The 144,179-nt window shown below is 41.8% G+C and overlaps 3 protein-coding genes and 1 long non-coding RNA gene across 15 annotated transcripts in view; 1 reads left to right on the forward strand and 3 right to left on the reverse strand.

The window, feature by feature from the left end:
• Nucleotides 1-24,328: 24,328 nt before the first annotated feature.
• LOC127009649 (uncharacterized) lies at nt 24,329-39,753 on the reverse strand. 2 transcript variants are annotated; one of them, XM_050882905.1, is made up of 12 exons: nt 39,599-39,753; nt 36,414-36,530; nt 35,548-35,624; nt 34,956-35,133; nt 33,297-33,437; nt 32,466-32,645; nt 30,874-31,130; nt 29,130-29,370; nt 28,263-28,392; nt 27,336-27,565; nt 26,435-26,698; nt 24,329-25,449 (listed from the first exon to the last, which is right to left on the reverse strand). In XM_050882905.1, exons 4-12 carry the CDS (start codon nt 35,097-35,099, stop codon nt 25,348-25,350), a joined length of 1,689 nt encoding a protein of 562 aa, XP_050738862.1. In that variant the 5' UTR covers nt 35,100-35,133; nt 35,548-35,624; nt 36,414-36,530; nt 39,599-39,753; the 3' UTR covers nt 24,329-25,347. The 2 variants fall into 2 exon arrangements, with proteins under 2 accessions (XP_050738862.1, XP_050738861.1); XM_050882904.1 differs by lacking the exon at nt 35,548-35,624.
• Nucleotides 39,754-42,817: 3,064 nt separating this feature from the next.
• Nucleotides 42,818-83,072, reverse strand: LOC127009650 (zwei Ig domain protein zig-8-like). Of its 6 annotated transcripts, none has more exons than XR_007762123.1 (9): nt 82,851-83,072; nt 74,073-74,222; nt 73,232-73,854; nt 60,253-60,434; nt 51,419-51,550; nt 48,583-48,661; nt 48,091-48,218; nt 44,655-46,854; nt 42,818-43,857 (listed from the first exon to the last, which is right to left on the reverse strand). XR_007762123.1 is itself a non-coding variant. In XM_050882907.1 (9 exons), exons 3-9 carry the CDS (start codon nt 73,458-73,460, stop codon nt 43,742-43,744), a joined length of 1,035 nt encoding a protein of 344 aa, XP_050738864.1. In that variant the 5' UTR covers nt 73,461-73,854; nt 74,066-74,222; nt 82,851-83,066; the 3' UTR covers nt 42,818-43,741. The 6 variants fall into 6 exon arrangements, 1 of the variants encoding a protein (XP_050738864.1); XR_007762124.1 differs by having other exon boundaries at nt 73,232-73,801; nt 74,066-74,222; XR_007762121.1 differs by having other exon boundaries at nt 74,066-74,222.
• Nucleotides 83,073-114,909: 31,837 nt separating this feature from the next.
• Nucleotides 114,910-144,179, reverse strand: part of LOC127009651 (nidogen-like) — a 45,449-nt gene continuing 16,179 nt past the window's right edge. For 3 of the 6 annotated variants that reach the window (XM_050882909.1, XM_050882908.1, XM_050882910.1), the window contains exons 8-32: nt 144,084-144,160; nt 143,564-143,687; nt 142,814-142,959; nt 141,404-141,488; nt 141,209-141,284; nt 139,961-140,148; nt 137,964-138,089; nt 134,952-135,107; nt 133,803-134,410; nt 133,251-133,359; nt 132,900-133,007; nt 131,758-131,925; nt 127,368-127,493; nt 126,966-127,094; nt 125,094-125,222; nt 123,871-124,001; nt 123,172-123,261; nt 122,519-122,681; nt 121,658-121,783; nt 120,977-121,087; nt 118,521-118,695; nt 118,198-118,370; nt 117,218-117,326; nt 116,947-117,065; nt 114,910-115,641 (exon numbers count right to left, since the gene is read on the reverse strand). In XM_050882909.1, the coding sequence (XP_050738866.1) occupies nt 115,499-115,641; nt 116,947-117,065; nt 117,218-117,326; nt 118,198-118,370; nt 118,521-118,695; nt 120,977-121,087; nt 121,658-121,783; nt 122,519-122,681; nt 123,172-123,261; nt 123,871-124,001; nt 125,094-125,222; nt 126,966-127,094; nt 127,368-127,493; nt 131,758-131,925; nt 132,900-133,007; nt 133,251-133,359; nt 133,803-134,410; nt 134,952-135,107; nt 137,964-138,089; nt 139,961-140,148; nt 141,209-141,284; nt 141,404-141,488; nt 142,814-142,959; nt 143,564-143,687; nt 144,084-144,160 (3,695 nt within the window). In that variant the 3' untranslated portion in view covers nt 114,910-115,498. The remainder of the gene's footprint in view (nt 115,642-116,946; nt 117,066-117,217; nt 117,327-118,197; nt 118,371-118,520; nt 118,696-120,976; nt 121,088-121,657; nt 121,784-122,518; nt 122,682-123,171; nt 123,262-123,870; nt 124,002-125,093; nt 125,223-126,965; nt 127,095-127,367; nt 127,494-131,757; nt 131,926-132,899; nt 133,008-133,250; nt 133,360-133,802; nt 134,411-134,951; nt 135,108-137,963; nt 138,090-139,960; nt 140,149-141,208; nt 141,285-141,403; nt 141,489-142,813; nt 142,960-143,563; nt 143,688-144,083; nt 144,161-144,179) is intronic. The other 3 variants (XM_050882911.1, XM_050882912.1, XM_050882913.1) reach the window with 3 other exon arrangements.
• Nucleotides 115,539-117,043, forward strand: LOC127009652 (uncharacterized). The gene is made up of 3 exons (XR_007762126.1): nt 115,539-115,682; nt 116,078-116,160; nt 116,895-117,043. It is a non-coding gene; the product is annotated as an uncharacterized LOC127009652 (long non-coding RNA).

Genomic DNA, 144,179 nt, shown 5'->3' on the forward strand with positions numbered 1-144,179 from the left:
AGAGTAAAAAAAAAGTTCCAAGGATGTTATATTCTGGCCACGACTGCGCTGCTCAATCTCTATTTTTTACTCCCTCTCTTTCAGAAATCGCAGGAGGAATGAGACGGTGTGTGGGAGGGGTTGAGAGGGAGAGAAGAAAGGAAGGAGGGAGGGAGAGGGAGGAAGGGAAGGAGGGGTCGGGGAGGACGGAGACAAGAGGAGGGGAAGGGAAGGTGTGAGGGAAGGGCAGAGGATGGGAATTGCGGTGTAGCGAGACATTCGTAAAATTGATCAGGACCGCGAGCAGCGAGATTCACACGAACCTGCCTTTTCTTTTTTTCTTTTTTCCCTTCGCATCGTCGTGCCTTACCGCGGCGAAAACTGCCAAGGGTTCGAGGGGCCGGAATTGAACGGGGTAATGTTGGGGGAGGTGAGGGAGGGGGAGGGGGAGTGGCCGCCTGGGTGTGCGTGTGTGTGCAGTGTATTGGAAACTGAAGGAGAAAATTGGAGGGCCGGTCTTTGACATCGTATTACGCGAGCATGTTGAAATCGGTTTCGTTAGATGTTTCAACGCTGCAAACTTTACATCGATGCGGAAAGTGTTGGTGGGAATGCGCTTAGGGCTGTATTTTAAGACACCATCGCTTCTCACATCAACTATTTCTAAATGTCAAAGAGGGGATCAATCGGGTTCCAATGAGTGTTTTTTTAAGGTTCATGGCACAGAGGAAGGGTCAGACTACCACCAGGGTCATAAAACTACCCCTGGAAAGGCCTACAGATCCTACGAAAGCCATGTCAAATATGTGAACTTGGGCGACGAAATGTTTAAAATACAACCCTTACTTGCTATATCACTGTAACATTCACATATCTTCAGATGAGTATCAAACAGCAGCAATGGTCGCCTATATTCACATTGACTCCTTGCCTTACGAGCACATTTCCCTGCGTTGTTCAGGACCCCATTCACCTCACCTTCCCTACTCAATACAAATTCATTAGTTGTCGATCCCATCTAATTTCCGCTCCTCCACTCAAGCCTCCACTTCTCATCCCTCTCCGCAGCCACTATCAGCTCCGCACTAATAGAGATCATTTCGTACCCAGCAGACACGTTAACTAAATGTTGATTGTTAATAATATGTGTTTGCATTTGTAGCAGCGAGAAGTTACAGAAGGGTATAGAGGTGACAATAATCTCTCTCTCTCTCTCTCTCTCTCTCTCTCTCTCTCTCTCTCTCTCTCTCTCTCTCTCTCTCTCTCTCTCTCTCTCTCTCTCTCTCTCTCTCTCTCTCTCTCTCTCTCTCTCTCTCTCTCTCTCTCTCTCTCTCCATTATGCATGTCATTATGAATATTTAATCGTTTAACATAATGTATTTAATTTTATAGACACATAACTGCATATACATGAGATTTATTTTTTTCAAGTGTGGTATGAAAGACCTGATAATCTGCTAACACTAATATTGGTAATTCGTTTGAGCTATTTAATATGTAATGTTTCTCAGGTGCTACGCTCCATTGATGCATGAAGAAAATTTAACCACTTTTCATGAGATTTACTGGATAAGTGAAGAACCATTTTATGCTCCACGAAAACACGATTTTTAAGCCAAATATTGTTCAGAGGGTGGGGAAACGTAGATCACACCATGTATCCGAGGCACAGTGCGACTAATGAGCTGCACGACTGTTATTATTGCCTTACAGAGCTCCAGATAAACGATACTTGAGGAATGAAACCATGGAAATGTGTGTGTGTGTGTGTGTGTGTGTGTGTGTGTGTGTGTGTGTGTGTGTGTGTTTTTTCAGTTATAAAGAGCAGAGTGAATATCTAAAGATTCCTTCATTGAAAGTAAATATATCATGAATACACCAAATACAGTCCCCACCCACGACTTGGAGGTAAAAAAAAAGCTGGAAGGGAACACACACACACACACACACACACACACACACACACCGGCGACGCGGATGAGGTGAAGAAAACGGAACGATCCCTATACATATACGAGCCTGAGGAAGGACGGGAGGGAGGGAGGGAGGGAGGGGATGAAGGAGCAGCGAGGTTCCTGTCGGCAAACCTTTCCGTGGATGCCGTCAGACACACAGTGCATGGGCGGGGCACGGCTGGGGCGCTGTTAAGGGGTGGAAAGCGGCGGAGATAGCAGACTCGCCCGTTCTTGATATCTCAGCAAATTCCTTTACCCTTTAACCTCCCTAACGTCTTGAATTTATGTTTTTACGGTCAAAGAAATAGCTCAAGGACAATAAACAAAGGAAAAGTACAAAAGTTCGCCAATCGCTACTTCTGCAACAGCAAACAGGAGTGGTCTAAAGAGAGGTCAATTTCGGATGGAATCTGAAGAGTATCATCTATACGGAGAACCAAAATAAAATCACAAAATGTTAATGTGAAGAGAATAATCGTCGAGAGAGGTAAAGTTGGAAAGTTTAATCATGCGTGCGCAGTTTGTACCGTCTCTTGTTATCTTGTTGTGAGACACGCTCGTCAAGTGCAGCCTTTCTGCTTCTTGCCCTGATCCTGCATGACGGCGCGGCGGCCAGCCAGGCACCACCACATGACCGTGCATGCGTCTGGAATATCTGTTCACTTAAGGCGGGTTAAGGATATACAGAGAGGAACAGAGCTTAAGTCTTAGGCTCTATTCCAGCGTCTTTTAATCATTTCCGAACTTAGTACCCCCTGCAGTCAGGTCTAGACAGTCCAGCACCCCCTATCTCTATAACAACCATCAGTTACAGGGACTACAGTTGCGACACTACTACAAGGATAAAGCAAAGTTAAGTACTGCTTGATAATCGATTTTGTTCATTCTTCCAAAAGAGGAGTAAAGAGCTTGGAGAATTCATCCCTTTGATACTTTTGTACCACTTGCAATGATCAATGACACTGTGCCGCCATACAGTTAAGTTCGCACCACCATTAGTATTTATTTTCTTTCCTCCTTATCGTTGCAGTGTACACGTAGATGATATTATCCATAATTATTGCCAGCCAGGAGTATTTATATATCCATTTCACGTCTTGTACTGAGGTATACGCTCGTTTACGGGAGGTTGTATAATATGTAGTATTCAACGCTTGATACTTATTTGAGTGAATTATACTGGATATTCTTCCTGCCTCCCTCTGACGTGAATCTTAAACATTTGATTTGTTTATTTTTTTTTCTCTTTCTTGCACACACACACACACACACACACACACACACACACACACACACACACACACACACACACACACACCTCCGAGGCACGATAGTTTTCGCACATGCATAAACACGGACACGTTTGAATCCTCGGAATGAACATCGAAGCGAAGCGTGGCAGGAAATTTTCACAGTTCTCTTTGCGATGTAAAATAAAACCACTCTCATCAAGTTCAGCCCAACGTCACGACAATTCAGTTTACATTATGCAAACTCTTTACACAAACCGGTCCCTCCCACAACAAACAGGGGTAGAGGGCCGTGCCACTCCGCTCATCTGATGTATACCTCCCCGAGCACACCGCCCGCGCCACCTGCAATGCTCTGCCCGGGGCTCTACGGCTAAGGTGTTCCCGAAGCACTAATACGCTGGTGATGACTCTCTATCGTGTCGTTGCGAGGCATTAATCACGCACAATAGATCAAATTACACGGCTGCGATTAAACCAAACGTGGTCAGGTGGTAGGCTCGGGGAGAGGCGCTGGAGTCATTACCTGGGCACATTCATCACGAGTAAACACTTGTTCTGAGCTGCCCGCTCTCCGCCACGCCACTTATTCACTCTGACAGTTGGACATGAAGCCCTGTATCGTGCACAGTGCCTTCCCCCTCGCCTCAGTGAAAGCAACGTGTATTGTCTCCGTTCAGTGTTCGGGTTTATAATTGGTCTTCCTGCACGAACCCATTTTGGCACAGCATCCTTCTTCTCTCCCATCCTGCCACCCCCCCCCTCCCCCCCCTCCCATTCAGCGTTCTTCACCACCTCGCTCTTTAACACCATGACCGCCACCACAACTTTCCTCGGTGTTTGGTGAATATTTTGATAATTTCATCTCTTATCCTTTGCACCGTACCTTTCCCTCCTATACGTTGCCTTTCTCCCATGAAATGAACATCATCGTCAAGGCCACTAAGAGTCACCGCTGTCATATATAATTCAGACTTTGATGTGCTATTGGTCTTCTTTTTCTGTATCCACCTGTACATTGTGTCTTTGACCCCATGCACTCTTCCATCTCCCTTCTCCCAGCCAACCTCCATCATCGCATCGCCCTTTTCAGCACCATCGCCACCACCGCCGACAACAACCCCGCCAATTGCACTTATCAACGCCGTTTTCTATATCCACCTGTACATGATATCTTTGAACCCCATGCACTCTTCCATCTCCCTTCTCCCAGCCAACCTCCATCATCGCATCGCCCTTTTCAGCACCTTCATCGCCACCACCGCCGACAACGACCCCGCCACTTGCACTTATCGACGCTGTATCTCCACTTTTCTCCCCTGCGTTCCTTCACACCATCTCTGCAGCGCGCCTCGACATTATCACTTTATAAGGAAGCTCACACCCTCCTCCCTTCATCCTCCTATTACGAACGCCTCCGGATTCCCTTCCTCCCCGCCCCTCTCCACCCTTCTCCGGCCCACTCCGCCCCTCCCCCCCGGCCTGCTCCGTCTCATTTAATGCTTATCAAACTCTTATTTACTTTAGTCCCATTACACTGCTATAAATCCTTGCAGGGCGGAGGCGGCGCTTCGAGGCGGGGGAGACTCCTGCTGGGACGGGTAGCACGGAGGTGGGGGGAGGTAATTGTTTAATGTGAGTATTTCTCTCTCTCTCTCTCTCTCTCTCTCTCTCTCTCTCTCTCTCTCTCTCTCTCTCTCTCTCTCTCTCTCTCAAATAACAACAACAACACTAACAACAACAACTACTACTACTACTACTACTACCACTACTACTACTACTTCTACTACTACTACTACTGCTAACTACTACTACTACTACTACTACTGCTACTGATAATAATAATAATGCTAATAATAATTATAATAGCCTAATAATAAAAAATAATAATAATAGCTAATAATAATAATATTAATAATAATAATAATAAGAAGAAGAAGAAGAAGAAGAAGAAGAAGAACAATAACAATAATAATAATAATAATAATAATAATAATAATAATAATAATAATAATAATAATAATAATAATAATAATAATAATGATAATGATAATAATGATAATGATAATAATGATACTAATAATAATGATAATAATAATAATGATAATAACAATAATAATGATAATAATAATAATGATAATAATAATAATAATAATAATAATAATAATAATAATAATAATAATAATAATAATAATAATAATAATAATAATAATAATGATAATAATAATAATAAATAATGATAATTATAATAAATAATGATAATTATAATAATAATTACAACAAAACCAATACTAACAAAAATGATAAATCACAGCAGTCTCGTCACCTCTAAACAACCTTGCCGTCATGATGACGTCCTCTCCTTTCCTCCTTTCCCTACCTCTCTACGCCTCCTCCGCTGAGGGAGAGGAGCACCTCCTACTTTGTATATCAAGGGAGAGTGCCAGCGGCTTTTGGGAAGTCACATAAATTACAAATATCTTCGACTCTGTTATCGGCGATGATGGTGTTTTGGATCGCCCCAACCCGTCTCCGCGGCGCAAAAAACTAACGACGAGTGTACGACGTCGCCAATTGAAAACTTACAGCCCGGTTTATCTACACGGTAGCCTGACTCGGGTAGTAAAGACAGTTAGTGAAAAGATCAAGAGCCAAGCTTACGTCCCACTGAGCAACGCCGCTTGGCTGGCTAATTGGACTAGGAATCAGACCTTCTCGTTCTCGTTTTTCAATAAGCATGCAAACACAGGATGGCGTGTCTCAGCGAAGCACCTTCAAGCTTGAGATATTCTGCAGGGGGATATGTGGCTTATATGCTCCCTGTAACCTCTCGAGGGAAGGGGAAACCAAAGGCGCAGCAACGGAAACGGACGCGAGGCGTTGATGCTATCAGCGGATGAATCTGAGGCGAGGCGATGGACGGCGACGTTTTCAGACCAACCATCTGACGACACCCGACCAGCCGCCGCCTCTAAACTTTTGCCTGCGCCAGTCCTCGGCCGTGGAAGGAAAGTGCACGGTTTGTTCATTAACCTTCTGTGGACGGGTACAGGTAGCACTTTTACTACACGTTAGGAGATTTACCGAGACAGTGATGGGTTGATGAATGTAATCTTCTTTGAACCAAAACATTGCATCAAGTGCCTTCGTATTGTTGGTTGTCCCACAGATAATAATTTAGCATCGAGCAGTTAAGTAAACGACAACTTTACTCGATAAGACAGTAGTTTATGCTGAGGAAAAGAAAGTGGATATTTAAGAGCTTTGAACAAAAAATGGCCGTTTTTACTGTCCATGAATTCCCTTCACCCGTGGTTCGTAACAGCCACGCAAGGTACTGCTGAACCCCGCCTCGTAGAGTGATAGAACATGTTTCTTAAAGTACACACACACACACACACACACACACACACACACACACGCACATACACGCACACACACAAGCACAGAGTTTAGAACAGTCTTCGTTCGTCTGTGTTTTCACCTTCCTATGACTTAAGAGCTCCTTCAAGAGGGGGAGTATCAAGTTATCTCTGGAACTATTTCTGAATAATCTTTTGGAATTCCGTATCAGTTTTCCTTTAATGGGTCAGTAGTTTTGCATCTTTTTCCCATTTTTGTTTGCCATCGACTGCTTCCTCCGATATAATCAAGCAAACATACATACATACATACATACATACATACATACAAACATACATACATACATGCATACACACGCATACATAGATACATACATAGATACATACATGCCAACACACACACACACACACACACACACACACACACACACACACACACACACACACATTCACACTCACACCACCTTGGAGGACTTACCCGCCTCTCACCTCGACACACTACACTCCAAACATACCATTCACCCTTCCCGACTACTCACTGCAATGTATTTTTCCATGTCTTATTTGTATTTTGTATATTTTCAGCTTAATGGTTGCCACCCAGTGAATAAACAATTTATCATTATTATTATTATTATTATCATTATTATTATTATTATTATTATTATTATTATTATTATTATTATTATTATTATTGCTATTATTATTATTATTGTTATTGTTATTATTATTATTATTATTATTATTATTATTATTATTATTATTATTATTATTATTATTATTATCATTATTATTATTATTATTATTATTATTATTCACTAGCTGATAGTCAGTTTTCCTTCATCACTACAACTCCTGACGCAATTAACACCAAAGAAAGTTAATCCCAAAAGGCATCGTTAAAATAATAATTCATCTCATTATGCATATTTGAAACATGTAAGTAATATTTACAGTACAACTTGATATGTTATTCCTCAACTCTGCCTTCGTGGTCTAGTGGTTAGCGTGCCTAGCTACGAATCCGTGGGCACGAGTTTGAATCCCGGCTAGGACAGTCGGCGTGCAGCTCACCCAGTTGTTCATCCTTTCTTTCGGGCTGGTCGATAAATGGGCACCTGGGGAAACCGGGGAAGGTAAACTGTGGCAGTCCCGGACTTCACGTTGGCCTGCGTTCCTGGGTAATGGTTTCTTACCCACCACAGGCTCAAAATGACAATGCGGCAGAGATGAGCACCGCGGCCACGCGCAGCTACAGTAACATATGCACTCGACTTTACCGTGCCTCACCTTTTATCTATCAACCTAAAATAAAGAATCTGTCCCTATTGAAACAAGTAACAATATGCTTTTTAACCATCAATCTCCCCTCCCCCCCCCCTTCCCCAGCAAAAAAAAAAAGAAAATAGATACGCCACTCTCAAGAGGTTACAGGGCAGCACACACAAACACCCTTCCCAGGCGCCTTTTAACTCTGCCTCCCACCACGGACCGAGGATCGCAAAAATACAAGTTTCTCACGAGTCGCCAACAAAGGACAGTTCCATGTGTGTTAACACCCCGTCCTCCCGCCGAGCCTGTGCTGCCTGACGTGCGGGGCCTTATGTGTGCCATTACGAGATCAACATTCCGCCAAGCCATTCATTATAAAGAATAACTCCTCCCATTGAGCCTGAAGTGATTAGGTAACGGACAAAAAGAAATTCTAATCGAGGTTTGGGTCGGGATCTGATCGCTTTTGTGAGGATCTAATCGCCTGTGATGCCTCTCCGATGCTCACTTGTTCCATCCTGACCAACCCATTCTTAGAACGTATTGGTTGCTTTAGGAACTTATACAAGGGAGGCTGGGCAAGCAAATTTGGTCTTTCTCATGTGTTTGCTTAGCGACCGAATGGAAGAAGGAGGAGAGGGCGGGCAAGTTGGTCTGGCTGAGCGATGAGCGAGCCAACCAAAACACTTATTATGTTTGTGAAGTGAGGTGTGTGAAAGGTTAAATGAGCAACGATAAGCTTGAGGAAGGTTCCTTAGAGGTGAGGCCGACCAGGTAACCTTCTTACCTATAGTGATGCCCGCTCAGACCCGCCCATCACCACACCTGTCTCCCAGCCCGCCCACCACCCCAACACCACAACCACAACACACCGCCACATGCACCACACCATGCACAACTTTACTCATCACCACACCTGCCAAACCCTCCACCCTCCCACCATTAAGCATCACACCTGCCCACCACAGCTTCCTTCTACTCATCACGACACCTGCCTTGTCATCCACCTCGATAACTTAGACACCTGCTTCCGCCCCACCCATCACACCACCACCATCTTCACAATCACCGCACTCATCACCACATTGTACACAGCATCACCTATCATCACCATCCTAACCACCACAATCCTGGTCACCGTGCATCTCATACCACATTTCTCACCACCACACTTAATACCCCTGTACTCTTCCCTACCATCCACCCTCTGACCACCAGAGTCATCATACACACACATCCACACCAAATACCCTGTCATACACCTCCACCACAACCAGCACTCAACGCCACGCCTTTCTATTACCACTCCACTCATTACAACATCTACCCTTTCCTCGCTCATATCTCCCATCCATCAATACACAATCCCATCACCACATTTTTCTTTAGCATACCGCCCATTGCCGTCACACCTCTACCCTATACACATGGCCAATGACACACCCGCTGAGAACACACAACTCCCACGGCCCATCCAGGAGTAATTCAATCCCAGCATCACCGGAACACCATGAGTTGACCTGCCTGTCCTTCACCGCACGACTGTTCACCTCTACAGCACACTTCTATAATCTCTCACCATTGTTATTCACTCAGCCTCAGCACCACCACCACTGCAACGCCCTCACCCATCAACAATACACATTCAGCCTATACTTTACTCACTACGAATATACCGTCACCATTTCACACCAGCATTACATCCCTTACTATATGTCTACCGCCACAAATATCACCTTTGGGACCTATAGTTATGATTGCCTCTCAATATACCAGAAAACAGCGATACCTACCATTACTAAAACTCGCGATTATCAAGTTGTTATACCACTACCGTGCATAATCGTTCACTGCTGCACCTGCCACCACCTACACTACCATACCATAGGAGCAGCGAGTAGCGGGCTTTTTTTTATTATGGTTTCCTTTTTTTGTGCCCTTGAGCTGTCTCCTTTGTTGTAAAAAAAAATACATAACCCTGCACCATTACTTTTCTTGTCTACTACAACCTCAATAACCTTACCTATACGTAGATCCACCACAATCACTATCTTGACCACACCTGTTTATCACTACCGCAGTTGGCACTCTTGGCACAACACCTCTTTACTGCCATACTTATCCATGCCTGCCTCACTCCACAACAAACAGCTTCAAACGTCACTGCAGTCCATTCTATTACAGACCTTTTTTTCTACACCGTCATTATCATAATCACAATTTCCCTCACCACATTTGTCCCTCATCAATCATACCTACATCCACCACTTTAACAATCACCAGCGCACCTGTCCCACATCACACCTGCCTCCACAAGACCTGAGCCCTCTCCCCCCTCCTCCCCCTCCCCTAACAACCTCAGCACCCCACCATTACCATCGCCTTGCATTACACTCCCTTACGAGCTCCAGTGCATCGCTTACTCCTCCCGTGACACTAGGGGGTAATTGTGCTGGTTGAGACTTATTAGCGCGGAGGAGGTGGGGAGGCAATTAGATGAATAATAACTTCTGCGGAAACCGTGAATCAGCTTCTGTGAATACAACCGACGAGAGAGTCCATCTCTCTCTCTCTCTCTCTCTCTCTCTCTCTCTCTCTCTCTCTCTCTCTCTCTCTCTCTCTCTCTCTCTCTCTCTCTCTCTCTCTCTCTCTCTCTCTCTCTCTCTCTCTCTCTCTCTCTCTCTCTCTCTCTCACCGCCCCCCGAAATCCGTCACCCCGGGTAAGGCACACACCAAAGGGCAGCCGTCGTGATCAATCTCCTCTGACGTGCGGGGCGGGGCTGGCGGGGAAGGTGGAGCCCCAAGACCAGTGGTGCCCGCCCTTGGCCCGCTGCGTGCACCCATTGGTCCCCCGGCCGCCCGCACGGAGCAATGGGAAGTGAGCATGACCGAGCCTCACACGCACCGCTGGCTCGCTACCTCCCGCGACGCAGCGAAGGGCACGAGGCTCCCTTTCGCCCCCCATCCTTCCTTTCGTCCCCGCGTTACTTGGGACCGGGCGCCCTTTTATGAATGTTGCGGGTGTGGATTCGGCCTCTGAGATGGTTTTCTTTTTACGTTGGTTTTGAAATTGACTATATAGCTGCTGTTGTATTTTTGTTGCATGTCTTATCGTCATTATCACTATTATTATTATCATTATTATTATTATTATTATTATTATTATTATTATTATTATTATTATTATTATCGTGGTTATTAGCGTTGCTTTTTATAACTTTTCTCGATAGAACAAGTGTCATATCTATCATCATCTTCATCATCATCATCATCATCATCATCATCATCATCATCTCATCATTATCATCATCAATACGGGGCTGGAGAAATATGAATACTAAAATCTCGTGTGCATTAATAAACCACCGCGGACCACTCGCCCCACCCAGAATACAAAATACTCCCCACCCCGGGTGTATGCCCCAGTCCTTCCCCCGGCCCACGGAGGGCGGGAGGCAGGGGCGTTGGTGAAGCCACAGAGGGGCGCAGCGTGGCCAGTACAGCACCGCACAGCGGCCCCGCCATGACAAAGGTGGAGGACGCGGGGCGCGGGTGTGACAGCGTGGCGCTGCTTCCTGCACCGCACCCTCCTCCCGCCACCCCCTTGTAAACGCTGCTCCAGCCGCCTATTCATAAATCCTTAATAACACCTGGAATGTGATGAATAACAACGTAATTGGTCACGGGATTCTTGTTGTTGTTGTCATTGCCATTTCTGCTCGCGCTCAAGGCAGACATTATCTTTTGCACAGCCTTCTCAGTGGTGCAATGCGACGCTGCATGCCATTGCTGCCTCCACACGGCTGAAGGAGCCCACCAACCCTCCAAGCCTCGCCCGCCACCTCTTTGCGCCCTGCGGCAGACGCCTCCGTTGGGCGTCGCCCCGCTCTGACGTCACAACCTCCATCATGGCGACCACCTGCCGGATCTCACAACTTCCGCCTCTTTCACACACCAATCGCTCTGCAACAGTCATCATAATTACTTGTAAGGCTCCACCCAGGCCACGGACGGGCGGGCTGGGGAGCCACCGCCGCCCTTACGTCCCCCCATTTCCCACAGCACCTAAAATGGCCGGGTGTTTGAGAGGAGACAGGTGGGGAGAGGAGGGGGACGGGCGTCGCCCGCTGGACCCATAATGTGTGGCGTCTCCCTCCCTTTCCTCCTCGGGACGCATGTCATGCGAGCGGTGGTTACAACAGGCTGATGACTGACATTTTGCCGGAGATATGACGGCGGCACAGAATGCCGGCATGATTTATTTTCACAGGGCGTTGGATGCACCTCGCCCCTCTCTACTTTGCAATCACTCCTCCGCCGCCGGTAACCTGAAGCTTCTGCAAAACGGTTCCCTCACCTCGCGGAGGTGTCACCTGGCCGGAGGAGGAGGGCGGGAGAGCGAGACTCGCACCAGTTATTCATGCACGAGGCGATGAAGACGAGAAAAAGATAATGAAAAGGTCACCATTTACAACACGCCATGCGTACAGACAGACAGACAAACAGACACAGACCGGCAGACACTAACAGGAAAATAGACAGACACATAGTGAAAGATAGACAGACGGACAGACAAGAAGAGACATGTTCAGGCAAATACATGCATGGACACAGACTGAAAGACAAACTGGATGATCCGCAGCACACTCACGAGGACAAACACGACACACACAAAGACAAACACACAAATGTGTAAAATGCAGATTGACAGAAACAGGAAAATGTTACACAGAAAAAGTAAGCTATGTAGAAATGAAATAAAGAAAGGGTAATCATCGACTTTCTAAGAAGAGAGCACAGGCAACACTCATAACGGACACGACAGGACTAGGAAAGAAGAAAAGTAAAAAGAAGATCCAGTTTTCAAATACGTAAAATTTAACAGATTAATAGGAAAAGGTAAAAATATCATATTAAGTATAAGATGGTAACCGTTCAAGAAGTAGGAACGCAGGAGCGTGAAGATATATGCCTAAACGATAAGGGTAGTAGATAATCATGTTGAAGACATTAAACATTATGTAGTCAATGCAAATATTGTGTTTACGACGAAGGAAACAGTTCAAGGGTACAACATATGTGGAAAGAAAAGCATTGTTCCCACAAATATCGGACAGGGGGAGTTCCAAAGAGCATAATCAAATTAGGTTAGAGGTGTAGTGTAGCTTTAAATAGTTTGGTGTGGAGGGTAAGCGAGTTTGTCCTTAGAGAGTATGTTGAACTACTCTCCGGTTACAGAGACACAAAGAGGACACGGAAGGTAAGGACATGGGAGAGTCCTTCACAGGCTTGCATGTATTACCCGCTCGCCTCCCATATATACCTCACGGGAGTGGCTTACTCTCGTTGCGGCAGGTGTCTGACTGTCTACTTCCTTAATGAAACAAAGCCGTGAAGGTTAGCTAGATTTATGGATGGGAAAGGTAGATAATAACTAATTGATGCTCAGAAACTACCGTGGGTTGACAGACGGGGCTCCTGTAGTCTCTTTATATACGCGTGTATCCTTGAGTGGAAGAAAAAGAATGAAGATCGCTAGTGAGGCCTTAATCAATACCTTGCCTGAGTGAGGAACACATTGTGGGCTGCATGAGAAGTGACTTACGGGGCTGGGACAGGAGAGAGAGAGAGAGAGAGAGAGAGAGAGAGAGAGAGAGAGAGAGAGAGAGAGAGAGAGAGAGAGAGAGAGAGAGAGAGAGACTCTCTCACACACACACACACACACACACACACACACACACAACTGAGGTGACTTACGTGAAAGCTATCATATCATTTCCCTCAGCTTCCATTTTGTGAGAGAATAATGGGTGGCGGGTGTGTGGGGAGAGAGGAGAGTGGTGGTAAACGAGGGAGCCTTTTACGAGCAGCAGGAGGATGATGAGGAGGAGGAAGGGGAGGAGAGGAGGAGAAGTAAGGAACTAGAACAGGGGAACGAGAGGGGGAGGCACGGAGGGGATTTGGGGAGGGGCGAGATTGCTGGGAAAGGGACACAAAAGAGGGGCGATGGGGGCAGCGTTGCCAAATTGTCGTACTCTGAGCATTGCATTTATCATTTTTAGACTCCAAGACCGTCGTAACCACACAAACAACGGTAGAAAATTAAAGTTATCGTTAAAATTGTTAAAGAGTGATGGTTTTCGCTCTTTTTTGCTAAAGTTATCGGTCAGAAACTAGGAAAATGCAATGCGGTGAGTACGATAATTCGGCGACGCTGGGTGGGGGAGAGGGGGCGGCTGAAGGAGGGGGGCGCACTATAGACTGAGCTGCAGGTGCTGGTACGTAGGGCCGGAAGCACGCCACGTTACCTGATGGCGAGATAGGCCGCACGGGAGCCTCAACCCCGCTCACGCCCGCGCCACACTCACCCCTGCGAGCCCCGTCCTTAGAGCCATCCTCCGCCGCTCCCGAAGAGGCATTGTTTTTCTTAACATGATGGTGACTCCCTGAAATTACCCGATGGCGGAGGTAATTATCAAGGGGGCGTCTGCCTCGGGAGTATAAGAGTAGTATGACCCTTAGTGCACGGGGGCGAAGGGGCGGGTCTGCAGGATCGGGGCGCTGGGTTTAGGGTCTTGTTATCGGGGCCTGGAGATAATGCCTCGTTGGAATAAATTGGCTCCAGCGTTAACTTGTGTGTTGTTGTGTGGTCGCTAGGGTGCTGCCCCCCTCCCCCCTACCCCGCCCCCTCCTCCCTCCCCCCTCCATAACTACTACCACAGCCGCCGCCACATCTACCGCCACCTGCCTTCTCCCTCTCCCTCTTTCCTCTCTTTCTTGTATATCTCGTTTTTTCCACATCATCCCCCTCTCTCTCTCTCTCTCTCTCTCTCTCTCTCTCTCTCTCTCTCTCTCTCTCTCTCTCTCTCTCTCTCTCTCTCTCTCTCTCTCTCTCTCTCTCTCTCTCTTCTTGAAACTCATAAGCGTTTCCCAGCACTTTATACTCTCTCCTCTGTGTGTGGTATGTGTGTGTGTGTGTGTGTGTGTGTGTGTGTGTGTGTGTGCAGGTAGATCCGTATGATTCATCCACTGTCTCATCAAAGCCTCACGCTCCTCTTCCCCCACTCCACGACAGCCACCCCCCCATCCCCCCCCCCTCCTTCTCCACCGTACACCTGGAGTTGCTGTACCTTTAAAAAATTACTCATCCCCTTCGGCGTCAAATTTAAATTAGCGCCGCCATTCAGCCCGTCTTTTACCTGTTTGTTAGGGAGTAACGTTATGCTCCCCTGCTATGACAACCAGGCGGCATCAGGCAACAGAGGCAGCACTGTTACATTAATTTTAGATAGTTTCAGGAGGAGGAGGAAGAAGAGGAGGAGGAGTAAGAAACCACCTTCCCTTTAAACTCTCTTACCATTGTGATTTGAAGCATTTAAAACAGCTTAAGAGTATGCATATCAAATAAACTGGGAGTACTTTAAACACGTCGACTATTATTGCAAAGTTTGAAACGAAGCAAAAACACAATAATAACAAAATACTTTATCCTCAAGAGGGAGAAAAATGCATTCCCAACCCAGCAGAGTAATCGACGAAGCTGTGGTGTTAGACTCCTATATGGTCACCCCCGCCCCACCTGGTGTCATGACGGCACTGTGGCTGCGTGTCAACTTACTGAATCCCAGTAGAAACCTCAGCTGACAAACATCACGAGTACTGCATGTAAGGCCGACACGTTCATCCCACCATCTTATCCCCCGCTACCAAATCAATATATCTCTAACTTCCACCTCCCTTCTCTTTAATTCGTTCACGACTTATCTCTGCTTCCCTGCCGACGCCTGTGTGCAAATGATAAGAAAATGTGTTTGTTTGTGTGTGTGTGTGTGTGTGTGTGTGTGTGTGTGTGTGTGTGTGTGTGTGTGTGTGTGTGTGTCCCCTCGCCTGCCAACACCCTCACCGGCTCACAAGTCCTCCCGTTAGGCTCAGCTTCCTGGCGGCCTCGGAGACTCACGCTGCTCAAGAGATCCTATCAGAACACTCTACATAACCTCCCGCTTCCCGTGTGTGTGTGTGTGTGTGTGTGTGTGCCAGGAGCCGTATGCATATAATGACGGTGCCAGTTGTCTCTCAGGGCTCTCAGGGGATACCATCGCTGCTCTGTCACCACACTTGTTATGGCAAAGCAAGGTAACAAACATGATGATGGTAGTGACAACAATGATGGCGTTAACAATATTCTTACAAGAGTTATTATACAAGAGTTATCAGTATTATTATCACTGTTATTACTATTATTACAATAACCACAAACTACAGCAGCACCCCGACACCACCACCATCAACGACGACATCAACAACAAGACTTAACTATTATACCAATCGGTTATGGCTGTGAGAGGCCGTATTGCTGGAACATGTTACCAAACAATGAACGAAACTGAATATTTCTAACTGACATAGGGAATAACACGCAGTTTATGAATAAAAATCTAATCATTCATATAATATTTAAACTTCAATTGAATGTTGGATCGACATGAAAAGGAGGAAGAGGAGGAGGACGAGGATGGCTGCTGGCTTTCACTTGGTTTTGAAGATGGCATATCAAGGTGTTCACGAGGAGAGGTAGAAATATCTAGCCTGCCACAGCTTTCAAGACAAAAAATAATGTGAACCGGAAGTAGAGACGGCGACGACTTCCTGCCGAACCTGAGACGAGGAGGAGAGGACGATGAGGGGGAAGGGGATTAAGAGGGAGAAGGGAAGTGGAGAAGGGAAAGGATTGAGGGAGATATGCTGAGATAGAGGAAACGAGGGACAAGGTGGCTGTGGAGAAGTCGGGTAGAGAATGAGGATGCAGCGGGAAAAGAGGAAGGTAGGGAGGGGAGGGAAGGAGGGGAGGTCTACCAAGTAAGGAGGAACGGAGAAAAAGAGGAAAAAAGATGAGGAGAAGATTAAAGTAGGAAACATATAAAGAGAATGGAAAGTAGGAAAGTCATTAGCATATTCATACACAGAGAGGAGGGAAAAGAGGAGGAATGCATTAAAGGGAGAGGAAGGGATGTGGACCTGGTGAAGGGTTCTCAGGGCCGGCTGTGGCAAAATAAGGAAAAAAATGGCTAAAACCGGACATTGAATTCTACCTACCATAAAGTAGAATGTAAAATAAGAATATGGTCCATCTTCCATTCCCGCTACATTTGCACAGAAAAAAAATGCTCGTAAAACATGAACATACAACGGTCACGCTTATATAAACTAAAAACACCCGCAGGTAAGCAGCTGCCGCGGGAGACGCTGTCCACTTTGTTTACCCGATATTTCATTTGTTGTAGAAAACAACGTTGCCTGGGCGCTTGCGCTTGAAATGCTTGTAGAAGTTGGATTGCGATTGCTTCCAAAACTCCCTTGGCAAAGTTACGACTCCCAACAAGTGATTACTGCAACGGTCACAGCATAACTGCCCACTTTCGGTGCATATATATATATATATATATATATATATATATATATATATATATATATATATATATATATATATATATATATATATATATATATATATATATATATATACAGCCATTAATTAGTTTACACATACATACATACATACATACATACATACTACAAAAAATCCATACATATATGCATTTATTCATACAACCATACATTCATGTGTTTGCTCAAATGCACACATACATACATACATACATACATACATACATACATACACACATACATGCATGCATACATACCCAATGCATTTGAGCATACTTAGCAAGAAAGACAGACGCGGCCACAGATTCAAATATAACAAGTTGGCCTAAAGAAATCAGACAAAGCAAACGACACCTAAATTAATCAGTGCGATTATCCTTCGCGTGGGTATAAAAAGACTTATCCTGATGGAAGTACAGCACCACACGAATATGGAATAAATGATGATCATGATACAAAGTGATTATGCCAAAATAATCTTAACGGGGACAAACTAAAATCACACGAGAGAGAGAGAGAGAGAGAGAGAGAGAGAGAGAGAGAGAGAGAGAGAGAGAGAGAGAGAGAGAGAGAGAGAGAGAGAGATTTACATAGATTTCCAGACCACACAGCCCCTATGGTGATCTGTTACACCTAATTAAGTGAAACTACAACGAATCAAATTAGTTACTTAGGGCTGTATTCTTGAACATTTCGGTCCCAAGGCACACATATTTTACAAAGCCTTCGTTGGCGTATTATACATTTCCAGGAGTATATGAACGACCCTGGTGGTAGTCTGACTCTTCTTCTGTACCATGAACATGAAAAAACGCACATGAAAACTCGATTAATCTCCTTTTTTTGCGTTTGGAAATAGTTGATATGAGATGCAGAGGCGTCTAAAAATACAGACCTTACAACAAAACTCTATTTCTGCTTTAGCGAATTTTAAGTCGGAGGAAGTGGCAGTCGACTTAGTTTTTCGTGTTGCAGTGTACTATTGCAGGAGGGAGTTTGTTCCTTTGTCGTGCTACAAAGTTGGTGAGTCTTATGCCATTATTTCCAGTTCGAAACATGTCATCGAACATTAAAGAAAAAAAATTGGATTTGTCTACATTCGTAAAACCATTGCGTATTTTGAAAGATTCGACATCCTTTTTATCGGAGACCATGTTTCTCAAGAGACAACATGTTTAGAGTCGACAGCCTTTCATCGTAACGTTTCATAAGAGAGGAAGATATTAACTTTAGCCTACCCCTACGCTGAACACCTTATTTAACGAAGTTCTTCACATGATGGGAAGACCAGATCATATTCTGTGTAGGGTTTGACCAAATTATTGTAGAGTGGCACTGTTTTACATATGTATTCCTGAATAAGAAATTTATTTTAATGAAGCCTAACGTTGCTCGTTTTATTAGCTGTTTTAATTCAATGCTGAGAGAATTTAAGGTTTGACGCAATTTTGACACCTATACTATGTCCTATTGGTCCTTACCCCACTGTAGGCTTGAGAGAGAGAGAGAGAGAGAGAGAGAGAGGAGGTGGCGGCGGTGGTGGAAACAATCAGGCAGGAAGAGAAGACAAGGGAAAGAATTGGTAAAGGAAGGAGCGCACCTGTGCACTACATGCGGAATGCGGGACGCTCGGCAGGTGTTTTCCCTTGGCTGGGCGGGCAGGTGTGGGTGTGAGGATGTGGCTGGGAGGGTGGGTGTGGGTGTGAAAGATGTGGCTGAGAGGGGGGGATCCTAATGCTAAATTAATGCCGCAGGATTGATTGATTGATGACTTTGATCGACAAGCCTATCCAATAAACTCTATAAAGAAATTGAACACCAAGGAAGGAAGGTTGCAATTTTACCTCACTCCTTTTTTTGTCGCTCCCTGTTTCTGGTGATTTTTTTTCTGTTCTTCCATTTAATAGTTTTTAAATTCATCTGAGCGTTTTGAGGCCTCACTTGTTATGCAAATAAATAATAACCATGATATTAATGACCGTGACACTTAGATATCATTCACGCACCGATATCTCGTTTCCTACTTCACCAACTGCTCTCCTGTTGTCATTTATATTTTCAACTTAACTCCACACCTCCTGGAAAACCATGGAAAATTGTGTAGAGATGAAAAGCGGTGAAAATAGCCATGAAATGTGGGTGCTGACCTGCCCCGCGGCTCACTTTCACACTTCACCTTTCACACGCATTCATCATAAAAAAATAAACATAACAAATATAACTAAAGTAAATCTAACCTAACCTGACCTACCCTAACTACATCTAACCGAGAATAGCCTGCACACGGCATGGTGGCTGTGGAGTCGATGCGCGGAGGGTCAAGATTGTCATGGTCATATTATGGTTATTATTCATTTACACAACGAATGATGCCTAAACGCTATAGTGAACTAGAAAAAATACCAAATGGAAGAAAAAACAAAAATATAAGAAGAGGCAATAAGGGAAATAAAAAAAAATTCTACCTCAGAGAAGGCAAAGTTTCGGTGTATTATAAACCCATAACTAAACTTCTGCTAGGGGAGTCTTTTATGAATATTTACCGAGCTGCTGGGCTGCCTCCCCTTCCCCCTCGCATCTTCACCCACTGCTCGGCTCCAACTTGGCATCATCAGACAATGGCAAAAAAAAACATATCTTAGAAAAAATAAACTTACCTTGGATGGTGACGGAGGTGCCGCACTCCAGGGCATGGCGGGGTAAGGTGCATGAGGGGTTCCCTATACACGTCGATAAGGGGGGTTCATGCCCACTGTGGCGATTCGTCATGCTTAGTTACTTGAACCATTTGGTGCAGTGTGTGGCGTCAAATCTCATCCCTCCGTCATACTCCATCCCATCCTGAACTGCGCATCGCGGAACCCAATCGTTACTATCACAGAGTAACGAAGTGAAGCATCTAAATGTAAAGAAGCACCAAGGAGGACCTTAAAAGCGATGCAAAGCGGAACAGGTCACAAGAAGAAGAAGAGTGATTGTTAATATCTTAGTTATATACATGATAATAATATAAATAAACTTGGGTGGGACAGTTCCCGACAAGCAGTTGTCAAAAGACACAGTACCCACCCTGTGTATGTATTCAGGATGGGATGGACTATGACGGAAGGATGATATTCGACGCCACACAATGTACTTCGCACGGCTTGATCAGCTGATGTAATAACAAAATGACCGCCCCCAACATTTTTGCAGCAGCCCTGCAGCTTATCTTGGCAGACGAACGTGTGACCCTGTGGTGGAAGCAGCCGTAATCGAGGTCGAAAATATCAGGATGATGCTTAGTGCCGAAAATAACATTACACTGCCCACACTGCAATGCCTGGGGTTGATAGTAATACGATCCCTTGCCCGCCATCCTTATGCTTACACTCGCCATGTCCAAAGCCAAGGTCACACATCACTGATAGCCAAGGAGACTATAATAGTCTCCTTGCTAATAGCCCTGCGCTAGGCAGCGGTGCACAGGCTGGAGGTCATCCCAGCCCTGCCCATCGAGGGAAAGCACCACGAGGCACCACACTGCTGAAAGAATCGTCCACCCAGTCTGGGGCAGATTCCACTCGAAGCCTAAAAACAACAAACGTCATGGAGGGTGCATGGGCAGGTCAAAGGATTATTGATGCGTTCAGGGAGGGTTCTTGCCGCCACCACACCCAGATTGTTTACCTCAAACTCTAAAGTCAGGCGAGTGAGTGGGTCTCATTAGAGTCCCTTGATAGAGAGAGTACCGACAGCCTAAGATTTGGACGCCATATTTGGCCCTGCTTTTCACCGCGCTTTTCAAACACTCGCACACACTCTTCATGTATTTCTGTTGGCTGTTTCACAGCTATATGGGTCGTCCACTGTAACTAAGCACACTTGTGTCAGACCTGCACACCTTCCCCTAATAGTCCTCTTGCTGAGGGGGGTCCTGTGTGCACTTGTAGGTCCCCTAAGTTACTCAAAAGTTTGATGTAAGAGACCACTTCAGGAGTAAAAAAAACTTGGGTAGACATGCTGGATCATGGTAGCAACTTGGGAAATCATTATTTTATAATTATATACCCCTAATACAGCTGCCGAGGGCAAAATAATAGACCAATATAGGACATCTAACACATGTACAAAGATGATCTAGGTGTCTATACATAGGTTTTGGGGCATGGAGAATATGGTATTTCATGTTTAAATAGACTAAGTGCAGCAGCCATCTTGGATTTTCAAAATGGCTGCAAAAATGTGAAAAAACATCGTATGCCACGAAAAAAAAGGTGCCGTCAACTTGGCAGGGCTCTTGAGTAACTTATGTGACCTACAAGTGCACACAGGACCCCCCTCAGTGTTTGCTTACACTACGTATCTGTTAATGAATTAATTGAAACTGAGTAATTATGTATATTATTGTATTTGTGACAATAAAGATTTTGAATTTTGAAATTTTAAGTTTGTATGGTGACAGTCATTTATGTGTCCTGTAATGTCATAAGCTACGCCTATCTTTATTCTGGCCTTTTCACAGTTCATTGGGATTCATACATTGGGAACTGTCAGACTTACGTTTGCAAAAGACACAGCATGGTGCTAGTTGACGTCTACAATTTCCTGTATGCACACTTCTGGCACTTCTGGCACTTCTGGCCGAATTGGTAGAGTACTGGGCTCACATTCACCGCGTGATGGACGACGCGGGTTCGAATCCCCACGCTACCACTCGGATTTTTCAGTCACCGCCGAGTGGCTTAAAACTACCCACATGCTGTCCTGAAGACCACCCATCAACCCGGACTCTAGAGGAAGCCGTCCAAGCGAATCAAGAACGAGTTCCGGGGGGCAGCATGAGCCAATGCAAGATGGCGCCACTATAAACACTCGCCTGCGCCAGAACGGGCTGGGCCGACCATCAGGCCCCACCTGGAAGAAGCCTTGGGCCGACCATCAGGCCCCACCTGGAAGAAGCCTTGGGCCGACCATCAGGACCCACCAGGAAGATGCCTACCGGCGCAACAGGCAGCGACGTAAAAAAAAAAAAAAAAAAAAAGTTACAGCTTAAGGCGATGTCATCTGGAAGCATCTGAATGCAGCTGTCAGGCATCAGCAAGCCATCCATTTTTCTGAAGCCATACAGGTTTGGATCAAGAGAAGTTCCAGTGAGACAGTTAATTCATTTGCAAGTGTGCTGCACGAAAGCTTCTACGAATATGCCCCATAGTGGAGGTCGAGGTTGGTGGTAGCTGATCGATTGCCACAGCCTTATTTTGATGATATATCTGGTATCTTAGTTCATCTGTTGTTTTGCATAAAGACCCTGGCTTCAAAACCTGAACTAGATACGCTTCTGCTTTTGCCATTGTCACATCAAGGCATGGGTCATTGGGATTCAGTCCAAATCCTTGTAGGAAGCCAACTGGGTCAGCTTTCAGAGCTGCAGCTTTCGTACCAAACTTGCTTGTTGTGTCGCAGCCAGATAGAGTGTGTACTGCAGGCAGTACATCACACGGGGCCCCGATCTTCTGTGCGAGTGTGTTAAGAGGAATGTATCTAGTGGAGTCGCCTGTACCAGCTCTCATCCAGAACTCAGAAAGGCCATGCTGGTGCAGCATACGCCATCAGGCTTGCAAGGTGATAATGACATCTGCAAGCTACATAATAACGAGCATGATGAAGAGGTTAAGAGAAGTAACAATAAGTAATAGTAACAAACTATGAGTGTAATAGTAATAGATGTCAATTTTTCAACTGTAGTAGTAGTAATAATAAAATAGGCTACAGTAGAAAAGATACCTCCTTGTGCGTTGTTTATATTAGACTTCAGACAGTCTGTCTTAATTTTTTTCCTCTGATAAGGTAGAATGAAAAAACACTATAGCCTGTGGCCTGTACTGTTGCTCAAATGGTATTGATGTTTGATAAAAAAAAAATTGTGGTTTTGTAATCAGTGCTTTGAACAGACATTAAGATCCTCTTCAAAGCAGTCAAGTGTTATGATTACTGGCATTGCCTACAAAATTAATTGTAATTGGGATTAATCACATAATGATAATAATAATTGTTCTTGAAACTAAATTAATAATTATAAAATAAACACTTTAACAGACCTCATGCCTGCAGCAGGATGACACTGGTGATGAGGCTGCCGGTGACGAGGGTTCCGGCCTGAGGATGGCAAACCTGTCCATGGTGGGTCCTCATCAAAGAACACATCATTTTTGGTGAGTAAATGACTGAACGCTTAGGATAAATTTTCCTGTATTACTTGGTAATTCTTTACATGCATTAATTATTACTAACTGGCAAATTAATGCCAGCAAAATATGTTTAAAGCAGGCAATAATCTCAATTTCTTGTGCCCATGGTGTAGCACTTCTCCCTGTTCAAAACTCACCAGACAGTCATTAACAGATCCTCCCAAAACTTCTGCAATTTACAATCACCTTTACAATTTTCAAAAATAACTGGAGAACACACACATGCCACACACATTTCTGTCCCTAACTCCAGAGTTATTTATGTTATCCTCAAGCCTCACCAACCTTGCCTAGCCACAACTCTGAGCAACATTATTAATGCAACCCCATTCCTTTCTTTTCCTCCTGCCTAAATTACACACCTTTTTATACCTTCCTATAATGCATTTACAGCCTCATCGTCACATTCCTATTATGACTCTTTCAAATGAGTTTTGGTCATCTCCAACTCATCCATCTTCCATTTTTAAAAAAATCTCTTGCCTCACATTTATCAACCATACAATATTTTTTCTTCATTTTCTCAGTACATATTTTCCCATTTCAATATGGGGGTCGATATTTCTGACAGCTCTTCTTCACCCACTCCTGTCACCCATATAAACAACCTCCTCTGATGGCTGCTTTTCTCTCATTTCCTCCCCATCATAGTCCATCTATCTCTACTGAGTGCTCTTCCACTCCTTCTGCCCCGTACCTCCATCTCCATCACTTTTCCCTATATAATTTTTGTTTCAGTTTATCTCAAGTAAAGCTTCAATGTAATGAAGTTTAACTTGGTCTGTCTATTGTACTGGATGTAACCTTTTAACAGTAAAAGGTAAAGAAACAATCCATTAGATTTTAGTTTTATCACAAGAAGCTAGTAATTTTATCAACAATATCATGCTATGCCATAAATTCTAAGGGACAGCATTATACTTACAGCTTAATGCCTGAAATATCAATATGATACAGTATATCAATGTTGTACTTCTGCAATGAATAAAGGGGTCACTGAAGTTCATGCCAAACTGTGAGCTTGATAAGTCACATGTTGAATGCATGTTCATGATATTTGGAGTCACATACTTTACAGAACACTAAAATGAAATTAAAACATGACCTAGTTTGGAAAGAAAATATCAGTCACAAAGAACACTATCAATTAGCAGTACTTCTAAAACTCATAAGACTGTCAGCCTTAACATTAATGCCCTCAAATCCAAGCATCTTTACCATGCACATAATGAAACACAAAATGTTTAGATAAAGAAACAAGTGAAGCAAAATAGAAAATATGTAAATAGGTTTGCATATTTTGAGCTTCATATATAAGTACAATAATAAAAGGATAATTCCATAGTGACACAATATGACACAACTAGCAAACACGAGAAATTAAATAGCTATCTTTTTTTCCTAAACTATGAGTGAAACTTCATGCTCAACTTCCTTTATTCAGTTTACCAATTAAAACCTTTTTTGCATCAAACAACAGTGAATAAAAAAATATATGCATATTGTCATGAGATTTATAAAACTAAGCTATAAAAAACTCACACAAAATATTAAATGGGGTCACCTACTAGCTGCTAGTAAGAATATAAAAAAATTGCTCAAATTCTAAGCAGGGTTCTAGTCATCACAGAAAATTTTTCAAGAATCGTCACCACACAAAAAAAATGTACAAAACTTTTGCAATGTAACTGGAACCAGGAGTACTTTCCGACACAAACACTTAAAAAAACATTTGTATTTAAAGTCAGTTTCTATATTAATAGATATTCAGAAGCACTACAATGACAGACATCACAACAAACATCACAAATCACACAGCAGAAAGAGATGATGAGTCTAGTCACAGGTGGAATCATCAAGTGACTCCTGCAGCACCCAGCTTGGGGTCACTGAGAGGGCTGATGACGATATGAATCTTGAGGGAGTCGCAGGGCTCTTGTAAGTATCTTTTCCTTTCCTGACAACAGACAAATATCAATGGAATTAAAACACATGACATTAGCAACAAAAATGGTAAAATCCCATACTTAAATATGTATATCTCTACATCTTTACATCATTTCAGAAAATATACTTCTAGAATGTAGTCATGTTAGACCTTATAACCTAGTATCAAAATTATGTATCTGATAGTTTTGCACATCTCGGCTTGCTGTGGATAAATCCCTGACAACCACACCTTGAAAGGATATGAGGGGCAAGCCAGCCCAACTAAGAGCCAGTTCCACCCCTGAATAAATGGGAAGGGTTGCCTGTCAGGCAATAAAACTGCTGCTCAAACAAAACTGATGACAATAAAAGTCATCCAACGTCCAACCCCTTAAAAAGGGATCAATTGACATAAAAATGAAAATGATAATGATTATGTTTACAGATTTGAGTCCCCATGCAGATAACATTAACTGTAGGTAAAGCAAATGTGGATGACAGAGCTTTTAATGCATAACTTTAACCATGAGCCACAAAGAATAGTAAATTATATTAACTTAGAAATTTAAAAAGATAGAATTTCTAAGTAAAGGAGTGAAAAAAGGATGATAATTTTTAACTGGGTATGGTATGGCTAAATCAAAGATCTCTACTAAACTACTGCTGTCATATATGTTCTCTATCAAATTTCAAATCTCTTGGAAAACAAAAGAGAGGACCACAACTAGTGTGAAAGTGGTAATAAAATGTGTGTTCAAGCACCTACAATTGCATGTAATGGAGTAGATCAAAGTGATTAAATGTTGCAACACAAGAAGGTAGATGAGGTCAAAGCTCCCCCATAGGAAAGAGCTTCAACACTCCTTTTGCATTTTGACTAAAGGAAGACTCAAGAAGGTTTGAGCTGCCGAGGAATGCTTTGGGCTACTCTGCCGCAGATGGATGGTTTGCACATTTCATTACTATTCTTGCACTTGATATGTATATTTAAAAAAAAAAAACTTTATACTTACAGGAGGATTGTTCAAGTTGTCAAAGGGAAGAATGTCGTCCAGATTCAGTAAGTTGTCATCGGTAGAAAATATGTAGTTAGTAGATACCACATTAACTATATATTCAATCCCTTCTTGAACTGCAAAAACTAGAACTGCCACTCTCACTCTGGCATATTCCACATCCTTCGCTGTAACTGCCAGTCGGACTGTCCTTAATACAGCTTCAGGAACCTCAACTGTTCCTTGCCACACTATTAGGTAAAACTTTCTAAACCATACACCCTGAAAAATAACAGAATTAATGTTACACTGACTCTGTAAATCACTGGTTAGTTTATTAAAATATAAAATAACTAATAGGACACACCCACACACACACAAACAATACCCCCCACCCACACACACACACCCGCACACACACACACTCAAATACATACACACACGCACACACGCGCATGCACACACCAACGCATGCATATATAATTCCTGTGAATAAAGGCCCATGTGGTAGGCACCTGACTTATGTAAACACAGAATAATGGTTAAATTGTTATTTTTCTGATGATTAAGGCTCATATGTACTGGGATTCCACCTACAGATCAAGAAGACATTGCATATTTGACAAATGTGTGAAATTTCATTCCTTGTATTGAATTCACATTATATTGAAAATGGATGAAGCAACAGGAAATCAAAGCCTTGAATGAAAATGTTGATGTCTGTTTATAATGTATTAAGGTTTCAACTAAAGTGCAAAGAGAAATAATAAAAACAAACAGGTCATGAAACTTACTGATGTTAATACATAACAACTAAAGACAATATAATTATTTTAACATATACTTGGACTAAAGAAAGAATGAAGAGGAGATTAACCTCTTTTCTTTATCTTAGAATTTACGAATAAAGAAAAATTACCTTAGGATAAAGTTCAACTATCCATTCTAGTTGAGAATCACAGTCCAGCTCTGAGGCAGAAGCTGGAGTAGAGAACACCAAAGTGCGAGTGTGATAGGCTGGAAGGCCAGGCAAGTTATCCACAGTGAGGCTGGCACTCCACTGTTCCGCTGTGTACAGCCGCGGGGTGAACAAGAGGCGGTTGGATGGTTCAGGATCCCTTATTATTTCTCTCACACGCTCCCACTGGCCTGAAAGTGTTTTAATTGAAAATCACAATTACATCACAATGTAAAAACTAAATAATAATATAATAATGTAATAAAAGGAAGAGCATTATCCCAAAAACTGGTCTTTGGTGTCATCACGTTCTGAAATAGCTTCTTTATGGGGAGAAAAGTGGTTGTAGTCAACTCCTTGGCCTCATGGTTACGACACTGCCACTGTACATTTATTCCACATATCAATCTTCTATGCGTTATATATTCAATTTCATCTTATGAGTAAGATTTTCAGACAGAATACATAAAAAGAGAAAATAATAAAGCTTATAAAAAATCCCATGGAACACAAAATTTCCTTTAGTTCAAACACTTATTCCCTATTCATTAACTCATATTTAGTTGAGATAACACTTCTAGGTTAGGCTACTAGTGTCCAACAAGACAGAAGATGCAAACCCATTGTAGTAGCTTCTGAAATGTGATGACACACACTAAATCTTCTTCAACCTCCCCATCATAAGAAATATCACCTTGGAATGGGAGACTAATAAAGAGTAAAAGTAAATACATAATTCTGGAGATGTCCTCAGTGTGTTGTAACATAACAATACTCTCACCAGTAAGATAAAAAGGATGTTAAATATGTTGTGAAAGTATATTATACAATATAAATTAATGGTCTATTTGGCTGTATCGAAAATAACTGAAATGCTGTCTTAAGTACCTGAGTGAAATGACATTCCGATGGCCATGCGTGTGACAAAGAATTCTTTGTACTTGATGGTCAGTGGCACCAGCAACAGTTCAGCCAACTGCCTCGGGGTCATCATTGGGAATCGGACGAACTTCATCACCTGATGGGTTAACAATGAAAAAATAGCAATCATGAGTGTGTAGTCCAATAGAAAGTGTGAAGAAGGATATGGCTCCTATGTGAAAAAATGTCAGAGTTAGTAGTGGGTATTACTATGCAGCATTTTCTTACACAACAAACATAGTGCAAAACATTAAACTCATAATTTTTTTTTTTATGCACTTTATTATCTATGCCAAGCCAGGTGACAAATTGTTAAAATTATACCTTCTACTCATTGCATGCCCCTACTGGCCTGTACCCATTCAAGGGTACAGCTGCAGTTCATCAGCTCTACCTTTTCTCATCACAATCTTCTGCATCATCCACTCAAGAATTCAGCTCTAAATATTTCTCAGTTTGAATACCTACCAGTGGGGTGGTACTCCATTTGCACCTGACACATCAATTCTTCATACAAACTGAAGATTTTTCTACAATTAAAATTTCTATTTTCAGATATCTTTTACTATTGAGAACACTATTTGGTTTTATCAATAACAGAAAAATGATTTTCTAAAAGATGTAAAGCAATGGAGAAACCAACAGGATTTACTGTTCCATCACATACTAATGGTACCCTTATGATGTCAATGTGATATAGGGAAATACCAACTTTAAAATTCTATATCGTCATTATACAGAAATGAAGAAAATGTTAGTATTCACCTGACCACTAAGCTTGTGATAAAACAACTGCTACCACATGGCACCTGAGTTCATCAAACAAAAACTTACCTCATACGTAAGCCATTCCATGCGGTCACCATAGTCAAAGGAGCTTGTGGTGGAGTCTCGCCTAAGATGGAGTCTGCAACAAGCTGCGGTGATGGAGGGTGGGGTGAGAGGAAAACAGTGGACTGCAGAGCTGGTGCCAGGAGTGTGGGAGCCATGATTTGTGGGTGGCTCCCCTGGGGTCTGTACAGGTGTTGGGCTCAGGATTTTTTCTGCCTGCTGATGGAGCCATGATACAACAATGCTGAAACAAAGACGTCATGTTTCTAAATTTGTCATGTAACAAAATCAAACAGATTTCCTTAACCCCTAAAGGACGAGTGACCCACAGGCAGAAATATTTGTGGGTTTCGTAAAAGGACGAATGTCCCGCATGCGGACCCCTCCATTTTCTTTTCTATTCCTTGTTTCCTCATGACCTTCGCTATTGTTTTTCATCTGAATATACTAATCAACAACCTTATGCCTAAATACTCGCATACATAGGTCTAGACTCTAGAGGTTCATTCACACAGCTAGTTTTGATGGATAAAGGACACGCTCTTGGATATATCAAGTGAGTTTGCCGTGTCCAGTAACAGTGAATGAGGTGCGAACGACCCACATCTCTCATCGTCAGAGTCTGACCTTTCTGACGATGGTACTTTGCCTCCGGGATTCACTTCAATCCCCATCAAGCCATGAGGCCCTCATCCACCTGCCCCAGCTGCCTTGCCCATTCATAAATTGTCTGACTCAGATAATGACAAAACCCCAGTACGTAGGACTCATCGCACCACCTTAAAATCAGGTGCTAAAAGCTGTGGAAAGTTCTAAAGCCACTGAAGTATGTATGGGCACAACCCACCATATCATGCCACTTCTGACCTGCCTTGATGTTGGTACAATTTGATTTTTTCATAAAATTTTACAATTTTGCATTTGTCTCTTAGATATCTACAACTTTTGTTCTATGAATATTTTTGTCCGATGAATATGAAAATTCAACTTATTTTCAGTTTATCATAATTTGCAGAGTAATTACAAGAATAATTTATAAAACATTTATATCATTAGAACCGGCTTGAAATGCTGTAAATGTTTAATAAATGAGGTTTTACAAGAAATGTACTTGAAAGACAGCTGTTTTTTACGTTCTCTGGAGACAACTCTTAGATTTTTTGCGTCCATTAGGGGTTGAGCTATTCTGAATGTCGTCATGTTCCAGCTCCTAACAAAAGTATATCAAGGGTAACAATAACAGGAAACAAAAAAGCCTGATATTTGCTTCTGACATTAAATAGCAATAATTTAACAAACTAAAACACATTGTACCACCATTAATCTCAATATTTTCAATTTAATGTGCAAACCTTTCAGTTCCTTTTATTCAAGTGTTCATGATAAGGCAGGCAAGGTATCTTATATATCCTGTTTTAAATAAGTTATATGACATTTACTCTTCAATGAACGGAACATCCAGATCCTACATTCCAGAAATAAGGTATCTATTTCCCTTATCCATGAGTCAAATACTACTGAAACCTGTTGTCATAATGCACAAAATACACACAACATACAATTCCAAAGCTTGCATGGGTTATACTCATGAAAGTTGCCATAGTTAGTTAATCATTTCTTATCAACCTTTTGTCACTTCAAAGAAAGATATAGAAGGAAAAATGGATAATGCAATTAAAGAACTCAAACAGTGAAGCACCATATTCATGAGGAAAGTCCCTCTATAAAGTTTGCCTTCATTACTCACTTGTAGAGAGTCATTTCATCATGAACCACAACATCATGCTCTGCCAGCACTGTGGTCAGCAGGTCCAAGTCGCAGGAGGCAAAGTCTTCATGTGTAGCCACCTGCTCCAGATTCCACTTAAAATGATTTAAGCACACCGAGGAGATATCTGAATGGCCACAGGTGAGGGTGTACTGAAGCCATGCTATCAAGTAGTTTTGTTGTGATGCTGACACAATGTTCATTTTCATGTACTTCACACACGTCTCAATAAGATCCTGAAATCGTGACATAGTATAACTGACACAGAATAGGAGTCCCAAAATAAATGTAAACACCATTAGTGAATAAACCAATACAAGAGTGAATACCTGGTGAAAACTTGGAAACTGCTGAAAAGTCCAACAAAATCTTCATTCTAATATCTTATCTGTCTGACTGATTGAAATGAAAGTGTTTTATAAAGCTGAATGAATAGGTTGCATCCTATTCTTTCCTGGTAGCCACTTTTTGCTAGACTGCTAAAATACCAATGACAAACACCATCATACATTTATTGACTAAGAGAGAAAATGAAGTGCCAAAGTAGACACTAAAAATAAACTGAGTAAGTCAATAAGAAGGAAAACCTCTTCAAAAAATGTGTCTACAGATAAAGTACGGCTGTGATGTGGGCCGTGTAATGTAGTAAAAGTATACATGAGTAGCAAGGCGTTTTTTGAGTTTAGCTGTTATTGAGGTTCGAAGGTTCTGTGGTTGTATTTAGACGGCTTTGTTTAACTCAGTAGCAGCGAGGATCATGTTTCTTAATGGTCCCTCTAAGCGAGAAAAATGAGAAAAAATCATCACTCACACAAACCATTTCATAATATATATCAAAGCATTTGTGATCAGATTATGTATCATCTATTTTGGGGGGTTTAGAACATGGCACAAATTTGGCCCGTCGCTACTACACAGTAAAGCCACAAATTTGGCCCGTCGCTGCTACCAGGTTAATCCACCTCCTGCTGCTCCATGATGCTGGGCGTCTGTGTGAGCATGGGGATAGGCTTAGGCATCATTTTTGTCCCTCAGTAGTTGTTGTTGTGATCGTGTGGCTATGGTTGGCCACATGCTTTTGTAATTTTGTTACTCTTTACAGAGCAGTTCCTTCTTCCAACTGTCATATAACTAAGTAGTTGAGGGTCTCTGACACACCTCAGGACCTGGCCTCTGGTTTTCATGTTGCTTGTGGGAGACTGGTTGGAGGTAAAATTATCATGACAGCTCATGAACAGAAGGCGAAAGATGTTGGCTTGATCTACAATCTCACCCACTTTAGGATTAAGTTGGGGCCCTACGGAGGAACGTTGCACTTTATCCAGCTCCAATTATCCAGAATTCACAAACATTCACCTCAACTAATCTATCAGCTTTTAGCTTTGACTCTCAGACTGTGTGACTCTCGACTCTGGTCCTACGGGCTATATTTGGTAGTGTTAATAAGCGGTGTGATTTTTTACAAAGCAGGCTACCAACTAATAAAGGAATTGACACAATCATTGATGACTGACCACTGAAACACTAAGTCAGCTCCCTATATAATCTCAGCATTAACTTCAAGAACTTACCTTAACATTATATTTATCAGCTAGAGCTAAAATTGGGAGGACGGTGGCATGTGACACCTTTAGACGACCTGTGTAGAGATAGCGCAAGAAAAGCTCAAAAACTTCCACACATTCTGCAGCCTCTTGCAGCACGATGCGCTGCTCTCGGCTCTCATTCCACCGGGGATTCATCAGCATCACCTTAAAAGAGGAAAGACACAATATTCACCTCTTTAGCAGGACTCTTCACACATAAATTAGCTACTTTTAGCTTTGTTCTGACGATGGTTTTAATCATGGCAAAACCAGGGGAAATGTGCAATGTCCCATCGTCGCTCACAAAAAGTTTGAAACCAAGCTGTGGGTTTCAAACTGATGGGAAAGGTTTGACTTTGAACCATAATATTCAATCTTATTCCCTTAGTTCTCAAAATTACATAAAAATACACAAAGATATAAGGAAACTACAAGAGGCCAGATGGCCTACGCATGGCAAATCCTGAAGACGGGTCATTCACCAAATTCCTTTCCGACCCATAAATACATCTAACCAACATTTAAAGCTTTCAACTGTGTCTGCCTCAACCTGTTCATTCTGTTCAGTTTGTTTCACTATCCACCACCAGTTCTTGCCTATTTCCTTCTTAATCTTGAATTTATCCAGCTTATAGCCATTACCGAGTGTTCTCACATCAACTACATAAGTACTTCATCTCAATCTCCCTTGTTACTTCCTATAACCCATTTAAAAACTTAATTAAATCCCCACACACTCTATATCTTTCCAAGGAATGGAATAAACAAACTAAAGGCCAAACATCAATGCATTAGAAAATGGCATTCACCCTTTACCTGGAAGACATCAGAGGAGGCACAGAGAATGAGGCGGTGGGCAGGAAACTCTCTTGGGCCCACAACCAACACTATGTCACTCATCAATCGCTCAGCATAAAGTCCAGCAATCTTCTCCAAGACACTCCCAGAATTGTCTATCTGAAAAGAATAAAAACCGATCAGCCACGTCCTATTAAATGATGCTCTGTAACGTTCAGCAGATTTTACTAAGAGAAACAAGTGAACATTTTGAGATAAAAGTGGGCTTGAGGCAGGGGTGTGTCATGTCACCATGGTTGTTCAATATTTATATGGATGGTGTTATGAGAGAAATGAAGGGCAAAGTTGGGGAAGTTGGAGTAAAAATGTACGCTGAGAGAAGGAAGTGGGTGCTGAATTCAATTTTATTTGCTGATGACACAGTGCTCATTGCAGAAAATGAAAGTGACTTACAAAATTTGATCAGTGTTGTTGATAGTGTATGTAAAAGGAGAAAGCTGAAAGTAAATGTCAACAAAAGTAAAGTGATGGTTTGTGAGTGGAGTAGAAGTGAGGTCGTGGATTTTGTATGCCCATATAGAGTGGGAATTGAATGTGAAAAAGAATGCAAAATAATTTTGAATGGTGAAGAAATGAAGGAGGTTAATGAGTTTAAGTACCTTGGATCAGTTATGTGTAAGCATGGTGGTACAGAAGGAGACAAGAGAAAGGGCATTGCAAGGAAGAAAGGTGGTAGGGTCTTTGGGATGAATCATGAATGGCAGAAATGTGAGCATGGAGGAATTTGAGAAATACAGTAATAGTACCAACCCTCAAATATGCAAGCAAAACATGGGCCTGGAATGAAAGTCAGAGGTCTAGAGTGCAGGCAGTGGAAATGAGTTATTTGAGGAGTGCATGTGGTGTAAGTAGAATGGATGGAATGAGTAATGAAAGTGTGTATGAACGTTTTGGAATGTGTCACGGGGGTGAAGGGAAGAAGTGTGGAGTGGTGGAAGAAGTGAAGCGACAGACTTTAAAGTGGTTTGGCCACATGGAGCGAATGGAGGAAAGTAAGATGACCAGGAGGGTGTATGTGAGTGAGCTAGAGGGAGGGAATGTTAGAGGATGACCTCCAGTGAAATGGAGAGATAGGGTGCAGGAGTATGTCAGGGAGAGGGGTGAAAGATCCTTGAGAAACTTTGAGCAGGCAAGGAGGAAGTGTCTGGATAGAGAGAGATGGAAACTCTTCTGCCGTGGCCATCCCCTGGTGGGAGCTCCTAGGAGCAGGCGTCAAAGACAAATGAATGAATGAGAAACTTATGACTTTCATTCACACCATTTATCGATCTTTCATACTTCCTAGTAGTCTAATTTTAACAAACAGGTATTTCACTGATCCACTAAGTGACTTGGTTCACAAAGCACTCAACAGTATCTCACACCTCAACAGTATCTCACACCTGGCAGCACTCTAATGACTCCAAATTTGCTGAAACCTTCCTTTTTGTTTTGGTGAATTTAAATTAACATGCATCAGTGCTTTCAATATTTCCAAAGTATATAACTATTCATACTCATTAAACTACATTCTTTCCTCTTGCTATTTTTTCTGTGAATCCAGACTCTTTGGTAAGAAAATAAAGCACATTCTATATAGAAACATGCAAATGAAACAGGAACAGGATAAATATTTACTTGACACTGAGCTGCATTGAATGAGTGCATGGGGTTTGTGCCTCCCTGACTGCTGCTTTTGGAGTCAGCTTTCCTGGATGGAGAGTTGCGGCCCTGTTCTTCATCATCATTTGCACCAAACATGTTTGAGAGGCGAGCAAACATGGCACTCTCTAAAAAGTTGAAGTTATCCAATTATCTGAAATTTAAGGACAAATCATTTAATAAAGATATAAATCTGTGAGTACCTTAGTGTAACTGCAATCACGACCATGCATCATGAATGCAAAAGTTTTGGTATGGTTGTTAATTTAACTATCTATCTACAAGTATACCACCAATTTACTGATAACTGATGATCCAGCATCTCCTTTAGTCCAAAATAATTAACGAGAGAGAGCTTAAAATTTCCATGACCGCCAAACAAGTTCACTTCGCAACCAGGGATGGTGCTGTGTATAGCCCGGCTACTTGGACTGTTCACACAGCATAGGTAACTTGGTATTTCAGTGTGTTTGCCATGTGATGTTGCTAGCAGTCTTATGATGTTTTAGACACTAAAGATGAATGATCAGTGGGTAAGAGGTCTGTTCATGGATTATTATTACATCACCTGAGAGTAAAGGTGGGTGCATACTCTACAGCTGAGCGTGGCTGCGGTGCTCATCTCCGAACCGTTGGCCTTTGAGCCTGTGGTAGGTACAAAGCAATTACCCCGAGACACAGGCCAATGTGAAATCTGGTATTGCCACAGTTTACCTTCCCTAGGTTTCCCCAGGTACCCACTTATCGACCAGCCCAAAAGGGAGGATGAACAGCTGGGTGAGCTGCATAATGACTGTCCGGGCCAGGATTCAAACTTGGGCCTGCAGAGTCGTAACCAGGCACGTCAACCACTGCTCCATGGAGGCAGGGTCCAATAACACTGTTAATATGGCAAAGCTTTGGAACCAAGTGAGTCAGTAGTAAATTGGTGGTTTACCTGCACATATATCTGATGGCCTGTTTTAACAGAAAATACCTGAAGTAAGGGTGGCTATGGTAAAAAAAGTCTTGATGTTGGTAGTAATGCCATAAATAAGAATAAACAGCTACAGGGGGGCTTTGACCCCCTCACCCCTCCTTAGGATCAATAAAAGGCAACCAAAAATATATATCCAGCCTCCAAAGGGAGGGGAGGAAGGGGTTCAGCTCTGGTTGACCTCTGGTTGTGTTTGCACATTTCATCCCTTTAGGCTATGCCACTTCCTGTGGCATGCATGTTAGCACAAACATATCATCGTTATTTTCACACCTGTTTTGGTCCAGATGTTGTTTTCCACAGTTTTACAAAATATTTGGAGGTTAGTCAAAGACATCTATGATAATACAACAGTAGTTCGTAAGGTAGGAAACAAGGTATGGAAACATTAATAAAACCAATCTTAACCCCCAAGGTAACTATAGCAAAGCTGAGAGAAAAGAATTAATGCTACAAACCTTAATATCTATACTGTGCTGCTCCCTGGAAGGTTTGGGTGCTACATGAAAACCCATACAGAGGACCTTGCAGGGTAGTGTCCATACTTCACAAATACAACAGAGCTGCCAACACAGCTGAAAATAACCATATGATGTTAGTAAACAATTGCATTCAAAAGTAAAATAGCTACATGTTATACAATTAAGAATTAATGATAAGTATGTATTGCAAGTGACATTAAACCCTAAATATTTCTTCAGTCATATGTACAACAACTATTTTCAAAAAAGGCATATCCATTCTGTTCCATAAAAGCTTTTAATGTAATGGATTGTCTGAAGTAAAGTGATTCTTTCTCAACCTTTTGCCTCAGTCTCAACGCTGCACCCATTTTAGATTATGACGAGAGGAAAGGAAGATAAAAAAAAAAGTGGAAGATATATTTGTGAGTCTAGTATTTTGCATGAACTAAAGGTACGAATGTTGTAAGTACTTAATTCTCAAGGTAATTTAGAAGCATCGCATACCTCACTTTTGATTATGATGAGAGGAAATGAAGATAAAAAGAGAAACAGTGGAAGAGTTTCAGGGTTAAGGGAAAAGCTAAGATTCCTTCATGAGTTACAATATACTGGTACAAATCTAACCAAGCTTATTGTGAATGTCCATTAATTTCATAACACAAATACTATTCAAATATTTTTTCCTTTCTCAAGTGGAGGAATAATCATATTAAATCACAATGCAAGGCAACTCTATGGCAGCAATTGTGCATCACAGTTGACAGAAGAATGTCACACCTATGTAAAAAATAATGACATGGTTATGACAAAAATTATTATGTATCTGAATTAGATATAGCAAAATAATATAAACTCAACTGTCAAATGTGCTTGACTACCACAGCACTATAAGCCAGCAGTGTTAAGTAATGAGTCTCCCTCCTAACATGACCAGATTTTTCAGTATTTATTTCCTTAACTGCTGCTTCATATTACTGGTGTTTTTTCTTCCATTTAATAATATTTTTTAGTTCATTTAAGTGTTCTGAGGCATCATTTGTTGTGCAAATAAATAATAATATGACCAATGCCCACTGTGACGAAATGTGGAAACACATGAGTGGTTGAGGGAGGTCAAGCCCCACCATTACGAGGTTCATGTAGCTATATATTCACCTGTCTCTTAGTGACCCTAAGGGGGTTCAGGGGTGTGAGACCCCATCAGTAAGTGCATGAATACTCCTATTACGTTTTGACTATGGTGAGTCATGGGGTTTGGATGCTGCAGGTCACTTTGAGCTATTTCACCGCCTACGGCCGTGCAGGTTAGCACACACATTCCATGGCTATTTTTACACTTGTTTTCATCTTTACATTATTTCCAATGGTTTTTTTAAAGGTTTTGTAGGTTAGTAGATAATATATTTGATAACAGAAGAGCATTTATTGTAAGAAACAAGATGTTTATGCATTTTTAATAACTACCAATCTTCACCCAGTTGTCCATTGAAATTGCTATTATTCATCTCTACAACAAATGAAGCCTCAAAACACTCAAATAAACTATGAAATGGAAGAAAAAACACAAAAAATAGGAAGCAGTAATAAAGGAAATATTTACAGATTTTTCAACCAACAGCCCTATGTAACCTGGCAGCAAAGGAGTGCCTTGTTATGGTGGCAATCAGGGCCACTCTGGAGGAAGGGCTGCAAAGAATATCAAGGCTAATGGACCAGCCAACCATGGGTTACTGATTAATTGTACTTACAATATATACCGTACCCAAACTTTGTGAATGAAAACTAAGGTGAAGAGGTTTGGTGAGGAACAAGTCCTGAAAAACAGGCATGTATTTTTTCTGGAGAGGTGAACTCAGGAGTACAGCTTTTAGAGCTACTATGTATTTTATGACCAAGTCTGGGTTCAACTTTCTTTCACCTCTCTACTGTTTCTATTGGTAAAAACAGGTGTGAAAATGGAAATATAATATACAATATAATATTCCCCTGCAGATGATTTCTAGAATTATGCTACATTGTTGTTGTTTTTTTCATCGCAGCCTATTCACCATCAGGCTTTTCCACTGGTGGGGGCCTCATGGTCGGCCCAGCCTGTTGTGGTGCAGGCGAGTGTTTATAGTGGCGCCATCTTGTTTTTACAAGAAGTGCCTCCCGTCAGCAAAGCGCCAACCCTCATTCTCCAGTATTCTCGGTCCCTGAGGCAGACAGTGCACGAGGAGGCCCAGGGGAAGCAGAGCCTGTCTCTTGCAGCCCTGTGCTAGTCACCATGTGGTGCTTCATTCATCTTCCTAGTACTCATTACACTCAGTGACGACTCTAATTATAAATCACCGCTAGGAGGTAATTACATGGTTTGTGCAGCAGTGCCGTGGACTGGCGCATTCACTTAATTAGTGATTTCTTAAGAGGCAAGGGAGCTAGTGCTCATAAGGGGATGCCTCTTCTCTTAAGGTTGTCAACGTGCAGGTCATAGTTATTTTTAAAAGCATTTATGCTGCCACTATTGATGACCCTATCTGGCAGTTTATTCCAGGTATTCACAACTCTGGAGGAGAAAAACAAATTCCTTTCATGTGTATGGTGCCTTGATTATAGCAGCATCAGTGTGTGGCCTCTGGTCCGTAGGTGTGTGTGCCTGGGGGTGAGTTTCAGGAAGTCTTCATTCTCCCCTACCTTGTTGAGAATTTTAAAGACCTCAATCATGTCTCCCCTGATTCTTCTATCCTCCAGTGTGGAGTCTGTCCTGATAAGGCAGGTGAGCCAATGTAGGCAGCAGTTTGCTGGCCCTCCTCTGCACCCTCTCCAGCTTACCAATGTCCTGTCTGGTGTGGGGGGGCCCAGGCCTGGATGGCAAACTCGGTGCGGGGGCGCACAAGGGACTTGTAGGTATAGCTGTGGCAGCATCTCTTCGTCCAGGCAGGCGAAGGTTCCTTTAATTTTGCCCAGCATCGAGTTGGCAGAGGCTGCTGCTCTGATCACCTGTGCAGAGGGCTTGAGGCCAGGGGTCACCAGGACTCCCAGGTCTTCTCGGTGGGTGGGTGTCAGGGGGTGGCTCCCGTGATGTACTGGTGCCAGCGTTTCCACTCCCTCACTGTTACTACGGGGTGTCCCTTCCCTACAGCATATAGTGTCTAATCTTAATAACTCCCTTCCCTAGCAGGAGTCAGGCCTTCACTCACCAGTGAGCGCCGAGGCGTTGCTGCGGGCCTGCCAGCGCCGCCGTGCCGTGGTCACTGTGTTGTTTACCCTCCCACAGCAGGTCTTGAGCTTGAGAGTAATCTTGACGTTACAAGTGACGAGATTTCTCACAGGTCTGGCCTTTGTAACTGCAGCTCCAGTTGATTGATTGATTGATAGTTTATTGTTGCAGGTAAACAACAAGGGAGAAGGGAGGAACATGCCATCCCAACCCCCAGGCAGGACAGAGTGTGATTATACAACTATTAATACATGTGTAGGGAGCACCATGAAATTAAAAAGACACAATGGCAGGAAGGAAAGCACAACAAGGGAGGGGGCGGCACCTCCCCCTGGACAATAAGACAATAAAATGTGGGGATGGAGAACATTGCCCAAGCCCTAGATGGGAATGAATACAGAGATAGAGTAATACTAGTCCTTAAAGTAAAATACTGCAGAGATCACACCCTTGTATAGCACGGCAGTAGTTCAGGCTGCCACACACGGCATCACCACCTTGGTGCAAACTGAGGGTGTTCTTTGAGGATAGCAGGGAGGACATCATGGTTCAGGAGCCAACAAATTGTCTGGGGCAGGTCAAGGCAGTCCCGTGGCTTAACCTGAGCAATGAGAGGTCATTCCATGACATAGTGATGCAGTGTGTGGCCCCTCGGCCTGGCACAGAGCGTGCAGCAGACACCAGGGGAGTTACTAACCTCCCAGTAGTACCTATAGCCTAGCCTAAGGCGCATTGCTACCACATCCTGAGGGGCACTGTGTCGCCCATAGGGGTAAACACAGCGCTGGGAGACACTAACATAGTGGAGGCTGCTGGCGCTGCCATTGTCACAGCAGTGTCTGAGTTGGGTAGCAATGCTATCATGTGAATAATGCCTAAGTCTATTCTTAACATAGCTAAGCGTATAGTCAGTGCCAGGGTCCACTGTGTCATCCTGAAGGGCTCGTCGAGCAAGGCAGTCTGCCTTCTCATTGAGCTGGATGCCCACATGAGAGGGCACCCAGGTGAAGTGGACCGTGGCACCTGCGGCCTCAAGGGCACGGACGGCAGTCAGGCACTTAGCTACAAGATCACAGTCGGCACAGTTAAAAAAAAGAAATAAACCTTAAAAGAAGACAGTATTCAGCATAAAGAAATATTATTTTGCCTACATCTTGCCTGCCTCATATTTTCCAATAACTCTTTCACTGCCTCAGGAGAACGCCAGTCCTCGTCAAGTCGACAGACCGACTTGATCGGCTCGACTGACGTACGTCAGCCGATTGAGTCGGTCTGTCGGAACAACCCCTTCTGACGGACTCATTAATTAATAGCCCCCCTCAGACAATCGACAAACCACCTCTGTAGGGCTCTTCCATATCCCAGTCAGTCAACGTGGTGACAAAACAACAACAAGCCCCACTCGAGTCTCCAAGCCCCCAAAGGCAGCACCGGTCCACTCTCTTCCATTACCCTCTACAGACACATTCATTTCACATCCGATCTCAGTCAGAAACAGCCGCATCATTTTCGTTCTCTCGCTGTACGTTATACCTTTCACGAATTACAACATGTTTCGTAGTCCACCAAATCGTAATACCGCAAGTAACACCACCTCTATTACTAAACCAAAAGATAATCTAAAAGTCCTAATTTAAGTTTCAATGCGCGTAGCCTATTATGAAATAAGTTTGAGGAACTGAGATGTCTTGTTTCAACAGAAATTTTTGACGTAATTGCTATAACCGAAACATTTATTGACACCATAAATATTGATTTAACCCTGACGGCAGCACCGCCGTCTCATCTGTCTCTACTGAACTCTTCGCTCAAACTTTCTGTAAGAACTCCACCCTGGACGATTCTGGGCATATTCCTCCTACTCATCCCTCCTCTGACTTATTTATGCCTATTATTAAGATTCTTCCTAATGATGTTTTCTATGCCCTCTCTGGCCTTCACCCGGCGCAGGAAAGAACACCGCCGCCGCAAAGGTCACCCAACACCCACCACCGCCACCACTGCGACCAAGGAACTAAGAGCCTAGAAGCGACTGTGAAGCGCAAGGCAACAACTAATTCTTCGGCAACTTACGAGACAAAGCACTTCGCGCCATTCCTTCAGTTCTTGTCATTACGGAGAATATATAATGGTAGCCTATATCCAACAATGGAAAGATATCGTAATTAAAGGATAACTTAACTGTTTGCTGGTGTCAAGAGAGCCATTTAGACAGAGTAACGAATAATTCTTGACCAGCAGAATATTATAATGGTATTATGTAAGTAAACATTTATTTGAGTAAATTTTTTGTTTTCAAAAGGTGAATTTTTGAACACTGTAGATAAGTGATTACGTACAACGTGTATTGCGTCACGAGAAGGAAAATGGTCACCAAAAATTTGAGAACATACAGACGGAGAACACATTCATTTCAATGCAAGTTCCCGAAAATATCTTGAAAATAAACCAAATGTTAAAATAGATGATCGCAAGAGAACGGTTTGTCATTTTCTTTATAATCAGACGAAGAAATGCTCTGAGCAGGCTAAGGAAGAAAAATGCTAATGCTAAACCTAAACTAAAATAAACAAACAGGGAAACTTAAAAGACGGAAAATAACACACTAAGGAATAAAATAACGTAGCCTCTCCCTTTTCACGTCAGTCATTTCCCAGTCTGTCACTCTTCGTCCGTCTGTTGTTCTTTCCTGACCATTGTTATTTCTTGATTTTTATTTGTCTTTCATATGGCATCTACTTTAATGTATTATCTTATCAATTATTATCATTATTTCCCGCTACTTTGTTTTGTCCCACTTCCAATTATTTCATTTTAGCTCCAAGCATGCTCCTATACTACATGCTTTACTGAACACTTGGAAAGGCCACACTCTTCCATATTTCAAGCGTTGGCCTACATCATACCTGCAGGCTCCCATCCGTGCTGCACTCCCTCCCTAGGCGGCCAACCCATTTATTCATCCGGGATTGTCTTTTCAGTATTTTCCCTCCTCACAACCACTCGAGCTCATCAGAGAGAGAGAGAGAGCAGAGTCCATTCGGTGTTCGATCCTATACAACCTGCGCAACCACACCAAAATTTAACAATCATCATGTAAGGTGTGTTTACGCGTGTGTGTGTGTGTGTTTTTTATTCTTGTTCAGAGTACTGCAATAAGACCTAAGGCTCTCGAGGTGGTGAGTTCAAACAATGGACGTACACATGCTTAACATTTATTATCTCAAAAGAATGACGTGACACTTAAGAAATTTGCATGCTTCGATATTTGCTTTCCAAGATCAAACCAAATAACCTATGCGATTTTTAAACTTACAAAACACATATGAACACATAAATATACATGTATTGTTAAATATAGGCATTTTTCATTTATTAATGGTCTATTTATGTGGTAAATACAATTATTATACAATCATGCTACATTAGATTAAAGGTAGCCTAATACAAATTTAGACGGAGTCCTCCAGTTGTAGTATTTGGCCGGATCCTTGTAAAAAATAATATGAAGTAGATAATATAAGTAACAAAATAAATTACACAAACTAATCCGTTGAGGACCAGGCCTACCTCGTTTGATGAACTTACTTAACAATGATCTTACCCTATTTTCAAACAGGCTCACTAGAGTGGTGGGCATCACTCTGCAGGGTGATGTTGGACGCTAGGGGTCAGCTATCGAGCAATTTATCCCTTCGTTGCTCACATGGAGAATGATGTAAGTTCCAGACGATTCCATATAAACCACGATGAGGAAACACAAGTAGGCTACAAATTGAACAATACATTAAAAGAAAAAAACTCATTCTGTGCAACGCTAATTAAAAAAAGCAGCAATTATAATACGTGAACTTAATATATGATTAAATTAGGTGATTATGCCCTGGCCACCATCACTCGATCGTTTCTCTTATAAAACATGTTACCTAAAATCTCAACTAACTAACAAGTAGATTATCCACTCGTTTCTAGAATACCAACTCCATCGTTCGGTACAAAGCTTTTAGTTAACTTTCCACGAACACTTGGAAAGGAAGCAGTAACGTGTGGGGCTCTTCACAGAGGTCCATAGAGACAAGCCTCATGGACGATGTTCCAGAGCGAGTATCTTCATTCATCTGCACTACTTGAGGACAGCCTGCAGGCCTGCCAGGAGGGCCAACAGGAGGAGGATATTGATGATGGAGGAGTTGGTGTATGTGCTCTGTCCGCCGTGCTGCATCGCCGCTGGATGTTCTCCTGCAAGCAGAGATACGAAATTTATAGTCGTAGTTATGTTTTCCCCCGAAGCTTAGGTCCAAATATACCTAAATCATTTTAATTAAGATTCTGTTTTATGAGTAATAGTATAATTTTGTCTATTTTCTCCATTGTCAACGTTGCTATTCTGGTGTTCTTGCGAAGAAGTATGAGTCGGAAGTTTCGTTACCGGGTCCGAAACATTTCTGCTTCGACAGTTAATTGGGTGAATAATTTCAAACATTTTGAAAACTTTGATCAGCAGCCATACAGAAACAATACCTTGTCTCCCCGCCCATCCGCCACTATAGCTACCCCTATGTAGCCCCCAATTTCCCTCCCAACATGCCAAGATCTCATTTCTCTCCCCGCCCTCCCCCACACACCACTGATCTTAAACAGTGGCGGATCCAGGGGGGTAGGCGTCTGCCCCCCTCTTAGGACCTAAATTGCGCCCTTTCAAAGATTCACCGAGATCTGGGGGATATCATTCCTGTGAACACTACTACTAGCCTACTAATTATAATGATACTACTACTACTACTACTACTACTACTACTACTACTACAGTAGGACGTAATAGAACACTTCTTTACAAATTTATTTGGAAATCAGTGACACGCACACACCAGAAGCCTAATAAAGTCTATTTACGGATTATCCATTTTTTTCGTATAGCCTAGCTAGCCTACTGTGCTTGATAACAGATATAGGCATCAAACGCAGAACTCTACTTGACTGTCTAGTGTTCCCTCTAGTCTAGATCAAAAAGTCTGCTATTATGTGAACGGAAATACCTGGATGCATGACCGTTTAGTTGTTTTAATTAACCATTCCTTGATTCCGTCTGTGCGTTCTGTTCGTTATTGTGCTGCGTCAGTTTTATCCCATTCCGTTTACATGGAACATGCACGCACGAGATAAAGAAAATAACATCAGCCATCAATCAATTAATAATTAAGAAAAATAAATATGAGCCATTATCTGTGAGAACTACTTTTCTCCGCGGACGAGTTGAGGCGACACCAGTCACGCCATGCTGCCAGATTGTCTTACTCAGCCTCCTATATTTGCCGATTTCCGACCCAAAAACAGTCTCCTGTACTCCAATAACTAAACTAATATATAGTTCTCGTTGAAATGGTTAATTATTGATGTTTTTTTCAATAGTTAAGTGTCAAAAACCGGTATATGCAATATGGTGAATACGATAATCTGGTACCGCTGCAGTAGTGAAGTCAAATGATCCGAGTCAACGAGTCAAGTCAGCAACACTCCGTTCAGGACGGGAAGGGACAGTCTCGGCTTCTTTCCGGCGGCCCGTGGGCTGTGTAGGGTGTCGTAGTGACTGTGTAGCCTATTTGATATTTCCTGTTTTACACCAAGGTTTCCTAGTGACTGTGAAAAGGTTTATTGGACACGCTGACACCTAAGAACTTGCTAGTCCCGCACTCCAAGGTCCCGCCAGCCTCCGTCATGGCCTCCACCACCTCCTCGTCCTCCCCTGCCTACCACTGTCGACTGTCTCGTGAGTGTGACATGATTGCTTTGTTTATCTATTATTTGATGCATTATGTAAAGAACAACAGATATTTGGAATGCGTGTATGCTGTGAAGACGTCGTGTTTATGACTACGGACTTAGCGTATTCAGTAGCTGCATGGCATGAGTAACCGAACTTCTTGAAAATAATTATAGTTAATGATGGTCCACCCGGTCAAGTCCTGATAAGTTTTAAAATGATAATCACTGTACGTGATTTGTCAACGTGTGAATTTTCTAAATACTGTTGTGCTGGAAGCTTCCCCCGGCGACCATAGGCCTCTAGAAGGCTCCCGGAGAAACGAGCAAGGGGGCGGGGAGCAAGGCGAGCCGTCAGCGCCCCGCGGGGCGCGGCCAGGCGCCAGGCGGGAAGTTTTGCCAACTCGCATATATTTTTGCTACATGTTCTTGTATGATCTAAAATATACTGTAACATTCTAGACTGTACTGTTCTGGATATATATATAGGAGAAGAGGGCGAGAGAGTCCCAGTCCCAGTCATAGTAAGCTAGTGGTAAGTGAAGAGTCAAAGTGAAGTGTACTACTAAGGAAGAATATTAAACTACAGAAGCTGTGCGAAGTGTTTACATATCTCCCTCCCACGGAGTCTCCTGACGGCGACACGGAACCCAAGTACACGTCCGGCATAACAATACTTAGAAAAAACTTGTTCATGAAAATCTTCAGCGGTCATTTTAATTAACTAAGCAGTTCAGGCTGCCCGTACAAACTAAATCTGAAAGCAGATACCATGAACGTGATCATTTGAACCTAACTTTTTAGTGTTGTAAGAAGTGTAGCCTAAATCGTTATTAAATTGTCGTCCAAACAATTGTTTATTAGTGCTGGTTAGCAATTAGGCTATACAAGTAATTATTTTTTTCAAGTCACAAATATATCTAAATTGTCTTTGTTCCGTCCACCGATAGCAAGCATAATTATCTAGTAGTCACTCCTAAAAGAGTGTTGAGTGAAATTTATTGCTATACTGTTTTCATGATGTTGAATGAAGCTGAGGGACGTGAAAAGAGACTGCAATGAAGCAAAATTTGACCTCTTAAGTTATAATTTGTCTGGGGCGAATGACAATGAAACTATATAGTCAAACTTGTATTTTTCTGCCTAATCTTTCAGACTGTATTTTGCACCGTGAGTTCCATAAGTTCCATTCTTCTTCCACCTCTCCCCTTCCCTCAACCAAACCAAACCTGTCACGTTCAATTCAACCAAACCCTTACCGCTAAATACCACCACACCTGTTCCGCTAAACACAACGAAACCTTTACCGTTTAGCACGTGAACAGTGACGTTGGCGGGGGCGGCGTTGGAGGGACTACAGTCGTAGAGGCCGGAGTCTGAGGGCCTTGCTCTCTGGATGAGCAGGGTGCTGGTGGTTAGGTCACCCTTCTCCAGGATGACCGTCACCCCGCCTCGGCTAGAGTCGTAACTGATGATCTGACGAAGAGTAGGATGGTAATAGAAAAAAAGTAATTGAATGCAGGAGAGAGAGAGAGAGAGAGAGAGAGAGAGAGAGAGAGAGAGAGAGAGAGAGAGAGAGAGAGAGAGAGAGAGAGTGGAAAGGAAGATAAGAAGGGAATGGAGCAGTCTGAAATTCGATAAACGTAGCCAGGGATGATGAAAGGGCGGTGAGGGAATCGAGAACAATTACGTAATGGACAGGAGAAAGAAAAGGTGTTGGAGGGTTAAGGTTGTGAAGAGAAGGGAAGGGAAGATGGTTAAAGTAAAACTGACCCAGCTGAGGAAAACTATGATAAGGATGTAACAAACGTACAGAGGAGAGCACGGACCAGTGAGGGTGACTTTAATATAATGGAGAGGAGAGATAATGGTAGGGAGAGGAGTGGTGTGGAAGTATAATGAAGGTAAGAGAAACGAGGAGGAACCAAGTGAAGTAGAATAAACCCAACGAAGACAAAGATGATGGATGAGATGGATAGAGGCAATGGAGCGGAGAATAGAAAAAAAGAGTGATTGGATGAATAAGTAGTAAACGGAAAAAAAGTAGAAATAGACGAGTAAAATAATAGACTGGAGAGAGAAAGCACACTAGAGTAAACTAAACCCTGTAAGGAGAAACGTAGAGATAGATGATATTATTAAAAAAAGGACGAGGACTGGAAATTTGAGCGAAGGATGTGAAAGGATAGTAAAGCAAAGGGAAGGAAAGAGTAATAAAGTAAAACAAACGATGAAATAAAGAAGGAAACTAAAAAAAAAGACATGCAAAGTGAAATTAAGGAGTGGGAGAGATCAAGTAGCATAATAAAAAAAAAATAGTAAAGGAGTGGGAGGGTGACAGCACATTCTACCTGGCTGATGTGACATGGGGAAAGGAGGGGCAAAAAGTAATATGGAAGCAAGCGGCAGTGGGGGAGGGTGACCTTAGCATTTTATCACTGTGTTCTGACTACTATAGGAAGGAAGAGATGAGAACGAGCTGGATAATATGGAAGCAAGAGGTGGAGGGGAAGGGTAACTATATCATTTTATCATAGTGTTTTGACGATTACTGAGAGGAGGAAGAGCATTAAGTGGCAGTGGGGAAGGGTGACTTTACCATTTTGTCAGTTTTAAATGCTAGGCCCTAGGGGAAGGAGGAAGGTGAAGAGCAAGGTAGTATGGAAGAAAACGGTAATAGGGTAGGTTGATAGGTTGACGATAGCATTCTACCTTGGCGTTGTGGCTCCAGTAGATGAATTCAGGAGGCTCTGGGCTGTACTCCACGAGGCAGGTCAGGTTGATGGTGGAGCCCGTGTTGAGGTGGAGGTCCGGGCCGCCGAGGATGTAGGTGTGTGGCTCTGAGGGGAAAGGGGATGTGTGAAGGTGTGAATATGTGTGTGTGTGTGTGTGTGTGTGTGTGTGTGTGTGTGTGTGTGTGTGTGTGTGTGTGTGTGTGTGTGTTAATCCCTGTCTTCCACTCCTCCTCCCCCCCCTCCTCTCTCTCTCTCTCTCTCTCTCTCCACTTTAATAATCATGAATATTGCAAAATTTCCCTTCCCTCGCCCTTTCTTCCCTGCTTTCATTATCTCCGTCGCATTGTCATCGTCTGGCCATAATCATATATTTCCCTCCTTTAAGTCACTCCGCATCACACTCCAGGAAGAGAGAGAGAGAGAGAGAGAGAGAGAGAGAGAGAGAGAGAGAGAATCACATTATACTTACTGACAACCTTGAGACGAACGTAGTGGGACATCGGTGGCGTGGTGGAGACCTGGCACTCGTACACACCGGAGTCCCGAGGCTGGTGAGTGGAGAGAGGACGGAAGGGATGAGAGGCAGGACTGGAGTCGGCTTGTGTGTGATCATCGGGTACAGAAAGGAGAGGGGAAAGACTGGATAGCATTTGAGACATTTAATGGGTTCTCCTTGCCAAATATAGGTCAAACTTCGTCCCGTGGTTGATGGAGAGATGAGGTGATTGTGTTCGTATCGCTTAGAAGGCTGTTAATCTTAAAGTTTTCGGCCTCAAGTTTACCTCCAGTTAAACCTGAAACCCATCTTAAATATTAGATTACTACTTCGGCTACTACTACTACTACTACTACTACTACTACTACTACTACTACTACTACTACTACTGCTGCCACTACTACATAAAAGATACCTCCACCCATGTTTATTTACCCGACACAATCATGGAGGGGTTCATAGCTTGGAGGTCATTAGCCCCATCTCTGTTCGCTAATGACTGTGGCATCCAACCATATCACTAATACTACTTAGCACTAAATCTATACATAATACCTTATCATCTATTGCGTCTTGATCTCCCTTTCCTTCCTTACTCATGTCACTCCCGATCCACCCTAATGTCACTCCACCACTGTGACCTCATAGTCCATACTACTACTACTACTACAACTACTACTACTACAACAGAACAACAACTACTACTACTACTACTACTACTACTACAACAGAACAGCTACTATTATTACTTCTACTACTACTACTACTACTACTACTACTACTACTACTACTACTACTACTACTACTAGTGATAATAATAATATAGCCAGTGCTAATAATAGTAATATATACCTTCAATGTCCTGCAGAAAAAGAGAAAACAGATCACTAAAGACAAACACTCACTGCAGCTCATCTTTTGTAATACCCCGTGAACAAGTTTCGATACCATACGAGAGTTTTGAAACACTACTTTAAGAAAGGCTGGGGTAGAGGACGGAGAGAGAAGAGTGTGAGGGGGTTGCATAGATAACTTTCAAGATATTTAAAGGTTATAGCCCGATGTAAGCCAGAATGGGCGAGAAGGTGATTGGGAACTGAGTGGAAAGGGACATATTGATTCAGGCTGTGAGATGAGGAGAAGGTAGTGGGAAGGAGTGCGACGAATGATAAACGGTTCAGACGGCTTTGAGGAGACAGAGCCATAGATGAAAGAGTTTGCGGGAGAGGAAACGATGAGAGAGGGTGCGGGAGACAGGATGAAAAATGGAGGGAGGTCAGAGAGGAAAGAGAGTGTCACGTTTAGGGAAAGGAGTAAACACGGATGAATAATGTATATAATCGTTGGGTTTGTGGGATGTTAAGGGGAACGTACCGGAAAGATAATTTGGAGACAGGATGAAAAATAGTGCAGGAAAATAAAAGAGAACACCTGAAGGGAAAGAAGCAAACACAGGTGAATCATGCATAGTAATCATTGTAAGTGTTGGAAGTTAAGGCGAATGCATTGAGGAGAAAATCTGGTGATAGTTTGAGTGATAAATGGAGGAAAAAGATGAGTCACATGAAGAGGAGGGAATGAACACAGATGAAGAATGAATAGTATAATAGTAACTGTTGTCCTTGTTGGAGGTTGTCGCAAATACCCTGAGAACAGAATCGGGAGAAAGGCTGAAAAATAAACCAGGAGGCAGGATGGAAAATAGACAAATGAATAAATATTTCTGTTGCCCATGTTCGGTAGAGGTTATAGCGAATATACTGAAATTGTTTGTGTGTGTTGTTCAGTTAATTATTTGAACCCCAATCAGCCATAAAAAAATGATCTAAGGGCGGTGCAGAAATATAAATTGAAAATGTTTTTGTTGTGTTCAGAGACAAAACTTCTTGAAGAATAATTATTACTCCCCAAAAATGTATCGATACGTAAAGATGCACGGCCAGATAAACGAAATTGTATTGAATGCATTTACCCAAAACAATTATATGAAAGATAAAAAATGGTTTGTGCTCGGCTCCAATTTATACCATTTATTTGCAAGTTAAATATAGATGAAGTTTTGGGTCCGCCTTTTCCCGGAAGCAAAGTCAGGTGGCGTGAAAGAGATTTGTGATTTATCAATAACTTGTGTATGCAATTCATGTCATACATCATTTAAATTTCACAGCAGAGGACAAAATATTCAACGTGAAAGCAACATGAAAGTGGCGCGCGCGAGCACACACACACACACACACACACACACACACACACACACACACACACACACACACACACACACACACACACACACACATCTAGTCATTAAGTACGGTACTGCAGCAGCAAGAGGCCATTCCTCAGGCCCCGCACGCAGCCCCGGCACGCGACAACGACATTCACCCTCGCCCATCACGCCGGCCTTTCCGCGTCACTTACTCCACGATCTTTTGACTGCCACTTAAAGCCCCGAGTCTTGCATTTACTATTTGCACGCCATGGAACGGGACATTTGGGTTGTTTGTTTTTATTTATTCTCTGCTAAAACATGCCGGTCCCAAAGAGTCAGTTACCTACTATCTTCCTTCATCATTATATTCGTCTGACTTTTATATATACATTTCAATCATATTCACATGAACTACATGCCCGCTTTGTTCCACTGATCCATTACTCTAATCGTGGACTTGTTTTTACCGATCTTCTCCTTGAACTTGAATTATATGTAAGAACAATGATGTATGAAAGAAAAGCATACCCCTCAGCCTTCACACCTGAGATTCCAACACTCATACGTACCAAAAGCAATGCCCGCCTCGCACTGCCTTACCTGCACGTAGTTTATCTTGAGGAGCCAGTCGTCTGAGTCGTCCTCGTGCAGCGCCCTGAACCGCTGGTCGGAGGTGTAGGTGTAGCGGCCCACCGTCAGCAGGTGTATGTCGCGGTGCCTTATCCACGACACCTGGGGAAGGGGAACGTGCTCTTAGGTCGGTATTCTTAACCCGTCCGCTGCGATTGGCACGAATTTCTCCTTCCCTGGTAGCCTGGTAACATACAGTCCCAGGTCTTTCTCTGCCTCTGTGGTGGATAGTGGAGTGTTTCCCATGTGGTATTGGCATGCTGGATTTCCCCTCCCAAGGTGCAGGACTTTACATTTCTCTTCATTGAATTGTAACAGCCACTTTTTGTTCTATTCCTGTAGCTTGGTGATGTCTGACTGTAGGAAATCCGCAGTCAAAGGGTTAAAAGCTTCCGCCTCTCACATCAACGGTTTCCCAAGGTCGAACAGGACATTAACTGGATTCCTATGTTTTTTTTGCGTTCGTGATACAGAAGCAACGTTGCCAGATTGACGTGCTCAGTCTCTTATATTTACCGACTTCCGACCCCAAATCTGTCTCCTGGTCCCCAATAACGAGATTAATTTATATTTATCGTTAAAATAGATAATTCCTGATGTTCCTTGGCCGTAGTTAGGCGTCAGAACCCGGTAAATACTGTGCTCTGAGTACGACAATCTGGCGACGGTGTACAGAAGGATGATGGTCAAACTACCTCCAGGATCATAAAACTATCTATGAAAATGCCTACAACATCCACGAAATCCTTGTCAAATGTCTGTGTTGGGGCGCCGAAATGTTTAAGAATACGGAAAACACTCACCTTAGCAACCATAGTGACGAGGAAGAGGAAAATATGCTGTTATGGCTTATGATTTGGTTATTAAGTAGAAGAAGCTTTTAAACCAAGTAAATCTATCTATGCACTTGATGTATAGTGACGAATATGTAAGAGTGATTAATGTGTTCGGTCAGAAAATATGCATGCTCAACATATCCTATTCTATTACCTCCATTGTGGTGCTGAGTAGGAACCGAGAAATTAGTGCAGTCGTGTCTTTTAATCTACCAGAGAACACACACACACACACACACACACACACACACACACACACACACACACACACACACACACACACACACGCCTCCCCCACACAGGTCTTTCTTTGATCAAGAGAAACACTCAAAGGTAACATGCATCTAATTATTTTCATAGTAAAATGTTTCTGTTCTTTCGTCATTTTTCGGCCAGATAAATCAAGAAAACAAAACACTGACTCAAGGGTTCATGTTCCTTCCACCGCTGAAGAAAACATGCAGCCATAACTCATTTTAGCTGCAGAGATGAGGAATAGTGAAAAGCTGACACCTTCGTCCGGTCAAGGGAAGAGTTTACGCTATTATCTCTCACGTCGGTCATTTGATGAGTAGCGCTGATACCTCTCTTTGGTCTAATGATTAGTTAGCGCTATCATCTCTCTCCTCGGTCAAAGAAACATGTAGAAGTAACTCATCATATTAGCCACATATGCAGCGAATATTAGCGGAGAATTTGTGTTCGCATCTCCTTTAAGGTTGGGAGAAAATTCAGACATTAAACATCTATTTACAGGAGCAGCGCTTGCGTGCATTTTTTTTCTCTTTTTGGTCCTCGAGTTTCGTCCTTCATTGTATAGAAAATATTGATTGTCAGAGAGAAGAATATGTCTGAAGGGTTTGTTTTTACTTCATTATTCACCTAAAGGAAGGCAAATATAACACGTGTGAGGAGTTTGAGTAAAGAAATTTTTCTCTCCCGGTTCTGTTCCGCCAAAGAAATATACAAGCATTTCTCATGATACTCAAAGATCTTACAAGTGGTACCATTTGTAAGATCTTTGATACTATCCATATTGTAGTGACGAGTAAGTGTGAGGAATTATGTTTGAACGTCTCTGTTGGCTCAAGTCAAGGTGAAAAGTGCTGACCAAACACGTCAAATTATAGGGACGGTGACGAGTAGGACGGAAGGGTTTGGGTTTGTGGTTCCATTCCCATCTTGTCTAAATCTACGGAACATGCAAACGTAACATGCAAACGTAACATAGACACTTACCGACACGCGACCCATAACAGGCGGTTCATGAGTGAGCAAAGGATTAATTGCAAATGAATAAGGAACAAGCAAAATAAAATACTCTGCAAACTGTGCATGAGAAAATGAGAAAAAAGATGCTAGTACACTTCTCGGCAAGCAGGAGACAGCCAGCCATCTGCATAATATAAAGTACCACATTTCCAGGTAAACGTCCCCGAGGATTTGACTTAAGTTTCGTCTCACTCAGGAACCTGAAGTCATTGTCCCCCTCTGTGTGCGCACTCCTCAACCCAGCCACCCCCTGCTCCCTCTCTCCCTCCCTCATTCCCAGCAACAAACCAAGACCTGCTGCTCATCAGTAATTCGAGTACAACATTATCATTACTAATATTTCAGCTTTGCGCAAGCACTTACGGCCAGTAGATCATTCTTGTTGAAATAGAGAAATAAACGACTCGTAAAGAACGAGAATGACATTACTTAGGTCTTTCAAACTTGGAACTCGGCCAGGAAGCGCCCTACAGTCAGCGAGAACGTAGTCATTACGGTACGAATGAACACGCAGGAAATGGGGCACCACCAAAGCGAGAGACACGAACGGTTCATCCAGCGAGGAGGTTAATGGCCTTACTCCGTGGGTTAAAGCCGTGGGCCTTCCCTCCCCTAGCTTGACTGCAGACACCGATTCCTCTCACTGTAGCTGCCAACGACCCTCCCTGCAGACCGTGTGTATGTAAAAATGTCCCAGAAAGAGGGGAGCAAGCAGGGCCGGAGGAAGCGATGCCACTGTGGCTGTTTTATTGGCTCGCTCTTTGTGCGCGACAGACACATGAACATGACCCTAGGAAATGAAACTCTGTGCCCGAGTCTGTAACAAAAAGATTCCCCTGGCAAAAGTTTCAGAGTAAGAGGGTGATATCTATACTACGGTATTGGTACCTATATCTATCAACCTCTGTCTATCTATTTGTCTGTCTGGCTGAGTCTGCCTGTGTCTGTTTGTCCATTTATAATATACCAAATTAGTCATGCTCTCAATTAATAAATCTGTGTTTGTTTGTCTGTCTGTGTCTGTCTCTCTGTCTGTTTGTCTGTGTCTGTGTGTATTTATTTATCTATATCTATCTTTATCCATCTCTATCTTTTTACCTATATTTGCATATCCATTTACTTATTTATCTAATTCATCAGACTGCAGGTGTTCACTACATTATCCAAAGAAAGCTTTTCCTCGCCGATAATTACGTGCAGGCGGGTCACGAACGCCACGTGTCAGGACTCAAAAGCCTCCCTTACGATTAACACTAAATTCACAAGACAGTAATTGCTTCATTGCACGCTCAAGTATGTGAATTTCTTGGTCCAGGTCTGTGAGCAGTGGTGGAAACCGGAGTGGGAAAATTAAAACGGTCAGACACTTAATGAAGGACTTGGGATAATGTTCCGTTTCCTCACAGCGTACGAGGACCCTTTCAGAACACTTTAATATGCATCAGTATCAAGACACCTCTCCACCCGAATTTGACCTCTCGTTATTTCTTCTTTTGTTTGGCGCACCGTTTTTTTTTTTTTTTTTTTTTTTTACAGCACAGAGAACAACTCAAGGGCGACAAAAAGAAAATGTAGAAAAAAGACCGTGAACTGTTGCTCCCACAAAGTGTAAAGTATAGTGGCTAAAAGAGAGGTAAATTTCGGATGGAGCGGTGTCTTGATACACTCTTCTTGAAAGAGGTCGCATAGGCAGGAAGAAATGCAGACGAAGGAAGGCTGTTCCAGAGTTTTCCAGTGAAGGGGATGAAAGAATGGAGATGCTGGTTAACTCTTGCATAAGGGGTTTGGAAAGTATAGTTATGAGCTTGAGTAGGGAGTTGTGTGCAGCGGGGGCCGCTGGATGGGGAGAGGCATGCGGTTAGAAAGTTCAGAATAGCAGTTAGCATGAAAATATCGATAGAAGATAAAAAATAATGCAACATGGCGGCGGAATTGAAGAGGTAGAAGACTATCAGTAAGAGGAGGGGAACTGATGAGACGAAGAGCCTTAGACTCCACTCTGTCCAAGAGAGCAGCGTGAGTGGAGCCCCCCCACACGTGAGATGCATACTCCATACAAGGGCGGACAAGGCCCTAATATATGGAAAACATCTGTGCAAGGAAGAACTGGCGGAGACGATACAGAACGCCCAACCTCGAGGAAGCTGATTTAGTAAGAGAGGAGATGTGAAGTTTCCAGTTAAGATTTTGAGCTAAGGATAGACCGAGGATGTTTAGTGTAGAAGAAGGTGACAGCTGAGTGTTGTCGAAGAATAGGGGATAGGTGTTTGGTAGGTGGAGAAATTGGTTTTTTGAGGCATTGAAGGATACAACGTGCCTTTTACCCCAATCGGAAATGATAGCAAGGTTTGAGGTTAAGTGTTTTGCAGCCTCCAGTCTGGAGTCTTGCAATTCCTGTTGTGAGGGTCCTCTTTTGAAAGAAGTTGAATAATGCAGAGTGGAGTCGTCAGCGTATGAGTGGATAGGACAGTTTGTTATGGAAAGATCATTGATGAATAGCAGGAAGTGAGTGGGTGATAGGACAGAGCCCTGCGGGAAACCACTGTTGATAGGTTAAGGGGAAGAACAGTGACCGTCTACCACACAAAGATAGAACGGCCGGAAAGAAAACTGGAGACAAAGGAACAAAGAGAAGGATAGAATCCGTATGAGGGCAGTTTAGAAAGCAAAGGGTTGTAACAGACTCTATCGAAAGCTTTCGATATGTCTAGCGCAACTGAGAAAGTTTCACCGAAACGGCTAAGAGAGGATGACCAAGAGTCAGCTAAGAAAGCAAGAAGATCGTCAGTAGAACGCCCCTTGCGAAACCCATACTGGCAATTAGATAGAAGATCAAAAGTGGAAAGATGCTTTTGAATGAGGGATTGGAACGGTCACCCTTCTTAGGTAGCAGGAAGGAAAGGTAGATGTTGATAGGCAGAGGCGAAAGAGTTTGACCTAGGAGGGTGTCAGCACGGAAGCACAGTTTATAGGGACAACAGGAGGCACTCCATCAGGTCCATAAGCCCTCTGAGAGTTGAGGCCAGAGAGGGCATAGAAAACATCATTCTTAAGACTCTTAATAACAGGCATAAAGGAGTCAGAGGGGGATGAGTAGAAGGAATATGCCCAGAATCGTCCAGAGGGGAGTTTTTACAGAATTTTTGAGAGAAGAGTTCAGCCTTAGAGATAGATGAGACGGCGGTACTGCCGCCAGGGTTAAGGAGAGGAGGGAAAGATGAAAAAGTGAAATTGGAGGAGATATTTTTGGCTAGGTGCCAGAAGTCTCTGGAAGAATTAGAAAAAGCAAGGTTTTGACATTTACTATGGATGAAAGAGCTTTTGGTCTCCTCCCGAAATTGACCCCTCTTTCGGCCACCTCTTTGGATTCTTATTAGGAACAGCGAGTAGCGGGCTTTTTTTATTTCCTTTTTTTGTGTGCCCTTGAGCTGTCTCCTTTGTTGTGAAAAAAAAAGTCGAAGAACAGATTTGGCACGATTCCGGGCAGGAATGTAAAGATCATGGTTAGCAGGAGTGCGAAGGCTCTGGTACCTATTGTGAACTACCTCTCTATCTTTGATAGCACGAGAACAAGCCTGATAAAATCAAGGCTTTTTAGCATGAGTAGAGAAAGTATGTGGAATGTGTGCCTCCTTTCCAGAGACAATCACCCCTGTGATGCGCTGGTCACACACAAAGGGGTCTCTCTCCTGGAAGCAGTAATCACTCCTCGGGAAATCAAAAAAGTAGGCCTGCATCCTCAGGTTTAGCGGGTGCTGTAAAAAAACCCATCAATAACATATCATTCTTTATCGAGCACAATACTCAAGTTTACTTTTTCTCTTACTAATCTTTACGTGCATTTATCTCCCGTGACTTGAGGCGATTGATCGATTGCCCAAAGTCATGGTGAAAAAAAAAAAAAAAATGTTTGCAGCCAAGTGAAAGCAGCAAGTTGAAAGGTCATATAATTTTATAGCTCTCCATGTCGGTGTATGTGTGTGTGTGTGTGTGCGTGCGTGCGTGCGTGCGTGCGTGCGTGCGTGCGTGTGGTGTGTGTGTGTGTGTGTGCGTGCGTGCGTGCGTGCGTGCGTGTGTGTGTGTGTGTGTGTGTGTGTGTGTGTGTGTGTGTGTGTGTGTGTATTTCGAGGGAGTTGGCGTGGCTGTCGTCAAGGGACCTCGGTTTGTGTATCGAGGAAAAGGCTCAACTATATAGTGATGAGGACGAGGGACGTGGAGGAGGTGCGGGAAGGAAGGGTCGGTGCGGCAGGGAGGTGTGGGTGAGGAAGAAGAAAGGAAGTAGCAGGAGTGGTAATAGCAGCTGTAGTTATAGTAGTAGTAGTAGTAGTAATAGCAGTGGTAGTAGAAACAGCAGCATGAGGCACGAAATTGGAGGAGGAGGAATAGAGAGTAAGGGATCGTACGGGAGGAAAAGGAGGAGGAGGCGGGCCAGGGAACTGTTTGCATGAAGAAGGCAGGAGGAGATCTGTGACTCATGACGACTACAGCCAAATCAGTTCATTTTATTTTTGAGGGCCGTTCATTAAAACTTTTTACTCCCACCATTTGTCTGGCGTTCATTACGATTGCGTACATATGCATGCTTCCCATTAGCGAGACGATCAAAACTTTCATTACTGTTGAAGTTAACACACTATTTTTTCCCACCACTGCACTCCACTAATATTGCCGTGGGTCTGGCCTGCACGCCTATTCGTTGTTTAATTAAAGCGTGTACTGAATAAAATGCATATTACCATTCCTGTTTTTTTTTGTTTTTCATTGTTGGAGGCAGGAACAGTATTAGTAAACATGCACCCGTGATGAAACAGCGCGCGTGTGTGTGTGTGTATATGTCAGTGTGTGTTTTTCTCCCTTTACTGCAAACTGACGCGTGGAAACAATAAAGCTTCCGGAGATGTTGGCTTACGAGGAAGAGTGTGAGGCAGCAGCGTGGGGAGGATCTAAGAGCCGGCGACACGAAACGTGATTCTCAAGACAAAGTTATTTCATTTTCTTTTTCACGACCGTCTGAAAATTTGTGACTTGGGTTGAGTGCGTGGAGCGTATGTGGGGAGAGAGAGAGAGAGAGAGAGAGAGAGAGAGAGAGAGAGAGAGAGAGAGAGAGAGAGAGAGAGCACTCACTCACCCACTCACTCACTCACTCATTCACAGTCATTTACTAACTCTTCATATCTACGCTCAGTCACTCATTCACACACACTAACACACTCACTCATAAGTACGCAAACACTCACTCAATCTAATCCACACACACACACACACACACACACACACACACACACACACACACACACACACACACACACACACCTGTTTGCTTTAAGGGGTACGGATACAGTGATAAATATTCTTCAGTGTGTGTGTGTGTGTGTGTGTGTGTGTGTGTGTGTGTGTGTGTGTAATAATAATAATAATAATAATAATAATAATAATAATAATAATAATAATAATAATAGGTTTATTCACCAAGAAGCAGAATACAAAGAATCGTGAAAGATTTCATGTTTCTAAAAAGATCTTGGCTTACAATGAATCAGTTTTAGAGTTACCGTTTGCATACTGAGATTTTGTTGATACAGTTAAGAAAGAAAAAAAATAAGTTTCTTTAAAAAAATAAAATTGAAGAATAAAAAAAGAGTAAAAAGTAAAAGATAAAATTTTTAAATAAATATTAAAAAGTAAAATCTTAAAAAAATATAGAAAAGGTCTTCCAGTGCTTTCGTACTACATTAGGAATTGTAGAGTTTCGGTACCGCTCTGTCGTGCACCTGACGGGTGGCATCCTGTTGCTGTGTCTGCTCTGGCGACGAGTTGCTGTTCGCTGTGGAAGCAGGTGTGAGTGCGTTGATTTCAACAGCTTCTTCCCAAACCCGAGGGTGAGCTGCTCTCTTCTGTTATCCAGCCTGGGAAGTCCAAGCCTTGCCAGCGTGCCGGTGTAGCTGCGATAGTAGTGGCCAAGGATGATGCGACACACTCTCTTTTGTACGGATGCCAGAGCAGTCCGTTGTGCGGCACTGAGGGCTGGATGCCATACTGGACATGCGTAATCCAGCACGGGTCGGATTCTCTGACAGTACAGGGAAATTAGATGGTCCTCTGTTGCTCCGAAGGACCTCGCTCGGAACAGTGTAAAAAGACTTCTGGATGCCTGAGTGATTATGTGGTCCACGTGGTCTTGCCAATTTAGACGAGTCGATGACAAGCCCTACCACTTTGGCTGAACTGACCTGCGGTATTTCGTTGTCACAGATGAACAGTGTGTGTGTGTGTGTGTGTGTGTGTGTGTGTGTGTGTGTGTGTATAGTGAGTGCAGCGCGTAATATTATAAAAGCGGTAACTTTTGTACATGCAAATTAATGACAAACAACATTATACTATGCGTACTGGCTTCAGCTTGACAACAATTACGTTTCACTTCTATAAGGAAAGAGGTCGATGACGAATTGTATCAGTAGGAAAATAATAGCAGGAAAAAAATCGTAGAAGTTGGTATTATTATTATTATTATTATTATTATTATTATTATTATTATTAGTAGTAGTAGTAGTAGTAGTAGTAGTAGTAGAAATGTTAGTATAATTAGCAATAGTATTAACCGTAAAAATAGGAAAACAACAGTAACAATATAAACAACAAATACAGCGCTACAACTAATCATTCCTTCTAAGTAACAGCAGGCTCACGTCTACCTACCGTCCTGTTATTCACGTTGTGCACGCGGCAGTTGAGGATGGCCGTCTTGTCTGCCAGTGCGGTGACGTCTGAGGAGTGGGAGGGGTCGAGCTGCGGCGGCGGCGGGGACGAGGCTTGGCGGGCGGCGAAGTGGCGGTGCCGCTCCGCTGGGGCGCGGCTCCTCCGGTGGACGTGGCCCTCCCCTCTCACACACACACGGGAACAAGAAGAATATCAACACCTTCACGGGATAGATGACAGAATGCCTCCTCCTCCTCCTCCTCCTCCTCCATCCTCCTCCTCCACCTCCTCCTCCTGGCTAATATAAAGAAAAGGAATCAGGACATCCCCAGAACCAAAATCGACCATGCTTTCGGTATCCTGTATTTGTTTATATCAATAATAAGGTTTCTGTGTTTTCTTGGTTATCTTGTTTTGCCTTCGGCCTGCCTCTTGCACCGTTAAGAAATAAAAGCATAGAAAAACAAGGGAAGGATTTATCAACGACTACTCAAGATGTGTGATGCAACATGGCTACTGTCTCTCTCTCCCCATGAACTTTGTTGTATAGAATTTAGAAGTGAAAGATACAACATGGGAAAAGTGGCAAATATCAGCAGTGAGAGATAGTATAGAAAGACAGCTTAATACACACTTCTAAATATGGTGTGTGTGTGTAGGGGGGGGCAGGTAAGTGGGTGGGTGGGAAGATGTATGTGTGTGCGCGCCCCTTTGAAAGCGGAAAGAAAATGCTTCCCTTGTATACTCTCCTGAATAGCAAGCGTGAAACAACCTCGGAATGCACTCCTAACTTTGCAGCAGATGTCATTCTTGCAGAAGATATGAATAAAAAAACATTATATAACATCATTGGCTTGAGGGCCATTGTGACTGAGATGAGCACCGAGGCCACGCGCAAAATGTCATATGCCTCCAGCTTTACCTTTCCATAAAAACATGATAAAACTTAATAAAATAACCTGTACAAAATGAATTTTACTTATTATAAACAAGTGCCCTTTAGATAAATTTTACTGTTTGAATTACATAACAATATTAACTTCCCCGCCGGCGAGCCGTCCCCTGCCCGCTGGCGTGCGCGCCGAGCTGGGTGCCAGTTATACTTTTTCCAGTCCATGGTATTTTCTTTGTGCTACGAAATAAAGGAGTTCACATTTTTAGCGACAAACTGTCCGGAATAAGTGAAATATGTGCCGAACAGTGAGAACAGCTTTTTTATTATACTGCCAGTGCTGATGCGTATGTCGCAGTGACAAAGGTGAACTTGCTATTTATATTGACTGTGAGCGTTGATTTAGGCTACACTTACAGTCGTGGGACACAAGTGTTGACACAGTTTCCAAAATATTTCGGACGCCGCTAGCGAAAGACAGCAACTATCCAGCAGAGCTACATTCGAGTTCTATGTGACGTGTGTGTGTGTGTGTGTGTGTGTGATATTTAAGGATTTATCTTACGAAACTGTGAGCATCAACTGCACGACGATTATGTTTCTTTAAAAAAATCTGTTATGAATGCTCTTGTTTTCACTAGTGCACGCTCTGTAAGATTTTCTGCATTCCATAAGCTAAACACTTGCTTGGCTTTGGTCGTCAGTGTGCATTCTGGAGAGAGAGAGAGAGAGAGAGAGAGAGAGAGAGAGAGAGAGAGAGAGAGAGAGAGAGGTTATTTTAAGAAAAAAAAGTAATTGCAGATAATAGCCTAGTTTTCTTAACTGAATAATAATAACTTAGTATTCGTAAATGCAAAGTAATAGCCTAGTTTCCTAAATGGAAAATAGCTTAGTATTCCTAAATGCAAAATAATAGCTTAGTATTCCTAAATGCATAATAGCCTACTAGTTTCCTAAATGCGCCGGTTGGCATGGTCGATATCGTCATTGCATAACATTGTCAAGCGAGAGTTAAATGGTGATATCATTATATATTTTTGACCATATCAAAATATTTGTGCACGTTATCAATGTTTTCTTCGTATTTTCTTAGCGAGGACGTTGCAGGAATGAATACAACATTTAATCAAATGCATGATAGCGTTGTAAACAACTTAATTTGAGCTGTCCCTGATTAAAATTGAACGAAATGTAAAGAGACATTTTCGTCCGCGAATTAAAAACTTGTTATCAGTGTGCACAACAGACAAATTAACATCTAATAAATTATGGAGAGTATAATTATGTAGTGACATATCTGAACATTAGCCTCTTTCCATGCGGTGTATATATTTTAAAGTCGGGCTCGGTGAACGAAACTCAGTGGACATGCGCGTTTTTATTTATCATGAATGCCGACGCGGCGCTACAGGACAGGCACGCCAAGGCCACGAGTGTTACAGGGGGCTTGTACTGTATTTCCATTTGATAGTTATTGAGTGACTAAACCACACCACAGAAGAATCATCACTAGTAAATTGTCTTCAAGCTTCACGAACCCCTTGAAAATTTCTTGCCAAGGACCTCCACGATGCTCTGATCCCCCACTGAGTGAAAGGACGCTTCCGTGGGCATAGGAGCAGCGAGTAACGGGCTTTTTTTTTTATTATTATTGTTTCCTTTTTTGTGTGCCCTTGAGCTGTCTCCTGTGCCATGAAAGAAAAGGTTTATGCGCTTAGTTTATAACACACACACACACACACACACACACACACACACATGTATAGTGCGTTGCAGGGAATATAAACCCACATATATTGTTAGTTACATGTAGTACGCACGTCTGATACGAGCAACGTAAAGCCTACCCCAGAGTACTTCAGCTACGACTGTTATTCCTTACGTTTCATTTCGTAGCAATAACCGAAAGGAAAAAATGTATACACAGTTTTTCATGTGATGCTGTGGGGGGATTCAACTCCATCAGAATTCCTCCGTTACCCTCTCTTAATTCTTCCTCCTCTTCCTCTTCCTCCTCCTCCACTCACGTTTTCTCTTTCTCATTCATCTCCCACACTTTCTCTTCCTCCTCGAATTTATTTTCTATATTATTTCTCTCTCTTAAGACCAATACCTTTTCACATCGTTAAGTCTGTCATGTACACCTGCATAAGTCCCTCTCCTCTCCCTCTCCTTGATTCCATTAGAGACATTATATATCTTCTCTTTCCTTCCTGCCTCTCTCTTCCCTCTATTCCTCCTCTCCTCTCTCTGCCTCCCTCATCAATTTATTCCTCCTCTCCTTTCCCTGCCTATCTCTCCACTTTATTATTCCTTTCCCTCCCCTGCCTTTCCCTTTCTGTGTTGCAGCCGCCAGTCCGTATTTGTTTCCCCGGGGAGTCGGTAACTTCAAAACGAGATTATCTTTTCCTCTATGTTCTCGATCTCCCTAGCTCTCCACCCTCTCCTACCCCGACCCAGCCTCTCCGTAAATCATTCAAGTAACAGCGCGTCTTCTATTCTTTCGTCCCGCGTCAGCAGTTTTCTGTCTTCCTTTATCTCATCTTATGTTTTCTCCTTTTTCTTGCATCTTTTTCATGTTTTTTTCATTTTCTTTTTTTTCTACTTTTAATACTTCCTCCCTTTTCTCAACGGCGTCCTCCCCAGCCTCCTTTTCCTCATATTGGTTTCCTCTCTCCTCATTCTTTTCCCTCCCTCCCTCCTTCCTTCCTTCCTTCCTTTCGTCCTTCCTTCCTTCCTTCCTTCTTAACTTCCTTCATAACTTCCTTCCTTCCCTTCTTCCTTCCTTCCTTCCGTCCTTCCTTTCTTCTTTCCGTCCTTCCTTTCTTCCTTGTTTCCTTCCTCCCTTCGTTCCTCCATTCCGTTCTTCCATTCCTTTCCTTCTCCCTCCTTCCTTTTTCCTCCTTCCTTCTTTCATTCCTTCCATTCCTCTCCTCTTTTCCTCCTTCCTTTATTCGTCCCCTCCGCCGTTTCAGATTCCCGGGGTTTCCCACGACGCAGGGGATGGATGGATGGATGGATGCCCTTCAAACTTCCTGACATGGCGGCGGCAAAGTCTTTCTTGCTCTTGGATCGACAGGTTTTTACTCAGACGTCTTTTTAACACTTCGTAAATCTTTAATTTTTTTATTTTTAATTTTTTTTTTACATCTAATGTAAAACTTAACAGTGTGCCAGTCACTATTATACACAGATGATTTTTTTTAGAAACGGAATGGAAAGGTTTGCATAAAGTTTTCATATCACTTCGTAAATCTTTATTTTTTTTGAAATTCATTTAGAGTATGGAACTAATAAGGGCTGCCAAGCACTTTTTTTTATTTTATTATTGTTTTTTTAAGTTTTAGCCTTTGGCGCCTGTAGGCTCTCACGATAGGGCCTGATGGTCGGCCCCAGCCCGTTGTGGCGCAGGCAAGTGTTTATAGTGGTGCCATCTTGCATTGGGTCATGCTGCCCTCCCGGGGCTCAGCTTTGATCGTAGAATCTAGAGTCCGGATTGATAGGTGGTCTTCTGGACAGCATGTGGGTAGTCTTAGTCCAATTGGCGGTGACTGAAAAGTCCCGGCTTGTGCAAATAGTGGACAGTGGGAACTTCCGAAAGAGAGGGATTGTCTTGATAATCCCTTCTTGAAAGTATTAAAGTCGTAGGCAGGAGGAAATGCAGATAAGGGAAGGCTGTTTGTTTTATGGACCTCATCTGAAATCCCTTAGAACAAAACTAAAGAGCTGATATTTTAGTATGTTGTAGCGTGTACACAGTCTTCTAAAAAAGACACCAAGATCAGATGATCAGTGTTAGATACAGAAGCAATTGAACTCTCTCTCTCTCTCTCTCTCTCTCTCTCTCTCTCTCTCTCTCTCTCTCTCTCTCTGTCCACGCAGTTGCTGATTTTCCAGAATTTTCATACTTTTCTTTTTTATTCTGAATGTATGTACAATAAGCTCTCGCATCTAACGAGTTCACATCTAACGACACTATTGAACTTCCATCTATATTCCTATCTAGCGAGGAAGATTCGAATATAACTATACTCTGAACTAGAAATCTCTCTCTCTCTCTCTCTCTCTCTCTCTCTCTCTCTCTCTCTCTCTCTCTCTCACACACACACACACACACACACCATAGCCTACCCTCGCACGTAGCCTAACAATTATCTACCCAAGCCAGCCACCAGGACTCTCTCTCTCTCTCTCTCTCTCTCTCTCTCTCTCTCTCTCTCTCTCTCTCTCTCTCACACACCATAGCCTACCCTCGCACGTAGCCTTACAATTCTCTACCCAAGCCAGCCACCAGGAAGCCTAACCAGGGCCTACATAATTACCAACACACTCCCCAACAACTGTGTGACTCCCATGATGCCTTGATTAATCTTATTATGCCACGGGATAAGAAGGAGGAGGAGGAGGAGAGGGAATAACCAAGGCTAACTCAATTATACGCCACCTATTTGCACGTTCAAAAACCGACTAGACAAATATTTAGAAGCTAACCCGAACATCCGCTATTTTGCTCCGGTCTAACAAAGTAGTGTTAGCTTAGTTGTCGTGTATGATCTTCCTTCTGTCCATGTAAAATTCCATTATAGTTTTTCTATACTACATGGTATTCTTCCTTTTCATGCCAGCCTCGGCTGGAGGGACTGGTGGGAGAGGAGGAGCCTTCGCCTTTGCTGTCCTGTGTCTCTGACCCGTAGATTAGAGTAGATGGTAGCAACAACAAACAGCCTAGTTAGGACCAAGAGGTCTGTTGCTGTTTGCTTATCCTTTGTACTCCTTTCTCTCTCTCTCTCTCTCTCTCTCTCTCTCTCTCTCTCTCTCTCTCTCTCTCTCTCTCTCTCTCTCTCTCTCTCTCTCTCTCTCTGCCTTCCCCCCCCCCCCATTCCAAAGTAACATATTCTCCCTTTCGCAACACATCCCCGTAAGATGGACACTACGTTTCATCATCCTTCCCCTCATGAGTTCAGTTTCAGATGTACATCTGCACTTCCATCCTGTGTAGCGAAGCCTGTTATTATATTAAATACATTCCTGTTGCAACGAGAAATACGACTATCAAGTCCCATCAGCGCTGGACGGGAGTATGTCTCTCCCTTACTTCCAGCTGCGACCGTTGCATTTCCCTCTCCCTCCATCCCAAGGGAAGACTTGCACCATCCTCCTAACTCCCCCCTCAGCTCCCTACACACAGCATACACGACTTACTCAGGTTTTATTTATTTGTTAATTAGGTGACCAGTGTTTTGAATATTTTTTCATGTATACTGTATATTTTTTTACCGGAAACACTGAAGTGTATAAAGGAAAATCTCACATTCTATGTATTAGTGTATTAGCACACAGAACCTTGCATAATATTATATTGTAAAGTCGTCTGAAGAAGAAATTGGTGCGTCATATTATTGTTAGGTAAAGATTATTTGATATCTTAATAATTATTGTTCTCACGCAACAAAGTTTGAACTTTGAAATATGTTAATTACTTAAATTAATTATAATATACCCACATTAACTTCCATTCGGATAAAGTATCTTTGATTTGTTTGTCATTTTCCGCCAGCAAGTATGTTTTATAATCCTATTTTGCATTTTAATTCTACTTCTAAGCCGTTGTGTTTGACGTAACGTAATTTAAAGATTCCATCAATATTTTTTATCTTTATAGTTACAGTATAAGACTTAATACATGTCATTCACTACAGTGGAGTCTAAGGCTCTTCGTCTCATCAGCTCTCCTCCTCTTACTGATAGTCTTCTACCTTTTAAATTCCGCCGCCATGTTGCCTCTCTATCTACTATCGATATTTTCACGCTGACTGCTCTTCTGAACTTGCTAACTGCATGCCTTCCCCCCCTCCCGCGGCCCCGCTGCACACGACTTTCTACTCCCTATACTATCCAAACCCCTTATGCAAAAGTTAACCAGCATCTTCACTCCTTCATCCCTTACACTGGTAATCTCTGCAGCAGCCTTCCCTCGTCTGTATTTCCTCATGCCTATGACTTGTCCTCTTTCAAGAAGAGTGTATCAAGACACCTCTCCATCCGAAATTGACCTCTCTTTTGTCCACTCTGCTATTTTCTGTTGTTGGGAGCGGCAAGTAGCGGGCTTTTTTTTATACACTGTTTTTGTTGCCCTTGAGCCGGCTCTTTTGTTGTAAAAAAAAAAAAAAAAAACACTCTGCGGCGTCATTAACATTTGCCCCAATCAATCAATCTATCACACGCAGGAAAGAGGATCTTTGGCACGGCAGTTTTAGGAAAATGATTAAAAGCAGCCTTAAATAGTGTTTTAGAGGCATAACCTTATTTTCGGGGGAGTCCCAAGCCACATTCCTTAATAAATTCATTTTTTTCTTTTTCCGGAAAACGAGGCAGGTCAAGGGCGCAAAAAAAGAAACAAAGAAGTCCGGAATGGTGCTGCTCCCGCTGACAGTTCAGTAAAAGTGTTCAAAAGAGATTCGGAATCGGATTCTTCTTCTGTCTCCTTGTTTTGGAAGTGGTGTGCCGTGAGCAGTTTTTTTTCTTGTTTCAACTTCGGTCAGTTGTAAAATGTAAAAAAAGACTTTCTTAAGTCTTCCATTATTTTTTTTCTCAGGATTTAAAACTGAATGCAAGCCAATCACTATTCTATACACAGCAGGGAGTCTTGGCAGAAGGGTTTTGGCAAGGGGATGAAAAGTGCCAGTCACGTTGTGTGGAGGCTCAGCGAAGCCTTACAAATTGGCACGATGCTGGAGGTCCATGCACCTGGGTCCGCCGACACTACACACGCTGGGTTCACAGGACCTAGCGAGGAGCCTGCTGGAGCCGCTTGCAGTATTTTTTTCTATACCATGTTTTTCTTTGTTATGGCAAGGCGAAGAGACTAAGGGCTAAGCGAAAAAAGAAAAAAAAAAGAAACGCACAAAGTTTGCTGCTTCTCTACCCCCCAAAAAGATACTCCAGTGGGAGATGCCAAATTTTTCATAATTACTAATTTTATTGTTAACGAACTGTAGAAAATGATTCGTTAATTGAAGTTGGATGCATTCATATTTAAATAATGGACAAAAACTGGTATACAAGGGTTGGTATTATAGACATACTCGCTTCTCACATCACCTATTTCCAAAGGCCAAAGAGGGGGTCAGTCGGGTTCTAATGAGTGTTTCTTCAGGTTCATGGTACAGAAGAAGACTCACACTACCACCAGGGTCATAAAACTACCCCTGGAAATCCCCACAACTCCTACGAAAGCCTTGTCAAATATGTGTTCTTAGGTGGCGATATGTTTTGTAATATGACCCAAAGTGTTGGTGCGTTACTGGAACAAATTAAGGAGTTTTGTAGTTGAAGGAAATACGATTGAAAGGCAAGAATGTTTTTTTTTTAAGGACAGATGCTCAAAAACTTCTTAGGATTTGCCATGTTTAGGACAAATAGCCTTGTATTTCCTTCTATATTTCCTTCTTCCTTGATCCTATCTTAGCACCTCAAGTTGAATAAAGCGATCCTCCAATACTTTAAAGCAACTTGAAACTATATTTGTGCAGTATATATTGTCGTATTTATATCCTACATGACAAGTTTCATGGTGTAGCAAAATGGTTACGTTGGCGGTCACGGGAGGGGAAATGATTGTGTCGGCAAAGTCTATATATACCAAGTCAAGTCCTACGCAGCTTTGTGGGAGGAGACACGGCAGAGGCGTGGCTTATGCGTGACGTTGCTTGGAGAGAATGTAGAAACTGGGATTTAGAGAAAACGAAGAAAGGCGGACTAATTTAAATAAATCACTTCAACATGCCCCCTCTCACACCCCACACCGCCGTTTGTAGGCCTTGGAATTACAGTCACGCATAGCACAATAAAAAAAGCATATTTTTTCGTCAGTGGCTTGCTTGAATGCGCGGTGAAAGAAGGCGAGAATACACATCCAAAGTGCACACACGGCCGCAACTTTAGTCACACGTGTCGGCATAGGGCCCGCATTCTCAGACGGCTTCGGCTCTTACAGCTACTTTTTCCAGATGCTGCACAGGAGATTAGTCGGGATCTTATTAGTTTTTTCAAGTTCATGGTGCAGAAGCCTTGTCAGACGATCACTAGGTACAGAAAACTACCCGTGGAAATACTAATACAACTTCTACGAAAGCCTTGTCAGAAGTGGGTGTGTAAGCCTCGAGAAGTTGAGAATCTGGGGCCCAAAGCTTTTCTCGTTATGATGAAAGCGGCGGAAGTTAGGGCGCGCGGAATCAATGACGGTGTCGACAGGACGCTACATAACCTTGACATTTCTGTTTGTGACTTTAAGGCGCTGCTGCCATCACATTTGGGGGTAAAAGGCTTGAGGATATTCATGGAAGTAGCCTCTGTTAATCTGTATAAGTATACCGGCCGAGTTTGACGTGACCCACCTCTCTCCCACCTACACACACTTTCTCTTTCGTCTCACTTTTCTCTTTCACTCTTCTCTCACCTTCTCTTTATCATTATCACTCACTCACTCACTCACTCACTCACTTACTCACTCATTATTATTATTATTATTATTATTATTATTATTATTATTATTATTATTATTATTATTATTATTATTATTATTAGTAGTAGTAGTAGTAGTAGTAGTAGTAGTTTTATTAGAATTGAAAAAGCTAGTAGCAATTATCTGTACTTGTCACAGTGTCTACCCATTCTGTTTTATTTTTACTATTATTTTTATTAGTGTGGTTTCGGAAGACGTTGCGTAAGCGTTTCGATTATTATTATTATTATTATTATTATTATTATTATTATTATTATCATTATTATTATTATCATATTTATTATCATCTTATAATTATTAATATCTTTACTCCTACTTTTATTATTATTATTGTACAACAAATGAAAGAATCGGTGGAAACGGAGAAAATAGCATATACAAAAGTAAAGAGAAATGGAACATATACCTTTCTCTTTTATTAATTAATCTCTCAGTTTTCTTTGGCTTTGTCATTCTTTTTTTGTCTTTTATTATGTCTCCCTTTTCATTGTTTTCTTTCTTTCATCCATTTTTCTTCCTTCTGTTCATTTCGTCTCCTTTCCCTATTCTTCTTTAACTCTTTGTGTGTCTTAATATATATCGCCCGTTCTTTCTCTTTTTTATTCAGTGTTTGTTGTTTTCTCTGTCTTATTATTTCTTTCATTATCTTTAGTTCTTTCCCTCCCTATTTTTAATTTTTATTCCTTTCTCTTCTTCTTTTTCTTTTTCTTTTTCTTTTTCTTCTTCCTTTTCTTTTTCTTCTTCTTCTTCTTTCTTCTTTTTCTTCTTCTTCTTCTTTTTTTCTTCTTCGTCTAATTATTATTATTATTATTATTATTATTATTATTATTATTATTATTATTATTATTACTATAACTATTTTATTATTTTTTTACCATTAATTACTATTATAATTAGAAGCAGTGTCTTTATTAACATTATTATAATTTTTATTATTATTAATTTCGGTTAGTATTATTTGTTAATATTATGATATGTATATTGTATAATTATCGGCTTTTCTTATTTTTTTTCAATATTATTAACAATAATTATTTTCATAATTTAATGATAGTATAAATTTTTACCGGCATACATTACGAGTTTGGTCTTCGTTTACGGGCGTACAGTTTATGGGTTTCGTATTGTCTACGGGCGTATAGTTTTTATGTTTCGTCTTGTTTACGGGGTATAGTTTACGGGCGTATAATTTACGCGTTTCGTATTGTTTACGGGCGTTTAGCTTACGTGTTTTGTCTTGTTTACGGGCGTATAATTTACGGGCGTATAATTTACGTGTTTCATCTTGTTTACGGTCGTATAGTTTACGTGTTTCGTCTTGTTTACGGGCGTTTAGTTTACGGGTTTTATCTTCGTTTTCGGGAGCGTATTTTACGGGTTTTGTCTTCGTTTACGGGCGTATAGTTTACGAGTTCCGTATTGTTTACGGGCGTGTAGTTCAAGGGCGTCTAATCGGCGGGTATCTAGTTGGGTTTGTCTCGGGTCCTCTGCTGAGGAAGAGGAGGCCTCTTTGGGGAAGGTGTCGCCGGGCTGTCCCAATGATGGGTTAGTTACCGTTAGTATCTCTGCTGGGTCAGGGCCGGCAGCCGCCTCCTACTCCGGCCCGTCGCTTGAGGCAACCTCGTCCGCCTCAAGGTTTGGATTGAAAACTTTGCAGACGCCGCGAACGTTTACCGATACATTAAAATCGATAAACCAAATGTGAAGGCTGTTGTCGCAATGTGTGTGAGTTTAGAGATGTAAATAAATGGTGGAGTGGAGAGAGGGAGCCCCGCCGCTGCAGGCCCCTCTTTGTTCTTGCTTGTCTCTCCTCTTTTATCCTTCAAAAGGGGGCTTCACGTGAAGCAACTTTCGCCTTGCGGTGCATTCCTGTGTTTGTTTCGTTTCATTACCTCATGTTTTACATGCCCAACATGGCAGACACTGATGAAATAATTGCGCCAGACGCGGTTAATTGGTGGGACTACAGCCTGTGTCAAACCCTTTCCCTTCCTTCAAACACGTTACCTCAAGAGTTTAGGGCAGAAGGCAAGAAGAAATCAAGGCGTTTACCGCTCTCTGCACTGTCACGAAGATGTAGCAGCAGTAGTAGTAGTAGTAGGAGGAGGAGTAGTAGTAATATTAGTAGTACTAGTAGTAGTAGTAGTTTATTTTCTGAGTGTCAGGACGAAGCTCAGCCCACTAGCGGGACAACACACACACACACACACACACCTTGAAACCCTCTTCCATAAGCACTTACACAGATAGTCTCGGAGCATTCTCTCTAAATACCATATCAATTCAAACATTAAACGTGAAATAGACGTGTTTGGATCAGGTCCCACACAGTGCTCCACGTTCCCTCTACATCCATGATCTGAGGCTGCTCTGTGCTCCGACCGCTGCCAAGGCGAACCTAAAGCTGTGAGACTCGCTTCAAGCCACGCGGTTTCGACAAAGGGGAAGGAAACAGAGTGGAAAAAAAGGAGCGGCGGTGCAGCAAATATTAGCAATGTTTTGTACGGTGGGCAGCCCAAGGGTAAGACAATATATGTAGAAGCGCTCGCAGCAATGTTATAAGTATAAAAAGACAAAGATAGATGCCTATAAATCATGAATAAATCTACTTCCGCCTTTATACTCCCCTTAAAATGTGTTAGTGTCGTCGGGGGTGGGGTGGGGGTGGGGGTGGGGGGTGCTGTTTGGATGTAGTGAGTCGTTTGGCATTATCGTGTAAAGGAGAACTCTGGTTTTCAATCTTAGAGACACTTAGTTGTATATTTCTGTGCGTCCATTTAGTGATCGTAAGGAAACCGCGGCAGTGCAAAAAATATTAACGAAATTATCGCTATTCATTATGCGGTGCTCGTGAACATCGCTTGGATGGACAATTTTATTTGGCCTTATTGAGTAAAACAGAATTTAGTTGTTTTTACTTTACTGATTGTTGGTTGCATATTCGTATGTGTCGTATGTGGAACTAAAAACTAAAATAAATCCCCCAGCTTTAGATACAACACACCAGCTTTATAGATCTTAAGCTGCAGGAAGCAAATCTCAGACTGAAAGAGTTACCATATAAATTCAATGTTGCATGCTCCCATTGAGTCTGACGGAGGAGGATTTTGAAAGTTGGAATTAAAAACAACAACAACAACATAGTAATCTAAAAATAGGTATTTGGATCCATAACTTTGTGTGTGTGTGTGTATATATATATATATATATATATATATATATATATATATATATATATATATATATATATATATATATATATATATATATATATATATACACCTTGGCATCTATAACTTGGCATTAAACTCAATAAGTAAGAATTTAAATCTATAATTTGGTTAGGCTCTATAACTTATTATTAGGGTCTATAACTTGGTAAACTTAGTATTAGGAGGTTATGACTAGGTATTAAGGTCTATAACTACGTGTTGGAATCTGTACCATAGTTTTAGGGGCATAACTTAGTATTAAGATCCTTACGACATGATGTCAGGATCTTTAATTAATTAACTAGGCATTAGAATCCTTAACTTAGGAGCTATACTATTCATTTGCCTTACCTGTACAAAAGAGGGCAAGGAGGAGAAAGGCCAGCGTCACCCACTCGAGCCTCCCGTGTTTATGTGGGGCAGGGGACGAGGGGGCGGGCGATGGGGGGCACGGCGGGGGGGCTGGGAAGGGAGGGGTTGTCTCCTCTATTTCTCTTCCCTCCCGACGCTCCCCTCCAGCCGCCACCCCCCACCCCCCCCGACATTCTTTCCTCGTTTCTCCTGTTTTCTTCAGAGACATTTTCCAGCATTCCTGACGGCTGCTTAAATTGTTGTATCCACCTGCTTGCCTGTTTCGCGCGGGTTATAATATATTTACGGGAACACACGCTTTCACTTTTGCAGAAAATTTAACGGTGTTTCTTTGTGCCTGAAGTCTAACATTTCACGTTTATCATTGCGTTGTTTTAATGTTTTGGGAAATGATGACTTGTTATTGCACAGTTATTGGAGATCTGGCATTGATTGTGTTGATTTTGTAACTACCCTTTCCGCATTTAAGAGCACGGTAGATTTATGAGCAAATATCCGTCATAAGCAGTCCGTGTCTTTGTCAGTTGGCATTTATCAATAATGTAAACTCTGAAACACATTTTTTTCAATAAACACTCTTCATTCTTTTCCCTCGTATATATCTGAAAGCGGATAATTCCAGCACTTATTTAAGCTTTGAAGCACATCTTTTCAATACACGGAAACCTATTATTTTCCCGACCTGCTTGAAAGTGTAATAGTTTTAATAAAGATAAATTTATGGTCTTCCCACTTCGTGTGTTTTAAAACATACAGTTCCAACGGCTGATCTAAAAGGTATCGTTTTAGTTTACAAATATAAATTTTATCCACCTTCTACGTCGTGTCTAAAAGCGTTGCTCCAGCGCCTGACAGCACCACCTGTCGGGTCCCATGCAGCCCGGCCGTCACCCTCCCTCTGGACACGGCGTCAGCCCGGCCACGCAGCCCTCGCCTCCCTCCGTTCTCTCCGTCCTGGCCCCACAACCGCCTGAAACAACACACAAAGAATAAGACACTAAGAGGCACGCAGTGCATGCTTTTTCGTTTACGGCGTCATTAAACAACACAAAAAGGACTAAAACCTCGAGAAGTAATTTTGTTTCATAGTACGGTTGATTGATGACACTAAATAACGAAGTATCTTGCGTGTATGAACCATTATATAACGGATCAAATTTTGTAATCCCGAGTTTAAGAATGCTGTGCTCCTCTCTTAAAATAAATAAGGCGGAAAATCTCGGCCATGAATTTTTAAATCGTTCCAGAAATAATGCATCCTTAAGAACTACAAACGCTGCATGTTTCTTTGTGATGCAAGTTTTACCAGCTGGAGGTCGCAATATTGTGTTTTTCTTTTCCTGAGCGCGGTTTCATGAAAGTTTATGAATACATTGTACACGCGTTGCAGAGTTACCGGGTGTTTTTTGTGCTGTTCTAGAATGCTCTTTTACACGCTTTGTATTTCATAGCACATGGACTAGGGTAAAGGTAAAGTTGGGGGCATGCGCTGTAGCTGCGCGTGGCCTCGGTGCTCATCTCCGTAACATTGGCCCTTGAGCCTGTGGTGGGAGAGAGTCCATTACCCCGGGACACAGGGCCAGTGTGACATCCGGGTTACCACAGTTTACCTTCCCCAGGTTTCCCCAGGTACCCATTTATCGACCAGCCCGAGAGGGAGGATGAACAGCTGGGTGAGCTGCACGCCGACTGCCCGGGACGGGATTCGAACCCGGGCCCGCGGAGTAGAAGCTAGGCACGTTGACCACTAGACCACGGAGGCGTATAATTACCGAACGATATATACATATATTAAAAATTGACGTTTGTTTCATGTTGGACTATTTTTTTGTGGTCTTTTGGACATGGAAGCTCGCGAGTGACTCCTATAATGACTTAGCAACACTGTGGGACCCCTCTCTTTCGTCCCTTTGTACCTTGGCGACAACATGGCCCGAGGGAGAGAGCGCACGAGTCTCCCCTTTAAGAGCAGCTCCATGTATTAGCTAACGGCCTTCTCGCCCTTATGTCTGGCTTGGGATCCGGGGTGAGCTTCTTTGGGTCATAACATATTCTTAAACATTTCGACGCCCAAGCTCACATTTCGACAAGGCTTTCGTAAAAGTTTTGGGGACTTACAGGGATAGTTTTATGGCCCTGGCGGTAGTCTGACCCTTCTTCTGTACCATGAACCTAAAAAAACACTCACTAGAACCCAGGGTTGGTTTGATTTAAATCAAATGATCTGAATCAAGTGATTTAAATCGATTTAAATCAGAGTAAAAAAAATCTTGATTTAAATCAAAATTAAATATACTGTATTTAAAATGTTTTAAGTGTTATATCAAGAGTATAATATCAAATGATTTGAGTTTATATATATATATATATATATATATATATATATATATATATATATATATATATATATATATATATAAGGAAGAAGGAAGAACATGTGAAGCAGTTGTACAGGAAAAGTATCAAGTCTACTTGTCCTGTACTTATCTTGTACTGGTCCTGTAGCAAGTCAGGCACCAGTGAAGCATTGCCATCTCTTACAGGAAAAATATTCAAAAGCATAAAAAAAGAATAAGGTCTTTTTGTTGATAATAACAATAAATGTAATTATGAAGTTTAATGAGCTTAATTAATTTCTTAATACAAAGTAACATGATTAAGTCTAATTTCTTATTAATATGATTTAAATTTGACAACATACAAATAGACAAGTTGTCAACTTATGATTTTTATGGCTGCTTCTGATTTTTGTGTGAGAAAAACTCATCTTGGGTAATATATATTAAACTATGGTTTTATTTAACATTGGCCAAGTTTAATACAAGAAAATGGCCTCTTGAAACAAATAATCAGTGGAAACAAACAAGGATTAATGTAAAAAAAAAGTCATTTAAATAAAAAAACATCGATTTAAATCAAATAAATCCGATTTAAATCAAATAAATCCGATTTAAATGAAATACATTGATTTATTTGATTTTTTTTTAAATCATGATTGTTTCCAACCCTGCTAGATCCCGATTGATATATTTTTTGGTCTTTGAAAATTTAGTTGATGTGAGAGGCGGAAACGTCTGAGAATACGGGCTTTTACGGATGGAACCAGCAAGAACCCGGGGTGCGGAGGGATCAGGGAGCCCGAAAATGTACCGTGAAATGGGGGTTAATAACACTACGTACCGTCATTTCATTGGAAGTTCTGAGTAATATAGACGTAAACTAAATAAACGTAAATATCTGAACACCTCTCCTTCCGAAATTGACCTCTTTCGGCCACCTCTTTGGATTCTTTTCAGGAGCAGCGAGTAGCGGGCTTTTTTTTATTTATTATTGTTTCCTTTTTTTATGCCCTTGAGCTGTCTCCTTTGTTGTAAAAAAAAAAAAAAAAAATCCCTTTCAGTGATATTTCTCATTTTGAATTTATAGTCCCTGCCTCCATCCCTCCTCCACACACACGCACACGCACACACACAAACGAGGGTCTTATATAACGCTACTGCAAATATATACTCCCCTTGCTAAAAAAGAAGGGCATCCATAAGGCTTGAAGCGAGAGTGTATCAAGATCAAACGACTGAAACGACGCGTGATGCAAAAAAAATATGGTGGCGTGGTGATGCACTGCGGGATGAGTGTGTGTGTGTGTGTGTGTGTGTGTGTGTGTGTGTGTGTGACTACTAATTAGACAAAGACGTGTGGCTTAGGATTAGAAGGGAAGATTTTGTCAGGAAATTTCTAGAGGCGTGTGATTATTGGCAGAGAGATAAAGAAGGCAAAGAGTGTTAAAGCACATACCGTCGAGAGAGAGAGAGAGAGAGAGAGAGAGAGAGAGAGAGAGAGAGAGAGAGAGAGAGAGAGAGAGAGAGAGAGAGAGAGAGAGAGAGAGAGAGAGAGAGAGAGAGAGAGAGAACATTTTTTACCACGGCTTGCGATAACACATTTGTTGTCGTCTCTCGTGATCAAACTCAGCCGGGTGTATCTCGCTCGGTGCCACGACCCATTCGGCGCAATAACCGTTTGTCAGTGTCGCCGGGAATTCATTGCGCCTCCAAAACGGCCGCTCATGATTTAGCCGCGTTTACTCTGCGCCTCGTGATGGTCCTTTACTTAGCGGCGCGCAGATGTAGTAGGGAATGCGCCCAATCCATGTAGAAGGGAGCGTGTCGTACTTTCCAAACAATGTCATGTGCACAATCGGAAAGGGAAATGGCGCACAAATATAGTAGGAAAAGATCGTACTTCTCAAACAATATCATAAACGGAAACTTGCATCCTTTTTTATACAGCAGAGTAAGCAGCTCAAGGACAAAACATGAAGAGACGAACAAGCCCGCTACGCACTGCTCCTGTAAAGAAAGTAGAATAAGAGGCCAAAGAGAGAGGGCCTTCCCGTCCGACTTTTACTCTGCTTTCTGCCTGGGAACGTTTAATCTATGGAAATTATGCGATATCTGGTGGTCTTCACAGATGTCCCACAGACGAGACGCAAAAAACAGTATCGCGCGTGAACTCTCCTGTCCGACTTTTTACTCTGCCTTCTGTGAATATTTGGTCTAAGACAGTACTGAATTAGCTGGTGGTCTTCGCAGCTATAACCACAGACGAGACGCAAAAACAAGATATCTACCACCCCAGATCACGCCATGAGCAAAAACGTGGGGCGGACTTGCCTTCTAGACTCCGGCATTGCTTTCTTGGCTATACGTTTAATCCGATGATGGGGAGGTTACTGGTGTCGCTGCTCTTCACATTTGTTGTGTTACAAGATTGGTGTGGTTAAAGGTCACCAGAAAAATTGTTACGAAGCATAACGTCACCTTCGTAAGCAAAGCGCCGTCATTATTTTCTACTTTACAGGAAATAGGAAAATAACTGTCATCATCTCATTTGGCTTAATATTTAGGCAGAAATGAAAAGGCCAATTCTAGAACAGTCAAAATCTGAATGACGAAGGCAACTCTACAAAAACGGCCGTCACGTGTTAAGAAATTGATGTAGACAAAAACCTGGAAGTCGCTGAAAAATGACTCAGGCAATTATTTTATGAGGGTGACGAATTAAGTTTGTATTACAGATGATGGGGGTGAATAACAGGCCACCAGGAAAGTCTTCTCTCTCTATAAATATGATGTACTTCTGGCCGGGCTTGATTGAATGGCAATTAGAGAAGTTTATACGACGCTTGCTCTCCTAAAAGATATGGCGCAGTTAAAAGACTAACGGATAGATTTTTACGACCCATTTGTTGTTTTATATGCTACGGCGCAGTTAAAAGGCTAATAGATAAGTTTGTACGACACTGATGATGTCCGAAAGGCTATTGATGAGTTAAAAGGCTAATATATATGTTTTTACTGCACATTTGTTGTCCTAAAGGGTATGGTGCAGCTGAAAGGTTATCAGTTAAGTTTTTACAGCACATATGTTGTTCTAAAGGATGTGCCGCAGCTGAAAGGCTAATAGATAAGTTTTTAGTACGGTCCATTTATTGTTCTTAAGGTCATGATGGAAAGATGACTGAGAGGCCGCCAGATATGTTATTGCGACATTCTTTCCTTGAAAATCTCAGGTATAAAATATCGGCGGAAGCAGCTCCGCACTCGGCTTGATTATTTTTGCTGCGTTTGTTAAGTGGATGATGGGAGTGTTTTTTGCTCTACCCACACGATGAATGAAGATTTCGGCGTCATTAAGAGATAATTAGGAAATTTTTACATCATTCCCTTTAAATCGCATGGATAAAGGAATACAATGTTCTTGAAAGCCGCTCTGCACCTCGTCCTTTACTTTTCACAATTACAGTTCGTTTGCCAAGGCATGTTTAGGAAAAAAAAAAAAAAAGTGTAAAACCGTGTTGAGGTAGAAAAAATGAAATGGTCGAAATAACCTTTGATTATTTTTTTATTTATTATTTGCTGTGAGACATGGACTACTTGCGACTATCTGGTGAAACTGAATCGAAGTCTGTTACCACCTTAGTCTCTGAACGCCAACTCCGGCTATATGGGCACGTGGCACGCTTCCCGGACTCACAGGGTTGTATTTGTGCGAGACAACCGTGAATTAAGGAGACCAAGAGGACGCCAACGTATATAACTCATGGATGGGCCAAGTTGATCGATCACTAGAGGGGCTCGGAATGTAAAGGGCGGCTTCGTGGAGGCCTGCTCGGGGGAGAAGTCTGGGGTGGAGGCGGAGAGTGAGTGAAGCACCGCGTCCCCGGTTAGTTACTTCATCTCTAAACCTCAGCGTTACTTTTCAGAGCAGATTTTTCTGATGTAATTATTGATTGGAATGGTACATATGAACTTGTGTAATTATTGATAGGAATGGTACATATGAACTTGTGTAACCGAAGAAATTAGAGAGGGAAACATAGTAATTAAGATACAAGGTGAATGTATTAAGAACATTAAGTCTGCAGATGACATTGACTTTGAAAGTGAGTCATTGTCAAAATTAAGATATTATAAAAGTCAGAGCAGAGGGAATACCTGGTAGAGAGATGAAGTTAGAGCATTGACTGAGCAGGATGGAGTACACTAACATCAGAGAAAGGTAGAAAACGTTGGGAAAGGCCTTTGTATTGCAGTAGAGTAGTAAGTAATGAGTGATGAAAGTAATTGATTAAGGAGTTTGAGGATGGACTGGGAGGTTAAGAAGTATGAGTATGAGGGGCAGGACTGGTATGTAAAATTATAGAATCGAGGGCTAGAGGTTATTGCAAGGGGTTGTTGCTGCTATAACACAATAGAGCTGTTTCAACGTTCTTTGTCAGACTGAAGCGTATTTGTCCGTCTCGACAATCAGACAGCGGCAACATCAATTTGCACAAGAGCTGTAAAATGTCGACTCGTTTTTCCTTTCGCGTAGTTCATGATGATCCTTTTTTTTTCATTTTTCTCAAACTCTTTTTCATTTCTTTCATCTCCATTCCTGCTGCCAAAGTTTTTCCATCCTCTGGTCCTCTCTAAACTTCCGCGCTAGAAAAGTCAACACGAGCGTAATTTTTCATCTCATTTGCTGTATGAATTGGACCGACTTTTCTCTCGAGTCCTCTGTGCAAAAGCCCCGCAGCGAAAAATAATGAAAAAGCAAAGATGACAGACCCGAAATAGCAAAGCAGGCAAGGAGAACTCTTGATAAAGAAAGTAAGAGAGTACACAAGGATGTAACGGCTGATGGGCGTGGATACCGGGAAGAATTTACACACACACACACACACACACACACACACACACACACACACACACACACACACACACACTGGCAGACAGACAAAGATAGACTGCTGCAACATTTTGATTATGATAAGTAACGTTAATTGATGGTTTCAATTTACGTGCAGTGTTTTATGTAGGTGTCACAACCGTAAAGTGGCCACAGTATTTATAATTGAATGTTCAAAGTTATTTTTAATGTGACGATTTTCTAATATATATAGTAACATACACAATACCTCGGTGTGACAGTGATAACTATAACAGTGACAGACTTATACGGACTGTCACCACTGAGACTAATTCTTTATCATGCTAATACTTCAGCACGGAGCATGAGAACTACATAAGAACAACACTGATATATGATAAATTTTAATAACGTTTACTCCACAGGATATATTACTACAGTGTGAATGAGACAACAGATTAAATACGTGATGCCGTCCATCATAACACACCTGGAAATTTATACAAAGGGGAAAACCCCGACTACAGAACAATAGAATGAGAAACATGACAGAGATTAAGAGCGACACCTGCTGAATACCTGCCTCTTTTGATTCTTCTTTTTTTTTTTCTTTTTTTTTTTAGGAGCAGCGAGTAGCGTTTTTTTTTTATATTATTGTTTCCTTTTTTTGTGCCCTTGAGCTGTCTCCTTTGTTGTAAAAATAAAAAGTACAGGCAGGCAGGCAGGCAAACAGGCAGGTAGGTAGGGAGGCAAGCAGGATGACAGGCAGGCAAGCAAGGTGAAAGGCAGGCAGGCAGGCAGGCAAGCAGGGAGGTAGGTAGGGAGGCAAGCAGGATGACAGGCAGGCAAGCAGGGTGAAAGGCAGGCAGGCAGGCAAGCAGGCAGGTAGGTAGGGAGGCAGGCAGGATGACAGGCAGGCAAGCAGGGTGAAAGGCAGGCAGGCAGGCAAGCAGGCAGGTAGGTAGGGAGGCAAACAGGCAGGTAGGTAGGGAGGCAAGCAGGATGACAGGCAGGCAAGCAGGGTGAAAGGCAGGCAGGCAGGCAAGCAGGCAGGTAGGTAGGGAGGCAAGCAGGATGACAGGCAGGCAAGCAGGGTGAAAGGCAGGCAGGCAGGCAAGCAGGCAGGTAGGTAGGCACGCAGGATGACAGGCAGGCAAGAAGGCAGGCAGGCAGGCAAGCAGGGAGGTAGGTAGGGAGGCAAGCAGGATGACAGGCAGGCAAGCAGGGTGAAAGGCAGGCAGGCAGGCAAGCAGGCAGGTAGGTAGGGAGGCAGGCAGGATGACAGGCAGGCAAGCAGGGTGAAAGGCAGGCAGGCAGGCAGGCAAGCAGGGAGGTAGGTAGGGAGGCAAGCAGGATGACAGGCAGGCAAGCAGGGTGAAAGGCAGGCAGGCAGACAAGCAGGCAGGTAGGTAGGAAGGCAGGCAGGATGACAGGCAGGCAAGCAGGGTGAAAGGCAGGCAGGCAGGCAAGCAGGCAGGTAGGTAGGGAGGCAAGCAGGAGGAGAGTAAAAGCAGGCAGAGGGGAAGGCAGCAGGCAGGAAGGAAACGAGGCGGGTGGAAGTGTCGCTTGGTGTAACATCCTTGCATTATATGAAGCAGCGATGTGTTCAATACCGGCACGTGAAGCGTTGTCACGTGGCCAGGCCGTGCTGTGCCAAAGAACTGTGGTGGGTTTAGCTCTTGGGTTTTTTAAATAACTTTTCACTATAATTATATATATTACTTTAGTTTTACTTGTGGAATATAGCAGTGAATATGATTTTTAAGATATTTGCAAGTGAGCAGCGTATAAAATAGTCATGTAATTCTATAATGACATAAAAATATGCGAGTTAGAGCACTAGAGTTGGTAATGTTTTTTTATTGTGTGAAATTTATCAGCTGTATTTTCACTTTATAACCTTTTGCCAGAAAATGTAATGATAATGCGATACATTAACACTGGTGATTTACTTGAGATGTTTTTTGCTCTACTTCTTAATAGTAAGGAAAAAGACGTCTGATATACGGAGTAATATGTTGCCGAGAAATCTGCATCTTTAATTTAGATAAAACGAGCTGTTTTTTTCTGCCCTTTCTAGATTCTAAATAGTGGAAAAAACGAAGTCTGAACTAATAAGAAGCCCCTTGCAGGGAAATATGTATATCTAGCTAGTCTGTCCATCCGCTTCAGACCGGAAGCGGAAGGGTAGAAATCCCATGCATGCAACTAGAAACGTTCACTTGTAGATTCTAAATAACGGGTCAACGACGTCTTGAAATAACGAGAAGCACCTTGCAGTAAAGTCTCAATAATTACCAAGTTAATCAGTCCTCTCTTTTCAGGAAATACCAGTCACTCGCCGAGTAAAAGCGTATGTCACAAACACGTTATTGTAGAAAAGATGACCAAAGACACGGCAAAGCACCTTCAGTACACAAACAGTCAGGGAGAGGACGAGTCACACGCTCGGAGCCCACTGTGGCACAACTACACCCACCACCGTCTCGCTCACGACTGACTCGCCTCACTGCCTCAGCTTGCTTACCCTTACCGCCTCTCGCTCCTCGACAGCCCTCGACGACCCGGCAGCCCCGGCCCCGCCAGCAAACAAGAGACTGAGAAAGAGGCGGACATAGTTGATCAGAGGAAGCATGTTATTAGCGACTCCCATTTACCATATTTAATGATTTACAAAAGGCATGGGACAGAACTTCGTGAAATTAGTCTGATCAGAAGGAGTCTGTTATATGCACCTAACTGAAAAGACATTTTAGAGTAAACAGGCGGTGCTTCATGATCTGAAAACGACAAGATGTAAGAAGGGAAAAAAATGCTTTAACATACATAAGCTTAATCAGAGGAACTCTGCTAATAAGTACCTTTTTATTGCAAGACATTTTATAGCTTAGTCTTTTTTGGGATGGGCGTCACACTGAATACAGTATCATTCAAGGGAGGCGGTGGCTGAGTGCTTAACGTGCGGCGCAGCGCCCAGGAGGATACGGGTAGTGGTGGGATTCATTTTTTTAAAGAACAGGTTCTCTCTATGAGGGGTTTACCAAAATAAGTTATGAGTAAAAGGTGTTCATGGGGGAAAAATTGAGGACCCCTGATTAAAGCTTGCAGTAACAACCGGTTCTCGGAATTAAAGAAATTCCAAGAACAGGTTCTTGCGAACCGCTGCGAACCGGCTGAATCCCATCACCGGATACGGGTTCGCGTCCCGCCTGGTGCCACAAGCTGGAATTTTTAAGTCACCGTCAAGTGGCCTATAAGACTACCCACATGTGCAGAAGACCACCTATCAACCCGGACTCTAGACTCTCTCTATATATGAGAGGGTCAATGATGTGCTCTGGGGGGCAACATGAGCCAAGCAAGATGACGCCACTATAAACACTTGCCTGCGCCACAACGAGCTGGGATCGATCTTTGGGCCCCACCAAGAAAGCCTACCGGCGCCATAGGCGGAAACGTAAAAAAATAAAATAAATAAAAATGTTGCCTTAGCCACAGTCTCACACCTTGACTATCAAGCTGAAACGTGAGAAGTTCAGATGTTGGGAGTGTCATCCTCTGCAACAGACTCAGTATATGGTAAAACAGCAGTTACATTATCAAAAGACTATTCCAGTAGAGCGCACAATCTCTAACTAATGCTGTTACACCCTCCATGCAGATACGAGAACCCATCTCTTGGTGCACACACAACTAATTGACAGCTTGATAGTCATTGTCATTCAGCTTATATAATACCCACTTGTTCTTTATTTGTAAGGCGGGTACATGCACAAAATTTCTACCAGTTGCAGGCTGTTCCTCATTAAGGTGAAAAAGAAATAGCAATGATTCCAAGTGATGAGAGAGAGAGAGAGAGAGAGAGCGGTCGTGTTTGATAATGGAGTACCGGTCGTTCTGTTCTGTCCTGGCAACAAGACTGGCTCGCTTCCCTATGTCACTATGCTGATCCCAGTGCCTCCTCTGCCCCCTCTCGTCTGTTTGCCTCTCCCTCCCTCCTCCCCTCTACCAATCTAATGTTTCCAGCCTCCTATCACCATGCATGTCTCCAATAGCTTCCTCCACTTAGTGTTTCCTGCTCGCGCCCTCCCATTCCCGAGCTCGGTTTTTATGCTGTATTTTGTTTTCTTAGAGATTTCTGCTTGTTATCGGTGGAGGTGCTTCTCTCGCTAAGGTACATGTTAAACTTCCGATGCATACTAGATTCTCTCTCTCTCTCTCTCTCTCTCTCTCTCTCTCTCTCTCTCTCTCTCTCTCTCTCTCTCTCTCTCTCTCTCTCTCTCTCTCTCTCGGGGGGGAGGGGGGGGGGCGAAGTTCTGGTGTTTGTTCAATATTAGGGGACGTGCCTTGAGTGTGTCCTGGCCGGGGCAGACACAATAGGTTTGTTTACCATCCGACGTCTGAATGTACGGCCGACAACTGAGCCCGGAGTAGCGGCGGCGTGGCCCCCTGCTCCCGTGCCTCCATCCATCACCTGGAGGAAAGCTTCAGAAATTGTGACATTGTTCGCTCCTGAATGCTGTTTCTTTTCTGTGTTTCTTGCCAAGATGCTAATTGACTGACACGGGACAAAACTGTAGCTCCTATTCTTGCTGTCTTCATCTATATACTGACGGGATCTATATATAGCAGGATTTGCTTTCTCCTGATTGTGTCTCCTTTTATGAGTATCTAAGAAGACTTAGTAATCTGTTCTAATGCGTGTAAATACTACCTAACGGTTGCCTAATCTTGTCTATCCGCTGATTCAGAGAGAAGTTTTATATATTTCGACGTTGTTTACTTTTGAATGCTGTTCTTATGAAGATTCTCGGTTAAATGTTCAATTGAAAAAGATACAAGACCGATCTAATCGACTGAAATTTACTCTTTTGTCATTTTGCTTCAGATAACGAAATCCTACGAATACAGCATTGAAAACAGAGTGATAATGTAGATCTTTATGAATATTCTTCCACATTATGGGCCGGGTATTTTGAAAGTTCATGCTGGCTTTGTGAGTCGATGTCTCATTGAGTTTATATATCAGGGCCGGTTTCTTTGAGCAGCATTCTTGTTGAGTTTGCTTGTCAAGGTACAACGGCAGTTTTGTTCCTTCATATACTGCCTGAGACGGAGACGGAGGAAACATTTATCAGGACCCGCCATTGTAGTGAGCGTGGTATGGAGCCGGCGTGGTCCTCCTCCCCGCTCCGTCCCAAAGCAAACAGTTTGTTATTCCGTTTAACCGAAAAGGCAAACACAACCGTTTTACAATGTTATTCGGCTTACAGTTCCCATGTTGACGTTCTTGGTGACTCCGAACAATGCGCTCCACGAGACGGTATTAACGAACAAGATTGACTCAAGAAAGTATGCTGTGATACGATGCATGAAAATGGAATTCGAGGTTGCTGAGATGTTTAAACTTTTTTTGCGGTTTGGCCCGTAGCGCCTATAGACTTTCTTGATATGACTTTTTGGTCGGTCAGACAAAGACAAACAATCAATAGTAAGAATGATAGGAAAAAGTACCTTGAGCAGAGTGACCAATGCAGTGACGGAGGCGAAGGGCGCTATGAAAAAGAAAAGAAGACAAACCATATGGAAAAGATTATAAATAAGCTCTACTTTTCCGTGCTTGTAGTAATGCTTATGTTAAGAAAAACTACATCTCTATTCATGGCTGACAAGGTTGTTACTAAAATACACCTGCTTAACAGTCGAGCACATGAATCTAACCCTCTTCTAGTTTCTCTTCTGGTAAAGTCTCCGAGCCGTATTCAAGGTCAGGTCTGTCGACGTCAAAATGTGGATGGAAGGTGGAAATATGAAATGTGAGTTACTGGTGTGTGTGTGTGTGTGTGTGTGTGTGTGTGTGTGTGTGTGTGTGTGTGTGTGTGTGTGTGTGTGTGTGTGTGTGTGTAATTTACCTACTTGTATCTTTCTGGACGACCTCATGTGTTCCGGGTCTGAAGGTCCTGTCTAGGTTTTCGCCCGTTGTCGGTGCCAGACCACCATTCATGCTGGACTAAACAAGCCGTGTTTAAAACTACTCATCCGTCTCCATTCCGCCCGGGAATCGAATCTGGGTCTTTCATTTGAGCCGAGCTTGCTAACTGCTGCACTGCGGTGATGTTACGTGTGGGTTCTTGGTGACGGAGGGACTAGGCGCTTGGATTTGTGGTAGTGGTGTGGTGATGGAATCAACCCTCTCGGGAAGCTTATAAAGTTAACCAGTAATATCATACGAGTAATTCAACACATGTGCAACACTTAATAGGATGAACATCAAATTTGCATTCGTCTTATCATTGTATATTCAGCCGCAGCAAGCCAGCAGGTGGATTTGGGCTCAGCCTGGCTCTACACGCCTTGATATTTACTGTGGAAGATTAGCCCGCGAAGCTCACTTGGACAAACAAGTCATGGTCGTGGTATTAGAAGAGAAAGGTAAACCCGGCGAGGGATGCTGCAGTTACTTTTCCTAAACTTTGATTTATAAACACACACACACACACACACACACACACACACACACACACACACACACACATTCTGCTCCGTAGTGCAGTTGTTTGCATGATTGCTTCACAACCGGAAGGTCCTGGGCTCGATTCCTTGGTGGATTGGTGACGAATGGTCAGTTTCTTTTCATTAGTATACATTGTCTACCCAGAGGTGAAAGGGTGCCGGGTGTCAGACGGGGCTATGACCTTCCTCCCGCTCAAAAATGAGGAAGGTACTGGTTGGTCCAGCACGTGATTGGACCATGGTGAATGACAAACACAGAGAACACACAAACATACGTACAGATAGATGCATATATATATATATATATATATATATATATATATATATATATATATATATATATATATATATATATATATATATATATATATATATATATATATATATATATATATATATATATATATATATATATATATATATATATATATATATATATATATATATATATATATATATATATATATATATATATATATATATATATATATATATATATATATATATATATATATATATATATATATATATATATATATATATATATATATATATATATATATATATATATATATATATATATATATATATAGAGAGAGAGAGAGATTGATAGATACGTGCTTTAGTACATACATATTGATCACAGTTTTACAAAACGTTAAACAGGTATTTTATAAATATACTATCGTTATATATACTTTCAGCCTTCAAAAGATGTAAATGAATAGTACATAAAGCACCCCCCTCCCATGACCCCTGCCTGCCCCCCTCCCCCACCCACCCGTCGTCCAGGCAACATGTAGACTCCGAAACCATTACCCGCGCCAGGCAGCCGCAGGCAAGACCACTTTTCCTCTAATAGACCTGAAAGATATATAACTTCGTAGGTGCAATCTGCAGGATCCCTGTAACTTACGATGTAAATAAATTAAAACTTTGCCTATGAAAGATGCAAATAGAATGATAAATATCGTTTAGGCTCCACTCATAAAACATTCTGACTCGACTTGTAATGAAAATTAATTAAACTCTGCATATGAACAATTCATCTATGTATACGATAAGGTTATTCTTGCTCTATTCCTATTGCGAATTAATATAAAACCTACATATGAAAACACAGAATACTAAATGTTATCCTTGCCCGACTCCTAATTCATTAACTCGTACTATATATTTTTGCTTCTGTAGGTACTGAATTAGGAAAGAACAGCCGCCCTCCATACAGTATGAAACGCGTGATGTATGACTTGAAGTTTCTATTACCGTATTTTCATGTGATTATTACATGCAGAACGTGGGCCGCATGTACTCGTGGAAAAGTCTACCTCGTGTAATAGTCGTCCCACTAAGACTGTTATGCGTTTGGCTGAGGAATTATAAGTTTAAATCCCTAGACAAGTCGCTCTCGTACAAAAAATAGACCATAAGAAGTGATTCATGTGAGTATTGAGTTAAGAACGTGTGCCACATATATTTTTTTTTACAGCAAAGGATACAGCTCAAGGGCACAAAAAAAGTAAACAATAATAAAAAAAAAGCCCTCTGCTCGCTGCTCTCAAAAAGAATCTAAAGAGGTGGCCTAGTGTAACAATCGTCCCGTCAAGGCTGTGATGCGTTTAGCCGAGCAGTACGTTTGAATCCCCTAACAAGTCACGCTCGAACATAAATAGGTCATACAAAAATTCATGTGGGTATGAAATGAAGGAAATGGGCTGCACATTCTCGTGGAAAAGCCGATATCGTGTAAGAGTCATCCCATCAAAGCTGTGACGGGTTTGATTGAGACAGATTGAGACAGACAAGTCGCACCCGGATAAAAATAGACCTTTAAAAGTATCGTTCTAAAAGCTTCTGGTCTGCAAGAAAAGCGCCCAAAGTGGAGTCGGAAATGGGCTTGGCTGTGTTGTCGCCAGTCCTGTAATAGATGAAAGTGAACGCGAACAAAAATAAAGTTACATCTCCCTCAACTATTCCCTTTCCATTTAATTACCTTTTCCCCTCCTTCTTTGTTCTTCCTCTCGCTGCCTCGCCTCTCGATTTCATTTTACTGTCGTGCGATATTACAAACGAGAGAAAATAGACTAGAAATAACGTAACGCATCGCCTCGTTCTGCACCATGTTTAGAATTCTCGCTTTGTCTCTCGTTTTTCCTCGCACAGCACCGACTCTCATTTTCATCTCTGCAATATTGAACGCTCCTCCAAACCAGACTGAACGAGAAATTAAAAAAAGAATAATGTAAAACGCCTTATATTAACTCATCCCTTTCCCTTCGAGGAGCAAACGAGTAGAAAACGAAAACAGAACGTGAAGATTAAACAGTAAAAGTAGAAAAGTAGTAAAGAAGTAAAAGAAAGTAAAGGAAAAAGTAAAGAGTAAAAATAAAAGTAAAGAAAAGTAAAGAACGGGGAAAACAGAATCGGCCTCTCTTTCTCCGGGTAATGGCCATCAGCACACTGGAAGGCGAAGGAGCGTAATAATAATACTTCGTCTGGGGTCCGGCGAGGCGGAATCAAGTCCAGTCACATTCTGCCCCGCCAGCGTGGAGCTCACCGGCACGGCAGAGGAGTCAGGGGGTTGCCTTTAATGTTTTTGCTTTGCTTTGGATCCGGAGTCGAATTTCCTGCCCCAGCATTTTAAGATAATAGCCCATTTATTTTACAGAACAGAAATGAAAGTCTTTTATTAGCAACTGTTTTCATTTGTGCTTATCTGTGTTCGAACCTATAGTGACGCATCGCAAAGTCAGGAAGGGTTTCCGGTCTTAAGCCCCTATTACACGTATCCGGTTTCCTACGGCGCCGTCGGTTGCGACGCTAGCATATGTTCAAACCGGAGCGTGTGATAGCAAATCGGCCGTATGAACGCTCACCCACGGCCGGCCGGATGAACTTTCGCCAGTACTAAAGTTGGCCGTACGGCCAACCTTCAAACAGCACGCTAGAGCAATAGCAACGAGATTGTCGTCGAGAGAAGGCATGTCACTCCTCCACCACATCCAGTGCTACACTGACCCACTTGCCACCGGCCGTTCAAATACGTGTAATAACTCTAGCCGTAGGCCAGAATTTTCCTACGGCGCCGTAGGCCAGGTTGGCCGTAGGAAACCGGATACGTGTAATAGGGGCTTTAAACCCCAAGCCACACTCCTAACCTGGTAGCAGCGGGGATCATGTTTCTTAATGGTCCCTCCAAGCGAGAAAGATTAGAAAAAATCGCCTCTCACACAAACCATTTCATAATATATATCAAAGCATTTGTGATCAGTTTATGCACCATCTATTTTGGGGGGTTAAAATCATGGCACAAATTTGACCCGTCGCTGCTACACGGTAAAGACACAAATTTGGTCCGTCGCTGCTACCGGGGTTAACTTCTGGCTATAGAGAGACGGCATGAAGGAGAAGTAGATGATGTTTATTTTAGGGACGACTTAAGGAAACTGAAGATCTTTGCTTCTTCATTACTCTTTTCCACTAATCTAGGAACCAAGAATACAGAATCCCACCAAGATTGTGTCAGACCGAAATCGATAGGAACGGAAACAAACAGCTAAGTATTCATATTAAGTTCCTTTATGTTTATCGACTCCTCTTTACCACTGATATGGAAGTAGTAAACAGAGAGCTCTTTACGATATTGTAGGTATTAAAATCAGTAACACAGTATGGCAGCAGAACCGAAAGATACATTATTTTATTACTTCCATTTATGCATCACTGTTTTCACTTTTTACCGCTGATTAAAAAAAAAGTATTATAAGAACATTGTTACCTTATCAACAGAATGCGAATTATGACGCCACCGTCCTTATGCAGAAAGCGGTAGTGTGCTAAAGAGCTGCCAATCCGGATATTTTGTATTTATTTATTAATGATCCACGAGACATCCTACAGTTAAAGCGAAGTATGTGCTTTGTATTCATTCATACACACATTTAAGGTACCTGATACCCGCAAAATGGCGTGCGCTGCTGCCTCGGGCCCCAGCTGCAGTATAAAATATATTACGTATTTTCATATTATTGTTCTGTTGTTTATTCAATGTTCTGTTCAAGAAAAAGAATACTCATAATTTTACTTAGTTTTTGGTCATAACGATTCTTTACGAAATACAATTATAACATTACCGCCTATAAGTTAGGAAACGTCCTGAATCCTGGCTATGGTGATGTTAGGTGCGGCTATTGCGTTCAAGCGCCTGAGAAAACAACAAAAAATAATAATTTCTTTCAGACTGAGTGTGTGCGCTCGTTTTGGCTTCGTTCCAGGTTGTCAAAATACTCCAACGAAGACTTCACCCACGCGTCCTTATATTCTCTTCCGTATATTCCCTTCCGTATATTTCCGTCCGTATATTCCCGTCCGTATATTTCCGTGCGTATATTCTCGTCCGTATATTTCCGTGCATATGTTCCGGTCCGTATATTCCGGCCCGTATAAATGAAATGGTTCCGCTCGTAAAGTTAATTAGATTCTTCCCTTGATGATGGAATATTTTTTCAGAATGTAATTGTTTTTTCTTTGTTCATACGCGACTCCCAAAACCCGCAGCGTACGCCAACGTAATAACGGCGCGCGCTACTCCTCTTCTGGCGAGCTGCAATGCGTCTGTTATATTGGCGCCGCCGCAGTGTCCCATGAGACCTCTGCCAATGAAAAATAATGAAAAATGGAATGTATGTGTGGCCGTGTGTCTGTATGCTTTGTCTGTATGGGTGTCTGCGGGTCGCGGTTTGTCTTGCTCTCTGTTTGTTTATCTGTATGTATATATGTAGGTCTTTTTGAGTGTGTCTGCCTTTTCGGTCGCCCAAGTACGCATATTTGACAAGGCTTTCGTAGGAGTTGTGGGCATTTGCAGAAGTAGTTTTATGACCCTGGTGTTACTTTGACTCTTCTTCTGTACCATGAACCTGAACAAACACTCATTAGAACCCGATTGATCCCCTCTTTGACCTTTAAAAATAGTTGATGTGAGAAGCGAAGGAGTCTTATAACGCCGACCATAATTGTATGTATGTGTTTCTCTCTCTCTCTCACGTCACAGTTTCTTTAGTTATTTTTTTCTCCAGCGCATCTTGAAAATTGGGTAAAATACTTCCTATATCTCTTTGGGCCGACACTTCCAGGCCTGAAGGGATTTTCTTTGCTTCAGGAAGTTGCCCAAGGGATCGACCTCAAACCATTTAAATTTTCGGAAGTGTTTCTCTCTCTCTCTCTCTCTCACACACACACACACACACACACACACACACACACATTAATTCACGCAACTTAATCGCCTGTACTTATCTGTGAGTTAAGACGCCCTTTTCAGCCTCAGAGCGGCTCAGTTAGGGGAAGTGATTGAGGAGAGAGAGAGAGAGAGAGAGAGAGAGAGAGAGAGAGAGAGAGAGAGAGAGAGAGAGAGAGAGAGAGAGAGAGAGAGAGAGAGAGATAGAGACAGAGAGAGAGAGAGAGAGAGAGAGAGAGAGAGAGAGAGAGAGAGAGAGAGAGAGAGAGAGAGAGAGAGAGAGAGAGAGAGAGAGAGAGAGAGAGAGAGAGAGAGAGAGAGAGAGAGAGAGAGAGAGAGAGAGAGAGAGAGAGAGAGAGAGAGAGAGAGAGAGAGAGAGAGAGAGAGAGAGAGAGAGAGAGAGAGAGAGACGAATGCAGCAACACGTCTCCCCGCCATCTTCATCACGATCATCACCATTCCATCATCACAAACACGGCCGAGAAGAGAGACTGTTTTCCGTTCCGTTTTAGCCTTTCAGGAGAAGCATCGACGCCTCTTGAGAATGTACGCAGGGGACGAGGGAGGGGAACAGGGGAGGGATTGGAACTGGGGTGGGAAGGGGAACAAGGGAGGGAGGGGGAACAGGGGAGGGATGGAGGGCGTGGGTATGGGAGGTTAGACATGTAGGTGAGAGCGATTTCGTCTTTTGTTCCGCAATATACAAGAGTGACTGACCGGCTGAGTGATGGCACCAACTCGCCTTCCTTAGGTAGTCTCAGCGGGGAACCTGTGACGTAAACTTTTCATTCTCAGTTGTCAGCAGTTTTTGAGAGCGACTCAGTTATCAAGGGTGGTTGGGAGGGAGGGAGAAATGATGTTTTTAGATTAATGCAGTGACAACTACCACTCCACTGATCTTGTTGTATTGGTGTTGTGGGTATTGTGTGGATATTAAGTAGGTATGAATTGTTAGTTATTTTTTATATCTGTGACTTAAATAGGGATAGCTCACACCATTATTTTTTCCCTAGTAGGTATGAATTGTTTGTTATTTTTTATATCTGTGACTTAAATAGGGATAGCTCACACCATTATTTTTTCCCTAGTAGGTATGAATTGTTAGTTATTTTCTATATCTGTGACCTAAATGGGGATAGCTCACACCATTATTTTTTCCCTAGTAGGTATGAATTGTTTGTTATTTTCTATATATGTGACTTAAATAGGGATAGCTCACACCATTATTATTTCCCTGAGGTGTTAAGGTTGAAAGATGAGAATACATGAATGGTAAATTTTGTAAGTTGTATAGGGTTTTGTTGACACACACACACACACACACACACACACACACACACACACACACACACACACACACACACACACACACACACACACGAGTACTTTATCTTTTATTCTAATATACGCAGAAGGTCTGATTTTTTGTTATACGGCCAAGTACTCGTACATCACTCTAGACTTACTGTCCTAGTGTTGCAGTAATTTATTTACAGGCACTGTTGCATCATGCGTCTTAGCCACAGTATCCAACATGACATGCATTGAACAACGACATGTTTATGAGGCATGAAACGATTTTCCTCAGACGTGAGATATGAGGTGCGTGGCGTTAACTCAACGAGGCCGAGGCGTAGGAAAGAGGCAAGCAGCTGAGCTTCGTAAGACGTGACGTGTTTTCCTCTCCCGTGAGACCCGTAATGTCTAGTTAGCCGCCATAGCCCCGCATGCCACACACCCACCCCACCACCAACTTAAAGCTGGCCGGCAGGGGCGAGGGTCGCCGCCGCCACTGCCGACCCGCTGCCGACGAGAACCCCGCCTGAAGTACGGCATGAATTGTAAGACTTACTTTCATGTTTCCCGCTCGGTGGGTTGTAAAGTTTTAAGTTTCCCTGCAAGTTTTCTTTTCTCTAAAGTTATTTAATGTTTTCACTCCTGTAGATTTAAAAAGCTTGCGTGAAGGTTTCTTCATTTATCTTTCATGGGGAGGCGAAGTTATATATACGTGTGTGTGTGTGTGTGTGTGTGTGTGTGTGTGTGTGTGTGTGTGTGTGTGTGTGTGTGTGTGTGTGTGTGTGTGTGTGTGTGTGTTTGTTTCATTCATCTACGGCCTGATCACGTGCTGGACTCATGATCAGATGCCAATACCCGCCCGGAAATAATTTTTTTTTGGACTGTGACTCTACACACCACTTACATTCTTCTCTCGCTAAAGGGTGGACAGTAACCGCTCCTGTCAGCGAAATACCTTTAGTGGAATGAGCCCGACTCAACCTCAGCCTGCCGGGTGACAGGCACAGATGGTATACACTGCGCTCTGGAGCGGTGTGTGTGTGTGTGTGTGTGTGTGTGTGTGTGTGGCCACCAGGTGGAGACAAACACAGGTAATTAGCCGAGGAAGGAGGACATCCTCTTAAATATTGCCCCCGGAGCACCTGCCTCACTTCGTTCCGTTCTAATTAGTTTTGGGACTTGGCCTCGGCTTGGCTCCCCACCTCTAATGGCGGACCTTTACTAGTTATCGCGGCAGATGTTGGCACCCAGGTGTAGGCTTAATGTGCTGTAATTGAATTTCTGTAAGTGATTCCTCCAACCGTGTGTGGAGCTGAGGCGGCGAAGGGGATTTAGCGTTGCTTGCCTATTGTTGCCTCGGGAGGAGCTGTGTGTTGTGTTTAATGACTGTGTTGTTCTCCAGATTCTAGAAATGTTAATAATAAAGGTGTTGAAGCTATTACCGGGACACGTTACATTGATTAGACCTTCTTTCGATTATGCTTTAGAGTTTTAGAGTTTTGATCTAGACTTCAACATGTTAGTATTCATCTAGAGGAGAATAGCTTATATGATTCATAGTTTGAGAAACTTGACCCGCAAGGATAAACTGGTAGTAGTAGTAGTAGTAGTAGTAGTAGTAGCTGTAGTACTGGTATTATTATTATTATTATTAGTAATAGTAGTAGGAGTAGTAGTAGTAGTAGGAGTAGGAGTTGGATCGCCACTCGTCCTCCAAATATTCATATTAAATAACAAAACAACAAAACAGTTTGCTACGCAATGTATCCAATAGGTTTCTGGAGGGTACTCAACAAATTGTGTTATACAGAAAACGTTTACGTACATTTGGTTCGACACCATAGTATCGGAAACGCCTGCCATATTTAACCTCAGTAGGGATTTTTTCAGCAAGTCTTCCACCAGAATACCACCAATTTTTCGATGCCTACCAGGCAAACAGTGCGTTCCGAGCGGAGAGTTATTTAGATAGCGACGGGAAAACTCTACGGACACAGGCAGTCACGTTTACATTACATCTATCTATCTTTATCTATCTATGTGTGGACAATGCGAACACTCCGGGTTTCTTTATGTTTCCCACAGAACATATATATTCTAGATTAGTAACAATGAGAAGATATTAAAAAAACGCGTGAGAAACGAAGAATGAGAGAGCTGAGTTAAATATATGAGTATTTATTTCGGGGAACCATGAAAACCTCAATGAATGGCGTAGAACGCACGCCACCGTCATCAAGAAGCGGCCAGTGTGCCCACTATGCGAAGGCTCCACGCACAACTTGCAGGCTCAAGAGACCGAAAAGCGTTTTTACTAAAGGGTTGTCAAGGAGGGTAATTTTCCCCGTAGAAAATCGAGAGGATCATAGAATTCAACTTAGTTTTGTTTAGAGTCTAAACTAAACTATTAGTCTTAACTTTAGACTAATATATGAAAAACTATATATACAATAAATAAATAAATAAATAAAATAATAAACATGTTAATGAACCAAGCATTGCACAAAGACAAGTGCTCCCCATGACCAGGATTGGAGCAAAAAGAAAGGCTTATTTTATCACCTTCCTATTTTTTCTTCGTCTTCCTTCATCTTCTCGTCTCTTTCGCTTTCTTCTCATTTTTCTTTCCTTTAGTTCTTCCCCTTCCATTTTCTCTTGTCTATTCCACCATCTTCTCATTTTTTTTTCTTTCTCTTCTTCTCTTGTCTCCCACCCCCTTTATCTCTTCCTCCTCCTCTTTTGCATTGATCTTACCCTTCATCTCGTCTTTTCCATAATTTCCTCACCTTTCTCTTTTTTCTTCGTCTTCATCTTGCCCATTTCACCTTCTCCTCTTGCTCCTCTTCCTCGTTTCCGTCTCCTTCAATATTTTAAGTATCGCTCCTTATTCCTTTTCTTCTTTATCCTTCCCCTTCACACACTCCTGTCTTATTTACATCCTTCTTTTCCTCCTCTTCCTCATTTTCCTTCATCCTTATTCTCGCCTGTCTCATATACCTTCTCCTCCTCACCCTCATTTTTCTTTCCCTTCAACACCAGATATTCAGGAGGGAGGGAGATGGAAGGGAACCCTCGTGGAGAGCGCAAAATATAGCCCTTACCTGTTCCCCACATCGCGCAGGTGAGAGGAAATAGAGACGAGCGCTGGAGATGTCGTGTGTAATTAATTAGGAAATGCACTTAGTTGATTGATTTGATTGTTCGGCGTTGCCATGTCAACAGAGGAACAAAAGGGAGAGAGGCTGGCGCGACGGTAATTGTGAACTGAGAGAGAGAGAGAGAGAGAGAGAGAGAGAGAGAGAGAGAGAGAGAGAGAGAGAGAGAGAGAGAGAGAGAGAGAGAGAGAGAGAGAGACTTGAGCGATTGGTTCTGAACTAAAACTCATGCATTGTTTTAAGGGTTTTGCGTAAGACTATTTCGCCGATCTGAAAGTAAAGAAAACTATGAGAGAAAGTTGTCCCAAGAACTTCGTGTGTGTGTGTGTGTGTGTGTGTGTGTGTAATTCACCACGGCCTTATCATTAGCTGAACTCGTCATCCCCAGCAAATCCCCTCCCGATTAGAACAAGACTCATTATAGTCGATCAATGGATACTGTTTGGGCCTTCACACCCTACACACCCCATCACACTTGCTCAAGGTGGATAGTAACCGCTCCTTGTTTAGCGGAAAAAATCACGGCCTGAGCGGGGCTCGAACCTCCGCCTGCTAGGTCGCAAAGCCTAGCAGCGCAGAGCTTTAACCACTGAGATATCGGAGCGGTGTGTGTGTGTGTGTGTGTGTGTGTGTGTGTGTGTGTGTGTGTAGCAGCGCAATTTTATTTCCCGCTCACACACCTTATAGGTGCAAATAAGTTCACATAGAAGTCACAAATATATGCAGACCGCCACACTCGTTGATTATGTTCTCTTAAATCTAAATTATATATTTCTAAATCATCTCCTTATTGGATATTTAGTCAGAGATAATGGTCATTGAGTTTATGATCAAATCAGTGTGCTGTGCTTCACGACAAAACCGAACCCGGAAGATTATGCTCCACTCGCCAAGAGGTTCAAGAGGCGACAGGCACGAGAGAGAGAGAGAGAGAGAGAGAGAGAGAGAGAGAGAGAGAGAGAGAGAGAGAGAGAGAGAGAGAGAGAGAGAGAGAGAGAGAGAGAGAGAGATATTAATTGCGATATGATGATGATAATGAAAACGGTAGTAGTAGTAGTAGTAGTAGTGGTAGTAGTAGCAGTAGTAGTATCAGCAGTAGTAATAATGAATGATAATAATAATAATAATAATAATAATAATAATAATAATAATAATAATAATGGTGATTAGAATGTCGACTGGCCACTGCCTCAGCTGGCGCACCGGCCACGAGAGCCATTAATTGCTTGTCCCAGACACTCGAGGAGGACGAGCAGCATTCGAAGCTGATGGATGACACGAGAGCGCTTCGAAGCAGATGAGTGAGGCGCTTCCCTTGTTGGCTCTTTCTGTAGTGTTGTTCTTACGGTTGCCTATTATTATTTTTGGCATTACCCTCACCTCACCACTCATTCACAAGCCTGTAGGCAGTATGGAAAGATGTGTGAACCCTGCTTCCCGATACTCTCTCGCCAAATTCAAAAGCCTCTTGTTAGCATTAAGAGCTGTTTGCCTCCCGACGTCTGGTATTACGTTATCTATTTGTGAAGTGACAGCCAACGAGTAGGCTATCGCGAGCATGTGTGGAGAGCCCTCCTGTGACAGAGAGCGGGTTGGAGAACCTTGACATCCCTACATCCAGGTAAGGCTAGTAATTATATGTACAGTGGCGGACACATGAAACAGAAACACCTCAGCCACCCACGAGGAGGTGCGGTGCTCTCTGGACATGGTAACACTGATGAGTATGAAGCTTTACCAGGTTTGTTTCGATCAGTCGCTGGGACGAATCGAACGGTTATCATTGCTGCTTCTGTGTAGGGTCGTTGATGGTATGTAAGCCATGTCCCGCCTGACAGTGCAAAAGCGTTTGGTGACTACATCAAGAAAATAACTTATATATTACAATATATTCGTATTTTATTCACATGAAACAAATGCTTCGTAATCGTGACTCGACAACCCTCACGAACCGTATGATATTTTCCGACGGCCAGGATAACAAGCCATTATAACCTTATCATTGCCTATGATAATAACCAAATAATTGCTGTGACCACCTTCTACCTAATGGTGAATCTGAAAACGATGGAACTCAACCACTGACGCAATAATATGAGAGATGTTGCCACAGGAGGAGGCAGAGTGGGGCCTCGGGGTGAAAAGCAGGAGGGTGTTGGGAAGGGGAGGAGTGAAGGAGCAAGGGACGGTGGACTTGGTAGGCGACAGGAGCTACGTTGGGAGGGATAGATTTTAAGTGATAACAGGACTGAATTATTGTTCCATGGAAATACTGAATTTTCGTCAGACCCGAATCATTATATATTATAATTTACTAGCATGGCTTATATGAAATCATAATACTACATCAGAATGGGTACTTCATGTGCAAATGATTATGGCTTCTTTTGTTTGACAGACATTACACCTGTTGTCATAGGCGCTACGAAATACGTGGGTGGGCAAGCCGAGCAGGTATAACTGGATGAGTGTAACCACCCTGAGAGAGAGAAAGATAATTTTTTTCCTTAGTAGGCTGTCAATAGCGTCTGTATATAGCGAGATAGCCTATGATTATACTCAGGAGAGATAAACGGAGCGAGAGGCGTGTTTCGAATCGTTTACGGTCGCATTGTTTACGTTTTTCGCATTGTTTATGGTCGCATTATTTACGTGTTTCGCATCGTTTATGGTTGCATTATTTACGTGTTTCGCATCGTTTACGGGCGCATTGTTCACGGGCGTCTAAGTAAAGGAATGTCTCGGGACGAGGGGCCAGTGGAGGAGGCCCCGGTAAAGATTCGTATTAGGCCCGTGCCAGTATCTCATCATCTACTTTATGAAACATCAGTATCTCTTCATATATCTTTTCTACAAACCTTCAACAGTCATGGAAACGCTTTGAAAATCCAATTCAAGGACTTATTTTTTACTCTTGAAAATAGGGGATAATGTTTACGAAAGCGCGTCGCCTCCTCTGCTGGCCGCGGCGACACTGCAGCCGCCGCAGCCGCAAAATAGCTCGCAGAGGGCTTAGGGTCGGGGAGCATATTTAAACTACTCCAACCGAACTTTACGACCTACTAACGGGGGGGCTGCGCCCCCCTCGACCCCCCCTCATGTATATGTGACTTATTTCAGCGAGGAGGTATTTCTCGCAACACCCGCTGCAGCGTCGTCGCGGCCAGCAGAGGAGGCGACGCGCTTTCGTAAACATTATCCCATATTTTCAAGAGTAAAAAAAAAGTCCTTGAATTGGATTTTCAAAGCGTTTCTATGACTGTTGAAGGTTTGTAGAAAAGATATATGAAGAGATACTGATGTTTCATAAGGTAGGTAATGAAATACTGGCACGGACCTAAAACTAATCTTAACCGAGGCCCCTTCCGCGAAGGTGTCGCCGGCCTGCTCCTCGACTGGGCCAGGGCCGACAGCCTCCTCCTCTTCGGACCCCGCTTAAGAAACATTCCCCTCCGCCTCAAAGTTGTGATTAATAGCTTGTAATTACTCTTGAGAAAGCCGTGTTGTCGCAGTTTGTGTAAGTCTGAGATGTGAATGAAAGATGGTTTGGAAAGCAGGAATCCTGCCGCCATGGGGCCCTCCTTGTTTCTGCTTCATCTTGCACTGTTTTAACACGGGGTCTTCCACGCAGCAATTTCGCCTTGCAATGCTTCCCTGTGATTGGTTTGTTTTATAAGTTCATGTATGAAATGTTCAAGTTCCTGGCAACATGGATGACGATGACGGGCTGATGAAGTGCTCACGCCAGACGCGGTTAACGTTGTGATCACCGCTTGTGTCGCAACCTTTCCCTTCCTGCAAACACGTCACCTCAAGAGTTTAGGGAAACGAACGAGAAAAAAATCAGTTCATGTCGTGTGCTGCAGCAGTAGTAGTTATTCATATTGTTGTAGTATTCTCTCCACAAGAATGAATCTCTCTCTCTCTCTCTCTCTCTCTCTCTCTCTCTCTCTCTCTCTCTCTCTCTCTCTCTCTCTCTCTCTCTCTCTCTCTCTCTCTCTCTCTCTCTCTCTCTCTCTCTCTCTCAGGGTGGTTACACTCAACCAGTTATATGCCTGCTCGGCTTGCCCATCCACGTATTTCGTAGCGCCTATGACAGCAGGTGTAATGTCTGTCAAACAAAAGAAGCCATAATCATTTGCACATGAAGTATCCATTCTGATGTAGCAAGTATTATGATTTCATATAAGCCATGCTAGTAAATTATAATATATAATGATTCAGGTCTGACGAAAATTCAGTATTTCCATGGAACAATAATTCAGTCCTGTTATCACTTAAAATCTATCCCTCCCAACGTAGCTCCTGTCGCCTACAAGTCCACCGTCCCTTGCTCCTTCACTCCTCCCCTTCCCAACACCCTCCTGCTTTTCACCCTGAGGTCCCACTCTGCCTCCTCCTGTGGCAACATCTCTCATATTATTGCGTCAGTGGTTGAGTTCCATCGTTTTCAGATTCACCATTAGGTAGAAGGTGGTCACAGCAATTATTTGGTTATTATCATAGGCAATGATAAGGTTATAATGGCTTGTTATCCTGGCCGTCGGAAAATATCATACGGTTCGTGAGGGTTGTCGAGTCACGATTACGAAGCATTTGTTTCATGTGAATAAAATACGAATATATTGTAATATATAAGTTATTTTCTTGATGTAGTCACCAAACGCTTTTGCACTGTCAGGCGGGACATGGCTTACATACCATCAACGACCCTACACAGAAGCAGCAATGATAACCGTTCGATTCGTCCCAGCGACTGATCGAAACAAACCTGGTAAAGCTTCATACTCATCAGTGTTACCATGTCCAGAGAGCACCGCACCTCCTCGCGGGTGGCTGAGATATTTCTGTTTCATGTGTCCGCCACTGTACAAATTTCTAATTGTGTATGTTTTTCGCTTATATATTAGTGAGCGAAGATATATGCTAAATCAAGCCAAGCTGTGGCCGAATAAAATTTCAATAAGCCAATGTGCGATGAGCTTGCATGCTCACTTTCCCTTTCAATTTGTCATATCCTGGGACTAACCTGACCACAGCGGTAATTAATCTTATGCTCGGAATATCTGAAGAGCGGAGCACCAAACTGGCTGCTTCCTGCTAAACCAATATATACAGGTTCTAGTTAAACATGGACAAATAGGAAACTAGTATCATGGATTAGAAAATAGATAAGAGTTACAGATATTCTAATGTTAAGAATAAGTGAGTTAATTCAAGCAGGCTAAAGGGTACATTAAACTGATATCGGATGGAAAGCCAAAGAAACGGAATTGTAGTGTAAGGTAATGCAGCAGATAACTAGGGGAATATAGAAACTCCAGACCCTTTGCCAAAACAGTGAGGCGTAAGAGAAGATGGCGCCACTATAAACACTTGCCTGCGCCATGACGGGCTGGGGCCGAACACCATCCAGGCCCCTCAAACAAGCCTACCGGAGCTATAGGCGTAGACGTAAAAAAAAAAAATAATAATAATAATAAAAAAAACGAGCGTCAGGCAGGAGATGGTTGGGAAATGTCTTTGTCCTGCAGTGAATTGATAATGGCTGAGGCCGATGATGAATTAATTTACTAATTTATATTTTTTACCCGAATTGTACGTGTTCGGCCAGTGATTTGCTTCGTGAACTAAAATGTTTCAGGTTATTACATACTCTTATTAAAAATTGACTAGGATTCATGCCAGTAATTTTTAATCTACATAAGAAATTTTGTTACTAAGGACGATCTGTAATGTCTTTCAATAACATCACTGCTAGAACGAGAGAGAGAGAGAGAGAGAGAGAGAGAGAGAGAGAGAGAGAGAGAGAGAGAGAGAGAGAGGGAGAGAGAGAGAGAGGGGGGGAGCGAGAGGGAGAGAGAGAGAGAGAAGGGGGGAGCGAGAGGGAGAGAGAGAGAGAGGGGGGGGGCGTAAAATTTAAACCGATAGGAAAACAAAATCCACCGCCCTATCCTCCTCCGTAGCCTGCCGTTATTACTCCGGGAAGTAGTAGGGCCTCCACGCTCATGCATATATATTACACCCCCCCACAGCTGCCTCCTCGCGGGGAAATGACATTATCAGGATCAAAATAGCTTCTCGGCTCACTTGTGGGGCCTGGTGGCTTTGTGGATATGGTGCTCGACTCGACTATAAGGTTGAGAGTTCTAGCCACCCACTAAATCAACCCCCACAAACTCAACCCACATAACCAACTATCTCCACTAGCTCACGGCAGATTCTTGGAGACAGGTTGGGCTCTATTGTAACTGTGTAAGAGGTATGTAATCTTAGGTGGGTAGTTTGAGGGATATTATTGTATTATTTTTATCATTCACTATTTGTGGCCCCACTTCAGATAATGTCACGCCTCAACATTGTCATTGCCATAGAAATACAAAAAACAGCACATCAACTCACATCATTATCATCAATATCAACATCAGCCATCACGTCCACATCAGAACAAATGCCTCTCCAACATCCCCCTCCTCTCTGTCTCTCTCTCTCTCTCTCTCTCTCTCTCTCTCTCTCTCTCTCTCTCTCTCTCTCTCTCTCTCTCTCTCTCTCTCTCTCTCTCTCTCTCTCTCTCTCTCTCTCTCATCTATTAATGTTCTCCACCCTATTCCCGCAAAGACTTTCGTATTATCTCTCTACTCATTGGTTAGTATAATAGTCTACCCTGACTTCCAGTCCGCCTGAGTTGCATTGGTGTTGGGTTCCGTCTGTTGTCGGTTCTGCTTATGATAAAAATGACCTGTTCGAATATTATTTTTTTATTCGTTGTTGTTTTCCTAATCAGCATTCTAAACCACACCAGCACATGTTAAATATATTAATACTTCATTATATCTCTTAACACACACAACTGAGCATCAAACCATGTCATTGATCGCTGTACCTTAATTCTTCAAATTATTTCGATAGCACGCAAATAATCGCACATCGAACCTCATCATCGCTCGCCAAACCTTAAAATTCAATATATTTCCGCAAACACAAATACAGCAGCACCTCACCGCATTTTCTCATTCATCACCTCAATAATTTACCATATTATTCTCCTTACACACGTATAACATCACAATCAGCCACATCACATGCTTCAGCTTGACAAAAAATGCATCATTCCTAAAATACACATGCAATTGAAAACCTAGCCCCCCCCCCCCCCCCTCACACACACAAGGCCCGTAATACACTCTAAACAACAGAACCGATCAAGTTTTAGTTAATCCATTAAATATTTGAAAGAAATTTATACATGCAACATTTGACAATACATGAGTTTACACACACACACACACACACACACACACACACACACACACACACACACACACACACACACACCGTTGCAACACCGCCATGACTCTCTTCGCCACTAGAATAACACACTAATTACAGGTTTAAAAATCTAATTACGGGCAGGTGCCTAATCTCCGGGGACTGCTATCATTACCTGCACTTAATGAGATTTGAAATATAACTTGCTTCTCGGAAAAATAAGAATAATCAGTCAGTAATCTCTCGGGAATGGAATACTAACATAAAGGTGATAACAATAACGCTGGTAATAATAATGATGATAATAATAATAATAATAATAATAATAATAATAATAATAATAATAATAATAATAATAATAATAATAATAATAATAATAATAATGATGATGATGATGATGATGATGATGATGATGATGATGATGATGATGATGATGGAGAGAGAGAGAGAGAGAGAGAGAGAGAGAGAGAGAGAGAGAGAGAGAGAGAGAGAGAGAGAGAGAGAGAGAGAGAGAGAGAGAGAGAGAGAGAGATTTTTACTCTAATGAAAAATAATCCAACTTCTGAATTTTATGATGGAACTCGGAGATGCTTACCGTAAACCTAATGAGAGGTCAGTGGTCTTCTCCGCGAACTAGAACCAAACGCAAAAATAGCAGCGTGCAAGTTTTCAAGCCTCGGAAATTACGAGGAGGTGCTGAGCGAGGAGGTGAGAGCCAAATAAGTTCTCGGGGACTGGGGAACCAATTCAAGCCGGGAGGATCTTTCCAACTGCGGACGAAGCGAGAGCTCAGAGGGAGTCGAGCTGCGTAAACACTCACGGCTTTTGGGATGAAAGTTTGAAAAGTAATGGTGGAAAGTCTGTCCGGGTTATGGAAGGAAAGAAGGGAGGAGGACGACCGCGGTGCCTTCGCCCTCCTTCACCCCTGGTATCTTATGGACAGGGAGGAAAGGAAATTGAAAAAAGAAAGAGAAAGGTTAGGAAAGGAAAGGGAGGGAGGAGATGGGAACGCAAGGAAAGTTTGACGGGGCTCCAGTACTCGTGAAGTGGATGTGAAAAGTTATTCCAGGGGTGACAGGTTATGGAGACGGACCGTTGTGTTTTCTTTCTCTCCTCTGACTGCCTTTGGAAGGGATGGGAAAGGGAAAAAAGGATAGAAATACTGAACTTTAATGCTGACGGGGTATGGTGAGGCCGCGGTCGCTTCTCCGTTTTTATTGACTATATGGAAGGGAAGGGTAGGGATGTGTAACGTCTGATGGGTTCCTGTATCCTTGAATTTAGATTGAAAATACTGATCCTAGGGCTGTGAACGTAGTTTCTGTGATGTTAAAGGTGATGTCACTCAACACTGGATAAACATCACATTTAATCATTTATTTCTTGGAAACTCTGAACGATATTTTGTTTTCGTTAAACTGGAGCAGTATTCCTTTATTTTCAGTTGGTCTTTAATTTTACGGAAATCGGATTTTACTTACGATGTCGATGGTAAATTAACATAGGAATCATTATCATCATCATCAGCTGCTGTAGGACAAACCTTTTCCCAACGTTCTCCACTTTTCTGATGTTAGTGTACTCCATCCTGTTTCCCCCAAAGGTTCTAAAATTTAAACTCTACTGTTATCGTCTCCAATGACCTCTCCGTTACACTGGCTGTATCTACTCATGATATGACCTGCCCTGATTTTTTTTCTTAATTGACATAAGAGTATTTTCACTCTTTGTGAAAGTGAATACATTCATGAATTACATAGTTGCTGTTTTCAGGGCACGGAAACATTTGTCATCTTATATCCACTAACAAGGTATTCTACCATTTCGGAAAGTTTCTAGACCTCCCGAGGCTAAATACTGCATCCCTTGCAGTAATTACTATCGGAGCTTATGACGGGCTTGTGTGCGGGACGGGACCTCCCAGCCTCGACTTTCCCCTTGCCTGTACGGCGGGATTTCCTTTATAAATGTTGGCAACCTCGACAGGGCAGGAGCAATTTCATAAGCGGAAGGGTCAGACTCCCAAACGCAAAGGCCAGATTTGCCAAGAAGGGTCATTAGATCACACGAGCCTCGGGGAGCTGCCCGCAACGCAGTACAGTGGCATTTAATAATAATTATCTTGGTACAGATGCTGAAGTAAATTCGAGAGTTGCCTACCTTGGTCATGGAAGGTCATTAGATTACAGGAACAGCAATGAACCGCTTGTTGCACATTATAGCACTATGTATAATGGTGCTTTTAGTAAGATAAAATGTAAAGACTAGGCCGTTAACTTTAATACCTCAAAACTATATTTGGTTCATGTAACCAATGGCAGTGCGGAAAGAAAATAATTCAACCAAATCAAAAAAGGTTAATCATTTTTGTTTTATGTTCAACTTTAGTTTGTTTTCCATCTCTTGATTATTTACGCTACGTCTGTTAGGTCGTATTTCAAATATTGTAATTTTGCACTTCAAAATTTAAGGTGAGTAATATCTCAGTACTTCAAAAACGTGTATATTATATCTCGACGTTTTATCAAACCCAAAGATAAAATGGACTGGCGCGCGATCAAAACACGTCAAGAAATCAAATTACACAAAAGGCGCATCTTTCCTAAAACGAAAAGAAATTGCACAAAAAACCACGTCCGCCAGAAATAGTTTAATAGCTACAGTGAGTGAGCGAGAGATTAGCCATGTAATACCAAAAGGCAATCTGATAAAATATACCCCCTCTTATAGTTTCGCCAGCTCGCCAGCACTCCCTTGCCACTCCCTTCCCCTACTTACCCTCAAGTTAAACCAAGCAATAAATAGCACGACGCACACTGCCAACAAGGGATTAAAGGGGGGGGGGGGGAGGAGGAGGGAGAAACTCGTCTTTAACGGATGAAAGGACAAGCCACACGCACACACGCACAAAGCCCTCAGACAAGTAGCGGTAAGACAGTAACATACCATTCGGGAGGTGAAGGGAGAGAGGAGGATGATCCCACCACAGAAAACGAAGGAATTAATTTTGGTAATGGGTTTGGGCGATCTTCCTTTGTCTCGTTTCGTCGGCCGTGCGCTGATTCACTCTGGCGATGATTTAGGTTCGGCGCGAGTGATTTGTCCGTGCTAATGTCCCCCGTTACTCATGTGGGCGGCCGAGGCATGGGGTGAGTAATGTGAGGCGTCGAAATGGCTTTGCTGGAGACCGTCTGTGTACCACGTGGACCGAGGATGTTTAGTGAGGACATAAATGATGGATAAGCTGTGTTGGGGTGAGGGGGAAAGGATGGATACTGTAGGGAGAGAGAGAGAGAGAGAGAGAGAGAGAGAGAGAGAGAGAGAGAGAGAGAGAGAGAGAGAGAGAGCACTCCGGTCTATTCCCTGAACTAGTCTTTTTTTTCTTTTCTTTTTTTTACCTTCTCTGTACCGGTAGTGAATTAGAAAAGAATTTACTGATTGTTTTCCCGAAGGCAATTATAGAGTGTAATTAATGAAACGGTTCTTTCCCCCATAAACAGGAAAAAAAGGGCCGAACCATTATCTCTCGCGGAAAACTCTCGCTCCAACAGACTCTTCACGCGAGGAATGGGGCGGCTCATCAGACACTCCCGAATCACACACTCTCGGGTAATAGGAGAAAACAGCCGCTGGAGGTTTTGTTTTTGTTTTTATGCATGATACACTTACCCGAACAGAAGTCAGACCAGGAACAAAATCAAACATACAACGCATACAACTTACGCATCACACACACACACACACACACAAAAAAAAAAGCCCGTAACACTCACCTCAAAGAAAAGATGCCGAAAAAGTGGTCGGTTTCCTTACTTGGCGTTTTAGAGTCATACGAAGCTATGTACAAATCCGATCAGAAGAACCATCGATTTTTGTCGTCTTAAGTCTCGGCTGGTTCATGTTGATAGCGTCGGGCCGCATTACCCTTCCCGCGGCTTGCACCATTAAGCGTCGCTGTGAGGAGTGACTTGGCGTAGAGGTAAAGGAGCAGAATACCAAACTCCTGCACAATGCTGATGTTTAACAAGCATGTGTCTTATTTCACTAATTTATAAATTCGATTAGCGTTGTTATATATCTAACTTCTTTATTCACCTTCTTATTAACAAGCTTATTGATGTATTTATGTATCTACGATTTTTATTAATCTTTTTGCCATTGAGTCTGCTATAAAGCTGGCCGGGGTTGGGCTGCGTGAAAGAGAGCGGGACGGGACGGGACGGGACGGGACGGGACGGGATGGGACGTGAATGGAGGAGGTGGGGTTGGGCAGGACGGGTTGGGCGGGCTTGGGTTGGGCAAGTAACTTGCACTCGCGGCTGGTGTGATTCTGCCGACCTCTGGGGTGTTCTTTGTTTTTTTTTTCTGTTTTAGTGCTAACCTTGAAATAATTATGTGGTTTTGCTGCATGTAGGTTATCATCCCTAACTTTTCATGGTTTTATTTATTTATATTTTTTTCTTGCAGAGTGAAACCCTTTGGGTGTGCAGACTGTAGATAAAGGCGTTAATTAACGTTTTGGTAAGTATTTTTTTTTTCAATTCGCTGCTGAATGTGGCCTCTGCTCCGTGGAGCAGTGATTATAGTCTATCGACTCTAACTTGAGCCTTGAGGCACGGCTCCCCTGAGCCGCGCTATTGTCACATCACCCTATCACTCTCCTCTTTCTCTTTCTTTCTTATTGACGTTATATATAATATCTTTTGCTTGACTGTGCAGGGCGCAAGAGTGAGACCTACGTGAGTCCTCCGTGGTGGCGGAAAGGTGAATGGTGCGGCTTGGCGCCTGTTGCCAAGGTCCCTCAGGCGGCAACGTCGCATGAGCCACGTTGCCAAGTGAAATGAAAGGTTTACAGAGTCGTTGTCTTTTCCCTCAAATTCCAAGCCCTTCATAACACCATGCAGTCGTATTATATATATATATATATATATATATATATATATATATATATATATATATATATATATATATATATATATATATATATATATATATATTCCATAAATAGATAACGTACAGACTAACAGTGAAACAGATCGCCATGCGCAGGTCATCGCTAAATGTGTAAACAATGGGGGGTTCCCCGGGCCAAGCCACAGGGCTCAAATTAGAGTCGATAGACTATAGCGTGCCTAGCTACGACACCATGAGCCCTGGTTCGAATCCCACCCTGGGCAGTCGGCGTGCAGCCCATCCAGCTGTTCATTCTTTCTTTCGAGATGGTCGATAAATGGGTATATAACTGGGGAGACGTAGGAAAGGTACACTGTGATAACCCGGATGTCAGACTGGCCCGGTGTTAGGTTTAGGGTTTTCTCCCACCACAGTCTCACAGGGCCAACGGGACGGAGCCCGCCACGAGCAGCTAGTGTATGCTTCCAACTCTACCTTTACTATGCAATACTTTATATAAGTTTCTTCAGAGAGAGAGAGAGACTCTCTCTCTCTCTCTCTCTCTCTCTCTCTCTCTCTCTCTCTCTCTGCAACGACCACCACAATCACCACTCCAGCTACCAGTCCGCTACCACCACTTCACTGCTGTCCATCTACTGCCCCTTTTATCATCATTATCCTTGCTGTTATTTCTACTATCATCGCTATAATTTGCATCCTCACTGTTCAATTAGTACGTCCCCTTCTCCCAGAGCTTTCGGTTACCCCTCGTTTCCTCCCCTTTGCAGAACATTTCCTCAGAACAGAGTAAACTTTTTGAGCCTCCTTGTATCGTGCATACCTCCGCGGCTATGGGACTACACTAAAGCTTTGCTGATCCTCCAAGGCTTGAAAGAATGGCGCCGTCCTGCCGTAATTTCAAGAATGTGGAAGTTACCCCTTTATGCAGTGTGTGTGTGTGTGTGTGTGTGTGTGTGTGTGTGTGTGTGTGTGTGTGTGTGTGTGTGTGTGTGTACAGACAAACAGGCAGAAAGACAGAGACAGTGAGAGACGGTATTGGTTCCATAAACTATGGCTGGAGTGCACCAACTCTTTGCGCGATGAACGAGGCCATCAAGCTCGTAATTGGAGTCATTAAAGCGTGATGGCGAAATTCCGGCTGTTTTATTGCTGATGATGGACGCCTGAAGAGAAAAGCAAATTTAGACAACGACCGATATCAGTCACTCGATTTTTAACGCCGTCACCGCTCGCCTGCAATGCATGATGCCTCACCACCACCCAGCCGCCTCTCAGCCTGTTGTAAAAGCGGTGAACAAATAGGACGGGGAGTCAGAGGGTTAAATAGTCCTTCGTTGCGAATACATTATTGCCATGAAGCTAAAAACTTAGTACTCTTTTTGACTTGTTAACCTGTGGTAAATAATAATCAAAGACGATGTCAGAAGATTGGGGAACATTGAATTTGCTAAGAACTTTATTTAGCTATAAAGAAAGAGAAGAGGAGAATGTATATTTACGCTGTTTAATGGTGATCTTAATTGTATTTCTTTAACTCGAATCAAAAGAATGAAACTGGAGGATTAGGAAGCCTCTCTTTAGGGACTTTATACTTTCCCCAAGAAGCAAGGAGTATGCAATCATCTTTACCCTGTCTCATTTTCTCTCTAACTGGCGTTCCCAATTTTTAAGGTTAATGCCTTCCTTCTTGCTTATGAGGGAAAGGCAGATTGTTCCTGTTAATGTGTGTCCTATCTATTTGTTTCGAAGAAAACTTTTGTGGCTGTCTCATTTTAAGTATATTTTAAATCAATGAAAAAATGATTCTTAGATGTTTGTGCTGTCGATGATGATAGCACTTCCCACACGTACTGGCGGGAGCTGTGTACTCTGTCTCTCTCTCTCTCTCTCTCTCTCTCTCTCTCTCTCTCTCGGTACAGTTTTGGTCTCCCACCATGCAAAGGACATTGCTAAATTAGAAGGTGTTCAACATCGGGCAACATAAATGATCCCTGCTTTGCACAACAAGCCCTACGACGAGAGGCTCTCAACCCTTAACATGTTCTCTCTTGAGAAACGTCGCCTCCGAGGAAAACTGATCGAATGTTTAAAATAGGTAATGGCTTTACGAATGTGGACAAATCAAACTTGTTTATGATCGATGACACGTTGCGAACGAGGAATAATGGCACAAAACTTAAATGTAGACAAGTAAATTCAGACCACCAAATATTCATCACTAACGTTGTAGTGCGAGAATAATAAGCTCCCGCCTTCAGTGGTCCAGTGTAACACGATTGACTCCTTTAAAAACAAGCTCGACCGACACTTCCTTCATCTTAATGTTACCTAGAGTAGAAATGCAAAATTTTGGAGCTATCTGATTAATGTGAATCATTTAGGTTTAAGGACGCAGATCACCTAGTCTGGACCATGGGGTCTGTGTAGTCTGATTTTTATGTGTAAATCTCTCTCTCTCTCTCTCTCTCTCTCTCTCTCTCTCTCTCTCTCTCATTTAACCTGCGCACCCAGGTTCTCTACTAAATTAAATTTGTCCATCTCTGCAAGCCGCTTCACAAAATGATTTTTGAGATGAACTCTGGGTGGTTTTATGGGTTTCGAGATTTCTAGGGAGTTTGACCTCCGCCTCCCTCCCCCTCCTCTCCCTTCGTTGGCTGAGGAAAAAGGTCGAGTTGTTGGGTTTCGACCTTTCTTGCCTTCCAGAGCTTCGCCGTTCCTCCTCTTTTTTCCATCTCGGCCCGTTGGTCAGAGTGTGGGGCGGTGTGCGTTGTTTCGGGACTCCCTCCCCCTTCTTCCGTTGGTGGGAGAGAACTAGTTGAGTCTTCGGCGTTTCGTTCGTGCCTTCCAGAGCTTCGCCGCTACCTCCCATCTCTGCCTGCTGGTCAGAGTGCGGGACGGAATGCTGTGCTTCGTGGCTCCTTTAACACGCCTCTTCGCCCTCCCTGCTCTCTCCCCTCTTCCCTGTTCGCGGGTTGAGCGCAGGGTGACGGTGTCCGGAGTTTAGTGTTTGTCGGGGCGTCGCCGCCACTTCCCCTTTTCTGTCCGTTGACCGGCTTGAGGGCGCGTCCGTTGACTGGCTTGAGGGTGCGTGACATCCGCCCCTTCCCCCTTCTCCTCTCCCTTCGTCGGCTGAGGGAAGGGGGTGAGTTTCGGCGACTCGTAGCTTTGGAGCTTCGACACGCTTAAGGTCCTTCCGCTTTCACCCCTTCCGTCCTCAGGGATGGTCGCAGTGGTGGTTATCAGTGTTTTCTCCTGGAAGATTGTTGGGTCCGTTTGACAGTCTGGTACTGTCAAACCACATCCCACTGATATGTTTGAATTATCTAAAACTGATGATCTTTTAGACATACTTGTCACTGAGACAAATATGCAGAGAACCACAATGCGAAAGAAGCTTACAAATAGACCTTCCATATTCTGCGTCGGAAGGATATTTATCTAAATGAAAGTGAAAATGATTTCATTATTGTTGAAATTATTATTGAAAGTGAAATTGATTTCATTATTATTGAATGTTTTCTTACTATCAAACAAACTAAAATTATTCAAAGAGCAAATTGTTCCATGGCATGGGCTCTGAGAAGGCAGATGGTTCCTGAGAGATTGATCAAATTGGTGATGGCATTGTATGAAAACTCAACGAGTAAAGTGAAGGCTCCAGCTGGAATATCAGAGGAGTTTAGCATCAAAGTTGGTGTCCATTAAGGATCAGCACTCAGCCCACTGCTATTTATAGTAGTGATGCAGGAGGCTACGAAAGAAGCTAAAAGAGAGGCCCTGAAGGAGCTGTTGTATGCGGATGACCTGGCGTTAATGGCAGAATCGGAGGAGGAGGCAGTGGAAAAGCTCAGGGCGTGGAAGAGGGCAATGGAGAGAAGAGGGCGGAGGGTGAACATCGAAAAGATAAAGGTCGTGATATCTGGACAGGAGCTGATGATAAGAATGGAGAGTGGGAGATATCCGTGCGGTTGCTGTGGAAGAGGGGTGAGAGAATTCGGTGTGGTGTGCAGGATGTGAAAGGTGGTGTCATCAGAGATGTTTGGGTGTAAGGGATGTGCGTAGAGCTGGTGTAGACTTCCGTTGTCCGACTTGTGTTGGAGGAGGACGGATAGAGGTGGATGTGCGGCAGTGTGGACGGGTGAAGACCTTGTAGAGGTATACCTTGGGGATATCATACAGTGTGAAGGAGGAGCAGAAGCTGCAGTGAGAGGGAGGATAGCTTGTGTTTGGAAGAGCTGGAGGGAACTGGCAGGCTTATTAGTGAACCAGAATATCCCGCTTGACAGCAGAGCACAGGTGTACAGAGCGTGTGTGAGATTAATTGGTGCTCCTGTATGGGGCAGAGACTTGGGCTACGACGAAACAGCTGGAAGCACTATTGATAAGGTGTGATGTGAGAGTGCTTAGATATTTTATGGCAATCAGATGGCAAGATGGAATTTCAAATGAAGAAGTGGTGAGAAAGAGTGGCCTGGAGGCCCTGGAGGAGTTACTGAGTAAGACCAGATTAAGGTGGTTTGGACATGTGAGAAGAGGAGATCAACACATCCTGAGACGAGCACTAAACTTTGAGGTAGAGGGCAGAAGACCACCAGGAAGGCCAAGGAAGACGTGGAGAAGGGTGGTGGAGGAAGTTATGAGGATACTGAACATCACGAAAGAAAATGGCTATGGACCGGCAACAGTGGAGGAGGCTTATATCCTGTCCAACCCCACCATAGGGAATAAATGGACGTTAAACGATGATTATGATGGTGATGATGAAATTGTTCCAGTTTCTTTCAAAATTCTTGATGTCTCCTGCAAAATGTATCAAAAGTTAAAGAATGTTCTGTCAACTTTTATGCAGGTGAAAATGACATTGCATTTGTTTGTTAAATCATTATTGTGGCACCGGTGTACCAACTCCCAAGGAGGGAACATAATCAGTGGTACACCAGTGGCCCAAGACGCAGTTAACATATTAAAGTGGATCCCTAGCTCTTACTTTAGTAGCCCTATATAAAGACGCTGCTGATTGGCTGGTGGGAGGGAGGGTATCTGATATTTCTGGCATCCAACACACTAGTTGTTTTGTTCTTGTATACATAAAATTTTAGTATGATGGTCCTTCCCTATTTAATATAGAGTGCCATTTAAGAGGAGACAAGGAAGGAGTTTAAAAAAATTAATATAAACATTGTTATTCTGACTTCTCACCATTATTACTTTAATTGTTTTTACCCTTATTGAGCTATGAAAAGAGCATTGTAGTTGTACATGCACCTTCAGTCAAATTATACTCCTCTCTTGAAGGAGGTCAAGTCGTAGGCAGGAGAAAATACAGACAAAGGAAGGCTGTTCCAGTGTTTACCAACGTCAGGGATGAAAGAATATAGATGCTTGTTACCTCTTGCTTAATTAAGGGAGTTGGACAGTATTGGGATGATTAGAGTAGAAAGTTGAATGTAGGGTCATGGAAGGGGGGAAGGCATATGTAATGTGGGGGAAAACAAAAATCAATACCTTAAATAACTGAGGTATTAACTGAATCATGTGGTTGCAAGACGCAGGGCAGACACGTCTTGCGATCATATGATTCAGTTAATACCTCAGTTATTTAAGGTTAATGATTTTTATGTTTTCCCCCGCATTACACATATAGTTACCAAGTTCATTAGAGCAGCCAGCATGAAAATATCGATAGAAAATAGAAAGATATGCATCATTGCGGCAGACCATGAATGTTGCAAAAGTTGGTAAAGAAAGTCTCAGAATTATCAAAACACCTCTCAGGTCTAAAACCAAAAGTGGAGTCTGATTATGTGTTGGATGTAATTAAATTAAGTAGCAGTGCTGGGGATCTCAGGGAGACCCCAAACAAAGGGAACTGATACTACTGAGGAATGCATTATGATGGTAGGTGGGAGGGGGGTGAATAGTATTGCAAAAAGGAAGTGGAAACATTCCTGCCATGGCCACCTCCTCAAGGTTAGTTCTTGGAAGACAACCATATAGTTTGACAGATTATTCTGGCAGTTCTTGGATGAAACAGGACATCAGAGCTATAGGTAGGTGATGTAAGCAGTACACGATACCTGTGCCTTATTTATAATTTTTATTCCTTTGTCTTTTCAGTCCCATCTACAGTCAGGGAGAAATACTAACATATAAATTAACTATTACATGAAGAAAACAAAACAACACAAGACAATACATAAAATTATACATTACTATGTTTATCCTATCTAATGTACAAATCTAAGAGTGGCATTAAATTAACTTTACATTTTCAAAATTCCATGGCCTTGAGGTTCTACTTAATTGGATCTAAATGATTTTGGGGCATCACTCAGCTGTGCTCCTGTATTGCAGCTTATACTGTATAGGTAAAAATATTCATATATATCTTACGTACTTCCAACAAGTATCCCATGGATACTGAACTTTTCATTTCAACAGTATCGACAGGTGCACAGTGGTATTTCTAATGAAACTACTGCTGGTTACAAACCTCAGAAATTACCAAAGTATCAGTTGTAATTCATAAGCTATATTATTAGCAATACAAAATGATAGAAAAATATTTTCCTGGGGCCTTAGCAGGGTTAGATACTGAGAAAATATGCAGTTTTATTGCTTCAGTAAATGCTATGATGAATTAACTACAGCTTTATTTCAGAGTGTTGATGTTCAGTAGGTGTATGTCTGGCACGAGGTGACCTCATCTTGGCTGGCAGGGTCGGGGCAGGCACAGGTGCGGCCGCCCCGACTGTTTGGCAGACACAAGTGAGTGGAGGGACACCCGCCGTCATCCACAGCACATGCATTGGATACTGTAACAACATTAACAACATTTAACACCATATTATTTTAAGTGAGCAAGGTCATGTGTAAAAACAGTCTGTCATGTACACATTGACATCTATTATATAATAACCTGATGTCTTATTTTAAAATTCAAATAAGTTAAACATAGCTGATTCTACATTTCCTGTATTATGAGAGACTGCTGCCATTGTCCATGATGGGAAAAGAAGGTGCAGTGAAACCTCCCAAAGTTGGATCATTATAAGTTAAACTGTCGATATCTCAAACACTTTCTAAGCGTCGGTATAAGCTGGATAACGTTAGAGTTGGCAGACATGTGTTTTCAAATTCACTCCTCAACTGCAGCTTTTTTTTGCTCTTTACAAGTCAGTGTTTACCCAGTTGCCTTACTGTTTACATCTCTCATGTCTGATATTGTTTTACTTTGCTGCCCTTCTACAGTAACTACATGGATTCCAAGAGATATGGATGACTCTTCTGGCATGGGCAAGGCCTGTGACAATAACATAACAAGTACTGCACCTGTAAGTACTGCCATAGGTGCAGGATTTCAAACTTATGGGAACTTTGATTCTCAGATCAGTCTGCCCCTCAATTAGTTCAATGGGTGTCCTGGATCATATTTTGCTATAGTCCATTCACTTAAGCTGGATCTGTCTTAGTAGTGGCTGGATGATCCATAGCCAAGTAGGTTAGAATGCTGCTGATAGACAGGGTGACTGATGTCTCCATCACTCAACACAATCACATAGGTTTAGAAAATATTCATATTTTTCTTAACTTATTTGTTACACAATATAGGGTTTTTGTTGACAGCATTGGACTAAGTAGTGATTGTACAACTGTAACATGATTTTCAAAACCCAGTGTGGTAAAAATATGAAGTAATTATGATGAGTAGAAATAGAAATATGATGTTTGTACTTCCATATCACACTTCATTGAAAATCAGAGAGTACCATCATATTCAGGAGGATGTTATGTATGAGAACAAGTTTCATTCAAAAATTGCACAATTACTGCCAATATCAATACCAAGTAAAAAGTGGTATAAACATTAAATGTTATTCCCTGACTTCTACTCACCCTAATTATTATTATTATTTTTTTTTTTACCCTATCAAGTTTTGAAAATCGTGTTATAGTTGTACAATCATGGTTTAATCTAATGATGTTAAAATTTACCAAGCTTGTGTAGCAAATGAGCTAAGTAAAGAAATATGTAACCTTAATATTAATTCACACTTATATTTTCTAGGGCTACCTTTACTTCTGAAGAAGAGGTTTTGCTGCATCACAACAGCACTCACCTGGAGGACAAGACTCAGGCACTGCTGATATCCCATACAACTTGCCGGAGCCCCCGGGAGGTGGGACTCGAGCAGGAGACTCAGCACCAGAATATCGATCAACTGTGTGGATCTTCGTGCTGAATGGTTAAAGTTCTGTTAGTATACTAGTCTTGAATTCACACTTATATATACATACACTTATATTTTCAAAGTGAGCCTTATCAAAAGAGAATGGCTTTACTATTTACAGTGACTATTACTTAATATATTAACATTCTGCATAACTCACTCATTCCAGTCAGTGTAATAGAAGTTTTGGCCCGATATGGTGAGACCAAATGGATAACGTGGTCCTGTTGTCACCACTCTGCGGCCACTGCCCTGCACGCCAACACATTCTAAAATACATAAATTATATAATTTATCATAAAAAGTCATACCACATTACTTCTGGGACAAAAAAAAATTAAATGTCTTTTCTTCCCATTATAGTATCTTCCATATGTAAAATGTAAAACAAAGTAATTCTATTTGAAAGATACTCGGAAGGCATTTATGCATCAAGCATGTTTTCAGAACTGTCAGGCAATTGTAAGGTAGCTGCCTTCAGCTGAGGCTTCAAAACGACCTGTTCATCTCTTCCCATTTTCTTCCTTTTTCAAATTATGTATTTTGAGATAACAAGGGAATGAAGAAAAAAAAAGTCAATTTCTCCACAGGCTGGAACAAATTAGCGCTTTTTCAGTGTTTTCAATACCTAGAGTTTCATGATTCTCGAGTTTAGCGCCATACCTTTGGAATAAAACAAGCTCGATACTTGGGGGGGTACTGTAGACAGTAGTGTGGGTGTTGTGTGTTCTGCATAAATCTGCTCATGGTATCCTTCATATCTGATCATATTTTGGAGATTTATTGTTGAAATAACTAATAATTATAAACCTCTACAAATACTTGAGTGTTTCAGGGTTGAAATTTAAAGATATTGGAGACATAACAATGTCTTTTGTTCTACACAAGATGTATACTTTTTCTTGTTATTGGCCAGAGGTAATGATTTATTTAATATTTTTTGTGATTTCCCTTTATCAGTTATTACATTTGTTTATGTCATTTGAAGTATAATTATCTCGGTTTTGTTTAATAAGGAGTGCATTTTTGCACAAGCATAAAACGATTTTGTGTGTATGGGTCATTGCACCCACTGTTTATCTACGCATCCAGAATTAGTGTTTACATTTTTATCACGGATCATAAGGGTTAAGTACTGACCTATTTTGTTAGTTCCAGCATCAGCCCAGCAGAGTGTGTTGGTTTCATAATCCACAACCAAAGAGTTGGGCAATGAAATATCTTCATCCACTATCACTCGGCGATTTGATCCATCTAAATCGGAAGCTTCAATCTTTGGAGCGAGTCTATTCCAGTCACTCCAAAAGAGTAACCTGTGGGTATCAAATAAATGAAATTGGTGATACATTTATACAAAGGCTAAAAATTTAAAGTAAATGTCATTTATCTTTTTCTTTCTGTAAACAGATGTAAAATTGAAGTTGCATCAATACAACTTGTCTCGCAGTGTCTTGCTAACTCACCCATATCCGGGATGGACAGCAATGCCTCGAGGGTTGACGAGTCCATCTTTAATGACTGTAAGTTGCTTTCCATCCTCAATAGAAGCTACAGACACAACATCATTTGATGAGTCTGTCCAGTAGATGTTTTTAGATACCCAGTCAACTGCTATATCCTCAGGAAATCCGATGTTACCTGAAAAACATATTTTAAGCTTACTTTGACTATAAATATACATCATTATGATATTCAAAACAGTAATAAAAAAATACTGATATACCATGATATGAATGTTGACTTTAAATCATGCTGTCTACCAGTTAGTGCATACAACAGCATTTTTTTTTGTGTGTGTGTGTGTGTGTATTTTTACCTATTTGTAGTCTACCAGGCCCGAGCTAAGCTCTAATAGTCTCGTCTCCATATCTGCATTCATCAACCTTTCCTTCATTTGTTGGACACTGCATGCTTGCCTCTACCACATCTTCCAACCTTTCCTTCATTTGTTGGACACTGCATGCTTGCCTCTACCACATCTTCCCGCAAGCTGTTCCATGTGTTAACACTTCTATGTGGTAAACTATCCTTTTTCAAGTCACTCAAACAGGTTCCTTTATTAAGTTTCTTTCCATGTCCTCTCAGCCCCTGCATTCTCACAGTTGAGAAGAGATCATCTATCCACCTCATCCAGTGTGATCAGATCTCCTCTCTTACTTCTTTGTTCCAGTGTCGTCAAGTCCTTCAATCTGTCTTCATACGTCATATTTGAGAGTTCTGGGACCATTATAGTTGCAATTCTCTGCATCCTCTCCAACTTTCTGATATCCTTCTTTTTGTGAGGTGACCATACAACTGTAGCATATTCTAGTTTTGGTCTTATCAGTGTTGTTATTATTTTCTTCATCCATAAAATGGAATGATACCCGTATATTTTGCATTATCCTGTAGCTTTCTCCAAATAGCTTGTTTATGTGCTTTTCTGGGGATAGTGTGTCTTGCATCATTACTCCCAAGTCTTTTTCTTCATGTACTACCTTTAAGTTTTCTTCTCCCATCCTCTATGTTTTCCTCGGTCTTTTTTTACTTTTCCCCATTTCCATAACATGGCATTTGTTTGCATTAGATTCCATCTCCCATAACTGGCTCCTTCTTTACACTCTATCCAGGTCTTTTTGCAGTTTTTCAGTTTTCCTCCATCCTCACTTATTAACTTTGCGAACTCCACTCTCTAATCTCCTCCAATTTGATTTCTCTTCCCTAATCACCGTCCTCATTTCTCTTCCTGTAAAGTAATCCTTCATAAATGAATTTAACCATTGCTATATAGGCAGAAGGACAGCTAAAAAATGGTCAAGGGCCATTTATATTTGGACATCTTCCTCTGTTCTTCCTCCAATCACTCTGTTCTTTCTCCCATCACTTTGTTCTACCTCCTATCACTCTGTTCTACCTCCAATTGAACCATTTCACTATGTTCTACCTTCTGGGCCTTCCCTTCACAGTATTCAACTTTGTTCTCCCTCCAGTCATGATTCACTCTGTTCTAACTCCCTTCACTGATCTATCTCCCTTTACATAATGGAGTCCCTTCCAGCAATATTGATTCATTTAACTCTATATATATATATCATATACATATATATAGCTGTTATCCTCATATATACCATTTATCATATATATATAACTGGATATATATGGATATTCAATATATTCAGTATATATATAGTTTTATATATATATAAATGTCTGAAATTTGCATTTACAAGTGCCTTTAAAATGATTCTACAATTGCTCATATTCTAAAAATTTTCCTGGTGGGGGGTGGGCTAACAGCACCCCACTAAACCCCTCAGCTGCTTTGGCTCATTGTGCTCGCCTCTCACCCCATCCTCATTGGGAATCCCTGGCCTAAAATGTCTAGGAACGCCCCTGTTCATCCACTCGATAAACTTTCTGCCCATTCCTCCCCACTGCTGTGTGTGTGTTGTATGTCTGGCTGTGATTATGAGGACAGTCAACATTAATTCATTTTTGGTGTTATTTCAAATAATTTCTGGAAACAGCAATGGCTTCACAACAAACATTTTCCAGCTTTCAATAGTAATTCATGAGATGTCGCCCAGTGTTTTTGTTATGTCTGGCTATGAGCATGAGGACGATACACTTTGCATTAACATTAACTTTCATTGATATTATTGCAACCATCAGTATGAACTTCAAAGCATGCATGTTAAAAAAAGGGTGTTCATTTAAGTTTCAGGCATAAGCTACAGCTGATAAGCAAGCTAAGGGAGCTATACAGTTAAGTGTTTAACTGAATATTTGGTGGAAAAATTTGGATTCTAGGGTTTTATCAGCAATCCTTCCTTAGATTATATCAGAAAATTGAGTGTTTCCTGAATTCACATAATAAAAAAATAGTATATTTACACTGATTCTAAATGCTTTTATGCTAAACTCCCTTGTACACACAAACCTTGGGTGACCATTGGTCGGCGTTCAGTGCCATCATACTTGGATGATCGGATAGAGGATGATCTCACATCTGTCCAGTAGAAGCGGCCCGCCAAACAGTCTATATCCGCTCCTAGAGATTAAATACTGGCTTAAAATCTAATGTTCTGAAAGCAAAACGAATTCAAACTAAGTCATTAGTTCACATTCTGAGGAATTAGAATGGGAGTAAGTGAAGAATAAAATTGTTATGACAGAGAAGATGCAGAAATAGGCCCCATATTTCTCTTGGCTAACAGAAGTCTCTTTAGCACATCAGTAGATGGCCTTTCCATCTTTCTGGTCACAGGTTTGAGTCTGCCCTGGTGAAAGCTGTTGAACTATACTGTTATTAATGCTTCATGGTTTCTTCTCCCAAGCAGACCTTTTTCATGTGTTTTGAAAGAAATAATTGGGCCTGGTGCAAAGTTTTAGCAGCACAACAGACCATGTATAATCCATAAACCAGGGAGTAAAGGATGATTCATTGAAATGAACTTTGAACTTGGTATTATTAATTTATCCAGATGAAGTCATCAAATGGTAAAGATATAAAAATCCAGATTGTATTACCCCAACTATGATTTCCTGTATATATAGGGTAGGAATTTCAAGTGACCTAAAAGAAAAGGATAAAAAAGACATGAACATTGTCTTAACTCACCTACAGCTGTCATGAATGCCTCAAAGTGAATGATATAACTTCTCCCTCCTTGTGGATCAACTGGCATCCGCAGGACAGCCAGTCCCTGATTGAGGAGCAGAATGTCCTTCTCGTGATTTGCTGCCTCTGTCAATATGAATAAATTAATAAGGACATGCTGGATGAGTGAGTAAGTAAGAATGCATGCCTGTTCAGATTGTAGGTATTTTTAACCCCCTTTGACTGCAAAAGTTTTCTCGGGAGATCCCCCAAACGCAAAAGTCAGCGGAAAATGAACTTTGAAATTCCAGATAGCTTCTCGCTCTCCGGCGCTGGCATTATACTCGTTGCCCATGTCTGATAGAACTATATGACGCCAGAGGCATCAACATCATTATGGGGTTAATTTATCCACTTTGTTGTTTATTATGCCACAGTGAAAAGATCCTGGGCGATTTACTTCATCAGGGCCAATATTTTTACCCTTTCAGAGGCTGTCTAGCTCTCTTCAAGACCTCTCTTTGGAGTATGCACCTCATGAAATAGACAAAGGCTTCAATTGCATAGCATTTTTATATGAAAGTGCTGTTGCATGTGTGCCTCCCCCCCCAGCCCTTCCTCATGAAACATTCTACTCGAGCTCATCCAGTTTCTCTCCATCATACTAGTTGAATTTCAACATTAATATCTAAAGTACCCAAGAACCTAAACTTATTGGAGACCAGACTGTTTTGTGGACTGATTAGAATCCTCCCATTCTGTATAATGTGTAAAGAACAGCAAGCTAGGCATTTTCCCGTGGTTTATGCTCCATATTTTAAAAGGCAAAATTAATCAAACATCTTATAAAAAGGGATTAAAGTTCACTTAGGTAGAATTTACCTTGACAAGTTAGTCCATCACCAGTGAAGCCCTTCTGACACTGACATTTATATTCATAAGGAGACAGTGGCTCTGAAACACAGATGGCCTGTGGATGGCACACTGTAGGGTCAAACTGGCAGGATCTTGAAGACTTGCAGAAGAATCCATCTCCCTCAAAGCCCTATTGAGAGAATAATGAGGTAAAACTTTAGTCATCATATTAACTCTATTTTCCCTACAATAAACACTAAGTAGGGGAGGTCAGATAAAAATAAAAACAAAAGTCACAAGTAAAATGTATGATGCAGTTATGAAAACATTTTCTGTTTATCCCTATTTCTATGTAAACTAATAAGTTGCCAGCTTTGGGGATATCTCGAGGATTTTCAGGGATAAAAAATGGGTTCATACACACTTTTTATACACTCAATCTTTTTGTGCCTTGACTTGACTGCATGTACTATAATCAATAAGTTGGCATCAAGCCATATGTAGGCATACCCAAGGTTAAGTGGCCTGGTTAAGGTGACAAGAATACTATTATTATATTATTGACTGTCACCATAATAAAGGCATTGCCGCAGTGAATTTATTGGACAGAGGAGGCATGAATTAGTTCACCTAGTCAAACTTATTTTACTACTATCTAGCCCCATAAACTTTTCACTTACCTCCTGACAACTGCAGCGATATCCTTTGGCCTCCACATTGTAGGAACATACAGCATTCTCCCCACAGTTTTGAAGAATGTTACAGCCAATCTGGAATACAATATTTACACTGCATATTCTTCAAAAATAAATTGGTGATACTGAAAGGCTGGGCATAAGAATGGGAGTAAGTGTGAAGTGATCATCTTGGAGAGAAATGTGAGTGACCAAAAACCTATGTAATTGAAGATTAGGCACTGCATTTGCTTTAACATAAGGGTTCATTCAAATTATATAAGTTTCCCCACTCAAATATACATCCTCCTCCCCCTCCTGTAAGGCTGTGTAACACCCCCTCAAATATTATGCAGGAACACAAGCAACCATCTCCCTGATTCAATGTTACTTTCACAAATGGTTTCTTCTGTTCCTGTTGGAAGTTATCCTTTATTCACATTTTGTAATCTTCAGCTAAATGATTTATAGGTATTATATGTAATGTTTGGGGCATAGGTTAAAGTGTATTTCCTTGATGGAGCATTACTCAGCACAGGTATTTTGATAACCACAAGATAATTAACTAAGTACTACTTTAAACAAAATGCCTACTATCACTAAATTCAATGTTATGAGAGCAAGATTATTTAATGATATAGCAATAACTATCATCATTTTAAACAAAACTGCCTAAAATTTCTTGACAACTAGTTAAATGCACACCTGAACAGGGGAGCAGAAAAGGCCATCACCCTGGTACCCATCCAGGCACTGGCAGCGATAACCTAGAGCATATGTGTCATAGATGCAGTCTGCATTGGGATCACAATTGTTGATGATGTTGCAGCCCGCCTCTGAAATATGAATAGTAAACAATCGTCATCTGAAAAACAGAGGCTCATTTCTCAAGGGGCAACCCTGCCCTCTCCCTTTCAGCATTTGCTGTCTGGTATATCGTCATTAAATATGTTCTTAACTTGTTCTTTACTGATGTCGCTTGAACTCCATTCATATCTACAAATCTACAAGAATTACACTATTATGACCAACATTAATCATTATCAACCTCATGATCACCATTGTTTTCTTGTAACTTTCAGTTCTTCTGTGCATTAAAAGGATAAGATTCAATATATGATGAGACATGCATTTTCAAATTCTCAAAGGATGATTATAAAAAATAAAATAAGGAAGTGAAGCATATCAACCCGTAAAGCATCAGAGACGTAAGAGATACGTCAGCCGCTCTCAGACATTAGAGTGTCGGCGACATATGAGATACGTCGCCCTCCTCCCATCCTTTTCCTGATATAGAAGTGATATAGGAGTGTGCAAAGCTTTAAGGAAAAGTTGGATAAATGTAGATACGGAGACGGGACCACACAAGCGTAAAGCCCAGGCCCTGTAACACTATAACTAGGTAAATACGACGAGGTAAATACACACACACACCACCAAGACAGCTGCAGAAAAAGAAAAAATCAATTACGCAAAACAAATCATACAAGAAAGGGCTTTTTTCGTGACTATAATTTCTTGAAGCTAAAATATGACATGTTGTTTTCATCTCAACACAGTAATGATGTTATTTATGTCTCCAACTTATTGCTCGAAGTGTGAGAAAAAGAGTAAGTGAAAAAACTAAATACATAAGGTTACGCTAAGCCACTAACTCTAGTGCGGAATATCTTGTGCGCCATAATACCACTTCCAGTCAGTTTTGGGTGCAATGACGGAGATTTCCATTCCTTTCACATCATTTAAGACTGGTTTCGCTAAGAAAAAAAATCCAAGATGTGGCCGGCACTGGCGAAATCACAAGGTGTCATATTTGCCGATGCTTTACGGGTTAACAGTGCTCTACTTGCCTCACAACACTTCAAGACTGAGCAATTGGTTAGAAAACAAGAAAGGAAATAAAATATCTGCAAGACTACTCTACTTGCCTCTCCTTGGAGTGCAGAGGCGACCATCTCCTTCGTAACCCTCATTACAGGAACACTTGTAGCGTTGGCTGGAGCTGTCATATAAGCACTGTGCATTCACATCACAGTCTACTACACTGTTGCATTCATCTGTTGGAGACAGGAAGATTTATGGAGAAATGTTTGTAAAGAAACTGTCTGGTGGGGCTCGCTTCCCATCATTATGTATTACATCTTGGAGCCACAAAACATACGAAATGTAGAGTAAATCTTTTTCAAAACATTCTGCCTGGGATTCGATTCAAACCCAGGCCCCTGATATGGGAGGCAGACACTTCAGAGTCTCTAGCCTAATGGATCACCATGGTTCAAGGCCTGTTTGGAGAATTTTTATCCAAGTCTCGGGCCATCAAAAATAAGATAGCCAAGTTGCTCTGGAATAAGGAAATAATTAAATTTGACTGGGTGAAGTATATCTGGCTATATCTGATGCCCTGCTCCCTCTTGGGAACTTCCCTCCAAGGCATGGCCGCGGCAGAAGTGTCTCCATCTCTTGATCCCTGTTCTGGCACTCCCTCTCCACACACTACATCCTGTTGCTTCAACTCTCTTGCTCCAATACTTGCTCACCCTATTGGTCCACTTTACAGGTGGTCTTCCCCTGACACCCCCTCCTTCAATCCTTCCCTCATACACTCTCTTCACAAATTCATTCTCCCCCATTCTCATTAAGTGTCCAAACCATCTCGGTACACCACACTTCACCCACTCGACCACTCCACAATCCACTCTTTTCGCTGTCACACTCATACCAAACCTCTCATACACGCTTTCATTACTTTCTCCATCCCATCCTGAAACACCACATGCACCTCTTATACAAGCCATTTCCACTGCACGTATTCTCGACTGCTGTGCTGCATTCTATGTCCGTGTCTCTGAAGCATATGACAAGAGTTGGCAGGATAATACTGTTCCTTATTCCTTTCTTTACCTCTATGCTCACACTTCTTTCTTTCAAAACTCTCTCCAATGCACTTTCCCTCACCTCCCCTTCCATACTTCCATTCTTACATAAAACTGCCCTTAAATATTTAAACTTAGTCACCTCCTCCATTCTCTCCTCCCCTAACCTTATCCTACGCTTTGTTGTGCTTTCTGCTATAACTCTGTATGGCTTTGCAAAATCAATGACCTACTCTCTCGCCTTCTCAAATACCATAACCTTACTTTTTCCAGCATTCACTCGATATCTCAGCTTTATCATCTTACACACCCTGTCAAACTCATCCACTATCCTCTACAGCATCCCCTCCTTCTCTGCCAACTGCCAACACTGTATCATCTACAAACAGACCAATGATTTCTCTGTACCTCTCACTTTCAGCCTTGAACTCTGGCTTTCATTTCTCTCATACAATTGTCCATAAACCCATTAAAAAGCCACGTTGACATCACACACCCCTGTTCAGTGCACTGAGAAGCACTCTGGGATCTCCTTTGATACTGCTAGATTCCTGCTTGGACTGCCACATATCACCAAATATTTTATGTCTGTAGCACTTCTTTCCATTTATGATGGATAAGTATCAGATGCTGCCAGAAAATACTGTGTGGAGCAAGCTTCAGTGTACCAGTGAAGTTTTGAGAAGCAAGGAAACCTTATGTCCTTCATAGACGAGTTGCAGCCTCTTGGAAAACATGCATAAAATGATGAAACCACCCAGTTTACCAGGCAGGTACATCAGGAATCCATAGGTTTGCTTACAATTTGAATGTTTAAGTATGGAAGGTAACAGGTTCAGTTTATATCCACATGTACTAGAGCATGTAAGGGGACAGCATTTGCAAAGCAAAATTAAGTTTCAAGAGAAGTAATGTAATCACACTTACCCTGTGGAGTGCACACTTGACCATCACCTTGGTAGCCTGCTAAGCACACACATACATGCTGAAGGGTCTGGTCATCAAAGATGCACTGAGCGTGAATGTGGCAAATGTCCACACGATCACATGACACATCTGTACGAAAAGGATTGTATTCTGATATCATGAATCTACTTGACAAAATTAGGAGGAAAAATGTGTACAAAGTAACTGCAGACACCAATTTACTGGCCCAGATAAATTTTGCATATCGATTTACTGGCCCAGCTAAATATCACAATAAATTTTAGAATTGCTTTTGATTTCATTATTCACTTTTGTTCCATCCATCTTCACCCTCAACTTGGTTAGTTTATAGCACCTACATTCCCCAAATAATAAAACAAATTTTATAGAGAATAACCTTACCCAGCTTATTGCAGTAGATTCCATCCCCATCATACCCAGCATTACACCGACATGAGTAGCTCTGGATGTAGCTGTCATACATACACTGAGCATTGGGGTGGCAGTTGTTGACATCATGGCAGGAAGCTATAAAAAAATAAAAAATAAAAAAATAAAAAATGTTTCGCTGTGAAAACCTGCAATAATAATGTTAAATGTCTCAAAACTAACCAAACCCAGGTCCCATCTTTGCAACTCGGTTGAATTATTTTTTTTTAAGTAAGCATACTAGTCCTTATTATTTATGAAAATATGAACAAAGTGTCTTTTAAAATGATTTACTTAGAACATAAATTAACTTAACACAAGAAAACCTCAATTATTTATTGCTGAAGAAAGAAAAAACGTTAATGTAATTTGTTCGACAATCCGACTCCTTTAGCAAAAGCTGACAATCTGAGTTATGTTCCATGCATTATCAGTGCATCTCAAGCAGGCTGCAGTCATTTGTTGTTGAGGGTACTATTGACTGATAAGCACATGGTGTGAGTCTGACTTACACTTTGGACTTTGTCTCTTACTGCAGTGTGCACTCCTACTGAGATGTGTGTAACTGAAAAGTAGGTGTTCTACACCAAGCTCTACTCCATATTAGACCAGCACCCCCCCTCAGGACACACTCATCATTTTGGGCGACTTTATTGTCACTACTGGCACTGAGAGGACTGGATAAGAGTTGTGTGCTGGTCTTCATAGCTGTAGTACCAGGAACATCAACAGTTCTCTACTGAATTTTGTAAGATCAAGAAGATTGATGACTACTGTTTTTTTATATCAGAAACCAGAGCTGCTCCACTGGAGGGGTAGCTAAGGAGGTTGACCACATCCTTGTAAATACTTAGTGGAGCATGCTTCAGAAATGCAATTTTCCACATTGCAGAGTGTAGTGTGGCGACTATGCCTGATGAACGAGCCTCCCATAACCCACTTAGCCAGTGGGGTACCTCTTTGGCCGACTCGGTAAGGAGTGGATCTCCCGTTATGTTGGTCACGGGTTCAATCCCAGGCAGCCGGGGAATACCCTCTCCTTGTTGTGATTAATTTCTCGTGTGTTTCGATACACGCAGAGGACGTGTTGGGAAATAAAGGAAATAGAAAAACAAGCTCCCGGGGCATGACAGTGGTGGCAGCGGTGGGATCCTATCCTGCGGTTCTGTTGAGTTTCCCCGAAGGGGTAACAGGTAGGATGGCCCATGCTCTCCGAGGATAATAGAAAATGGGAGAGTTGGAGGCATGTCTCTACGGGGACGTTGTGGAATAGTGAACCGATAGTGGTCACTGTCTAAGGTCTCAACACACAGAAATGAATCTACATAGAGGGAAAAGTCGTGTAGTGCGGCAACTATGCCTGATGAACGAGCCTCCCATAACCCACTTAGCCAGTGGGGTACCTCTTTGGCCGACTCGGTAAAGAGTGGCTCTCCCGTCATGTTGGTCACGGGTTCAATCCCAGGCAGCCAGGGAATACCCTCTCCTTGTTGTGATTAATTTCTCGTGTGTTTTGATACACGCAGAGGACGTGTTGGGAAATAAAGGAAATAGAAAAACAAGCTCCCGGGGCATGACAAGAGTTCTATGCTTGTTGCTGCGCTCATGGATCATGTCAGGTCAAAAAGAATGTAAAGATGTAACCAAACTGTGTTTCATCTTGAGAAACTGAAAGACTTCATGTGTGCTCATTAATATACGGTGACAGTCTCAAATTGGTTCATTGTTCTTGGTACCCTTGAAGACCCTGAAGAACTGTGGTATACCATCAATTGTGACTACAAGCTGCAAAGGAGTGGATTATTGGAGAGCATCCTATGTCAAGTACATAGTAGCTTTGCCTCAAGGAAGATATACAAGACTATCAAGAAGTTGAACTCGTAGGCTTGGTAGAATATCATGACCAAATATGGCTTTGTCATGTATCACTAGAGCTCTTTTATGGAAAGACAAAGAAAGAGAGGTATGTCTGAAATATTGCTTAGCATGTTGGGTGTCATTTCAATGTAAATGACCTACCTCCAGCTTACAGAGACATAAAGAAGCCCTGCTCTGAGCCTCCAACTCATGTGAGCACCATCAAAGCAAGAGATGGTTGCCTTGTGTCAGATATGGATGGACAGAGGGCTTGTTGGGCTGAATACTTTGAGAAGCTTTATATGGGGGAAATTTCAAGCAGACAGCTCCCAACTGTTGGTTTACAAATAGTATACAATGACCCATCCATTAATGAAACCCCAACCTCTCTTGATGAGGTCAAAGAGGCTGTGACAATGTTGAGGGGTGGAAAGAAAGCTGGTGTTAGTAACATATGTGTTGAGCTACTTAATTGGATATATACAGCCTTGATCCATGGGTTGTATGTAGTCGTGACTGTTGTATGGGAATTTAGTGTTTTTTCTTCTGACTAGTTCCCTTTCCATCATTCACGACATCTGTGCTATGAAACACATGAGAAACTGATCTTACTTCAGAAAGAGAGAAACATTTCCGATGTCTGGGATCAAACCCACGACCAGCCAGACAGGAAGCCACCACTACCTTTCAGCTAAAGAGGTGCCCCCCTAGCTGAGTGGGTTTTAGGGTTTTTCTGCAAATGGCAGGTCACTACACTGCTGCAGTGTTACAGTGCTTATAGTGCCAGGCTAGATGTTTGCTCATCTATTGGTCATGTGGAAATTTCAAGCAGACAGCTCCCAATTGTTGGTTTACAAATAGTGTACAATGACCCATCCATTAATGAAACCCCAACCTCTCTTGATGAGGTCAAAGAGGCTGTATTTACTGAGTTGTATTTACCTGGTTGTAGTTATACAGGGCCTGGTCTTATGCTCGTGTGGTCCCGTCTCCACATTTGTATTTGTCCAGTTTTTCCTTAAAGTTATGCACACCCTTCGCCGATACTACATCCTCACTTAGCCTGTTCCAAACCTCTATGTTTCTTTGCAGGAAGCTATATTTTTTTATGTCTCTCAAGCATCTTCCTTTTCTCATTTTTTGTTGTGTCCTTGTGTGTTGCTGGAGTGATGCCTGTTGCTGTGTTATGTCTGTCACTCTTGAGTAAAAGCTCAATAAGTTTGTTACACATGAATGCCCTTTTCTAAAGCCATACTGTTTTTCTGTAATTATATTGTGTTCTAGAAATTTTGTCCATTGTTTCTTTATCACTTTCTCGTATATTTTACAAATTATACTGGTCAATGATACTGGTCTGCAGTTCAGAGGTTCTTCCTTTTTCCCACTTTTATATATAGGGACCACCTCAGCCCTCTGCTACTCCTCTGGTACTTTACCAGTTGATATCGAGCATTGTATGGCATCATATACTGGTCCAACCAGCTAGCTGATTTCTGTATTCTTTCTTCCATCTGGTCCTATTGCTTTCCTCTCTTCCAGTTCCTCCATTATTTTATATATCTTCTCTTTAGTTACTATGACTTCATCCATTTGAACAAAATAAGGAGAGCATACAAGTAGCTAAGTGCCTTCCACTATAACTAGCAGGCTACCCCCAATCTCTAAAAGATGTGAACTGCAGCTGTTTATCACAACAATGAAGGTGGATATAGAAGAGGGGATGACAGGAAGAGGAATCAAGTAGGGGGAAGAGGCAAATGAACGAAAGGTATGGTGGGTGTGAAGAAGGGAAAGATTGCCTAAGAGAGAGTGACTAAACTTAGTCCATTAGTAGTTACACCTAGTGGGTACATTTCCCTTCCACTTCACGGTACATTTGCACTGATCTCATCTAAAAAATATCATGAGACCTTGGAAATGTTATGTCTTCATACTTTTCTGCTGACCCTAAGGTTGAAACTGGGCTGAAGCAGAGACGGAGGTCATAGTTGGGATTGAGGGCTGAAGCGGAAGCAGAGGCCATGGGTGAGACTGAGGACTGAAGCAGAGGCAGAGGCCATGGTTGAGTACTGTGGGCAAAGCTGAGGTCAAGGCCAAGAAATGTGGCCTAGAGGACAAGGCCCCACATATGCCTGTATGATATTAGCCAAAGGCTTTCATTATCTCCACTTGACAGTATGGTAGGAACATTTCTCTTTGATGTGCAAGGTTTCATTCCTCAGCAAAATTGTGACAATGCCATGCACTTATGGAGTATACTTCAAGCCAAACCACAGCATAACTTGGGGGTGCAGCCCACCATGCTAAGGATATGAATGAAGCTGTCATGTATGGTGACTTGTAGAAAATGTTTTCAAATGCATAAAATGGTCAGCTATTAATAAAGCATGAATAGTAGGCACTGCATATAATGCAAAAAATATAAATGTGGAGAAGACAAGATTTGTAACTTGGCATCCTTGAAGTAAACTTTGAAATGACTCCAGTGTTTTCTTAATGGCATTACCAGTTTGTTCGTGACCTCCTCCTTGAATATTGTAGTTGTAGCCTGGAGTGTTGCTGGACAAACAGGCATTTTGGGTGTAGTCGTATGAATAGCCTCGAGGGCATGAACACCTGCCGTGGAAACACTCGGGCAGCGGCCGAGCCACTTCATGCACCTCTGATTCTTCTTCTATGTTGGGTGTAAAATATTATCATCATGTAAATTGAAATATCACTTCACTATTTCAAAGTGAATAATACATAAAACAATGCAGTATTATTGAGCAAATGAAAAAAAAAATAATCATAAAAAATAACTGTGTAGAGGAAAACTGACATTAAGATCATGAAGATTGTAAATTTTTGCTCCGTAAGTCCTCAAATCTGTCAGCATTTTTTAAAGGATGAAACTTATGTAATACTATGCAATGCCATACATTTCCATACACAGCAAATTAAGTATATCCTATCCTTATGCATCACATTGTTAAACTTACTGATTATAAGGATCCATCATTGTCAATACAAAGACGGAATTTTTCTAAGATTCTTTGGGTGTACACACACTTTGTCCCCTATCCTACTGTTCTCTTAGCTTTTCTGTGACACAGCTGCACAACTTGATTTTGATCATTACCCTCATGACCCATTTTCAGCCTCATAGCAGCACTGTGAACTTTGTGCCATATGGTATGTAGTCAGTTATTCATGAAGTGGTAACCAAGCAACCCATACTGTGAAGAACCCTACTCTATTCATTCGACATATTCCTCATAAGCAAGTAAACCCATTTCTTCTTCTCTTTACTCCTTACTTACTTCTTAATGTTAGTCTAACCTACACATAAAATATGCTGCACTTTAACAAGACAACTTCCTTTTGTGTTCCTTTTTTTACTCCCCTCATTTCACACATGTTCTCTCCCAGCTGTTACCTGTCTTTTGTTACTTCAGATCTCTGACAAGTCAGTGGATCGAGTACCATATGCAGAGGCTTTGGCATCACGGCTCTTTGGGTATGTTACCATTTTGACTAACATGTCACTCTTAAAGGAGAGAACAAATGGGGAAATATGCAGCACAAAGTTTCTCTGTGATGCAATATCTGTAATTCTGTTAAGAATATATTGCAGTAAACTTGTATGTACTACAGTGATAAACTTACCAGTTACCTGAGGAATACAAGCATGTCCAGCAGCATCATACTGGTAGCCTTTTGTACAGACACACTTAGCAGCGCCACAGTATGGTTCAGGGATCTCTTGTCCTCCATCTGTTATATGATTAGCAGCTAATATTTTTTTCTTTTTTACAATGATCCTGATCATGCTTAAGAGCGTATAACATCTATTTGGATTCCTATAAGTTTTCAGAGCAATATCTAATAATATGTTGATATCACTCCTCTCACACAACTGAACTTCCTTTTGTAACTTGACCTTTTCTTCCACCAAGATCTTCATGGCTTACAAATTGAAATCTTCATAATTAAAAACTTGCATTTATAACTACATACTTGCAGATGATGATGATGCATCTATGAGTTCACAATGATTGTGCTGAGGATTGTGGCCGTAGTTTGAAGGGCACCAACACACACCAAAAACACATTCAGGTTCCAAAATCTGTCAGGAATAAAACAAAAGAATTTGTATTAAAATAAAACATATTACAATTTTTTTTTTATATATATATGTAAAGCCTGTAAAACTCTTCTCTAATGCACTCTTCCTTTACACTATTTGCCAACTAAAATATTGAAGTTATCACAATTGTCTCCTGCATACTTTTTTTTACAAAGACACTTATTCAATTTGCATTATCATTTTAGATAATTAATCATTAAAATAGGATTATCTTATTATTATGAGCAATGAAAAATAATATAAATCATACAAGGAGATAAATATTACTAGTTAATGTTAATGTTCAAGTTTAGTTAGTATCCTCCTTTTACCTTTACTTATTGAATATATATACACCGAAGAATACAAATTCTTATGTTGAATTCACCCAATACAACTGATCAGCACTGTAATATTACAATCTCTGTCTTGAGGCCACATACTTTAGGGAGTTGTGGTTTAGAACTCTCTGCATGGTGTGACTGTTCAGTTGGGTGTGACTCCTCAATCTGGTGTGGCTGTTCAGGCTCCTGGGGATATGGTTGTTGGGGCTCCTGGGGATATGGTTGTTGGGGTTCCTCGGGATAATATGGTTGTTGGGGTTCCTCGGGATTATATGGTTGTTGGGGTTCCTCGGGATAATATGGTTGTTGGGGTTCCTCGGGATAATATGGTTGTTGGGGTTCCTCGGGATAATATGGTTGTTGGGGTTCCTCGGGATAATATGGTTGTTGGGGTTCCTCGGGATTATATGGTTGTTGGGGTTCCTCGGGATTATATGGTTGTTGGGGTTCCTCGGGATTATATGGTTGTTGGGGTTCCTCGGGATTATATGGTTGTTGGGGTTCCTCGGGATAATATGGTTGTTGGGGTTCCTCAGGATAATATGGTTGTTTGGGCTCCTCTGGTTGGTAAACAGTGGTCACTGAGTCAGCCACTTCACATGAATAGCCATCCCCTGTGAAGCCAGGCATGCACTGACACCTGTACTCATCCCCAACTATTATACACACCCCATATGGGGAGCAGTTTCTGGCAGTTTCACAAGTCTCTGGAAAAAAAATATATAAATATATTTTCATAAAAAAATGGAACACTTAAAAGATTTAAAGGCACTTGAAGGTAAAATGATGGTAAATCAATATTGATCTATCAGGTCTAAATTGATACAGGTAACTCTCGATTTACACGAGTTTGGTTTACGCATTTTTAAATAACACGGGGTCCAAAATCCAAATAAATGTTTAATTTACATGTTTTTTTCACTTATACGCAATATTTTATGGAGTGGCCACCAGATGTCTCACGCAACTGGACTCACACGGCGCCACAGCCTCACAGCTGAGCTCAGTTCTTCCCGCGCGCCACTTGAACAACAATACAGTACCTACGCTGCCATGCTACTCAACAATAGGGGTGGGCAGGACTAACGGTACCAACTATACGGTACGGTACCAGTACCAGACTGCTTGGTACTGGTACCAATACTAGCCAGTCACTCATGGTGTCCCTCATTTCTTCCTCACACGAGTGAGGCTGAGCAACTCATCTGATGCTAAACAGAATATGTGACCTCTAACATTAGTACTTACCAGGACCAACTGACTGACATGTTTGTCCATCTCCACTGTAACCCGGAAGACATTCACATCGAAAGCTGCGAACAGAGTCATCATAGACGCACTCAGCAAAGCGACCGCAAACATCATAATCCACACAGGAACTCTGCTGCTGCACCGATGATACCTCTGAAGGGTGATTAGCATGATATCATCATGTATTCAAAGTAACAATTAGTTATGATAAACTCCTGAGTGTTATTCTTTTCTGGGAAGGAGACAGCTGCAGAGGACAGAATTAAGGGTATAGGGACATTAGAAAGAGTAATTAAGTAAGCAACAATTATTGCAAGAACTATGAAATGTTTGTCACTAATTAAACTTATAATTTACTAACTAAAATATTAGAATACCCAATATATATTCAAAATTAACATTTGAAAATAAAGAATAGCATGTTCAAGTTTACTAGTAAATGTTTGGTTAGTCTTGGAATAAAATAACATCTTGATTTGACACATTTCACACTTGATTCTGGCAAAAACAATGGATTTCAGTAACTTATAATAATCCAAATTTTCTTATTATGATCATGATTTTCACTTCACAACTCACTTTGAGAAAGAAAAACTGAAATGGGCTACACAGCACTTGTCACACACACACACACACACACACACACACACACACACACACACACACATGCACAAATAAAAATGTTCATAAAGTATTTACGAAAGAGACTGACTTTGACTGGGGGCATGAAAATTGTAATGAAGAAGCTGAATTATGTAAAGGTTGAGAAAGGGGAACTGTTGCAGCTGATGGAATCTTTAGATGGAAGGAAAGCTATGGGACCGGATGAAATCTCCGGTCAAATGCTAAAAGAGTGTAGAAATGAATTATTGGAACCACTTTATGACATAATAACATGCTCTATATATACAGGAAAAGTGCCCTTAGAGTGGAAGAGAGCAAACATTGTACAAATTTATAAAAGTGGAGATAAAACTAAACTATTAAATTATAGGCCAATCTCTTTAACAAGTGTAATGTGCAAGATCTGTGAAAGTATAATAAAAAACTGGGCTGAACATTTAGAAAAGGGAAACATGATAAATGAAGGACAGTTTGGATTTAGAAAAGGGAAATCGTGTGTCACCAACTTACTATGTTTCTACTCAAGAGCAATAGACGTGGTGCAAGAAAGAGAAGGATGGGCTGATTGTGTATATCTAGATCTGAAAAAAGCTTTCGACAAGGTTCCGCACAGAAGATTACTCTGGAAACTACAGAAATGGGGAGGAATGGGCGGAAAAGTCATCCAATGGATAAAGGACTACTTAACAGGAAGAGAAATGAGAATGGTGATTAGAGAAGAGAAATCAAATTGGAGGAGAGTAGAGAGTGGAGTTCCTCAGGGCTCAGTTCTGGCACCAATAATGTTCATAATATATATAAATGATATGCCGATGGGTATAAAAAGTTATACGAGTCTTTTTGCAGACGATGCAAAGTTAATAAGAAAAGTGAAGACGGAGGAAGACTGTGAAGAACTGCAAAAAAGACCTGGATAGAGTGTATAAATGGAGCCAGTTATGGGAGATGGAATTTAATGCAAACAAATGCCATGTATTGGAAATGGGGAAAAGTAAAAAAACACCCTCATAAGTAAATACACAGTTATGGGTCATGGTGGGGGGGGGGGAGGAGTTGCAGGCACAGCTTGAAGAGCAGAAGAGAGATAAAATAACTGATTTAAGATTTTAAGCATATTTTGTGGGTGTTTCATTCCTCTATCTACATATATGGTTTTACTACTTGAAAATAAAATCAGTAAAGCATACAAATATAGATATTAGAGTACAAATAATTGGACATGAGAACGAATGGTTGTAGACTGTATAGTATTTATTTCAGCCTTGCATCTGGTGTAACTCCGCATTGCGCTGTCTGGTGTTGGTGACTGAATATGCAAGCATTTTATTTTGTTATCTCTTGTATGTATAGGTATATGTTTTTGTTATGTAAAACAATCTGTATTCATTATCTTTACTATAATTATGAAAAAATGTATATAAGAAGCATAATAAAAGCATACAGAGTTATACAAATAAATTTCTGATTTCCTAGTGTGACATTGTGAGCTCCGAGATGGGGGAAAATATGCAGATAGGAATTGCAAGAAAACCACACTTCAAGTATAATCACATGACAATAATATATACACCGATAAACCTGTAATTTTCTGGAGATTTTCCGAGTCAAATTAAACCAATTTGAAAACAATGCAACCTAACATGACCCTTCTCTTCATCCAAAGTTGACACTATGGGTTAAGACACTCAGAAGCTACAGCAAACATAACGGTTTATATGGAGGAATTGTAGCACAATTCAGGGCAGTAAAGCTAAGAAATACAAGTACTCTCATTTTGAAAAGATATCAGTTGTTTTTAGTTAAGTATTGTGTATTACATATAAAACTGAAACTATGGAATGAAACATTAAAAATCTGTATAAAACAGATTTAAAAAGATAATAAAAGCCAGGAAGAGGAAAGGGACAAAAACATGACAGATAAAGAGCAGAAATATCCTATAATGGAGGAAAGCACCAGGGTTGGAAAGAATGAAAAGAAACAGAAGGAACTGTAAACTAAGGAGAATTGTTAGAACAGGAAAGGAAGGAAAACTAGGAACCAGAAAAGGAAACAGTCAAGGTGTTGAGCACAAGGGAGACACTGGTGGGAGATGCAGACAAAAAGAAGTGTATAACAATCACAGGGATGATAGAAAACAAAAGCCAATAAAAAGGAAAGGTAAAGAGTAGTGAAACTGGCAAAAGACTTAGTATTTATGGTCTTTAAAGGAAATCACAAAGTTGAGGAGACCAAGGAGGTGTTTAAATTGAAAAGATATATGGAGAACGGTACAAGGGCACTGGAAAAGTTTCAGAAGCAAACCAAGGTGAATCAGATTCAGATAAAAATAATGAAGGTGGATAATCTGTCACAAATGCTTGTGTTCTTGGGTGTTAAGCTTACCAATCTCTCTGGTGCAGATGAGGCCATCTCCAAAGAAGCCAGGACGACACACACACTTGGTCTCGCCATAGCGCCGCTCACACAAGGCATTGGGATCGCACGGGATGCCATCGCAACTTCCAACCTCTGTTACAAGCATGTCCTTACTAAATAATCTCAAGCAGTCATCTACAGGTTTTACATATAACTGGGAAGTCTGAAGGAAATTCTTTTTTAACAAACTTTTGTTAGCTTTCTCCTAGTCGGGAAATATTTGGAGGGCAATAATGCTGCAATTTTTTCTCTCCTCCCGAAGAACCTCACATACAGTTTTACATTAAGCATTTCACATTTACTTCCCTCTCCTGAAAATCCACAATAATTTTCTGTTGGATGCTCTCTTCATATATGTAATGCCCCGACGAGCTTCTTTTCTAAATCCTTCCTATTTCTCAACACGGCCTCTGTGTGTATCGAAATAACACGAGAAATTAATCAAGATCAGGGTATTCCCCGGCTGCCTGGGATTGAACCCGCGACCAGCATGACGGGAGAGCCACTCCTTACCGAGTCGGCCAAAGAGGTACCCCACTGGCTAAGTGGGTTATGGGAGGCTCGTTCATCAGGCCGTCGCCGCACTACATATACACCATAAGCATTACTACAAAATACCCTCAAAAGTATCTTCTCTACCATTATAAAGGTGCATGCTCCACAATGAGGATCTTAGGACAAAATTATAATATTAAATGGCAATGCTTTTATTTTATTTAAGGAAAACTACTGAAACCTATATCTTCATACTGCTTCATACTGTATGCATGAACTATGTATGTATATGTACAGGGGCCTTGCATCCAATGGGTGTTTGTCCACAGTGTCTCATGTCCAATGAGGCATTTTTGGGAGATGAATTTTTAAAAAATTATTGTAACACATTTAAAATGGTCCACCATGCAGCAAATCTTTGCAAACAAATGGCTCAAATCCGCACAGATTTCTGAAATGTGGAAAATTCGTTCATCGTGCACTGCACTTGTCACTCTCAACCAATCAGCTGGAAGTACGGTGCGTGACACCAGCCAATAGTATAAGCGGGAGCAGTCACATGATGTGCAGTGCTGCATTTTCACCAAGATCCGATCAAGTAGCTTGGATGGATCTTTGTTGATCTTTGTTGTATTTTTAAGGTAGTTTTTTTTAAATCCTTCAACACAATTAATTTTCTGCAATGCAAATTTTGTCCAACATGACACAATCTCTAATCAAATTCCCCCAATGGATGCAAAGCCACTGTATGTATGTATGTATCTTTCTATCTATCTATCTATCTATTTACACACACACACACACACACACACACACACACACACACACACACACACACACACACAAACATATTGTGAGAAAGGGGAGACCTAATACAGATTTATAAATTTTGGAATAAAATGGAAGAAGTAGATAATAAGGAGTTACTACTAAGAGAAGGAAGAAAAACCAGCAACACACGAGGACACAGTCAAAAACTGAGAAAAGGAAGATGCTTGAGAAATATAAAAAAATATAGCTTCCCACAAAGCAACATAGAGATGTGGAACAGACTAAGTGAGGATGTGGTATCGGTGAAGAGTGTGCAAAGCTTTAAGGAAAAACTGGACAAATACAGATATGGAGACGGGACCACACGAGTGTAAGCCCAGGCCCTGTAAAACTACAACTAGGTAAATACAACTAGGTAAATAGAAAAAACACACACACACACACACACACACACACACATGTATGCACACAAATACATGCTCAAGATGATTCATGAATTTAAGGCCAAGGTGGATTATAGTAGATATAGAGATGGGACAGCACGAACACAGCTCCTCTCCCACATGCCACGACTAGGTAAATACACACACACACAGGCATGCCATGCACGCACACCTGCCTGCACGCAAAAACACACACACACACAACTAGGTAAATACGCACATCATTACATCAACAAACCTTCAACATCAACTCACTTTCACAGTTGAACCCATCTCCAGTGAAGTCTGGCTTACATGTGCAAGTGAAGCTGCCCGGAGTATTGGTACAGATGGCATTGGTGTGGCAGGAGTGCCGGCTGGTGCTGCATTCATTCAGGTCCAAACAGATTCCTTTGTTTAGTGTGGCATCATACAGCTCCTCATAACCCCGTGCACATACACACCTGTGAATATATCTTGGCTTAGCATGTGTATTCAGATAGGAAAGGCAATACAAATGAATGGTATTACAGTTTAAAGGAAGAAAATACAAACTGGAGATGAAACTTCAATTAGGCTCATCCCTTATTTGATTATCTTTAGGCTCACACGTACCACTAAGCTATGGAACACAAAAGGGATGCAGCTTTTGATGTTGGGTGTTCTTACAATAAGGTACTTTGAAATGCCAGGACTTTCAAGCTGTGTTGGACATATTTGTGGTTATCTCCTATATGTGCATGTGTATTTTCTCAGTTTAAGGAAAAGTTTTCTCATTTGCAACAAAATTGTTCTCAGAACATTTATTATAAAGCAATACAGAATGTACTTAGAAAATGCTGGGATAATATAAGGAATGATTGGAGTAAACAAAAATGTGCACCTTAAGCCTGGTTGAGATAATAAAAGAAACATTAAATATAATACTGATCTAGTCACATAAAGAGAATGGGACATGAGATGACATAATACATATATTCATATGGTTGAAGTTGATATTAAGGACAATTAAGCCATTGTAGAGAGGGGGCACAATTTTCCAATACCTTAGCAAGTTGGAGAATGTTAGGTAAAAGAACTGAAATGTTTAAAGGCAGAGCATACATGGCTAAGGCAAAAATTGAAATCCTTCTCCTGTGGTCACCTTGCAAAGGGTCTGATAAAAAGTGACTGAACAGATGTACAGATAGATTGACAGAGATGGGCAAAATTTCAGACAAACCTCCTAGTAAGTTTCTTAAAAGATGTATAGACAATTAGACATATTGAAAGAATAAAAGATAAACAACTCTTGAGGAGAACTCAAGATGAAAGCTTAAAACTTGGTAAGTGAATGTTCACAGCGTATAACCTTCACAGTTAAAAATTACTTAAAAAAAAAAAAACTTTAACAGTAAACCAATGAATATGGTAAGTTTCCTGCATATCTTTCATGATATTTTGTCCTTCATAGTTTCATAACACATAAATCAGTGACAAGTATGTATTCAATTCAAATTATGCAAAGATGAAATCTCAACTTACCTGAATGTGTCACCATCAACGACACATTGACTATTTTCTCCACACTCTTGCCGTCCCTCGACACAGGGGTCGATCTCTGTGGAGAAAGTACAGCAGTTCCACATATGAAAACAACCAAGGGAAACTCATAATCCATGCAAAATAAAGTATCATAATACCGACAGCCTGACAACACTTCTATAAATAATATCTTACCCTCGAGAGGAGCCAACTTTGCCGAGAGAGCATAACGAACAATCTCCTCTGCAGAATCATACTGGATGAAGATGTTTTCTGGAACCTGCCACAGACATGTAACATAATCTGCATTTAGTGAAAATATCATAGCAATTAGTGTAAGACTGAATTTAAAGTATTCTAAAGACTGCTAAATATTTTTTTGTTCTAAATCAAGCATTTCATGTAAGTAATGTCTCACATCTTCAACATTTTGCATATCTGTGATAACCAACACACACACACACACACACACACACACACACACACACACACACACACACACACATAAAAAAAAGCCTTGAATAAAGTTTCACAAAGGTGTCCTTTATGAAAACTTGAAAATATAAGAGAACTGATTACAATTATATTGAAGAAAACCAATCACAAGTTTCAAAAACAACAAATACCCCCAGTACAGAGGTGATAGTGATTGGATTCTGCAACCAAGCAGTGGAATATGTAGTTGAATACATCACAGTTATTCATGAGATGCAAGAATTACCCAAGTCCTCTCTGGAGAGTATGCTACTGAAAAGTAATCCAACTCATCATGTTTTTGTAAAACAGCAATCTTAATTTGGCACCCAGGAAAACCTGGGATAGAGCCTCTAAGTTCTGATGGTGCTGTGAAATGAAAGTGACTGAAATAAAAAGAGGAGGATGGTGAAAAAAATAATGAATAAATTAGTTCAAGAAGTGTCTTGATACTTCTCTCAAAATACCTACTCCATATCTCCTTCACTGCCTTACTTTGCTCTGCATTCATGTCAGCACTCTTTAAGTCTTCTTCCAAATATGTTTTACTACATCCTCTCTACTATACATACTGTATTCCTGCTTTACTGCTTTCCATAATAATATGAATGTTGAGGATTGCCGTCTTTTTGATTTAAAATACCTCAAGCAAATCAACAGGGATGGCTTGCATCAACTCACTATACTGAGGCTTTACTTTATACCTACAATGACTTGGAGACTAATTAGCATATACGTCTTTATGTCAGTAACTTAAAAAGCTGTACAGCTTTGCCTCCATGGTGTAGTAGTTAATTAACATGACTAGCTACAAATTCATGGGGCTGGGTTTAGATGAACGCAGGGGATGCACAGCCCGCCCAGCCATTACTGCTCCCTTTTGAGATAGTCAATAAATGGGTACCTAAAGAAACTTGGGGGAGGTAAACTTTGGTAATGGGTTCTTATCCATACAGGCTCAAAGTCCCATGAAATGGAAATGAGCACTTTGGCCACACAAAGCTATAGCTCATGCTCCCAACCTTAGCTTTACTTTTTACAACTTTGGCACAAAGAAGGAAAAGTTGCGAATCCAAGTGTGTTGTGTGTTCAGACACAACAGTACAAAGAACAAAAGTAATAACCATTTACCTTGAGTCTTAGAGTCTCTTGTTCTCCAACATCCAGGGCCCTCCATTCACAATCATCAAAGTCTATAGTTGTCTCTACAGTAAATGGAGTGTCAATACTTTGCCCTTTCAGTCGAAATACTCGACTAGACCTTGCCCTTAGTTGACCTGAAAGTAATTCCTTTTTAATTAGTTTCATTATTTTGCTCAAAATTTCTTCCAAGACAACAAAGTTATCACATGAAAACTATGACCTCAACTATAACTTTAATAATAATAACAATAATAATCATAATCATAATCATAATAATAATAATAATAATAATAATAATAATAATAATAATAATAATAACAAAGTATCAATATATTAGGGTTCCAGAATATATGGGAGTAAAATTTGGAGCCACATATATTCAATTCAAATGTGTGCTCATGTGTCTAAACAAAGAAAAAGTTAATCAAGCAAGTTAAGGTAAAAAGTAGTTGAATTCCTCCTTATTGAAATATCTGACAGGCCTCCAGTCATTATGATGAAGTTTCCCATACTAAGCCCAACAGGCCCTTGGTTTGGGCCAGTAAAGTGGGATCCTAGGTAGCTATATTAAGAAAATAACATTCATAAACTGTGGAAATAAACAGTTGCTTGCGTGAAAATGTGCACCAAAATATCCAACTTCAAATGTCAAAGTAAATTATAACTATGAAAACAATAACAAAATGTAATCTTAGAAGTGACTCAGTGAACACAAAATTTGTTATACTGTTACCTTACCAGGCTTGACTTTGGTATATTCTTCACTGAATGCATTCATTTCAATCTTTGAGCCGACAGGGATTGTTGGGACAGAGCCAGTGATTTGAGTCTTCACCTTAACATAGTTGAAGACATCAAGTCCCTGCAGAAGAGAGTATTGGGATCTCGAGTTATTAAAATACATGCTGTACGCAAATTTTAGTTACAGGCTGTATTGCTACTTTTCCTTAAAAAAATAAATAAATAAATGTTCATTGTTATAGGTAACCTGTAGTAATACGTACTTATATGATAAAAAATTTAAAAAACTAGTACAATGTCAGTTGAAAAATAAACAACAGGATCAGGAAGGTTTATGGATATTCTAAACAAGAAAAGGGCAATAAAAAATGCAGCAACAATATGAATTACAGCAATCATTTATGGTTTAGAATTGTTCTTTACAAATAATTTCTTAAAAAAATCAAAGAGGTACCAAGTATTTGAGAAATAAATGTGACATAAAACTACAACAAAGAGATAATAATATTTTACTTGCCTTAAACTGTTGCTGCACCTCAACTCGATGGCCAGTCTGAGGAAAGTCCACCTCCACTGTGCGGTTCAAGCTGCCGCCTGAAGCCAAGGAGGAGAA

The sequence above is a fragment of the Eriocheir sinensis genome, chromosome 41 (genome assembly GCF_024679095.1).
Source record: "Eriocheir sinensis breed Jianghai 21 chromosome 41, ASM2467909v1, whole genome shotgun sequence".
Classification (NCBI taxonomy): Eukaryota; Metazoa; Arthropoda; class Malacostraca; order Decapoda; family Varunidae; genus Eriocheir; species Eriocheir sinensis.

Coding starts and splice junctions, on each gene's coding strand:
- LOC127009650 (XM_050882907.1), bottom strand. CDS start 73,460: ATGTCTCTGAAGAAAACAGGAGAAACGAGGAAAGAATGTCGGGGGGGG. Junction 60,435..73,231: donor CCTTGCCCTCTTTTGTACAG/GTAAGGCAAATG, acceptor TGTGTGTGAGAG/GGGAGGGCCACGTCCACCGG. Junction 46,855..48,090: donor ACTGGAGCCACAACGCCAAG/GTAGAATGCTAT, acceptor ACTCTTCGTCAG/ATCATCAGTTACGACTCTAG.
- LOC127009649 (XM_050882904.1), bottom strand. CDS start 35,099: ATGTTTGCTCGCCTCTCAAACATGTTTGGTGCAAATGATGATGAAGAA. Junction 33,438..34,955: donor TCAATGCAGCTCAGTGTCAA/GTAAATATTTAT, acceptor TATTCTTTTCAG/ATAGACAATTCTGGGAGTGT. Junction 27,566..28,262: donor CGGAATGTCATTTCACTCAG/GTACTTAAGACA, acceptor AAACACTTTCAG/GCCAGTGGGAGCGTGTGAGA.